Here is a 144,179-nt window from a genome sequence, read left to right as displayed (position 1 = left end):
CTGTTCAATAATTATAATAATAATGCATTTTATATGTAGGGCTCCTTACATTGAATAAACAATCTCAAAGTGCTAGTGTTCATAATGTAAATTCAACTAACAATACAATGTAAAGATTTCATTGACAGACTTCAAAATGTAGCCCTTTATTATACAGAAATTGGCTGTTGGTGTATTATCCTAGGACAACACGCTCGCCAGATTGTTTTATCTAAACAGCCCTATGTTGTTAAAAATTACTGTTTACCAGGTATACAGCCACCAGGAATGTATGGGGCTAGGCTAAATCCTAAAACATTCACAACGCGATGTAGAAAGATTAAGTGCATGAATTGAAAAAAGATAGGTATGTATTAATTAGTCTAAGTTGAGGTAAAAACATAGGAAAATATTGAAAAAGGGTGGGTTTTCCTTTAACATTACTCTCGCATCAGCTGTTGTGTAAACAGTCACATTTACCCACATCACGAATGACTGCCTGCGCAAGCGCGCACCACAGCCACCATAATGAATAAGTTACTCAGGGTAACGTTAGCTCAGAATTCGATTAGTAGCCGTATATCTCGGAACTCCGGGCAGAACACCCGGGTAACGATAAGCCTAGCTAACAATCGTCCTGCTAAGTTAGCTAACATTAGTCATTTTGCTCGAAGCATAGGCAAACTTTATGCAAGGTCTACGTTTGTGCATTACTCGGCGTTGACTCGTTCCTAAAAATACAATATAAGCGGTAGCTAACGCTAATTAAATCAAGCAAACAAATAGTTGTCGTTTTTGGTCCAAAAAAGTTGACTTACCTCAAATAAGATGGTTCCTTCACGTTAAAAGTGTCCATCAGACTCGCGCGGTAGCCAGGTGTGTCTCATCCAAAGGACCGCGCTGTCTTCAAGATTCTGAAGGAAGTGCTAAGATTCCGATTGGCCCAGAGGAAAGCATGCTAAGATTCCGATTGGCCCAGAGAAACGTCAAGTATAAGAATTATCCAATAATGTTTGGCAATTCTAGCCCGCATGGCATTCAGATAAAGGGCAGCCTTCCGACCCCCCCCCCCCACACACCTCAAAAAAAAAACTCTCCGGTTCTATGCGATTCACGTGAATGACCCAACTGACCAAGAAAACGGCGATTATCGCCGAAAAGCGACAAGTTTGCAGGTCTGTAAATAACAAATGTAAAATCTACAATAAATTACTGCCAGCTAGTTGCCAGTAATACCCAGTAATACTGTAATTTCTACAGAATTTTTTTACAGTGTATCCTTTTTGCCACCAAAACAATGTTAACTTGTCATGGCATGTAGTGCAATAGACCATTCTATAACAACCTACATTTACTTTTTCAGCAATTTCAACAACAATAGCTTGTCTTTTGGATCGGACCGCATGGGCCAGTCTTCACCCCCACGTGCGTCAGTGAGCCTTGACTGCCCATTGCTCTGTCACTGGTTCACCCCTTTAGCTTCCTAGAACCACTTTTGATAGGTACTGATGACCACTGCACACCGGGAACACATGAGCAAACAGTCAAAATATTACATCTTGCAGATGTAAACGCAGAAGTCAATTAGACATCTCAGGGATGTATGTGTCATTATATTAAAGGACAAGTTCGGTATTTTACACTTAAAGCCCTGTTTTCAGATTGTTTATGATGAAATAGAACGGTTTTGACTGAAATTTCGACATATGCAGCTGCCCCGAGAATTTTCGTGTGTTTGTGTTTCACCTCCCACCTCTACAAAGGGTTTAATGCTGCACTGGAACAATCCTTCCTAAAATGCATTAAACTTTCGTTTACAAAGACTCACCGAGTGGCAGGGGTGTTCACTGGTATGCTCACACAAAAATCGCTGCAAATTACAATCTCCAACAGGTTTTATTGCAGTTTTTGCCAACTCCATTGACTTGTATTAGATGTGCTGTGAGGTATGGTATTACTCCGCGCCGGGAACTTTGTTTCTATTCTTGCAATTGGCAATGGCGGATTAGCGTCACCACCTGGACTGGAGTGTCTATTATTCAAGCTCTAAGCGGAAGAATGTACGTGTGTGAGGCGTTTGGAAAAATAGGTCCACAAGTTAACAACGAATGCTAAAACAGCTGTTGGAAAGCATCTTTTGCAGCGATTTTTGTGTGAGCATATTAGTGAACACCCCTGACCACTCGGTGAGTTTCACGTCTTTGTAAACAAAAGGTTTTAGGAAGGATTGTTCCAGTGCACCATTAAACCCATTGTAGAGGTGGGAGGTGAAACACAAACACCCGAAAATTCTCGGGGCAGCTGCATATGTCGAAATTTCAGTCAAAACCGTTATATTTCACCATAAACAATCTGAAAAAAGGGGTTTAAGTGTAAAATACCGAACTTGTCCTTTAATATATCAAATTTATTAAAGCTACACATGTCAAAAACAACAAATATAGAGGCCTACTTTATTTTTATATTATATTTAGCTTTTTTGTCATGTCACTGAAAATTCTGGCTGTGTAAATAAAATTGTAGCGGTATTTGGCTTTGAAATTAATGGGTTCGGGCGCCAGGGGTAAAAACCACCACAGTAATCAAATTACTTTGTATTTTACCACAATCTTATATGGTAAGAAATCCAGTTGAAAAAAACATACCAAAAAAAAAAAATAGTAGCTTATACTTTTGTATTTTAGGTTTCAGACAATTTGCATTTAGATTTAAGCACAACATTACGTAACTACATAGTGAACAGAATCACACAAAAGGAAACAAAAAAGAAAAAAAAAACATTTCCAGGCCCAGACACATTTACCTTATAATCCCGAAACAACTATCAACGGTTGACCTCTACTATACGATCCATCATAATAATTAGCTCCACATAACAATAGACTCGTATAACTTCATGTGCATATTATCCTAGAATACACATAATAGAGCAGTCTTTAACACATGTACTTTACATAGGCCTCACAATAGCACGGATCTAAACACACTTGTGATATAAGCACATAGGATAGACTTGCATACACAGATTAAAAGAGTCTTTAACATAGGTGCACTCTAGGAGCAGTCTTTAGCATATGCACCGTAGAACAGTCTTTAACATACGTGCTCTTCAAAGGCCTCAAATTATCAACAGATCTGAACACTTTAACATGAGCACTTCAGGTTAGACTCTGGTATTTGCACAATAGAATAGTCTTTAGCATATGCACCGTAGAACAGTCTTTAACATACGTGCTCTTCAAAGGCCTCAAATTATCAACAGATCTGAACACTTTAACATGAGCACTTCAGGTTAGACTCTGGTATTTGCACAATAGAATAGTCTTTAGCATATGCACCGTAGAACAGTCTTTAACATACGTGCTCTTCAAAGGCCTCAAATTATCAACAGATCTGAACACTTTAACATGAGCACTTCAGGTTAGACTCTGGTATATGCACAATAGAATAGTCTTTAGCATATGCACCGTAGAACAGTCTTTAACATATGTGCTCTTCAAAGACCTCAAATTATCAACAGATCTGAACACTTTAACATGAGCACTTCAGGTTAGACTCTGGTATATGCACAATAGAATAGCCTTTAACATATGTGCTTTTCATAGGCCTCAGGGTAACAACAGATCTGAACACTTAAATATGAGCACATCAGAACAGACTAACATGTGCATAATTAGTATATTAGGTCAACCGTTGGACTACTAGGCCTGGAAAAACTCACATTAATAAATCCCAACATATTCAAACAAAACACCATTTTACTAGGAGCGCTCCACCAAAAAAGAAAAAAACAATTGCCTGCCCGTACCAAAATATCTCTAAATTTAGCGGCAAACTCGCTCTCTCCGGTATAACAAACAACGCTCTCATAAAGGCAAAAATACTCTCGTATTACACATAAACCTAGGAATCATCAGCAATGACTCCACATACTCCCGCATTAATATTATACCATACACTCACTTCAAAGCAACATAACGCGGTTTCAGTACAAGAGAGTAGAAAATATACCATCATACTCACGGCAGTGCAACCCACTGCACACTCCGACAACAACAGAGGAGAAACGCGAGCGAACCTGAACCTGACCTGAACGAGAGCGCGACCCGGCCCACAAGAGAGAGAGAGCGAGAGCGAGAGCGTCCGAACCAAACTTCCTTAAATAACTTCCGGTATCGCATATACACACGCATAAGCTCCGCTACCAATATTAGAAAAAAAATATTGACAACCGTCACACTCTCCCCCCCTTAGAAAAAGAACACATACTGTTCTACACTATTATAACTTCCACCACAGAAGAATTTATCAGAGAGTCACCATAAACAAGGACACCAAAGTCAGGTAATATGAGGCATATATAACAACATTTCAAAAACCCCAAAAGTCCTCCTCGTCTGATTCCTCAGCAAAAATCTTCAAGACCTTTTCCTTTTCTTTCTGATCTAATTCAGCCGCTGTGGGATACGCAGGCTTTAAATTACAAACATGTACTGTACGCAAATCTTCTCCATTGTCCTCACGCACAATACGGTAATTTACTGGTCCTAGCCTTTCAACAACTCGATAAGGACCAATCCATCTTGCTGCAAATTTAGCTGCAAAGTCTTGAGAGGCTTTGGAAAGAGGATGAGCTTTCATCCACACTCTATCATTCCTAACAAAACACACATTCCACCGACCAGCATCATAGTGCCGTTTTTGTTTCTCTTTAGCTTGAGATAAGTTCTTTTCCACCATCTCATGCAAATCTTTGACGACTCTCAGACTAATCTGATGTGGTTCTAGAGTACGTTCAAAGGGCCCTGTCAACCTTCTATGAAGGAGTATCTCAGCTGGGGAGTACCCAGTGCTCTCCTGAACAGCAGAATTAATAGCATACCTCAACTCAGGCAAATAATGATCCCAACGATTGTGTTCTTCACCCACATAAGTCGATATCATGGCTTTAACAGTTCGATTCACACGTTCTGTAAAGTTTGTTTGGGGATGATATGCTGTTGTCAGCTTTTGCACTACTCCCCACCTAGTGCACAATTCCTTCAAAATTTCGGAAGTAAATTGGGGCCCCCTATCTGACAACAAGTATTTTGGGACACCCCACCGGGTCAGAATTTCCTTCCGAAGAGTTTGTGCAATGGACACAGCCGTTGCTTTACGGAGTGGAAACAACTCAACCCAATGGCTATAATAATCTACCACAACCAATAGTTGAGTATTACCTTGGGTACTTCGAGGTAGTGGCCCCATCAGGTCCACGCCCAGCAATTCCCAGGGTTCCTGCACTTCTGTCTGCTGCAACAAGCCAGCTGGTTTGCGACATTCTGGTTTATGTTGTTGACAATGAGTACAATTACGTACAAACTCTGAAATATCCTTCCACATATTCGGCCAAAAGGCAACCTCCATTAACCTTTTCTGTGTCTTATATCGCCCAAAGTGCCCACTTAAAGGATTGGAATGATAGGCTTCCAACACAATTTGGCGAAGGTTCTGTGGAACAAACACTTGGAAATGTGTTCCTCTGGAAGGATGAAACACCTTCCGATACACCTTATCCTCCAGAATAACAAATCCAGATTCAGAATCATCAAGATCCTGCTTATTGGCAGTTACACTCTGATATACTTTTTGGACATCTACATCCTGCTGCTGTGCTGCCCAAATATCTTCATCTGAAAGGGGAAATTGCAAACCCGCACTTTCTGACACCACTTTGTGGCCATATGCAGCCAGAATTGAGGGACAGTCTGGATTATCCACACGAGACAGGGCATCGGGAGCACTATTAAGCTTCCCTTTACGATATTCCAGAATGAACTCAAATTCCTGTAACCTAAGGGCCCAACGAATCAAGCGAGAGTTGGCCTTTGTAGTGTTAAACACCCAAAGGAGGGACGCATGATCAGTTACAACATTAAAAATCTTCCCCTCCAAATAATGACGCCACCTTTCAACCGCCCAAACCACTGCTAGGCACTCCCTTTCTGTGGTAGAATAATTCTTCTCTGCACCAGTAAGAGAACGGCTTGCATAGGCTAACACTTCCTCTGTTGCCCCAGATGAACGTTGGGTGAGAACAGCACCTAATCCAGTTAAGCTGGCATCTGTATAAACTATGAAAGTGTAAGCATGATTAGGGTGACCTAATATTGGTGGAGAAGAAAGGTGTCCTTTTAGATTGTCAAAAGATGCCTGACATTCGCCTGTCCACTGAAACCGTGCTCCCTTTCGCTTCAGGGCATTCAAGGGTTCTGCTATAGCTGAAAAATTGGGCGCAGGGCCGGCCCTGGCCAATTTGCTGCCCTAGGCAAGATTTCACCTGGTGCCCTTTAGAATCACAGAATCACAATTGTGTTCCAATCATTTTGCTCATAAACTTATACAGAAACACAAACTGCACAGCTTTGTCTTTTTTCTTTATTTTGAAAATATTTTGGAAACAAACACAAACACACACGCACGCACGCATACTGTGGCTATACTGCACTGAAGCGGCAGTTTAAAATACAAACCCAGAATTTAGCGAACGTCAAGAACAACAAAGCGGAAACAACAATCAGACCGAGACGCGGGATTTACATAACGTTACACGGACCATGTTTAAATTTCAATGTTTCTGGACAGAAATACCAACTTGTTCACTTTGTTTGGTATTAATAAGCTGCGCATTGGAGTGCTAGCTGCTCCCCGCGGTGCTGAAGACCAAGACCCGCTCTGACGGAGTACTGGTGGCACTTATGCACAGATATTGCATAATCTATTGGAAAGCGGACGAGTCATTAGTTGGGTTAGTAAAATAACGAAACTATAGATTTTAAATAGAAGAAAAAAATGTTTTTGGAAAAGAGATATTTTTTAAAAAAGTTTAAAAATGCACAACTCTTCTCAAGTGGAAGAAAGCTATACTTTTCCCCTTACGTGCGACCTATCGGAAAGCGCAGATGAGTTCGTTGGGTTAGTAACGAAATTATAGATTTAAGTACAAAATAGTATTTATATAAAGAGAATTGTTGAATCAAAAAGTGCAGAACTCTTCTTAAGTGAAAGTAATAAAGTAAAATAACGAATAATAATTATATAATAACGAATAATAGTTTCCAATGGCTTGCACGTAAATATCTGTGCATGTGCCACCAGTACTCCGTCCGAGCGCGTCTTCAGCACCGCGGCCAGCACTCCAATGCGCAGCTTATTAATACCAAACAAAGTGAACAAGTTATTTCTGTCCAGAAACATTGAAATTTAAACATGGTCTGTGTAACATTATGTAAATTCTGCATCTCCGTCTGATTGTTGTTTCCGTTTTCTTTGTCTTGACGTTCGCTGAATTCTGGGTTTATATTTTAAACTGCCGCTTCAGTGCAGTATAGAGCTATTTAACAAGCACGATCTTCCGAGATACTATGCTACTAATAATTCATTAATAACTGCTGTTTTCTTGTGCAGAATTAAATATTTATAGTAAAATGTTTATATACATATATTTAAAAAATAATAATTTGGGCGCACGGACGCCCCAAGGGGTCGGCGGCGCCCTTAGCATTTGCCTATTCCGCCTATGCCCAGGGCCGGCCCTGATTGGGCACATACCTATGATACCACCCACTCAGTCCCAAAAATCGTTGGACTTCCTTTAAATTGGTAGGAACCGGGAAATTCTGAATGGCCTCTGTTTTAGCAGGATCTGCCTTCACGCCATCAGGGGTTACTACATGGCCAAGAAACTTAATCTCTGTCAGACAGAAATGACATTTTTTCAGATTAAGGGTCAAACCTGCACTCTTTAAACATGTCATGACCTTTTGAAGATCCTGCATGTGTTGGCTGAAATTTGCTGAATAAACCACTATGTCATCTAGATAAACCAGACAACATTGCCCCAAACACTCAGTTAATACCCTGTTCATTAGCCGCTGGAAAGTAGCAGGCGCATTCTTCAAACCAAAAGGTAAAACCTTAAATTCATATAGCCCAAAAGGGGACACAAAGGCGGTCTTAGCCACACTGTCTGGATGCATCGCCACTTGCCAGTACCCACTGTTGAGATCAAGGGTACTGAACACAGTGGCACCAGCAAGTGATTCCAAGATTTCACTCACAGTAGGAAGAGGAAATGCATCACTCTCACTCACTGCATTTAACCTGCGATAGTCCACGCAAAAACGCTGACTTCCGTCTTTTTTAGGGACTAACACTATGGGTGATGCCCAAGGAGAATGGGATGATTGAATAATGTCCCGTGCAAGCATATCATCAATTTGATCTTTAACTATTTGCTTTTTGTGTTCTGACAATCTGTAAGGCTTTTGTGCGATCACTACCTCGGAGCACACTTTGATCTTATGTTGAACTAAGTGAGTTCTACCCAAAGATGAAGTACATATTTCAGGGTGAGTATACAACAAGGTATAAAGTTCATGAGATTCCTTTACAGTTACCATGCTCTCTCTTACTTTATTTTGAATTAACTCTGCAGGATCTACACCAAGTTCTTCCTGGACACAATGATCTATATACTCACTATCTGGACATACAGGCTGAATTGGAGGTACAGCACAGTAAAGAGAAGTGGTAGGTTTACCATCCACAGGTGGTTTACAATATCTCCAGGAATCTCCAGGAGTAATTGGTGGTTGAAATGGGAAAACACGTTTTTCCACATCCTCTGTAAAACTATACACCTGATCTTTGATGTTAAGTTGCAAGCCAGTCAATGCTATGAAATCAAGTCCTAGCACCATTGAATACACCAGGTTCCGAGCAGGAAGAACAACTGTGGGGACCTGGAAATGTAAACCATGCAGATGGAAATCCAAAACTTTCTGCCCTACCGGTACAGTAGCATCCCCATTGGCCAAATACAGAGGTCCTTCATGCCACCCATCTAATTGTTCCTTAGCCCCTTTCATTTGATTCCACAAATCAGTATGTAACAGTGTATAGGTAGCTCCTGTATCTACAAGGGCTTTCCCCATGCAATTCCTCACTGTTAAAGGAACAACTAACTGACGAAGAGTAGCAGGGCCACCCTTCTTACTTGGTTTAACAAAATTCTGCCTACCATTACTTTGATCTTTCTGTGCAGGTTGCTGAGTATTATAAGCAGAGACAAAACCTTTTTGCTGGTTACGACCCTGGGACTCTTTGTTTCCCTGGCCTTGGCTCCCAGAGTGTTTCCCGCCCAAGAAAGCTTTAAAAGTAGGACAAGAGCCTGGAGAGTGATTTTCATGACATCTCCAACACAATAAACTTACATTTCTGGGCTCTAGTGATGGAACAACCTTAGTGTCTTCTACTTTCATTTTTATAGCTTGTGAGCTTTGGTCACCTACAGTAGCTTTAGATAACTGAAGCTGATTATACTTTCTTTGTTGGACATAATCTCTCTCAATCTGTGTTCCTAACCTCACCAACTCCTCTACCGTTTGTATACGCCCTCGAAGCTGACTTGCAAAATATGGATTCATAGCCTTAAATAAAGCTTTCAATATCTCATCTTCTGTTGCTTCATTTCTCCACCTTTTGAATAATGCTTGAAATGAAAAAACAAAATCACGCACACTTTCATTTGCACCCTGCAACCGGTTTCTTACCCTATCCTCCAACTCATCTTGATAGTCCTCTGGTAAGAAAACAGATAGAAAAGCTCTCTGAAAGTCTTCCCAAGTCAAAGTTTTTAACCTTACAGTCTCCCACCAATCACGAGCTGAAGCATGTAAAACACTCCGCATGGTAGCCAGTATTTCCCCATTTGACATTGGTCTCAGTGCCAAAAAGTCTTTACACCTTTCTAAATAAATTAAAGGGTCCTTTTCATCATTCACTCCACCAAAAGACGGAAAAAGCATCTTAATAGGTAGTATCCTGCCACATGTCAAATTAGGTGATGTAGGGACCTGACTTGCTAGATCACTAGCGTCCCCATGTGAGGTGGAATCTGAACATACCTGAGATAGTGAAACATCCTGGCCAGCTATCTTTCTGTCAGGCTGAGTTATTCGGCGAGTTAGGGAATCGATGGAAATTTGAACCGTAAGAAACTGCTGTTTTAAACTGTGAACTTCTTCATACAGCTCCTTATCCCCTACCTTGCATTCTTCAATGGCTGCTTTAAAAGAAGACAGTAAGGTTTTATTAGTATCATCAAGTAATTCCTTTAACTCACTATGTGATTGCTTTGAATTCCACTGAATGGCTTCAATCGTCTGATTAGTAAAAATTTGCATACGTTCAGTCAAAACCTCAAGAAACCCAAATTGAGCTTTTTCAACCACTGCTAATGTTTCTTTAGGAACATCAACATTATGTAAGTTGATATTTTCTTCAATCCAGTTCTTTTGACAAGCTATAGTATCTACAAAAATACTTTTAAGTGACTCAATAGCTTGAGTTAAATTAGACACTTCATTTACTGAACTGCCTGGATTAACAAGTGGAGTCCCAAGAAAAGGTTGTTCTAAGTCCATATCATCATCCAACAATGAACGCTCAACAATTCGCGGCGTAGATGGACTATCGTGCGGCGGACCCACACAACTATCCCCTATAGTTTCAGGAAAGTTAATAAGATAATTTCCTGTTTCCATAGTTACAAAAATATGCTCCAATAATCACCCAGCATCTGAGGGTCCCTGTTCGGGCGCCAAATCTGTAGCGGTATTTGGCTTTGAAATTAATGGGTTCGGGCGCCAGGGGTAAAAACCACCACAGTAATCAAATTACTTTGTATTTTACCACAATCTTATATGGTAAGAAATCCAGTTGAAAAAAACATACCAAAAAAAAAAAATAGTAGCTTATACTTTTGTATTTTAGGTTTCAGACAATTTGCATTTAGATTTAAGCACAACATTACGTAACTACATAGTGAACAGAATCACACAAAAGGAAACATAAAAGAAAAAAAAACATTTCCAGGCCCAGACACATTTACCTTATAATCCCGAAACAACTATCAACGGTTGACCTCTACTATACGATCCATCATAATAATTAGCTCCACATAACAATAGACTCTTATAACTTCATGTGCATATTATCCTAGAATACACATAATAGAGCAGTCTTTAACACATGTACTTTACATAGGCCTCACAATAGCACGGATCTAAACACACTTGTGATATAAGCACATAGGATAGACTTGCATACACAGATTAACTCTTTCACCGCCAGCGTTTTTAAAAAAAGTTGCCAGCCAGCGCCAGCGTTTTTCATGATTTTCACCAAAGTTTAATGCCTTCCAGAAAATGTTCTTCTTTAAATATATAAACATACAATATACCAAATGAAAGAACAGACCCTCTGCTTTCAAACAAAAAAAACCGTTTCATCCTACCTTTAGTGGTTCTTTTGCAATCAGCTTTTGAATATGGGTAGGTTTTTGCAAAAACACCATATTTTGAGCAAAAAGCAATGATAATTCAATTTTTATGACGGACTTTTCATAGAGATCCCATTCAGAGCGATCTTTAAAACAGACACGGACATGCAGCAGCTTGCCATAGGGCAATACTTCCGGTTTTAAAAAGTTGCGGAAGGGCGCCACCTGGTGGATAATAGCGGTATTGCGGAAAGACGGAAAATCTCGTCATTGGCGGGGAAGCGTTTTCTCTTAATTGACGAGATATCTCGTCAATGGTGGGGAAAGAGTTAAAAGAGTCTTTAACATAGGTGCACTCTAGGAGCAGTCTTTAGCATATGCACCGTAGAACAGTCTTTAACATACGTGCTCTTCAAAGGCCTCAAATTATCAACAGATCTGAACACTTTAACATGAGCACTTCAGGTTAGACTCTGGTATTTGCACAATAGAATAGTCTTTAGCATATGCACCGTAGAACAGTCTTTAACATACGTGCTCTTCAAAGGCCTCAAATTATCAACAGATCTGAACACTTTAACATGAGCACTTCAGGTTAGACTCTGGTATATGCACAATAGAATAGTCTTTAGCATATGCACCGTAGAACAGTCTTTAACATACGTGCTCTTCAAAGACCTCAAATTATCAACAGATCTGAACACTTTAACATGAGCACTTCAGGTTAGACTCTGGTATATGCACAATAGAATAGCCTTTAACATATGTGCTTTTCATAGGCCTCAGGGTAACAACAGATCTGAACACTTAAATATGAGCACATCAGAACAGACTAACATGTGCATAATTAGTATATTAGGTCAACCGTTGGACTACTAGGCCTGGAAAAACTCACATTAATAAATCCCAACATATTCAAACAAAACACCATTTTACTAGGAGCGCTCCACCAAAAAAGAAAAAAACAATTGCCTGCCCGTACCAAAATATCTCTAAATTTAGCGGCAAACTCGCTCTCTCCGGTATAACAAACAACGCTCTCGTAAAGGCAAAAATACTCTCGTATTACACATAAACCTAGGAATCATCAGCAATGACTCCACATACTCCCGCATTAATATTATACCATACACTCACTTCAAAGCAACATAACGCGGTTTCAGTACAAGAGAGTAGAAAATATACCATCATACTCACGGCAGTGCAACCCACTGCACACTCCGACAACAACAGAGGAGAAACGCGAGCGAACCTGAACCTGACCTGAACGAGAGCGCGACCCGGCCCACAAGAGAGAGAGAGCGAGAGCGTCCGAACCAAACTTCCTTAAATAACTTCCGGTATCGCATATACACACGCATAAGCTCCGCTACCAATATTAGAAAAAAAATATTGACAACCGTCACAAAATACTGAACCATCATATGTCCATCGAATCTGCTCTATAGCAGAAAAATATAAACCACTTATACTTCTTCAATAGCCATCACAAAAAACTTAAAACAAAAAAAGTTTAAAGTTTGCAACTGTTAAGGTTAAAATGAGACCTTCATGAAAAACACGATCCCTGAATCATTGTGTAACAATGTGTCCCGTGTTTTGTGCATAACACTTATAAGAACACTTTCTTCTTTACTGCTTTACCTGTAACGTATTTGTATAATAATGTACAGTGTGTATTGTTCAGACGCCTACATCACGTTTAGAGAGTAAAGACGAAGCGAATCATTAACGATGCGAGTTACGTAGGCGGGACTCATCCGTTAACCCTTTGTTTATCGGAAACATCGCTCTCTTTACAGAATGTTATTATAAAAGAGCTTTAATCTAATTAAAACGATTCATAAATAAATTGATGTTAAATAAAATAAGTAAAAATTTAAAAACAAGAAACAGACAGACATTAGTTGTTATATAAATGGACATCAAATGCTTGGTTGACATTATTGACTATTCTGTCTTCTCTAAATATTGAGCGTTTCACCCTATGTGTGTTTGCTATTAGTGTACAAGCCCTTTACCTTTTTATGAAAACAACATTCAACTTGTAAAAACTATTCAACGACCAAAAATAAAACCTGTTTTCTTAAAACCAGAATCTTTTTTGCCTTATTCAGATATTAAACAATATATTCTTGTATTATGAAATGTGTTAAAATTAGCATAAGTTATACGAGCTACTACCACTGTCTTGCAACGTTTTTCAAAAATAGCCGCTCATAATGAATGACATTATCTGCATCGCACTGTAGCAAACGCATTTGGTTGCTTATGATAAATAATCGCGTATTAAAATAATTATAAAATAAGCTTGCAATATTCCAATACAAATCTTTCAAGTAAGCACATGACACCCAACTCGTTGCAACGCAACATCAAAATACCGAGTAGACCAAGTCGCATTTTTCAAATTTTTGTTTCAATAATACAAATATTAAACCATCTATAAATATAGAAAGGGACATACATAAATGTGTAAATATCCGATCACTTTGACAAATTTAACTATAAACGACAAAACAACGCAAATGTTTTCACTTCAAATTCTACAAGTTATTCGAAATAGGCTAATTTAACATTAATAAGACACATTTTTTTCCTAAAACAATGCTCCGTACAAAATAAAACGCATTCAGCCTTTAACAAAAAATTGTTCAATTACACCCGACAAAAAATATTTTGCATGTTTATTGTATGAACATACTGTTTAACACAACATGAACAATAACAATTTTTCTGAACAACACAGGGAGTATAATAAAAATACAGAACAAAACACTACAACCACGCCCGCCGACAGGGGGGGACAAACGGGTCTGTTGTCCCGGGCCCAGGATGAGGGGGGGCCCAGAACTGGAACCTATGGAATAATTCAGTGTTTTCCATACATTGATTTATCTGCCATAGAATCAATACTGGCCGCCACAAATAGATTTTTCATGATTACCATTTACATTTCAATTTTACTATATTCATTAGTGAGCGCTCAGCGCGCCTCCCTCCTCCCTCTCTCGTTGCATGCAGCGACTCAACAGCGCGCGCCCCTCCCCTCTCTCTCCTGTTGCAAGCAGCGCGGCTCTCTCTACAGTCAAAAGTATTTTAACTCCGCGTTCCTTTTACTTTCTTTTTCGCGTAAACGTCAACAGTCACGGATGTCACTGATAATAGAGAAGATGGCTGATCGAGTTCATCATGAGTGACTTAACAAAAGGTCAGCAATCATTACCACACATACCCGTTCTGGTGTAAGTCTGTGTCTGAGCTCTCTCCCTACCTATGATGCGGTATGCTCGTGCACTTGTTCTGAAGTAACACTAACCGTGTATTCTCTCATATTCTGAATTTGCAACAAATTGTCTGCGCTATACGCGTTGATATACAATAAAACTACCACTCGTGTTTAAAATAAAAAGCAACGCAACAACACTGATGAGAAGAGCAACATCAGTACAGCCTCAATGTAAATGTATGATGATTTTGTCAGATGAGGGCCGTTTTTAGCAGCAGTTAAAGAAAGAGCTGATTGGATTTACATTGACATTAACACACATTAACAATGAGTCACTGGGTAGTTACTGGGTCCTGTTTAGTCACTATTTTATAGACAACAGAACAAATAATATGTAAAAATAGCATTCAGTTGTGTTAAAATGCAATATAATGTGATAGATTAAAGAGTAAAACACGACGCAATGACATGCTAATCGGCGTGTGACGTCATCGCCGCCACAGTCTCTCATAATCCTGACGGAAACACTGAAATTGTTAAAAAATAAAGAAAATAGGCATATTTGTGGAAAAAAATCTAATACAGTCACCTCCATAAATATTGGAACAGAAGCACATTTTGTGTTATTTTAGCTGTTTACCAAAATGTATTCCAGTTACAGTTATGATGGTTTTTCTTTATAATGGAGAGGATAATGCGATCATCCACCACTGTTATCCCACTTAGACATACAGGATTTTAATGTTGCTAAGCTCACCACTCTGTTGTTTTTTTATCTGGATGTGCCAAATTGTTGATGTGGCCACTCTTAATGTTCCTGCCATCTCTCTGATGGATTTGTTGTGTTTTTGAAACCTAATTATGGTCTGTATCACTTGCATGGAGATGTCCCTGAATCAAATGATTTGGGTTCACAGCCACAGCTTCCAAATGCAAATACCACACTTAAAATCAACTCCAGACCTTTAACATGTCATTCATGAGGAAATTATTTAACAAATAGACAATACCTGTCCATAAAACTACATATTAAATGGCTGTAATTCCTAAATCCTTTAGCCATTATGGATGTGAATACTCAAAATAAAGCTGAGAGTGTGCACTGTAAGCCAATATTCATAATATGACTGTAACTATAATACATTTTGGTAAACAGCTAAAATAACACAAAATGTGCTTTTGTTCCAATATTTATGGACGTGACTGTATTTGAGATTCATAAAAAAAAAAACGTTTTATTTGTTTTCTTCCTATACTTGAAATAGTGGTCAAGAAACCCCCCGCCCAACACAAAAATGGTTTGGCCACTGATCAAAATTTTATTTTTTCATTTGATTTGAAGTTCAGTACGCTCAAAAAATCTGGTCAGACTCAGCACAAGTCCGGTACTCAGAAAAGAAAAGAGAAGAAAAGAGAAGAAGAAAATAGAGGTTTTCAAAAGAGGGGGTTGAGGTTATATAAATAAAAGTTATTTTGTGTAAGTATATAGTGTCAGTACTACATTTATTTACTATATAAATGTTGAATACAATGTATAATAATGCAATATTCATGGGTCATGAATCTGATAATGCCAAATGTCTTGTTAAAGTAGGGGGGCCGAGGGGCCCTCCAAGATTATCTTGTCCCGGGCCCAGGCAAGACTGTCAGCTGGCCTGACTACAACAATAAAGAACTTATAATCATAACATCGGAACACAGTTTTTACACCCAGACGATGAAGAATCAAAAACAACAGAAAGCAACATTTTGAGTTTTACCACTCTGACAAACTTACTCTGTATCTTGTTCATCGTGAGAATTCGATTCGGATTTAGACATTTTCATCAGAGACACAACAGCGTCGTCCTGCATTTTAAAGATTTTTAAAGACTCAGTCTCAAGAAAATGTTCCTCAACATTTTGTGCATCTTGTAGCAAGTCCATCAGGTGCTCCGATTCCAAGTACTTCTTCAGTACGGAATTTGAGACGTTAAGTTTTCGCTCTTCGGCACCTGCAAATACGCATAAACTGCTGGCTGCTGCGGTTGGCTCGTACATCGATGCTCTCTGCAACATATTACATCTCTCGCACCAATGATTTTTACACTTGGTTTGAAAAGTCTGTTGCCAACCTTTACAGTGTCCACATCGCCGTGAAATTTTTACTTCTACCCTGGTCACCATCCCGGACAGGGCATCAACACGAAGTTCTTCTGCAGGTCTAACGATGACAGGGTTCAAGCCTTCCAAAGTAGCCGCTTCTTCCACCTGAGTGCCCCTAGTTGTGGTTAGGTAAACGTTGCCTCTAAAGTCTCGCGTCGACAGGTTTGAAAGCCGGTACGTCTTTCCAAAACGAATAGTTCCGATATGTGTATCCCATAACTGAACTTTAATCTTCCCGGTTTGATCTTCAAGAAAACACGTCTGGGTTTCCAGTAGGTTGCCGTAGTATGGGACAGATTCTGTCGCCGCGCTTATAAAGACCGCTCGTCCTACAAAGACGCTAACCTGGAATACACAAAAGTCAGAAAAAGAGTCCATTAAATCGTTGCCATTAACAATCTGCACGAGGAACAAGCAACAGCATTGATGCGATTATTATGAAAAAAAAACTCACCGAATTTTTAAAGCCCATCTGCTGTATTTCTGCAACCGTCTTTTGGGCTTTCGCTGGTGGGTCTCTTCAAGGGAAAGCCACTTCTTCCACTACCAGAACATCAGTTCCTCGGCCGCACAGCACATCGTAACCCTCGCCTCCACGTCCTAAGTAACACATTTAATTAAAGTTAAAACATCAATTAAAAGTTCTATAACAGAGCAAAGGTGACTAAATAAGATTAACATATTTACCAATTCGCTTAGAGACGTTTGTCAATTTCACCGCCTGTTTACTGTTCTGAGCTTGAACGAAATGCACTCGTCTTTCCGGAGAAAACAAAGCAACATCGTGATACTCCTCACGATCCACTTGCAGAATTGCATTGAAATACTTCATCCCTTTTACCCGCGAAGTTTTCAGCTCCGTCACGTTATGGACAAAGCCGACCACGGTTTCCAAATGATCCGTTTCAATCTTTGGTCGCTTAGTAAGTGGAGCTGATGCCATTGCGCCGTCAAGTAACGTTGCACACAACAAGTGTATACACAAGAGCGTGCACGCGAAAAAAACGGCTATTTATAGAAATTCCCAGACTGCAGGTGCGCATAACCAGACAACTAAGCAGACATACAAATAAACATCACGTGCGTAAGCGTATGAACTTTTCCCGAACTTTTCTTTCATCGATGAAAGTTTCACATGAACTAGTCTAGACCTCCTCACTTTTATCTTTAATTACCCTGTCTACTAACCCCTTGGTAAATATAATAAATGTAGCTATTTTTATTATGAAATCATAAAGAATTATTTACAATCATACTGACGCTGCATTTTAAGCATGAACTTAAATCTGATCTTCGCCAACATATGTATTTGAAAAATACATTATTAAAATTATACTGCAGAGCCTAAAACTTCAGGGTCAAATGAACAAAGTATGCTTCAACTCTGTGCAGGCAAACCACTCACCAACTATTATCCTTAAAAATACCCACCACCAGCTACATATCAGAACACTATCTGGTCTGTTGAAAGGTTCTTCTGTAATAATGGCGTTATTTTCATTGTATATGAATTAGACAACAAAACAAGTCCAAACAAAAGTAGCACATATGAGCAATAGTAAGTATGTACAGTGATAAACATAAACTTTGTTATATTTTGTATACAATCGTTTTCTTTTCAATGTTTCACATATGTTCTATCTTATTTCCATTCAAATGAATCTTGCACTGCATACTAAATTTTGTGTACTCTGTCACAAATTGCATGTTATGTCTGTAGATTCGTCCATGCTGATGGCCTTGCAGCAGAGTTGAAGGGGACCCGTCAGAAAACACCTCTAAGCTGCTATGAACAATATGACTAAGTAAAACCTCAAACTCATACACTGCTATTGAAACGTTTAAGATCATGGTTATTTAAAAACAGAAAGTAAGTACATTAAAACCAGAAATGTTGTAAAATAATATTTTCATGTGAGAAATCTCAAGCATGTTTTCTAGTCTAGGACTAGCCTTAAGCCTTGTCTGTGAAACTGTTGGTTTTACATAGGATAACTTTGGTGGAGTGCACTTAATCATTGCGCTCAGTGATTTTGTAACAAAACAAGATTATTAAATTAACATTTTTTATAAATATCATAATAAACCTCTCTTTTAAATGATTAGATGTCATTAATAAACTTTTATTTGAAACATCAATATATGCTACGTAATTTTTCCTTAAACCATTAAATGCCTAACATCAAAATCCAATAGAAAAAAAAAATGTTTATGACACACATTCAGACTTTTTTGTTTGAATTTCTAAACATATCTATAGTCACCAACCACAATAAACTAAACGTATGATGATCAATTATGAAAATGCACTAGGATTGAAAGGTCAGTAAACAAACTACAAAAAGGTAATGTCTTTTAATTGCAATTTTTTTTTCATTTGGTTACATACTTCATACATCAAAGTCTTAGTTAATAATTATGGATTTCACCTTGTTGCAGCTTTACAAAACGTACATTTTGTGGAAGAAATGACAGCTGACTTACAGAGTCCTGGTATGCAGACAACAATACATGGTGTCCAGGCCCCTGAACTATTACACTGACAGGCTGCTAAACAGTGTAATGAAGATGTAGACACAAGCCAGATAAAGGGTGCAACAAACACTAGAGTCGGCACGAGTCCGGTAAGCAGAATACTTACACCAGTGGATTTCAACCCTGTTCCTGGAGTCCCACTTTTTATGTCTGTCTTATCTGACAGATTGATGCTGGGTCCAAATACCACTTATGACAGTGTACATGTCATTGGTGCACAATGCATTATGTGTTTTGTATATCATCTGCTTTAATCACATAACTACGTAAAACATTAGTTGTATAATTTATTCAGGTACTACTTAATTACAAAAAAAACAGTGATAAGAATACATGCACAAAATGAAGTTGCAAAGAATTTCGCATGTAAAAGTTTGAGATAACTGAATATTATTATCTACACTTAAGTAAATGTTAATTTCTCAGTGTTTTTTTGTTCAGTCTGTTTAGACAAAATGTAAAAAGGTTAAGTATACAGAGTAAATGAAAAAATTTATAAATCTTGATGCAAATTGCTGCCACTACCGCAATTAAAATTTTTACACTTGCTAGGTGTGTCACATCGGGTGAATAATACTAAGGATAAGATCTTTACATTCATTAGAACACTTATACAGAAAATACCTCATGTAAGTAGCGAAGTACAAAGACCACAAGTCTGGGTATTTGGACACAGCCACAGTTCACTTTATGGACATCTCTACTAATTACCTAAAGATTTGAATAAGGTCTGATGAATAAGAAAGACATACAAAATGCAAAGAACAGTCTACCTCCAGGAACAACATTGTAATGTAATTCTCTTTACAAAGGAGTTACCCAGAAACACCTGTCGCACCTCCAAATTTGTCTGCAAGGTTGATAACAGGAACTCAAAAGCATGACCATATCACTCGTATTTATTTTTCTCTTAAATTGTTTCCAGTCCATATTCAAACTGAATATAAACTTTTATTGTTTGATTTTAAAACTCTGAATGGCATGGCATCAAAGTATCTGAAATCTGTACTGTCTATTTTGTGTTTATGTTAATGTAGAGCACTTTGGACAACTTCGACTGTATTGAAATGTGCTTTATAAATAACAAATACAAACATTGAGAGCCACAGAGTTACACAGTCTAAAACATTAACTAAACACACGCTAAACCAAAAAGAAATTATTTGTCAAAGCTTTTATAAACAAAAAAATGACATAGTGCCTACATTTTAGATTCCAGAATTTGCTACAATTTCACAACAAAGTACCCAAACATAAAAACACGAAAACTGCTATCATTTAACTTCATGTTTCAAATATACATAGAAATAAGCTCTAAGTAGCTGTTGTGTACAGTAAATTTAGCACAAAATCACACTATGCATAACATATCATACCAAAATATGTTTTTGTAGAAAAAAATTGTGAACACGGATATCAGATATGACTCTTCTCTTATATAAATGTAAAAAAAATGAATATATAAAAAAACCTGATGTGCGCATTAAAGGTGTAGTGGGTAAATTTTTGCGGCATCTCGTGGTGAGGTTGCAGATTGCAACCAACGGCTCAGTCCACTGCTCACCCCTCGCTTTTAAAACGCATAGAGAAGCTACGGTAGCTGCTATTGGAAAAACATATCATAGTTGGAGACAACTTAGTAAATAAAGTTTGTCCGTAAAGGGCTTCTGTAGAAACATGCCGGCACAAAATGGCACCTTCCACGTAAGGGGACTCTCGGTGTATGTAGATAAAAACGTCTCATTCTAAGTTAATAAAAACATAATGGTTCAATATAAAAAGATCTTTATACACCCCTGATAATATAGTTTTGTCTATTATTTTGAATTTCTGTCAAGAGAGCCTTCTAAAAATTACACACCGGACCTTTAAGAATTCTAATGTTAGTGCCGTTTTAGTGTGAGCAGAAAAATTGGTTGTTACTGCAATCATGAATAGTCTGGATAAGACTCAGGTTTGAATATGACTTTGTTATCTTGTTTCATCCATCTTTTACAGATCCAGTGAACATCCTTCACCTAAACCCTCATGCAGACGGTTAGACTTTTGATTCACCTGACGTACCATGCAAAGCATTCGTGCAAAAAAAAAAAAAAAAAAAAAAAAAAAAAAAAAAATATATATATATATATATAAATGCATTGTTCATGGCATTTAAATGCAAAATAACAATGGTTAATACTAAATTTTCCTTTTAAGCAATATAGCACTGGTTTTCACTTTTAATAGTGCCACCAGCGAGGTCAAATGCTAAATTACTATTAACTAAATATCAACATTTCCAAGGCAGATGCACATATGATGGTTCACACAACATTAAAAAACTCTCAGTGAATCTATAGTCTTGAGTACTGTACCAAATGAATGTACACATATGCTCTATATCAATTTGAATGAAAACATTTCACGTTATAGTAAATAAATACACACAAAGCTACACTCCTAAATCTACTCTCTTTCATCTTGCAGCTGTTGACAAGGCAATCTCGGAGTTACCTGGCTTTACTTCTGAACCCAAATGCAGATGAACAGTATGGAAGAGGTCAAGAGGATGGAATTTTTTATCCAACATCTTTTGAAGATCTAGACGGGGTACAACAAAGATTAACAGACAGAGGATTTATATAGAGAATGGTAAGAAATATTTAACCTTTCAAATATATTGTCAATTATTGCACTCATAAACAACTTAATAGAGCATAATTTGACATCACTTAGATGTATTGTATCTATTCAAGGTGAGCAGTTACACATAAAATATCAACATTAAGAATCTGCTAAGCACTCTAAATTCTGCGGGGCTATTTTTCACTCAACGAATGGTAAATATTGGACAGAACACATGTTGGGTTATATGCTAGGTTGTTATTAACCCACTCACGAGTTGAAACAACCAATCATTGCGTTGAAACAACCCAGCATATGTTTATTTATTAACCCAACATATGTTCTGTTCAATAGTTACCCAGCGCTGGGTTACAATGAACCCAGCAGAATTTAGAGTGAACGCAACAATAAAATAAATTGATAGAGAAGTAAACACAAGCAAGGTACATCGATCAGACATAACATTAAGGTCACCTGCCAAATATTACGTAGGTATCCTTGTTGCCACCAAAACAACCCTGACTTGTCGAGGCATGGAGTCCAATAGACCTTTCTATAACAACCTACATTTACTTTTTCAGCAATTTCAGCAACAGTAGCTTTTATTTCGGATCGGAGATTATGGGCCAGTCTTCGCCCCCACGTGTGTCAGTGAGCCTTGACTGCCCATTGCTCTGTCACTGGTTCACCCCTTTAGCTTCCTAGAACCACTTTTGATAGGTACTGATAACCACTGGACATCAGGAACACGAGCAAACAGACAAAATGTTACATCTTGCAGATGTAAACGCAGAAGTCAATTAGACATCTCAGGGATGTATATGTCATTATATTAAAGGCACACAAGGCAAGTCTGAGTATTATTTCTCTACTAGCTCCCCCTAGTGTCTGGGAGTAAATGCGTTCTATATCTAAGACTATACGAGACTGAAGGACACCGGGTCGGATACAGCGAACTTGCAAGTGGGGTATTCTTCCTACAGACGGTAGGGGCGGGCGAGAGAGTCTTCATTCGTCATGTAAGGAGTCATTTAACCATATACCGACTTACGAAGATGATTTATTAACATAAAAATGCTGCCTTGTGTCCCTTTAATCTTGGGTATCAAATTTATTAAGGCTACACATGTAAAAAACAACAAATATAGAATAGGCCTACTTTATTATTATATTTAGCTTTTTTGTGATGTCACTGAAAATTCTGGCTGGGCAAATAAAATAGTCAACCATCATATGTCCATCGAATCTGCTCTATAGCATAAAAATATATACCACTTATATTTCAACATCCATCACAAAAAAAGCTTTAAAAAAGTTTAAAGTTTGCAACTGTTAAGGTTAAAATGAGACCTTCATGGAAAACACGATCCCTGAATCATTGTGTAACAATGTATCCCGTGTTTTATGCATAACACTGTTATTATAAGAACAATACATAAAAAGGTTCTTATAATAACAGTGTTATGCACAAAACACGGGACACATTGTTACACAATGATTCAGGGATCGTGTTTTCCATGAAGGTCTCATTTTTTATAAGAACAATACGTTACTGCTATACCTGTAACGTATTTGTATAATGATGTACAGTGCGTATTGTTCAGACGCCTACATCACGTTTAGAGAGTAAAGACAAAGCGAATCATTAACGATGTGAGTTACGTAGGCGGTACTCATCCGTTAACCCTTTGTTTATCGGAAACATCGCTCTCTTTAAAGAATGCTATTATAAAAGAGCTTTAATCTAATTAAAACGATTCATAAATAAATTGATGTTAAATAAAATAAGTAAAAATTTAAAAACACAAGAAACAGACAGACATTAATTGTTATATAATGGACATCAAATGCTTGGTTGAAATTATTGACTATTCTGTCTTCTCTAAATATTGAGCGTCTCACCAGTCAAATCTAAGTCCCTATGTGTGTTTGCTATTAGTGTATTAGTGTACAAGCCCTTTACCTTTTTATGAAAAACAACATTCAACTTGTAAAAACTATCCAACGACCAAAAATAAAACCTGTTTTCTTAAAACCAGAATCTTTTTTTGCCTTATTCAGATATTAAACAATATATTCTTGTATTATGAAATGTGTTAAAATTAGCATAAGTTATATGAGCTACTACCACTGTCTTGCAACGTTTTTCAAAAATAGCCGCTCATAATGAATGACATTATCTGCATCGCACTGTAGCAAACGCATTTGGTTGCTTATGATAAATAATCGCGTATTAAAATAATTATAAAATAAGCTTGCAATATTCCAATACAAATCTTTCAAGTAAGCAAATGACACCCAACTCGTTGCAACGCAACATCAAAATACCAAGTAGACCAAGTCGCATTTTTCAAATTTTTGTTTCAATAATAAAAATATTAAACCATCTATAAATATAGAAAGGGACATACATAAATGTGTAAATATCCGATCAATTTGACAAATTTTACTATAAACGACAAAACAACGCAAATGTTTTCACTTCAAATTCTACAAGTTATTCGAAATAGGCTAATTTAACATTAATAAGACACATTTTTTTCCTAAAACAATGCTCCGTACAAAATAAAACGCATTCAGCCTTTAACAAATAATTGTTCAAGTACACCTGACAAAAAATATTTTGCATGTTTATTGTATGAACATCTGGTTTAACACAACATGAACAATAACAATTTTTCTGAACAACACAGGGAGTATAATAAAAATACAGAACAAAACACTACAACAATAAAGAACTTATAATCATAACATCGGAACACAGTTTTTACACCCAGACGATGAAGAATCAAAAACAACAGAAAGCAACATTTTGAGTTTTACCACTCTGACAAACTTACTCTGTATCTTGTTCATCGTGAGAATTCGATTCGGATTTAGACATTTTCATCAGAGACACAACAGCGTCGTCCTGCATTTTAACTCTTTCACCGCCAGCGTTTTTAAAAAAAGTTGCCAGCCAGCGCCAGCGTTTTTCATGATTTTCACCAAAGTTTAATGCCTTCCAGAAAATGTTCTTCTTTAAATATATAAACATACAATATACCAAATGAAAGAACAGACCCTCTGCTTTCAAACAAAAAAAACCGTTTCATCCTACCTTTAGTGGTTCTTTTGCAATCAGCTTTTGAATATGGGTAGGTTTTTGCAAAAACACCATATTTTGAGCAAAAAGCAGAAATAATTCCATTTTTGTGACGGACTTTTCATAGAGATCCCATTCAGGGCGATCTTTAAAACAGACACGGACATGCAGCAGCTTGCCATAGGGCAATACTTCCGGTTTTAAAAAGTTGCGGAAGGGCGCCACCTGGTGGATAATAGTGGTATTGCGGAAAGACGGAAAATCTCGTCATTGGCGGGGAAGCGTTTTCTCTTAATTGACGAGATATCTCGTCAATGGCGGGGAAAGAGTTAAAGACGTAAGACTCAGTCTCAAGAAAATGTTCCTCAACATTTTGTGCGTCTTGTAGCAAGTCCATCAGGTGCTCCGATTCCAAGTACTTCTTCAGTACGGAATTTGAGACGTAAAGTTTTCGCTCTTCGGCACCTGCAAATACGCATAAACTGGCTGCTGCGGTTGGCTCGTACATCGACGCTCTCTGCAACATATTACATCTCTCGCACCGATGATTTTTACACTTGGTTTGAAAAGTCTGTTGCCAACCTTTACAGTGTCCACATCGCCGTGAAATTTTTACTTCTACCCTGGTCACCGTCCCGGACAGGGCATCAACACGAAGTTCTTCTGCAGGTCTAACGATGACAGGGTTCAAGCCTTCCAAAGTAGCCGCTTCTTCCACCTGAGTGCCCCTAGTTGTGGTTAGGTAAACGTTGCCTCTAAAGTCTCGCGTCGACAGGTTTGAAAGCCGGTACGTTTTTCCAAAACGAATAGTTCCGATATGTGTATCCCATAACTGAACTTTAATCTTCCCGGTTTGATCTTCAAGAAAACACGTCTGGGTTTCCAGTAGGTTGCCGTAGTATGGGACAGATTCTGTCGCCGCGCTTATAAAGACCGCTCGTCCTACAAAGACGCTAACCTGGAATACACAAAAGTCAGAAAAAGAGTCCATTAAATCGTTGCCATTAACATTCTGCACGAGGAACAAGCAACAACATTGATGCGATTATTATGAAAAAAACTCACCGGATTTTTAAAGCCCATCTGCTGTATTTCTGCAACCGTCTTTTGGGCTTTTGCTGGTGGGTCTCTTCGAGGAAAAGCCACTTCTTCCACTACCAGAACATCAGTTCCTCGGCCGCACAGCACATCGTAACCTTTGCCTCCACGTCCTAAGTAACACATTTAATTAAAGTTAAAACATCAATTAAAAGTTCTATAACAGAGCAAAGGTGACTAAATAAGATTAACATATTTACCAATTCGCTTAGAGACGTTTGTCAATTTCACCGCCTGTTTACTGTTCTGAGCTTGAACGAAATGCACTCATCTTTCCGGAGAAAACACAGCAACATCGTGATACTCTTCACGATCCACTTGCAGAATTGCATTGAAATACTTCGTCCCTTTTACCCGCGAAGTTTTCAGCTCCGTCACGTTATGGACAAAGCCGACCACGGTTTCCAAATGATCCGTTTCAATCTTTGGTCGCTTAGTAAGTGGAGCTGATGCCATTGCGCCGTCAAGTAACATTGCACACAACAAGTGTATACACAAGAGCGTGCACGCGAAAAAAACGGCTATTTATAGAAATTCCCAGACTGCAGGTGCGCATAACCAGACAACTAAGCAGACATACAAATAGACATCACGTGCGTAAGCGTATGAACTTTTCCCGAACTTTTCTTTCATCGATGAAAGTTTCACGTGAACTAGTCTAGACTAGGGCTGTCAAAATGGCTGAACAAGTACATTCGAAATTCGTTCTTGAAAAATAATAAAATTCGAATTATATTCGAATTATAAAGACCTACTTTATCTTGGAGAAAATACTCCTAAAAGCCCACAAGAGGGCGCAGCACAAAGCCCCAATAATATTAACAAATAATGCCCAGCATTTTTTTTTGTTAAAACGAATGTTATAAACACTAATAAATTAAACATAATTTCTTTAATTCATAATGCAAAGGAACAAAAGTGCACATAGATATCTGGAAGTGCAAAATGCCTCAACAGCCAGCGTGTGTAGGCTATTAACACAAACATAGTCAAGAAACTATCCATGTATACATTTACAAATTATTTTATTTACCATACATTAATTAATTTTTTTTTTTAATTACAGAGCCTTAGTCAATACAGAACACAACGGTGTCTTAATGAAATCAAAATTAACCAGTATATTTGTGCACCTGTAAATGTACAAAACGAATGCCATACATAGACAATGCATATTAATAGACCATTTTATATAATATATAAGATATATTTACGTGTTTCTAATAAAGTATGAAAACGAATGAATCTTTATTTAAGCCAAAATAAGTGGGAAAGATCATTTGTCATTTAAATTTTGTAAAGCTTAAACGCTATTCACAACAACTTATATTATATTTTGTGTGTTCCTTGGTTGAAAATATGTAGAAATATATGCGAGTAATAAAGTACAGAACAGAAATGTTTAACTTACGCGCAGAGCGAAGCCGTTAATAAAGCAGACTCTCCGTAATTAATAGAGGATGTGCTGAAACAGTCGAGTTGGCAGATGATCATCATGTTTATATTTCACGCAGATAATGTTGATGAAAAACTTGTATATCACATGTCCAGGTGAAAGTCAAGTTTCCAGTCAGTTATAAAAATAAAGCCACCGCGGCGTTACATTGCAATTCTCTCATATGCGGTGTGGACTCTGTAGACGCAGATATGGTTTTAATGTTGCTAAACACGCAGCTGTATTATGGCACTTTCGTGTTGATCAGTTATTTTAAACTTTAAAACTGCATTTAGAAGCAGACGACACTAATTCTGTCATCTCAGCTAGTTTCACTTTGCGGATGAATTCCAGTTGATGCTCCAAAAACCAAAGAAGCATCACACAGCCCTTTTAATATGTATTCTGTCCGACTCGTAATCCCCACTGTCTTTTCTTGCTATTTTTCAAATGAATAACGCTGGCTTGCTCCGCATAGTTGGCTGAGCCGCTAACGCTCTGTATAACAATCCGCGTCAGTTACGTCATCATCACGTTGCGTGAGCTTCCTGACACAGGAAAATTCGAATGCAAAGTTTTACGTTCGAATATGCATATTTTTTTTACATTCGACGAATATTCGAAATTCGAATTAAAATTTGACAGCCCTAGTCTAGACCTCCTCACTTTTATCTTAAATTACCCTGTAATTATAATAACCCCTTGGTAAATATAATAAATGTAGCTATTTTTATTATGAAATCATAAAGAATTATTTACAATCATACTGACGCTGCATTTTAAGCATGAACTTAAAATAAATCTGATCTTCGCCAGCATATGTATTTGAAAAATACATTATTAAAATTATACTGCAGAGCCTAAAACTTCAGGGTCAAATGAACAAAGTATGCTTTAACTCTGTGCAGGCAAACCACTCACCAACTATTATCCTTAAAAATACCCACCACCAGCTACATATCAGAACACTATCTGGTCTGTTGAAAGGTTCTTCTGTAATACTGGCGTTATTTTCATTGTATAATTCTTGCAAATTAATTTGATACAAAATAGTCCCATTTATCACATAAATAATATTTTTTGTTTTTTGTCATATATGAATTAGACAACAAAACAAGTCCAAACAAAAGTAGCACATATGAGCAATAGTAAGTATGTACAGTGATAAACATAAACTTTGTTATATTTTGTATACAATCTTGTTCTTTTCAATGTTTCACAAATGTTCTATATTATTTCCATTCAAATGAATCTTGCACTGCATACTAAATATTGTGTACTCTGTCACAAATTGCATGATATGTCTGTAGATTCATCCATGCTGATGGCCTTGCAGCAGAGTTGAAGGGGACCCGTCAGTAAACACCTCTAAGCTGCTATGAACAATATGACTAGTAAGTAAAACCTCAAACTCTTACACTGCTATTGAAACGTTTAAGATCATGGTTATTTAAAAACAGAAAGTAAGTACATTAAAACCAGAAATGTTGTAAAATAATATTTTCATGTGAGAAATCTCAAGCATGTGTTCTAGTCTAGGACTAGCCTTAAGCCTTGTCTGTGAAACTGTTGGTTTTACATAGGATAACTTTTGTGGAGTGCATTTAATCATTGCGCTCAGTGATTTTGTAACAAAACAAGATTATTAAATTAACATTTTTTATAAATATCATAATAAACCTATCTTTTAAATGATTAGATGTCATTAATAAACTTTTGTTTGAAACATCAATATATGCTACGTAATTTTTCTTAAACCATTAAATGCCTAACATCAAAATCCAATAGAAAAAAAAAATGTTTATGACACACATTCAGACTTATTTGTTTGAATTTCTAAACATATCTATAGTCACCAACCACAATAAACTAAACGTATGATGATCAATTATGAAAATGCACTAGGATTGAAAGGTCAGTAAACAAACTACAAAAAGGTAATGTCTTTTAATTGCAATTTTTTTTCATTTGGTTACATACTTCATACATCAAAGTCTTAGTTAATAATTATGGATTTCACCTTGTTGCAGCATTACAAAACGTACATTTTGTGGAAGAAATGACAGCTGACTTACAGAGTCCTGGTATGCAGACAACAATACATGGTGTCCAGGCCCCTGAACTATTACACTGACAGGCTGCTAAACAGTGTAATGAAGATGTAGACACAAGCCAGATAAAGGGTGCAACAAACACTAGAGTCGGCACGAGTCCGGTAAGCAGAATACTTACACCAGTGGATTTCAACCCTGTTCCTGGAGTCCCACTTTTTATGTCTGTCTTATCTGACAGATTGATGCTGGGTCCAAATACCACTTATGACAGTGTACATGTCATTGGTGCACAATGCATTATGTGTTTTGTAAATCATCTGCTTTAATCACATAACTACGTAAAACATTAGTTGTATAATTTATTCAGGTACTACTTAATTACAAAAAAAAACTGTGATAAGAATACATGCACAAAATGAAGTTGCAAAAAATTTCGCATGTAAAAGTTTGAGATAACTGAATATATTTATCTACACTTAAGTAAATGTTAATTTCTCAGTGTTTATTTGTTCAGTCTGTTTAGACAAATTGTAAAAAGGTTAAGTATACAGAGTAAATGAAAAAATTTATAAATCTTGATACAAATTGCTGCCACTACCGCAATTAACATTTTTACACTTGCTAAGGATAAGATCTTTACATTCATTAGAACACTTATACATAAAATACCTCATGTAAGTAGCGAAGTACAAAGACCACAAGTCTGGGTATTTGGACACAGCCACAGTTCACTTTATGGACATCTCTACTAATTACCTAAAGATTTGAATAAGGTCTGATGAATAAGAAAGACATACAAAATGGAAAGAACAGTCTACCTCCAGGAACAACATTGTAATGTAATTCTCTTTACAAAGGAGTTACCCAGAAATCATGAATAGTCTGGATAACACTCAGCTTTGAATATGACTTTATTTCACCCATCTTTTACAGATCCAGTGATCTGTAAAAGCACATCGTAACCTTCTCCTCGACGTCCTAAGTAACAAATTTAAATAAAGTTAAAACATCAATTAAAAGTTCTATAACAGAACAAAGGTGACTAAATAAGATTAACATATTTACCAATTCGCTTAGAGGCGTTTGTCAATTTCACCGCCTATTTACCTTTCTGAGCTTAAACAGCAACATCGTGATTGACTCCTCACGATCCACTTACAGAATTGCATTGAATTACTTCGTCCCTTTAAATCACAACGTTTCAGCTCCGTCACGTTATGGACAAAGTCGATCACTGTTTTTAATTGTAAAATTATTATTTATTATTCAAAAATCTATACTCAATGAAATTGTTTTTACATGTTTCATCAATGGATACATGATTTAACTTTATGAAGTCATTTATTATTATGTTAAATAAACATTTCGTCAATCATTCTGACGGTATCTGTTTTACAGTCATGTGACATTCTGACACAGGCGAAACATTTAAATAGGTTGATGAACTCTTGAAGGACATCAAGCATATGGAGATTGTTCATTTATGTATGTGTGTTAGCTTATTCTTCATCATTGCTGTGTTATAGGTTAGCCCTGTGAGACTTATATCTCTATATCAGAACACCGTAGAGAAATTGTGGTGAGCTGTTTTGTCTCATGTTAACAATTTTTGAAACATTTTGTGTGACAAATCTTGCAACGGCATGCACCACATAATTTTCTCTTCAGAAAATTTACCTAATTGGTAACATGTTAGTATTTCATATTCTAAGTATATTTGATAACAATGCAGCAAATCTAAACAGGCATGCCCTTAAAGGTCTTAAAGGGTCATATAATGAGATTTTTTAAAGATGTAAAATAAATTGTTTGTGTACCCAGAGTGTGTATGTGTAGTGTTATCTCAAAATACTCCACAGATCATTTATTATAGCATGTTAAAATTGACACTTTGTAGGCCTGAGCAAAATTGTGCAGTTTTTGGGTGTTTCCTTTAAAATGCAAATGAGTGGATGAAATGCAAACACTGATCACAATGATGGTCATTTGTTGTAATTGAAACTCAATTGTGCTCTCGATTATTTTATTTTATTTTTTATCTTTTTCACGTTTTCTAGGTTGATATAAGCACTGGGGACCCAATTATAGCACTTACACATGGAAAAAGTCAGATTTTCACGCTATGACCCCTTTAAGGTCCCAGATCGCTTGAACCCCGCTAATCGCTGCTTGCAGCTATATTTAGGGGTTCAAGCACGAAGTGCTGAAACCCTATTGTATTTGTATGGATTATTATTATTATTATTATTATTAGGGGTTCAAGCCCGAAGGGCTGAAACCCTATTGTATTTGTACTGATTTTTATTCTTTTTATTATTTTTCTTCTGCCGTGAAACGGATCGTGCAGACCAAACCGTAAGGCCTAGAGACTTGAGACTTGGCCAAATGATAGGTCTCATTCGTGCGCGAAGTTGACAGAGCATGAACCCAATCGGCCTAAGGGGGGCGCTACAGCGATGGCAAACGCGTTTAGGCTCATACCTCCCACATTTCTTGTCCAAATGTCAAGTGTCTCATATCCCTGGATTCCTTGCATCAAGACGAACAAAATGTATATCTCCGATTTTATTTCCGCCATGAAAAATTTTCCGCTATTTTCGATTTTGTCGAAAAAAATAAAAACGAACTAGTCCTTGGTTTTTCGCCCGATCGGAATCATTCCAGTGCTAAAATGTTCCTTGGAGTTTGAATATCAATAATTATTAAAAAAAAGTTGAACTTTCGACTCACGGTCAACATGCCACGCCCAAACGTCTGAATTGTGCGCAGCCACTAGGGATTTATTGGCTATAGCTGCGGACAGGAATGAAGTATCAACACGACACTTGGCACTTGTGATGACAGTCATGGCCTGAGGTGGCATGCCTCGTTTCGTCACAGCGCCACCTAGTGGTCAGACGAATCATTTAAACGCTTATAGCTTAGGCTGAGTTTAACGTATTTTCATGCAACCTTTTTCTTTGGAGTCCTGAATTGTTGCCGAGTCCAACGATACCGAGCATGCCAGGTTTTGCTTTACGGTTGGTTCTGCACAAGAAAATAGCGCTTAAAAAACACGCGCGAATAACTCCACAAGGGTTATTCCGATCGACTCGAAACGACCATAGGAAGAACATTGTATTACCTTCTGAACAAAAAGTTCTATTGGCGTTATGTTAAAATTTCCATCAGAAATGGCCGAAAATTGCAAAAAATGAAAAATTACCTCAAAATTTTGTGTTTTTACACATAAATGGTTATAACTCCGCGACAAAATGATATTTTTTCACCAGATTTGATACGCTGATGTCTGAGCACAGTCTGAGGCAATACAAAAGAAATGGTATGCCTGCACCACTAGTTGGCCTCATAATTTAACAAAACCTATGACATTGAGCAAACCCAATGGTCATACAACTGTTTTTTCAATAAACTAAAGTGTACAGCCATGATACTAGCTAGATATAACACAGTCATGACCTGAGATTCCATGCACGAGTTTGTCATAGCGCCACCTAGTGGTAATTTGTTATTTTCACTTAAAAATACTGTAACCTTACATTTAAAATCATGAGTCATCATGGATTATTCCTTTCATGACTTTGAGTATAATCATTGATGGATTGCAAGTCACTCCCTAGCAACCAATGAGAAAACCCTAGCAACCATTTAGCAAGAGCTGTATCTCTGTATCAGAACATCGTAGAGGCATGGGGTTCGGTTCTTTTGACTCATTAACACTATTTTAACATTTTGTGACCCGAGTTTTGCCAATGCAAGCACCACAAACATTTCTTTCAGTGTTCCATTTGTCAATGTTCCGTGAGAAGAGAGGGAGACATTTCACTGAATGATAGCACTTTTTTGCTGATAACTTTGAACACGTGTGTCTGGTATCTTATTTTTCATCATTTATTTTGTACAATGCAGCAAATCTATCTATCTATCTAATCACAGCCATGCCCTTAATGGTCTTAATGTCCCAAATAGCTTGAACCCCGGTAATCGCTGCTTGCAGCTATATTTAGGGTTTCGAGCACGAAGTGCTGAAAACCTATTGTATTTGTCTGTTTTATTAGGGTTTCGAGCACGAAGTGCTGAAAACCTATTGTATTTGTCTGTTTTATTATTAGGGGTTCAAGCACGAAGTGCTGAAACCCTATTGTAATTGCCAAGGTTTTTATTATTATTATTATTATTATTATTAGTTATTATTATTCTGCCGTAAAACGGAACGTGCAGACCAAACCGTAAGGCCTAGAGACTTGAAACTTGGCCAAATGGTAGGACCCAATTTGGGGAGAGGTTGATAGAGTATCAACCCGATTGGCCCATAGGTGGCGCTATAGCGATAACAAACGCGTTGATGGTCATAACTTCCACAAATCTTATCCAAATCTCAAGTGTCTTATATCCCTGGATTCCTTGCGTCACGGTGAACAAAACGTATATCTCCGATTTCATTTCCGTCATGAATTTTTTTTCGCTATTTTCGATTTTGTAAAAAAAAATAAAAACGAACTCGTCCTAGGTTTTTCGTCCGATTGGAACCGTTCCAGTGCCGTAATATTCCTTGGAGTGTGAATATCAAAAGTTATCAAAAAAAAGTTGAACTTTCGACTCGCCTTCGTCAAGCCACGCCCAAACGCCCCCAATGAGCGGAGCCTCTTGACCTTAAACGGCTATAACTTAGGAAGGGAAGGAGGTATCGACACCAAATTTGGTACACATATACAGGGGACTATTCTGAGGTCAGGTGCAAAAAATTGCGCCGCTTGACCACTAGTTGTCGCTATAACACCACCTCAACTTTGAAGGGCTGTAACTACGGAAATATGGGACCGATCAACTTGACATTTGACAGGTGTGCTCCTGGTCTGGGGTACTATCTATGTTTAAAAGGAATTTTGCGTAACTCAAAAAACATGGCCGCCATCGGCCAATCAAGAAAAAGCAGCTATTAGACAGGGTTAACGGAGGCCGATCGAAATGAAACGCGGTGGGCCTGTTTGTCTCTTGGCCATGAAGGTCTGTGCAGAGTAAGAAAAAATTCGGACTCCGGAGGGCGCTATCACGTTTTTTCAGTGTTTAAGTGATTGTGTATTATGCAGTGTTTCAGATATCAACAAGATCCTCATATCATTTAATAGAGGTACTTAAAATGAACAACTTTTCCTCAAGCAGCACTTGTCTCAGTCGAATCGTTTGTTAGATATTCATAATTTTCTTTGAAACCTACTTTTGCGAACTAGTCCTAGGTTTTTTGACCGATCTGAACCGATCCAGTGCTGGAATACTCCTTAGATACTGATTATCAATAACTATCAAAAAAAAGTTGAACTTTGCACTCATTGTCGCAACACCACGGTCAAAAGTACGAAGAGGCGGTGCCACAAATATTACAATGGCTATCATTTATGATAGGAATGAGATATCAACACGAAACTTGCTACACATATGTATAGACCCAGGCCAAGGTCACATGCAAAAAATTGCAGAGATTGTCCACTAGGTGGCGCTATAACCTAAGAAAAAATAACGATAACTATAGCATATGTATACAACACATAAATATTTGTCTGACCTACTTTTTATTTTGCACATAACATCTGCTTTCAGATTCTTATAAGGGTCTTTTAGGATAATTACATATCTTAGAAAACATGCCGACCAACAGCCAGCCAGCATTAACCATGTACGAGTCCAGCGTAATGGTGTGCCATTACAACTAAACTGATGGGCCTGTTTGTCTTATGTTCTCAAGTGTCTTTTATTGATTTTTGGCTCATCATTCCGGAAATATTTGCATCTAGAACAACGGGAGTTACGTTAACTGTGCCCTAGATCAATGGTTCTCAAAATTATTCCTGGAGGCCCACTGCTCTGCACATATACGAAAGTCTTCTATTTTAAACAAATCTACTTTAATCATCAGTAGAGATTTGTATGAACTGAACTGATTGTGTCAGATGAGAGAAACATACAAAATGTGCCGAGCATTGGGTCTCGAGAAACCACTGCGGTTCACTGAGTTGAAAGTACTGCTCTAGATGTTTATGTTTATATGAAAAACAATTTTATGAATTTGCTGTACTATCTGGGCAAATTTCAATATGAAACATAAAATAAAATTTTGCCGTTGTATTACTGGATTTGATGTGATGTCACATAGTGAGGTGGGCACCATTTGTAACCTGTATTCTTTTTTTTATTTGTAGCTGCTGTTATGTTCCTTTTGTCCATGGGTTTGCATCTGCAAGAAAATTATTATAAGATTTAATGATTTGCAGTCATTTACCTCATTAAAACTAAAAGACTTGAGGTAATCAATTCAAGCATTTTGAAATGTGACATTTTCAAAATGGGCCAGACTAAGTATATCTAACTTATTAACTAGTAATGTGAAGCTTATGACAAAATATTAACAGTTTTATTAAGATCAGACAATATATGTCTTTCCAAGACTAGGGCTGGTTGAATAAACATACAGTAGCCATTAAGTAAAGACTGTGTTTTAAGGACTAGTCTGAAGAACTAGTAGTTAGTTAGGGCTAATCAGTCTTACTATTTGGATTTAAATATAATTAAAATAATTTAAATATTTTTTCACATGATACTTAAAGCAGTTATGTTCAATCATGAAGACAAAAATGTATGACTAACTTTGAATACTAGTCTTAGAGATTAATGTTACTGACCATTGGTTTAAGTGTAGTTACAGACTAAAATTAAGGCTTAAGTTTTAGTTATCTTACTTGAAAATAGCTTACACTGGCCTACCTTTAAATATATCTGGGCCATAGTTTTGTCTTAAGATGTACACCAGTAATGTTTTTTATAAGGTTTGTTTGTAAAAAGTACCTAAATGTTTTTACATAACTAATGGCTAGTCATGCATCAATTTAAACCTGTGGGAAACAACCCTATGAAGTTATAAAGCTTCAAATGTTGTCTTAGAATTCTTCAAATCCTAAAGGCCACTTCACACTGGTCAGACAGACTCCAACAGACGCGTCTGTTGGAGTCTGTCTGACCAGTGTGAAACCCCTGTTGGAAGTTGTTGGATCAAAGTAAATGAGACTTTAGAATGTGGTTGTCTGTTGGTGTCTGTTGGTGTCTGTTGGAGTTGGTGGTTGTCTGACCAGTGTGAACTGGCCTTAAAGGTATGAAAAAGATTGCTGTAAATATGTGGATCCTTAAAGAACAATAATAGGCCAACTTTAGAAATAACAACTAATAATCACACATAAAGAGAATAAATATTTGGTTATCAGAAGCTTTAGTATTCTAATCTATTTTCCATAACATAAACACGTCATGCTGTGTCTTATAAAGTTTTCAATAATTGTTTATAGAATTATTGCAATGAAATTGTAATGTTATGATACAATTGGTTATTTTAAATATAAATGTTTACTGAAAACTTACTCTTGCACAGCACGTGTGTGCAGGGCCGGCCCTGGCCAATTTGCTGCCCTAGGCAAGATTTCACCTGGTGCCCTTTAGAATCACAGAATCACAATTGTGTTCCAATCATTTTACTCATAAACTTATACAGAAACACAAACTGCTCAGCTTTGTCTTTTTTCTTTATTTTGAAAATATTTTGGAAACAAACACAAAAAATTTTCTGTATATTTCTGTCTAGAAACATTGAAATTTAAACATGGTCTGTGTAACATTATGTAAATTCTGCATCTCGGTCTGATTGTTGTTTCCGTTATCTTTGTCTTGACGTTCGCTGAATTCTGGGTTTATATTTTAAACTGGCTTCAGTGCAGTATAGAGCTATTTAATTAATTTTAATTCCTTACATTTATATAGCGCTTTTTCTCAGTACTCAAAGCGCTTTACATATGAACGGGGGAATCTCCTCAACCACCACCAATGTGCAGCATCCACCTGGATGATGCGACGGCAGCCATATTGCGCCAGAACGCTCACCACACACCAGCTTATTAGTGGAGAGGAGATAGAGTAATATAGCCAATTAGTATGAGGGATGATTAGTAGGACAATGGACATTTAACAAGCACGATCTTCCGAGATACTGTGCTACTAATAATTCATTAATAACTGCTGTTTTCTTGTGCAGAATTAAATATTTATAGTAAAATGTTTATATACATATATTAAAAAAATAATAATTTGGGCGCACGGACGCCCCAAGGGGTCGGCGGCGCCCTTAGCATTTGCCTATTCCGCCTATGCCCAGGGCCGGCCCTGCGTGTGTGAACACAAGGCAAGGCAAGGCAAGGCAAGTTTATTTGTATAGCACATTTCATACACAGAGGTCATTCAAAGTGCTTTACATAGAAATGAGAAAACAATATATAAAAGAGAAAAAAGAAAATGTAAAAATAATAGATACACAATAAAATCACAATAAAAAAAGATACATTAGAATTTTGAATAACAATTAAAGAAAATGAATGTGATTTTAATAAAAACGTTAAAAAGAATAAAACAGGAGTAAAAGTGGCTTGAGTTAAAGGTGCAGTCAGTGTAAAGCAGCACAGTGCTCATTCAGTAAATGCAGAGTTAAACAGATGTGTTTTTAATCTAGATTTAAAAGTTAGTATTCTAATCTATTTTCTATTTACAAATAAGTGCTTAATAGCAAATCTGACTGAAATTTGCTTAATGACATCATATTTGTTATTAACTCCATTTGATATAAACAACACATCTGGATCAGTTATGTATGGACATAGCCAGTTGTTAAATATAAAAAATGTACAGCTTTAGTACTATTTTTAGGCCTACTATAATATGACAGAGGCTGTCATCTGAAATACTTGAATGTTTGCACATCATATCTATGTCAAAGAATATATATGTTCTATAAGAACAATTACTTTTGTTTAAAAAATAGTCTAAAAGATTTAAACAAGCAACCATTTAGTAAAACCTAGATCTCTATGAATTAAAATGACTGTTTCAGATGAGAGAAACATACAAAAATGTGCAGAGCATGTTTGTGTATATGTTCCTTTTGTCCATAAAGATTTATACGGTTTAATAACTTGCATACCTCACTTTATTTACCTAATTAAAACAGAAAGCCTTCATGGTACTCGATTAAAGGACATGAACATGAATCTGCTAAATGAAATGATATTTGTTATTGACACAATTTAATAACACCATCCACCATTCAGATAACGTATCTGGTTTTGTTTTATTAAATTGTTTCAGTTCTTACACTCAACAACAGTAAAGCCAGTGCAGTACAATTTTCTCTACACTGTATAATACAAATACAAAAACAACTTTGCAGAAGTATAGCTATCACACAGTCATTTTGAAAACGGCCCTGACGAACGGCCCCTAAAGCTTATGACAAAGCATAAAAGTATTATTGAGATCAGGCAATATACTCAAATTCCTTATTGTGGTTTTTAGGTGCAATTTTCCGTTATGTCCACTAGATGGCTGTAGAGGATCAATCACTGGCTGACATTTGCACTCACAGAAAACACAGAAGATGATTACTCTTTAACTAATTCTACTATTAATAGAAATCCGTTCACATTTAAAGGTGCAGTGTGTAATTTTTAGAAGGATCTCTTGACAGAAATGCAAAATGATATACAAAACTATATTATCAGGGGTGTATAAAGACCTTTCATAATGAACCGGTATGTGTTTATTACCTTAGAACGAGACCTTTTTATCTACATACACTGAGGGTCCCCTTACATAGAAGTCACCATTTTGTGCTGCCATTTTTCTTCAGAAGCCCTTAACGGACAAATTTTTTTACTAAGTTGTCTCCGACGATGACATGTTTGTCTGGTGGCGGCTACTGTAGCTTCTCTATGTGTTTCAAAAGCGAGGGGTGAGCAGTGGACTAAGCCATTGGTTGCAATTCGTGACCTCACCACTAGGTGCCGCTAAAATGTACACACTGCACCTTTAACTTCATGATTTTACTGTTATAATATTAAAATCACATTTAGTGAAAGACTACCACTTCAATTGTTCTGAGTTATCAGTTTTAACACTCATGTCATTTTATAATAGCTGTGAAACGTGAACATAATTTTGGAGGCACTTACACGACATTTGCAGTAAGAATTATATATTTTTTGTTTTTTATAAAAAAAAAACTACATACCAAATGAGTGTATAACCATGTCAATATTAAGTCTTGTTCTTTAACAGTCTTGTTTCTCCTTTCTCAGGTAAACGTGTGTGTGTGTACAATATACAATGCAGAATATCTATATGGCCATGTCCTTAAACGTCTTGTGATCTAAATGGCTTGAACCCCGATAATCGCTGCTAGCAGCTATATTTATTAGGGTTTCGAGCACGAAGTGCTGAAAACCTATTGTATTTGTCTGTTTTATTATTATTATTATTATTATTATTATTATTATTATTATTATTTTTCCGCCATAAAACGCGTCGCCCAGCACAAACCGTAAGTCGTAGAAACTTGCCACTTGGTCAACTGGTTGTATATTAGCAGGCTACTCAGATACAGTGAATCAGCCAAATCGGCCCATAGGTGGCGCTATAGCAATGCCCGACGCGTTGGGGCTCATAACTCCTAAACCGGACATCCTACACTCAAGTGTTTGGTATCATTGTAATCCCTGGCTCCAAACTTAAAAAATGTATATCTCCGATTTCATTTCCGGTATGCAAATTTTTTTGCTAATTTGCATAATATGCATTTCAAGCCAAAATGAACTAGTCCTAGGTTTTTCGCCCGATCGGAATCGTTCCAACGCAGGAGAAATCTGTGGAGTGAGTAGGTAAATAATTATCGAACAGAATGTGTAATTTCGCTTCAGTGTCACTAAGGGGCGCCAAAATTCAATACCGGAAGTAGACTATCTCCAGGAAAATGGCTATAACTCGTGAACGGTTAGAGATATCTTAACGCGGTTTGGTACATGTGTATCAGCTCACTCCCGGGTCACAGGAAAAAATACGCGGATTTTGGCCACTAGGTGGCGCTATAATAAGCTTGAGGTCGAAAATGGCTATCACTACACAACCGTAAGCCCGATACACTTCATATTTGGTATGGTGTGTCTTTGTGCAATGTACCATGAGGGTCTAGAAGGACATTGGCGTATCTGCAAAAACATGGCCGTCATCGGCCAATGAAGTGTGAGGGCTGATTTGACAGGGTTAACGAAGGTCGATCGGAACGACATTCACTGTGCTTGTTCGTGTACTACTCCAGAAGGTCTGTAAGAATTATGGTGTCATTTCGCCACTAGGGGGCGTAATAACGTATTTCGGTGCCTGTATCACATGACGTTTGACATACACACACAAACATGACATCATATGATAGATCGGTTCATGACGAAAAACTTTGCCTCTTGAAGCGTTGCTGTCAATCAAACGGTTCGTTAATTATTGGCGATATCGTTCAAACCTACTTTTGCGAACTAGTCCTAGGTTTTTCATCCGATCTGAACCTAACGAAAGCTGATTGATTCTGTGGAGTGGGAATATGAATAATTATCGAAAAAAAGTTGAAATTTGTATTCAAACACGCAAGGAGTGGCCAAAAACCGAACTGGGCGGAGCTTAAAACATTTAAACGGCCATAACTCTAGAGGCGTTTGAGATATCATCATGGGGCTTGAATCATATGTGTAGGCCATCGGTCTAAGGTCGTGATATAAAAAGCTCGCCGATTGGACACTAGATGGCGCTATAACGGGGAAAATAGCACTAAATACTGTGATTATGCAATGGTTGCAACTTTCACGCCTATAACTTTATCTGTGGTCAAGAGATTTTCATGGGAGTTAGTTTTTTAGCATCCTGAATTGTTTCCGAGTCCTACGATACCAAGCATGCCAGATTTCGCCTTACAGTTAGTTCTGCACAGGAAAATAGCGCTTAAAAAACACGCGCGAATAACTCCGCGAGAGTTATTCCGATCGACTCGAAACGACCATAGGAAGAACATTGCATTACCTTCTGAACAAAAAAGTCTATTGGCATTATGTTAAAATTTCCATCAGAAATGGCCGAAAATTGCAAAAAACGAAAAATTACCTCAAAATTTGTCGTTTTTTACACATAAATGGTTATATGGAGAGATTTCACTGAATGAGAGCCGTTTTTTGCTGATAACTAATGTATTTAAGGTTGTATCTTCACCAAACGTATGCATAATGACATGGTACGTGGTAATTCTGATGGCAGTCAGGACCTGAGGGAGCCTTCAGTTTCGGAAGCATATTTTACACGCCTACAACTTTGGCTGCAGTCACCGTATTTTCATGGGACTTTTTTCACAGGAGTCCTGAATTGTTGTAGAGTCCAACGATACCAAACATGCCCAGTTTTGCCTTATGCTTAGTCCTGGGGTTACTGTTCACTGTAGGTCCTTGCGGTCTGCTGCGCTGCTGTGTTTGTGTCTTATGTACACGTTTGCAGTCTGTTTGCACCATTGCAACATACCACGACTCAATGGCCTTGTAGTTCAACTAAACACGGCCATTTCTGAATTGTATGTTACATTATAAATCTGAAAAACTAATTCTAGTTAACAAATAATCCTCATAACGTCACATTAAGGACATCACATGTTTGTCTTGTAGGTGCACCTGTGTGTAAGCATACATAGTCTGTATGATCTTTTTTTGACCATCTCTTTCATTTTTCTGGAGCGAGGTGGTCTATCATTCATTTTGGCTGTGTTCGGGTGTAACTGCTCCGCCTGGTAAGCGACGTGTGAGGTTTTTGACGTTGCCTTAAAGCTCGAAACCCGGCAATTGCTGCTTGCAGCTATATTTAGGGTTTCGAGCACGAAGTGCTGAAAACCTATTGTATTTGTCTGTTTTATTATTATTATTATTATTATTATTTTTCCGCCATAAAACGCGTCGCCCAGCACAAACCGTAAGTCGTAGAAACTTGCCACTTGGTCAACTGGTTGTATATTAGCAGGCTACTCAGATACAGTGAACCAGCCAAATCGGCCCATAGGTGGCGCTATAGCAATGCCCGACGCGTTTGGGCTCATAACTCCTAAACCGGCCATCATACACTCAAGTGTTTGATATCATTGTAATCCCTGGCTCCAAACTTAAAAAATGTATATCTCCGTTTTCATTTCCGTCATGAAAAATTTTCCGCTATTTTCGATTTTGTCGAAAAAAATAAAAACGAACTAGTCCTAGGTTTTTCGCCCGATCGGAATCATTCCAGTGCTAAAATGTTCCTTGGAGTTTGATTATCAATAATTATAAAAAAAAAGTTGAACTTTCGACTCACGGTCAACATGCCACGCCCACACGTCTGAATTGTGGGCAGGCACTAGAACATTATTGGCTATAACTGGGGACAGGAATGAAGTATCAACACGACACTTGGTACTTGTGATGAGAGTCATGGCCTGAGGTTTCATGCATCGTTTCGTCACAGCGCCACCTAGTGGTCATACGAATCGAATAATGCTTATAACTTCGGCTGAGTTTAACGTATTTTCATGCGACGTTTTTCCTTGGAGTCCTGAATTGTTGCCGAGTCCAATGATACCAAGCATGCCAGGTTTTGCTTTACGGTTGGTTCTGCACAGGAAAATAGCGCTTAAAAAACATGCGCGAATAACTCCGCGAGGGTTCCTCCGATCGACTCGAAACGACCATAGGAAGAATATTGTATTACCTTCTGAACAAAAAGTTCTATTGGCATTATGTTAAAATTTCCATCAGAAATGGCCGAAAATTGCAAAAAACGAAAAATTTACTCCAAATTTTGTGTTTTTTACACATAAATGGTTATAACTCCGCAACGAAATGATATTTTTTTACCAGATTTGATACACTGATGTCTGAGCAGAGTCTGAGGCAATACAAAAAAAATGGTATGCCTGCACCACTAGTTGGCCTCATAATTGAACAAAACCTTTGACGTTGAGCTAGCACAATGGTCATACAACAGTTTTTTTCACTAAACTTAAGTGTATAGCCATGATACTAGCTAGATGTAACACATTCATGACGTTGCATGCACAAGTTTTTCATAGCGCCACCTAGTGGTTATTTGTTATTTTGACTTAAAAATACTGCAACCTTATATCTAAAATCATGAGTCATCGTGGATTATGCCTTTCATGGCTTTGAGTATAATCATTGGTGGATTGCAATTCACTCCCTAGCAACCAATCAGAATACCCTAGCAACCATTTAGCAAGAGCTGTATCTTTGTATCAGAACATCGTAGAGATATGGGGTTCGGCTCGTTTGACTTTTTTACACTATTTTAACATTTTGTGACCCAAGTTTTGCCACTGTAAGCACCACAAACATTTCCTTCAGTGTTCTATTTGTCAATGCTTCGTGAGAAGAGAGGGAGACATTTCACTGAATGATAGCACCTTTTTTGCTGATGACTTTGAACAGGTGTGTGAGGTAGCTTATTTTTTATAATTTATTTTGTACAATTCAGCAAAACTACACAGGCATGCCCTGAAAGGTCTTAAGGTCCCAAATCGCTTGAACCCGACTCAATGGCCTTGTAATTCAACTAAACACGGCCATTTCTGAATTGTATTTTACGGTATAAATCTGAAAAACTAATTCTCGTTAACAAATTATCAGAATGACTTAACATTAAGGATGTGACATGTTTGTCCTATAGGTGCACCTGTGTGTAAGCTACATAGTCTGTCTGAACCGTTTCTGACCATCTCTTACGTTTTTCTGGATGCGATGTGGTGTATCAGCCTGGTCGACGACATCTGACATGTTGTATGTGCTTTAATGCTCGAAACCCGGTAAACGCTGCTTGCAGCTTTAATTATTATTATTATTATTATTATTATTATTTTTCCGCCATAAAACGCGTCGCCCAGCACAAACCGTAAGTCGTAGAAACTTGCCACTTGGTCAACTGGTTGTATATTAGCAGGCTACTCAGATACAGTGAACCAGCCAAATCGGCCCATAGGTGGCGCTATAGCAATGCCCGACGCGTTTGGGCTCATAACTCCTAAACCGGCCATCATACACTCAAGTGTTTGATATCATTGTAATCCCTGGCTCCAAACTTAAAAAATGTATATCTCCGTTTTCATTTCCGTCATGAAAAATTTTCCGCTATTTTCGATTTTGTCGAAAAAAATAAAAACGAACTAGTCCTATGTTTTTCGCCCGATCGGAATCATTCCAGTGCTAAAATGTTCCTTGGAGTTTGAATATCAATAATTATCAAAAAAAAGTTGAACTTTCGACTCACGGTCAACATGCCACGCCCACACGTCTGAATTGTGGGCAGGCACTAGAACATTATTGGCTATAACTGGGGACAGGAATGAAGTATCAACACGACACTTGGTACTTGTGATGAGAGTCATGGCCTGAGGTTTCATGCATCGTTTCGTCACAGCGCCACCTAGTGGTCATACGAATCGAATAATGCTTATAACTTCGGCTGAGTTTAACGTATTTTCATGCGACGTTTTTCCTTGGAGTCCTGAATTGTTGCCGAGTCCAATGATACCAAGCATGCCAGGTTTTGCTTTACGGTTGGTTCTGCACAGGAAAATAGCGCTTAAAAAACATGCGCGAATAACTCTGCGAGGGTTCCTCCGATCGACTCGAAACGACCATAGGAAGAATATTGTATTACCTTCTGAACAAAAAGTTCTATTGGCATTATGTTAAAATTTCCATCAGAAATGGCCGAAAATTGCAAAAAACGAAAAATTTACTCCAAATTTTGTGTTTTTTACACATAAATGGTTATAACTCCGCAACGAAATGATATTTTTTTACCAGATTTGATACGCTGATGTCTGAGCAGAGTCTGAGGCAATACAAAAAAATGGTATGCCTGCACCACTAGTTGGCCTCATAATTGAACAAAACCTTTGACGTTGAGCTAGCACAATGGTCATACAACAGTTTTTTTCACTAAACTTAAGTGTATAGCCATGATACTAGCTAGATGTAACACATTCATGACGTTGCATGCACAAGTTTTTCATAGCGCCACCTAGTGGTTATTTGTTATTTTGACTTAAAAATACTGCAACCTTATATCTAAAATCATGAGTCATCGTGGATTATGCCTTTCATGGCTTTGAGTATAATCATTGGTGGATTGCAATTCACTCCCTAGCAACCAATCAGAATACCCTAGCAACCATTTAGCATGAGCTGTATCTTTGTATCAGAACATCGTAGAGATATGGGGTTCGGCTCGTTTGACTTTTTTACACTATTTTAACATTTTGTGACCCAAGTTTTGCCACTGTAAGCACCACAAACATTTCCTTCAGTGTTCTATTTGTCAATGCTTCGTGAGAAGAGAGGGAGACATTTCACTGAATGATAGCACCTTTTTTGCTGATGACTTTGAACAGGTGTGTGAGGTAGCTTATTTTTTATAATTTATTTTGTACAATTCAGCAAAACTACACAGGCATGCCCTGAAAGGTCTTAAGGTCCCAAATCGCTTGAACCCGACTCAATGGCCTTGTAATTCAACTAAACATGGCCATTTCTGAATTGTATTTAACGGTATAAATCTGAAAAACTAATTCTCGTTAACAAATTATCAGAATGACTTAACATTAAGGATGTGACATGTTTGTCCTATAGGTGCACCTGTGTGTAAGCTACATAGTCTGTCTGAACCGTTTCTGACCATCTCTTACGTTTTTCTGGATGTGATGTGGTGTATCAGCCTGGTCGACGACATCTGACATGTTGTATGTGCTTTAATGCCTTAAAACGCGTCGCCCAGCCCAAACCGTAAGTCGTAGAAACTTGCCACTTGGTCAACTGGTTGTATATTAGCAGGCTACTCAGATACAGTGAATCAGCCAAATCGGCCCATAGGTGGCGCTATAGCAATGCCCGACGCGTTGGGGCTCATAACTCCTAAACCGGACATCCTACACTCAAGTGTTTGGTATCATTGTAATCCCTGGCTCCAAACTTAAAAAATGTATATCTCCGATTTCATTTCCGGTATGCAAATTTTTTCGCTAATTTGCATAATATGCATTTCAAGCCAAAATGAACTAGTCCTAGGTTTTTCGCCCGATCGGAATCGTTCCAACGCAGGAGAAATCTGTGGAGTGAGTAGGTAAATAATTATCGAACAGAATGTGTAATTTCGCTTCAGTGTCACTAAGGGGCGCCAAAATTCAATACCGGAAGTAGACTATCTCCAGGAAAATGGCTATAACTCGTGAACGGTTAGAGATATCTTAACGCGGTTTGGTACACATGTGTATCAGCTCACTCCCGGGTCACAGGAAAAAATACGCGGATTTTGGCCACTAGGTGGCGCTATAATAAGCTTGAGGTCGAAAATGGCTATCACTACACAACCGTAAGCCCGATACACTTCATATTTGGTATGGTGTGTCTTTGTGCAATGTACCATGAGGCTATAGAAGGACATTGGCGTATCTGCAAAAACATGGCCGTCTTCGGCCAATGAATTGTGAGGGCTGATTTGACAGGGTTAACGAAGGTCGATCGGAACGACACTCACTGTGCTTGTTCGTGTACTGCTCCAGAAGGTCTGTAAGAATTATGGTGTCATTTGGCCACTAGGGGGCGTAATACCGTATTTCGGTGCCTGTATCACGTGACGTTTGACATACACACACAAACATGACATCATATGATAGATCGGTTCATGACGAAAAACTTTGCCTCTTGAAGCGTTGCTGTCAATCAAACGGTTCGTTAGTTATTGGCGATAACGTTCAAACCTACTTTTGCGAAGTAGTCCTAGGTTTTTCATCCGATCTGAACCTAACGAAAGCTGATTGATTCTGTGGAGTGAGAATATGAATAATTATCGAAAAAAAGTTGAAATTTGTATTCAAACACGCAAGGAGTGGCCAAAAACCGAACTGGGCGGAGCTTAAAACATTTAAACGGCCATAACTCGAGAGGCGTTTGAGATATCATGATGGGGCTTGAATCATATGTGTAGGCCATCGGTCTAAGGTCGTGATATAAAAAGCTCGCCGATTGGACACTAGATGGCGCTATAACGGGGAAAATGGCACTAAATACTGTGATTATGCAATGGTTGCAACTTTCACGCCTATAACTTTATCTGTGGTCAAGAGATTTTCATGGGAGTTATTTTTTTAGCATCCTGAATTGTTTCCGAGTCCTACGATACCAAGCATGCCAGGTTTCGCCTTACGGTTAGTTCTGCACAGCAAAAATAGCACTTACAAAACATGCGCGAATAACTCTGCGAGGATTATTCCGATCGACTTTAAACGACCATAGGAAGAACATTGCATTACCTTCTGAACAAAAAAGTCTATTGGCGTTATGTTAAAATTTCTATCAGAAATGGCAGAAAATTGCAAAAAACGAAAAATTACCTCAACATTTTGTGTTTTTTACACATAAATGGTTATACCTCCGCAACGAAATGACATTTTTTCACCAGATTTGATACGCTGATGGCTGAGCAGAGTCTGAGGCAATACCCAAAAAATAATATGCCTGCACCACTCGTTGGCCTCATAATTGAACAAAACCTTTGACATTGAGCGAGCCCAATGGTCTTACAACTGTTTTTTTCACTAAACTAAAGTGTTCAGCCATGATACTAGCTAGATGTAACAAAGTCATGAACTGACGTTGCATGCACAATTTTGTCGTAGCGCCACCCTGTGGTTATTTGTTATTTTCACTTAAAAGTGAGTAGAGAGCAGAGAAATTTCACTGAATGAGAGCTGTTTTTTTGCTGATAGCTAATGTATTTAAGGTTGTATATTCGCCAAACGTATGCGTAATGACACAGTACTTGGTAATTCTGATGGCAGTCAGGACCTGAGGGAGCCTGCAGTTTTGTTGCACCAACACCTAGTGGTCGGAAGCATATTTTAGAAACCTAAATCTTTGGCTGCAGTCACCGTATTTTCATGGGACTTTTTTCACAGGAGTCCTGAATTGTTGCAGAGTCCAACGATACCAAACATGCCAGGTTTTGCCTTATGCTTAGTCCTGGAGTTATCAGAACACAATTAAGGAGGACATTAAATAAGTCAAGCATTATCTTTCCAGCTGTGTTTGCTGTCCACTGTAGGTCCTTGCGGTTTGCTGCGCTGCTGTGTGTGTGCCTTATGTGCATGTCTGCAGTCTGTTTACACCATTGCACCATACCACGACTCAATGGCCTTGTAGTTCAACTAAACACGGCCATTTCTGAATTGTATGTTACGGTATAAATCTGAAAAACTAATTCTCGTTAACAAATTATCTGAATGACTTAACATTAAGGACGTGACATATTTGTCCTATAGGTGCACCTGTGTGTAAGCATACATATTCTGTATGAACCGTTTCTGACCATCTCTTTCGTTTTTCTGCATGCAATGTGGTGTATCAGCCTGGTCGACGACGTCTGACGTCTCTGACGTGCTTTAATGCTCGAAACCCGGTAAATGCTGCTTGCAGCTTTAATTATTATTATTTTTCCGCCTTAAAACGCGTTGCCCAGGCCAAACCGTAAGTCGTAGAAACTTGCCACTTGGTCAACTGGTTGTATATTAGCAGGCTACTCAGATACAGTGAATCAGCCAGATAGGCCCATAGGTGGCGCTATAGCAATGCCCGACGCGTTGGGCCTCATAACTCCTAAACCAAACATCAGACACTCAAGTGTTTGGTATCATTGTAATCCCTGGCTCCAAACTTAAAAAATGTATATCTTCGATTTCATTTCCGGTATGCAAATTTTTTCGCTAATTTGCATAATATACATTTAATGCCAAAATGAACTAGTCCTAGGTTTTTCGCCCGATCAGAATGGTTCCAACGCAGGAGAAATCTGTAGAGTGAGTAGGTAAATAATTATCGAACAGAATTTGAAATTTCGCTTCAGGGTCACTAAGGGGCGCCAAAACTCCATACAGGAAGTAGCCTATCGTCACTGAAATGGCTATAACTCGTGAACGGTTTGAGATATCTCAACGAGGTTTGGTACACATATGTACCAGCACACTCCGAGGTTACAGTAAAAAAACTGCACATTTTCACCACTAGGTGGCGCTATAAAAGGCTTGAGTTCAGGAATGGCTATTACTACACAACAGTTAGCCCGATACACTTAATATTTGGTATGGTGTGTCTTTGTGCCATGTACCATGAGGGTCTAGAAGGACATTGGCGTATCTCCAAAAACATGGCCGTCATCAGCCAATGAATTTTGAGGACTGATTTGACAGGGTTAACAAAGGTCAATCGGAACGAAACGCACTGTGGTTGTTCGTGTACTGCTCCTGAAGGCCTGTAAGAATTATGGTGTCATTTGGCCACCAGGGGGCGTAATACTGTATTTCGGTGCCTGTATCACGTGACGTTTGACATACACACACAAACATGACATCATATGATAGATCGGCTCATGATGAAAAACTTTGCCTCTTGAAACGTTGCTGTAAATGAAACGGTTCGTTAGTTATTGGCAATAACGTTCAAACCTACTTTTGCGAACTAGTCCTAGGTTTTTCGCCCGATCTGAACCTAACCAAGGCTGATTGATTCTGTGGAGTGTGAATATGAATAATTATCAAAAAAAAGTTGAAATTTGTATTCAAACACGCAAGGAGTAGCCAAAAACCGAAATGGGCGGAACTTAAAACATTCAAACGGCCATAACTCAAGAGGTGTTTGAGATATCATCATGGGGCTTGAATCATATGTGTAGGCTATCGGTCTAAGGTTGTGATATAAAAAGCTTGCTGATCGGAGACTAGATGGCGCTATAACGGGGAAAATGGCACTAAATACTGTGATTATGCAACGGTTACACGTATATAAGCCTATAACTTTATCTGTGATCAACAAATTTTCATGGTCGTTGTTTTTGTATGATCCTGAATTGTTTTCGAATCCTATGATACCAAGAATGCCAGGTTTTGAGTTACGGTACGACCAGAACTGCGTTTTAGATCATAAAAAACAATCACTAATATCTTCGTAACCGTAAATCCTATCGACTTGAAATCACCATAGGAAGAACATTACTTAACCTTCTGAACAAAAAACTTTATTGGCGTTATTATAAAATATTCATCAGAAATGGTCAAAAAATGCGAAAAACCAAAATTTACATAAAATGTTAATGTATTCAAGGTTGTAGCTTCAAAAAACCTATGCGTAATGACACGGTGCTTGGTAATTGTGATGGCATTCAGGACCTGAGGGAGTATGCACAATTTCGTTTGCAGCGGCACCTAGTGGTCGGATGCATAGTTTACATGCCAATAGTCAATGTATTTTAATGGGACTTGTTTCATAGGAGTCCTGAATTGTTACAGAGTCCAATGATACAAAACATACCAGGTTTCGCCTTACGCTTAGTCCTGGGGTTACCAGAACACAATTCAAGAGGACATTAAATAAGTCAAGCATAATCTTTGTAGCCGTTTTTGCTGTCCACTGTACGTTCTTGCAGTCTGCTTGCCTGCTGTGTGTGTGTTGTATGTGCACGTGCGCAGTCTGTTTGAACCATTGCTGATTATACCACAACTCAATGGCCTTGTAGTTAAACTAAACAAGGACTTTTTTGAATTGTATGTTACTGTATAAATCTGAAAATTACTATTTCTATTCTATTCTGCTCAACAGTTTATTCAAATTACTTTACATTAAAGACGTTACATGTTTGTCCTATAGGTGCACATGTGTGTAAGTATACATAGTCTGTATGAACCGTTTCTGAACATCTCTTTTAGTGTTGGTTATTTAGCTGCTTGTGCATGTATAAGATTTGCATAGTTACATAGTTTGTTTGTAACAAACTGAAGAGATTGCTGATCCAGAGACCAGAACGCCTCAATCTGAAATGCCCCAAGGCATTTCCATCTTTGCTAGGAAATTCATGCTCTTGTGATTTTAACTCAAAACTCAATAACTAAAAAACTCAGCTCACAGAATCTGTGTTAGTTTAAGTTTGTCACTCCTAACATTAACATCAAGAGGATAAGGTTTTACCCTGCAGAAGTATTTTGTTTTAGACAGATATTAAAGGTAATGGCTCAATTAAAGTACTGTGTAAAAAGTACCTGCTGTACATTAAAAAACTAGGCTATTAATAAACCTTTTTTAATAGCTATTAATAAACCTTTAAATACAATTTATATTTAATTAGGAGATAAGCTATTATTTTGACAAATGCGACAGGCCATCATTTGTCCCGTATTTCAGAGTGAGAAAGTTGGCAACCCTAGGCAGTCAGGACCTGAGAAAGCATGCACAGATTCGTTGCAGCACCACCTAGTGGTCGGACGCATATTTTACACGTCAATAACTGTGGCTTGCAGTCAACGTACACATTATTCAAGTCCCGTGATGATATCTCAAACCCCTCTTGAGTTATGGCCGATTAAATGTTTTAAGCTCCGCCTATTTACGGTTGTGGCCACTACTTTCAGGTATTAATACAAATTTCAACTTTTTTAGAATTATTTATAGTCACACTCCACAGAAATCAGCCTTGGTTAGGTTCGGATAAGGCAGAAACCTAGGACTATTTTGCAAAAGTAGGTTTTTAAGGTTATTACCAATAACTAACAAACCGTTTGATTGACAGCAACACTTCAACGGGAAAGTTGTTAAACATGAGCAGATCTTGATGTCATGTTTGTGTGTGTATACCAACTGTCACGTGATACAGGCAGTCAAATATGGTATTATGCCCACTAGTGGCCAAATCACATGGCAAAATCACACCATTATTTTTACAGGCCTTCAGAAGCAGTACATGAAGAAGCACAGTGTGTTTCATTTTGATCAACTTTCGTTAACCCTGTAAAATCAGTTCTCAGCCTTCATTGGCCAATGATGGCCATGTTTTTGGAGATATGCCAATGTCCTAGACCCTCATGGTACATTGCACAAAGACAAACCATACCAAATATTAAGTGTGTATGGGGCTAAGGGTTGCATAGTTATAGCCATTTCCAAACTCAAGCCTATTATAGCGCCACTTAGTGGCCAAAATCCGCATCTTTTTACTGTGACCCCAGAGTGACCTGCTACACATGTGTACCAAACCTTTGAATATGCTGTTCTTACTTTCCTTTTATAAGTGTATTGTTTTGCTTATAGACATTTTGTATTATTTTTAGGTGCTTTGTAACAATGAACATTGTGAAAAGTATTATATAAATAAACTTGATTTGAGTTAAACAACTATGCAACATTTTATGAAAATCTTTTAATGTATTGTTTTAAACAGTAAAAAGTTTACTTTTTTAATGTTGTATTTAAATCACTAGATGGCAGCAGAGTAGCTCTAACTTGCTTATTGTAATCCTTTCTCAGAAGAAAAAACAAGGGGCCTCATTTATCAACATTGCGTAGAAAATGTTCTATTTTTGTACCTACGAATGAAATTTAGAATGTGCCTAAGTACAAAAAAATCGGGATTTATCAAACGTGCGCACGTGGTTCATACGCACATCAGTAAGTAATCCTTGATGATAAATCCCACTTGTTCTTAAGCACCATGCTCGTGCACGTTCATAGTCATTTGCATTCCGAAACGCCTCCAATAAACCATATATGGTGACAACACCTCTCGTTATATGTCACGTGGTTGTGCTTTTTCCCTCATCGCAATAATGACAAAGAGAGCGTTACAATAGGAATTTTTTACAGACACAGACATTGAGTTACTGGTGGATGAGGTTAAATCCTAATAACACATCCTGTTTGGTTTACTTAGTGCGGGAGGAATGACTAACAAAAGAAAACAAATCTGCATGGGAACATGCTACCAGTGAGTTTAATTCCGTTGAATATGAGGAGAGAACACTTCCAGAAATAAAAAAAGTGGTTTGACATTAAATTATCAGCAAAAAAAAAAACGCGTCACAGCACACCGACGCGAAACGAGTGCAACTGGAGGAGGACAGACAACTTTCCACCTTGGACAGCAGCATATAACCAGCATCATTGGCGCGATCTTTGAAAACGCGCTACCGGCGGAATGGATTATTTGCCAAGTCTTCAAATAACGCAAGATAAGCCATTGCACTGTGTCAAGCATTTGTCGGAGACTTCATTTATACAAATCACATGTAGAGCTTTCACAGATACAGATAAATATCACAAATAAATCATTATACTTATTTGCTGTTACCATACTGACATTAATCATTTTTTAACTGCTTGTAGATAAAAAAATAGACACTTCTTTACTCACTGGAACTGGGTCCTATGTAGTATCGCTATTCTACCACTAGATGCTCTGCGTACGCATACTCAGAGGTGTGCTTATATTACACACATTTCTACGTATAAGTGCAATTTGATAAATACCACAATTTGCGTAAAACTGTTCCTACGCACACTTTACGCACACTTCTGTGCGTACGCACGTTTGATAAATGAGGCCCAAGGTATTTTGAAGAATGTTTATATCAGAGGCAGACACTACTTAAGTATTTTTACTTTCTACATAAAAGTAAATTTTTATGTAGTTGTATTTTTTCAGTGTTTTTCTTTGGAAAACATACATTCCAAAGCATATTATCATAATTTTACTCCAATACATTTCATAATTTCAATGTTTTGGTTTATATTTAATATTTTAGTACATTAAACATCTAGTAATTTGTTTAGTTTTACTTAAGTAAAAAGTACTTTTGTACTTTTACTCAAGAAAGCAGAAGTACACAATTTTTATGTTGTTAGGTATTAAATCAATTTTAATATGCAATATAAAAAGAAATACACATTATGATTCTATGTTTTAGAATGTAGTGAACATTTTTTGTAAAGTAAAAAAAAAATACTCAAAGTACTGTCTGTTTTTGGTTTATATTCAAAAGACTTTGGTTTTTATTTATTTGCATTGTATGAACACAACATAAATGTCAATAAGTCAACAAGTCAATAGGGACTCAAAATGTTTGTTTATCCAAATTATTCTACATCTTTTCTGCTAGAGATTTATTTCTAGACACACAATCCTGTCAAGCAGTCTGATACCAGTATGGTGACTCACTTATTCCCCAGTAACATTAGGTGTTAAGGAGTAGGTGTCAGGATTAGGTGTGGGGAACAGGTTATTAAGATGTTATGATTATTCACCACTAACATTATGTGTGGAGAAGGGGTTAGATATTATAATCAGCATGTAAAATAATTTAAAAATACGCATTAACAAGTTAGTGATACTAATTAATTTAAACAAGGATTTCCATTGTTTATGTGTTGACATAGCAAAGTGTTTGTATTAATAAATAGAAGTACATATTAAATAAAATATTTTTGTGGTGTATGGAAAATATTTTTAATGCGAAAATATAGAAATTCATAAATTAAATCAAAACACTTGAACATTAAAAATGGTTTAGTACAGAAAATTAAATAATAATAATTTAATAATAATAATAAATTCCTCATGTGTTCTGTCATTTAAAAAATATATAAAGGAATAGAAAAAGGTACATTTTGCACTGAAAGGGTTTGAATTCAAAAATACTCTAATGTTTTTGTAATAAAACACAGGTAAATAATAAAAACACTTTGTAAGTATAAAACAATATTCATTCATTCATTCATATATATGGAAGTGTTAAACACTACTACACACAAAATTAAATGAGGAACAATAGGGTTTTTCTACTCAGTTGCTTGAAAATAAATCCAGGAATGGGGTTAACAAAATGAGTTGAATTATTCAACCAATATGTTATCACCAACTATAAAGAAGAACATATAACAAACTACATTTCATACATTTACAAATAATACTAAGTACTTGACGTTTGATAAAAAATGTTCAGTAGTGGTGTTGTCAATTTGCTGAAATGTAAATGTTTTGTTATTAAACTTCATTTATCATTATTACTTGGTTAAAAATGATCTTAGTGCTATGAGAACAAATGTGGCTTATCTGCTTAAGATTTCTGTGGAAGTACATCATATACCCATATGGATATACCCCATTGGATGAAATTGTAATAAAAGGCTTTTTATATATTTATTAATTTCCAATGCATTGAAAAAAATTAAAGTATACAAAATATAATATCACAAGGTAAACAGATGGATGATGGAAGTAGGAAGGGAGCAAAGGATGACTCATATCACAGGCAGGATCAAGGCCCATTGCAAACCTGATGCAGATGAGAGGTACAATATGAGGTGAACTGAAGCCTGTTAGTCAAGTTGAAAACAATGTTGATCTAAATGAAGATGATGAATAACACTTAGCCCTGGATAAGAAAATTGGAGCTGAGTGTGACCAATTGCCTTCAGTCAACAGTCAAAGATGATGATGATGATGGTGATGTAATTATAACAAAGATGATGATGTCATCAAAGCAACATAAGACATTTGGTGAATCTGTAAATAATAAGATTCTGATTAGAACAGAATGTTATAGATTGGACATGTTAATACAATAAAAGTCGACCAATCTTGCCTTCAGTCAACAGTCAAAGATGATGATGATGATGATGATGATGGTGATGTAGTTATAACAAAGATGATGATGGTGATGTAGTTATAACAAAGAAGATGATGATGATGTAGTTATAACAAAGATGATGATGTCCTCAAAGCAACATAAGACATTTGGTGAATCTGTAGATAATAAGATTCTGATTAGAACAGAATGTTATAGATTGGACATGTTAATACAATAAGAGTCAACCAAACTTGCCTTCAGTCAACAGTCAAAGATGATGATGGTGATGTAGTTATAACAAAGATGATGATGTCATCAAAGCAACATAAGACATTTGGTGAATCTGTAAATAATAAGATTCTGATTAGAACAGAATGTTATAGATTGGACATGTTAATACAATAAAAGTCGACCAATCTTGCCTTCAGTCAACAGTCAAAGATGATGATGATGATGATGATGATGGTGATGTAGTTATAACAAAGATGATGATGGTGATGTAGTTATAACAAAGAAGATGATGATGATGTAGTTATAACAAAGATGATGATGTCCTCAAAGCAACATAAGACATTTGGTGAATCTGTAGATAATAAGATTCTGATTAGAACAGAATGTTATAGATTGGACATGTTAATACAATAAGAGTCAACCAAACTTGCCTTCAGTCAACAGTCAAAGATGATGATGATGATGGTGATGTAGTTATAACAAAGATGATGATGGTGATGTAGTTATAACAAAGATGATGATGGCGATGTAGTTATAACAAAGATGATGATGTCCTCAAAGCAACATAAGACATTTGGTGAATCTGTAGATAATAAGATTCTAATTAGAACAGAATGTTATAGATTGGACATGTAAATACAATAAAAGTCGACCAATCTTGCCTTCAGTCAACAGTCAAACATGATGATGATGATGATGATGATGATGGTGATGTACTTATAACAAAGATGATGATGGTGATGTAGTTATAACAAAGATGATGATGATGATGGTGATGTAGTTATAACAAAGATGATGATGTCCTCAAAGCAACATAAGACATTTGGTGAATCTGTAGATAATAAGATTCTGATTAGAACAGAATGTTATAGATTGGACATGTTAATACAATAAAAGTCGACCAATCTTGCCTTCAGTCAACAGTCAAAGATGATGATGATGATGGTGATGTATTTATAACAAAGATGATGATGGTGATGTAGTTATAACAAAGATGATGATGGCGATGTAGTTATAACAAAGATGATGATGTCCTCAAAGCAACATAAGACATTTGGTGAATCTGTAGATAATAAGATTCTAATTAGAACAGAATGTTATAGATTGGACATGTAAATACAATAAGAGTCAACCAAACTTGCCTTCAGTCAACAGTCAAAGATGATGATGATGATGATGATGATGATGATGATGGTGATGTAGTTATAACAAAGATGATGATGTCCTCAAAGCAACATAAGACATTTGGTGAATCTGTAGATAATAAGATTCTGATTAGAACAGAATGTTATAGATTGGACATGTTAATACAATAAGAGTCAACCAAACTTGCCTTCAGTCAACAATCAAAGATGATGATGATGATGGTGATGTAGTTATAACAAAGATGATGATGATGATGTAGTTATAACAAAGATGATGATGTCCTCAAAGCAACATAAGACATTTGGTGAATCTGTAGATAATAAGATTCTAATTAGAACAGAATGTTATAGATTGGACATGTAAATACAATAAAAGTTGACCAATCTTGCCTTCAGTCAACAGTCAAACATGATGATGATGATGATGATGATGATGATGGTGATGTAGTTATAACAAAGATGATGATGTCCTCAAAGCAACATAAGACATTTGGTGAATCTGTAGATAATAAGATTCTGATTAGAACAGAATGTTATAGATTGGACATGTTAATACAATAAGAGTCAACCAATCTTGCCTTCAGTCAACAGTCAAAGATGATGATGATGATGGTGATGTAGTTATAACAAAGATGATGATGGTGATGTAGTTATAACAAAGAAGATGGGGATGATGTAGTTATAACAAAGATGATGATGTCCTCAAAGCAACATAAGACATTTGGTGAATCTGTAGATAATAAGATTCTGATTAGAACAGAATGTTATAGATTGGACATGATAATACAATAAAAGTCGACCAATCTTGCCTTCAGTCAACAGTCAAAGATGATGATGATGATGGTGATGTAGTTATAACAAAGATGATGATGTCCTCAAAGCAACATAAGACATTTGGTGAATCTGTAGATAATAAGATTCTGATTAGAACAGAATGTTATAGATTGGACATGTTAATACAATAAAAGTCGACCAATCTTGCCTTCAGTCAACAGTCAAACATGATGATGATGATGATGATGATGATGGTGATGTAGTTATAACAAAGATGATGATGTCCTCAAAGCAACATAAGACATTTGGTGAATCTGTAGATAATAAGATTCTGATTAGAACAGAATGTTATAGATTGGACATGATAATACAATAAGAGTCAACCAAACTTGCCTTCAGTCGACAGTCAAAGATGATGATGATGATGATGATGGTGATGTAGTTATAACAAAGATGATGATGTCCTCAAAGCAACATAAGACATTTGGTGAATCTGTAGATAATAAGATTCTGATTAGAACAGAATGTTATAGATTGGACATGTTAATACAATAAGAGTCGACCAAACTTGCCTTCAGTCAACAGTCAAAGATGATGATGGTGATGTATTTATAACAAAGATAATGATGTTATCAAAGCAGCATAAGAGATTTGGTGAATCTGTAGATAATAAGAATTTTAATAGAACATTATGGGGTGGTTTCCCAGACAGGGATTAGCTTAAACCAGGACTAGGCCTTAGTTTAATTAGGAAATATAACCAGCTTTCACAAGCATGCCTTACTAAGAGCATTGCTTTTGTGTATTTTGAGGCAAAACAAAGGGTACTGGTGTATTTTAAGATATGTCAGTGCAAGTTGTTTTCATTTTTGACAGTGCTTAAACATTTATTAGTCTAGGACTAGTCTTATCCCTGTCCGGGAAACCGCCCCTTAAAGCCTACATGTATGTTGCATTCATGCTCAATATAAACATTTTTTATATTTAATCACAATACTTTTGTAACACAAACATACATTATATATTGGACATATATAATATAATAATATCAATTTAAAGTCATGGCCAAAATATAAATATATATATATATATATATATATATATATATATTTACCTGATTATTACTATTTGAAGATTTGTGGTATAGATGAGACTGAACTAGCAAATTTTGACAAAGATTTTTCAAAGTTAACATTTTTTGTTGTTTTTTTTCTTTAAGATTACATACACATTCATGACATGTATATAGGAATTACAAATATATTTAAAGGAAATAAATGAAAGAAGTTAATAAAGATAATACTTGAATGATTGAATTAATGAAATAATTAATGAATTAATGAATGAAAGAAAATAAAAAGAAATAGTAATTCATAAAACAGAAAAGAATACATTGAATAATAGTATACATTTTGAGTAGGATTTACATACATATTATTAAAGTTATTTAATAAATTACCTTATTATTTTAAAGATAAAAAATATGTATAGATTAAATAAAATTCTACATGGACCTAACAACCAGTAATCATAAAAAAACAATGCTGCCTTTACATGTGTGTGGAAATGTGCTGATTATGCTGCATTTGCACTGCACACATTAAACAAAAAAGTAGTAATAATAATATTTAGTTCACATGATTATTTGATTGGAGTACAGGAAAATACTTCACTGCATATGATCTGCTGACCAAAAGTAAAGTTACTTAACTTCTGTTTTTTTTATAAAGGCTACATCCAAACACCAGTCAGATCCAATAATGACATATATGTAGTCAGTCATCACACATAAGCCATATGTCATGGGCTGCGTTCTCCAAAACTACCTTAACGCTACGTCGTTCTTAAGTTGTACCTTAAGCTGTACCTTATCGCTAATACGTGTTTTCCGAAACGTTCTTAGTTACGTATACCTTCTGTAAGTCATACGTTCGGAAGGTTGGTCTGGAGCACTCTTAGCTATACCTTATCCCACATGACTCCACTATAGGGACCATCACTTTCATAAAAGCTTACATTGCAGTATATATAACTAAATATTTGTAAAAAAAAAAAAAGTTGCAATACACTCTGTGTTTAATTTGGAAAATATTTTATATTTAAAGAATAAAACATTCACATAATTAGACCTCATTACATTGATGGTTGTTTTTTTTCCAAAGGGACATCAGCTGCGAACTATTAAATGCTACAGGCTTAAGAAACTATTTAAAAAATATATTTTGGGTGGAGGAGTTGGTGAAACTATGGCAGCTATACAGCGAATCCTATTTCATTTGTGCATTTCATATCCGTTAAATCTTAGTCTACCGGCTAGTATTTTAGCTGCATAAATAAATCGGGTAAAATTACAAAAAAAAAACTAATTATGATTATTAATATTAATTCGACTTTGCATCGAAGTTTTTTAATGTTTTCTAACTTTAAGGCAACTGCATGCCATATTCTTTATAAACATTCAAAATAAACTGCGCATTTGATTACTACTTGTAGGTCAACAAAATTTCCACATTAAAACTAATCAAAGCTAAAATCTTAAGCAATCATACTATATATTTATAGGCTATTATATAATATATATATTTATATGTTATATTTGAAGTAGACAGAAATGCGTCCATTAAGCTTTATCCGCATTGTAACCACGCTGCTTGCGCATCCAGTGTCCAAGCACAATAAACGCGTGAACTAATGAAAAACAACAGTTTGTTTTTATATATTTTAAGTGTGATGCACAGCCAAGTACGTGCACGACCCACTTTATTCCGCTGTGCAACGCACTTATTGGGAAGTTGGAACCCCTAATATAAATGAACCTTTCAAGTGAATGCATAGCGGGTGCATTGGAGCAGTTTAAACATGATACGTTTAGAAATAAAGTTGCGGGTTTTGCACGGGTTTGATATAAAATATAGAAGGTTGAATTTAGTTGTTTGCAATTTGAAATATTTTTTACCAGATATTCCTAATAAATTTAACTTGAACTATTTCTAAAATGTTTCTTTAATAAAGAACACCGCTATCTCATAACGCAGCGAAACCTATTACATGAAGTGAATAATTGATTGTCGAGCAATCGATATCAACCTATTCAGCACGTCCACCATGGACAGCACCCGCTAAGGTCGAACTTAAGAAGGTTTACCTTAAGCAACATCCTAAGGTATAGTTCGGAGAACACACGTAGGAAAGGTATACTTGTAGTTAAGGTTTAACTTAAGAGTCTTCGTAGCGCGCTAAGAGACAACGTTATCGGAGAACGCAGCCATGTTTTATATTGATGACTTTTCTTCTGTCTGTTATGGTTTGTCATGTTCAGTAAAAGACTGTTAATGGATATTCACATTTCATGTCTTTTAAACAATGAATTTCATTATATTAAATGCACATAAAGATGAAGACACAGGTGATCAGAACATAAATCAACATAGACAGTTATTATCAGGTTTACATATTCTTGTTTATAACAAATGAAACTTATGGATGTTTAACAAAAATAGGGGCTTGATATAAAAGAAACTGGCAGCATAATCTAAGTTAAAGAGAAGAAGTTAATGGATGCTTCGCAGAAGCTGTGTAATTGATGTCATTTAAGAAGGATATATACAAATTATTTTAAATGAAAATTATGAAAGCACATGAATTATAAAAAAACTTGTTTCCAATAGCATATGAAAAATAATGAATACATAAATGTATGTATATATATATATATATATATATATATATATATATATATATATATATATATATATAAATTCATACTCACAATAATTCCAATAGCATGTGAAGGCAGCAAAAATTCCCACAGGGGCCGTCCATGTTTTAAGCCCTACCCCTGTATCCACCCCCCCCCCCCCATTGTGCTGGACGATTCTTTTGCAATGATTGTACTACAATACTTTTTGATGTAAGTTTACATGTTTTCACCATTCACTTTATCCAAAACAATGTTTTCAGGTCTTTACATTACCTACAAAAACTTCATTAGTGGCATAAATGTGTACAGTCTATCCGCATCATAACCTGTTTCACTTATGATTAAGATTTCTTAAATTTTTAGATTTACATGATTTCAAATGCCTTTGTCTTTCGGGCACATTAAAATAGCCACTTAAGCACAATGCAGTCATGATCACTAAAGTATGTTTGCATTATGTAAACCTTGATTTTATTCAACTCAATATCTTTTATGTAAACATGGTCAATCAATGTGCCATTTTCAGTTGTTACACTTTTAACAAGTTGTGTGAAACCAAACTGTTGCATGACATCATGAATATTTGATTTATTGAAAAGGTTTTCATTGAAATCTCCAAGAATTATTTTGCCACCTGGTAATCTGTTGATTTCATTGATCAAATTAGTCAACTTCTCTTTAAACAATGGCACGTTATATGATGGTGGTCTATATACAACTGCCACAGTTGTCTTTAAATGTTCAATCCTGCACATTACACATTCAATGTTAATACATGGTAAATCAAATACACTAACATTTACATTTTCTTTGTGATAAACAGCCACACCACCATGATCTTCTTTCTTTAGTTTTGCAAAAACATCTTCACTTGTATCATATGCAACACTTCGTGCTTTGTCGTGAAAATAGTATCCTGAAAGACTGATATCATTTTGAAAATGGTTTGGTTTTAACCATGTCTCTGTTACACAAATCATATCTGCTTGAAAATATCTACTGTCATGTCGAATATCTGAGATATGTGGAATGAGCCCTTGCACATTGTGTAACATCATTTGAAATGTTAATCTTTCTGTTGTTTCACATGGAACAATGAATGGTGGCATACTCTGTAAAGTTTGTTGAATGTTATCCTTTGCAAAAATAACTTTCTCTTTGAAATCTTCTATTATCAGTCCATCAAGAGAAGTCACACGGCTTAATGCAACATAAGCTTGTCCTGGAGCAAATATCTTTTTCATTGACACAACAGCTTTGTTCATTGTCAAACCTTGTACTTTGTGAACTGTACATGCGTACGAAAGTTTCAGTGGATACTGTATTCTGATGCCCCCAGCACTTGTGACTTTTTCTTCTGCAGGTTCAATTGCTGTACTTTTCTGCAATTCCGGTTTTAAGCATATGTTTTTACTTCTGGCTTCTTTACCAATTCTTTCATCATTAAATTCAATATATATTTTTGATGGAAATGTTTCATCATCATCATAACAAAATTCTTTAATTGTCCCAAATATTCCATTCACAAGACCATCAGAAACATTAATGTTTTTCAGTAGCATTACTCGAGCATCAACAGCTAACTCGAGAGATTTCTCTAAAGAACTATTTTGAATTCTGACATGAAACCCGTCTTTTCTTTCCATTCGGCCAGTTTTAGCATTTCTGTCGTAATCTTGAGCATTTACAGTAACTGTTTCAGAGCACAATTTACACAGCATCTTTATGTTATAATCATCAACTTCGCTGTTAGTGGCATAAATGTGGATATCTGTGCTATCATTTCCATCACCAGTTTCACATTGTTTAAGCATAGCAACATCTTCTTCAAGCAGTGGTTCACCTTTTTTATGTACTCTCAAACGATTTAATAATTCTGCAAAGCCTTTGTCCTTCTGTCTCATAATCTCTGTAAGCTCAACAAAACTAAAGTTAGTTTCCCAAAGATTGACACTGTTCACTGGTTCAGTGTAAAGTGGTTTTCCTTTAACAGGAGAAAGCTGATAAAAATCTCCTACTGCTATTACACAGACTTTACCAAATGCAGAATAATCCCAAGTTTGTTTGATTTGTCTTAGTCTTCCATGAATGTATGCTAGAAGTTTATGATCAACCATTGATATTTCATCAATTATTAATATTTGCAACTTTCCAAATTTAGCTCTCAAAGTATTAATTTTTTCATCGCCAAGCGGTTGATATGGCAGTGAAACGTTAGTTCCAATAGAGAAAGTGCTGTGTATTGTAGCAGCATTGATATTGTAAGCAGCAACACCAGTCGGAGCTGTTAACAGCACGTGTGTCTCATCTGGATTATCTGACAGCTTTGAGAGGATGCGAGAGGTTTCATAATACATCGCTTTAATCAAAACTGATTTTCCAACACCTCCTGGACCAGATATGAATACATGAAATGGATCTGGATTTTCACCTTGTACTTTTGCTAAACACCATTGACGTACTTTATAAAAGATTTCTGACTGTTTTTCATTTAAAGAACGTAACAAAGGCATTGCATCTTGTTTTGTCATAGCAGATGGATTCTTTTCTATTCTGGAAACACCTTCATTTGGCAATAGATCAGGTATGACATTATCACCTTCCTCTGTTTCTATTTGTTGTCTATGCTCGAGACATTCTAAACGTTCAAGTTCTGTTTCTGGGCAAATTTCAGCCCAAGCATCTTCCATTGGTCCATGTTGTTGTAAATCATCTTGTGCCTTTTGTAGTGTATCTGCTTCTTTTTCAAATTTTGCCATGTTTGTGTCCACTATCACTTTTACAGACAGAAGCTGATTATTAATGCTTACAAATCCAGTCTCATAAAAATCCTCATGGGAACTGAAATTATGTGGTTTCAATTGGATTTGGAAAAAATGAGGCAAAAACAACTCCAAAATACTTTGATAATAATTGTCTGGATTTTTTGTAGGTGAAAAGCGAGCATAACGTACAACAGCAAAATCTGAGCGAGTTCTTTTCCTCACAAATCCCATGTCATTTTCCAATCTTACTTTGTCTGAACAGGAGCTTTCAGATTTACACAAAACTCTGTATTCTGATGCAAATGTGGCTAAACACATTTCATTAAATTCTTTTGTACTTGGGCGAGCTCTGTATCTGTCTGTGATGCTTTTCATCCATATGTCATCAGAGTCATTTTCTGCATATTCAGCTTTTTTCTGTATGACGTTTAAGGGTAAACTCATTTTTACTATATTAGGACCAGTTGGAATAAAGACCACTTTCCTTGATGCTTGTTGTAGTTTCATGTTTGTCAATCGATAAACACTCTCTTGTGCGGAGATTTCACGATTATGTAAAAACACACTTCCAAGTTTCCTTAAAGCCTGTTTTGCATCCAAATTGCCTTGATTATGTGCTTCTTTTTGTGCATTAGCCAGTAGCAGTCCCATTTCTCTTTCAGCTTTGGAAATGTAGGAAATGATATAAACAACACAAGAGTAAGCATCAACAACAAACTGTATGTCCATGTTTGCATTCCAGCAGCGTAACAGATCTGGATTATATTGATTTACCCACACATCACTTGGCTTTCTCTTCAGCAGAACATTTGTTTTTTTTGTCAGTTTGCTGTACGCTGCTTCAAATATGTTTTGATTTATATGAAGCAAATCAAACATAGAGTCAACTGAGTCAAATACAGCATCACTATTCAACAAACATTCTTTTACTTGTTTTAATATACCTTCAGCTAACTCATGTGATATTTCATTACAGTTGTTTGTATTTTTGCATTTACTTTCATGTTGTTTATCATCAGCTTTGTTTTTATCATTATCAGTGCAACTGCTTCTTGCAATGAAAGTTTTTTGGCTTGGTGGACGTGGAAAATTAAATCTACACACAGTTCCTTTCTTTTTACATGTTTTTGAATGTCTTTTGCTGTGCTGTTGAACACTGCTCACAATTTCATACATCTCATCTTCTTCAGATGGCATTTCACAAGTGATATACTTATCAACAAATGCTACAACATCTTTATCATCATCTCTGTCCACTTGAGGTGCGTTTTCAACCCAAAACAGACAATGTGTATGAGGAGACCCACGTTGCTGAAATTCTACACGATAGAAATAATCAACAACTTTTCCAATTGGTTGAGCTGGTGACATAATCACATCTTTAAGAAAGCAATGAAACCGATGATCAAACATACGAGCAGCAATTACTGGATTACGTTTCAGCATTCCACATCTCTCAGACCAGTCCAGTTCATCAATAGGAGTTTCACATCCCTCATGTCTAGCAATAGTCTGCAATAACTCTGGCCATCTCAAATCCGCTGATGAGAATGATGCGAAAAAAGAAGGCAATCCACATTGTCTCAAAATTGCAAATAAATTTTTTTGTATTGAGGACCAGAATACAGGGCTTCCTCTAATTGGCTTCAAGAATTTGTAACCCTCATCAAAATTCAAAATCTTTTGAAGTGATTCTTTATTTGTCAAAATCTCTGAAGAAATTTTTGTTTTACTCTTGCTATTATAGCCTTTCCTTAAAGCAATAGATACATTTGAAATAACTTGATTCAGCTCAGATAAATATTGCCCATAAAATATATAGTCTAGGTTTTGAGCAAAACGTCCATCTGCATTTAGAATTCTATTTTTCAAGTATTTACAAAGTGTTAGTTTTTCACGTCTTGACTCATGAAATGTTCCTGTTCCTTTTGGAAAGAGAACTGGAAAACATTTGGCTTCATTAGTTTCATCCATTAACATTCTCACAGGATTACTGCCCTCTGCTGGTGCAAGTGACATAATGCTTTCGAAATGCTGATCACACATTTCCTGTGCAATATCAACTGGTTCAAGACATGTGTCCATATATAAACCATGCTGTTGTCTATCATGAAGTGTCTCATCAGTCATCTCATCATCTTCATTCTCAGTTTTGTTCTCTGTTTCAACACACATCTCCTGACAATTCTCTAAATGTTCTTTATTATTGTCAATTTCAGCAATGATCTCTTCTTCTGTTTTACTCAGAGGATTAATCCAACTTTCATTGAAATCCACATCTACATACCACTTGTTATTATTCTTCAAGTATGCCAGTGCTGTCTTGATCTTATCAGTATGTACATATTTATACTCATAATGTCCTTTATATGTTAATTTCCTCTTTAGCTTTACACGAATCATCAAATCATCATTTTCTGATCTTGGTAACACATTCACCACATCTGTAACATTAGATGGAACACAAGTCACAGGTCCATGAACACCATTCTGTCCACCTCTTGGTAATGCCAACATTTTCATGAATGGTATGTGCTTTGCTATCAGATGTTCTTCGAGAGAATTTAAACACCTAAGTTCAGGAGGAATAGGATCCAGAGCAAGATTATTTGCTACACTTTCAGCAGGCATTTTACCATCAGAAATCTTTCTATCACATGTGTGACAAATCCATAGAGATGAAGCAGGGCTGTTTTTATATACACAGTCTTCACGACATTGTTTGCTACACTCATGCAGATAATTTACTGTTATACATTTTTCTGCAATATTGCCAGCATGGACAGATTTTTGTAAGTATGTGTTTATTTTGCAAAGTTTCACCTGCATTTTAAAGCAACATCGGTGGCATACTGAACAAACATATTCAGGACCTGTAGATATTTTTTCTTTAAATTGTTCAATCACACAATCAATATCTTTCTTTTGGATCTGTGCCTTTTTATATTTCTGTATGTTATACTGAATTACCATTTTTTTGTGTTTTTCATTGTCATGATATTTACGGCGGCTAAATTCTTTTACAAACTGTTTGTGCATTTCATCATTATTATACTTATCTGTGCTAAACTTTTTCACATTCTCACAATGCAAATCATCAAATTTGTATCTATATTTACTGTATTGTTTGATCTTTTGTTGATGCTGTTCATTTCTCTTGTATTTCTCAGTGCTGGATTTCATAATTTTATCTCTGTAACTTTTATCCTCATGATATCTTTTCTTAGAAGTGATTTTTTTCTTTTGTTGCAAGCTATTATTAGTTGTGTATTGGAGTTTCTCCCTATACTGCTTACGTGAGTATGGTGTGTGTTTTAATGATTCATCTTCAGATAGCGATTTACAAGAGGAGGAACAACCACCACCTTTATCTCTTACACACCTAACAACTTCATAATGACAGCCATTGACATGTTTCAGGTAAATGCCATTGCTTTGAGACTCGCGTCTATTTGATAAGAGATTTGAAGATGAATATTTAAACCATTTATCACCACTGTATGTAAATATGTCAACACCAATTAAATCACTTGTGGCCTGAATCTCAAGTTCTGTTGCCCAAACACCAAGATATTTCATTCTTGATGTGCAAATATAATCTGCTACAGAACGGTGTCCTTCTCGGAGATACTGAATGTACTTTGATTCATTCTGCAGTATGTGTGTAACAACAGCTCGTCTCATTCTACGATGTTCACGCTCATCCTGAGATACAGCATAAGTTACTCCTCGAAAAAAGCAATTTCCATCTCCAATGATACTTTTAGTTTCACAAGGCTCAGCTATTTCAACAGCCACACTTGCATTGTTTTGTTCTTTCACAATATTTACAATGTTCAATTTTAAACAAATGTTTTTTTTGTTGCTGCACAGTTAAAGGACTAAACTGAAAAGTTTCATTGACAATTTGTGAAATAAATTCAACATTATCAGTACGTTCATTTGTTAACTCCACACAAAATACATCTGGTGTCTGTTGAACATTCATTTCATTTACAGATTGCGCATCTACGCTTGCAACATTTATGACATGCTGATTGCACCTTAAATCAATTTCCATTTCAACTTTTACCTCTTGTTCAGCTTTAGCATTTGTCTGGACTACTGCAGTGCACACAGAGTCAGAAGGCACATCGATCATGTTTGCATTTATCCCCGTTACTTCCAAGGGAGTGCCGTCAGCTTTCATTGATGCTCCTAGATTCTTAAAATGCATGCACAGAGACCTCATGTTACGATGAAAAACCACTACACTCTTACCATCACATGCTAGAGTTCCGTCAGGATTTCGTGAATGGGGGTCAAACACTGCATACCAGGAACCTTGTTTTACTGCTGCACATATATTTCTTTTGACATTCACTAAACATGCATCAAAATTCTGAAATACTCGTGTCAGTGCTTTATCTAAAGACATGTAAACATCACGCATAGATTTTGCATATCTAGACACACCAAAAATGCCACTTAAAGTTGTACCATAATTTATTGTAAAAGTACAGTCATTCAGTGTGTGTGTGTCAGGCAGCTCCTCAATGTACATGTAGCCATTGATGAGGTCACTGATCTTTCCAGCAGCTTCTATGTCTGAATAAAACTGATCACCATGCAATAACACAGAATTAATGTCACTAGTGCTCCACTGAGACACATTTTTCAATTTACACATGAGAATTGCAGTTAAACTGTTGACAGCACATTGTTTCCCATAATTTTCGACATAACGAGGATCGCCTTGATGAAAAGAGCCACTGATGTACGGCTTCTGTGGAAACAGATCAAAAATAGCATTTGTGTTCTCTTTAGAATCTTGGTAAGACATGGTTTGTGCAGAGGTTTGTTTGGAATTATTTGGAAGGTCATGGTCATTTGGATGGTCATTTGGAAGGTCATTTGGAAAGTCATTTGGAAGATCATTTGGAATATGTTTGGTATGGCCGCTGCGATACACGCAACGTTCTGTTAATTGTGCCATTTTTTTAAGAGGTGGCACAACCTCTGCAGCAACAGCAGCCATCTGCTCCGCCATCCTCTTTTTGGCCACCTGCGACCGCAGACTCTTCTTGGTGCGGGGCATTCTGCACACACACAAAAAAACCAAATAAAATAAATTACTGTATAAAAACAATCAGGCAATATACTACAACATAAACTAACAACTAATTATTCACATTATAACACTACTTGAAATGTATTTCATAGTTTCATTTGGTCTTTAGCATAAGGTGACAAGACAACACATGCCTGTTACTGGGGAAAGCAGCTAAAATCCTATCCTGGCAGTGTCCCCAGAATACTCATGCCTGATTATTTGAATTCAGACCAATCACAAAAGATGCAAAACTACCATAATGAGTACTCATTTTAATAAACTTTATTGTTAACATTCCAAAACTAAAGTTGTTTTTAAAACATCGACCATAACGCACAAACACTCCAAATAAAGAACCATACACTCAAAGTGCCAAACATAAGCAAAAATTAAACTACAATATTTCCTTTAATCAAATTCCCGCCTTTTTAACATCAACTCTTGGAGCTAGAATAACACTGATTTAACGAAATGAACAAAAACAAAACAATGCTTTTAACAATTGTTTAAATAAATGTTTACAAACAATCAGGACTTGACTATTAGTTACATTATTTTTACAAAGATTAATTCCAGTGTTTCCGCTATATACATTCTACCATGGCGGCCCCCCACGCCTAAAACATTCCTGCCACATCTTTGGTTGTGGATAGAAGGGATACAACAAACTAAATCTTGCCAGATGAGTACTGTTTTTATCCTAATCCTTCATCCAAACCCAACTCTAAACACAACATTTCCCAGGATTTAGAATGTATCTCATTTAGCCAGAACCGCTGTTTTCATCCTAATCCAGGGGTGTCCAAAGTCGGTCCTGGAGGGCCTGTGTCCTGCAGAGTTTAGCTAAAACTTTCCTCAACACACCTGCCTCAAAGTATGTAGTCTGCCTATAAGACCTTGATTAGCTGGATCAGGTGTGTTTGATTAGGGTTGGAATAAAACTCTGCAGAGACACTGCCCCTCCAGGAGCAGGAGTGGACACCCGTGTTCTAATCCAACACCAAATGTAATTCTTAACTTTTCTGCATTTTCTGTGTCCCTTCTAGAAATAACCCATGGCAGCAGCTCGCAAAATAAAGAGCCCTGCCAAACTGGCTGTCTTGCAGAAATAAATTTCTTTCTGGTTTTGTTCTGTTTACTCATTTATAAATAAATCTCCTAAGGTATTTAGTTTCATGCACATATATATTTATATCAACAGATGATGATTAATACTTTATTTTGAGAAATAATAATAAAATAAATAAGCCTACACGAAATATGTTACACTTCAATAATTATTTGATTGACAAAACATATAAAAAAGTAATTGAGTTTCTGTTCTTTCTTGTGATGCACTGTAAAAGCAAAGCAGCAGAAAGCACGTCATGTTTTTAATGATTTTAAATAAGCACAATGTTTTCTTATTGCAAGTTTACAAAAATAAAAATACACCATTTACAGTGTCGAATGTTGTTTTAATTTTATCTGTAGGACCATAAATTTAGGGAAATTTAAGGTGCAAGACCATCATGTGTATACTGTTCATCCAGCACATATAAACAGACGCAGCACAGGGATCAGTGTTGCCAACTAATTTCAATGGAAAGTAGCTAAAGCTTGCTTGGAAAGTCGCTAAATGTTGCTAGATTACGTCATTGCCTCATTAGCATAGCAGTGACGTCATCACGTCGTATTTGCATTCTTACTACATTGGCTGTTTCACGTTTCTCTTTCTCTCTGCACTTTCACAAATTTAATCTAGCGACAAAGTCGCCAAGTTGGCAACACGGACATGGATGCGAGAAAAGACATGATTAAACTTTCAAATTAACATATTACGCATTTTTTTGGGCATTTAATTTATAATGACTGTACTCATATTATCAATTTATCAGGTCATTAGTTATTTAGAATATAGGCTATAAAAACCGCACTGCTGACTGCTCAGCTGTCAATTTTCTGTGCTTTAGATCACAAAAACAAAAGGCTAAATAGTGAATACTACTTATATGGGACAGCAAGACATTAATAGTCAAATCTGTTTGAAAGGAAACTTACATTATTCCTGTGGGAAAAGAAGGATGTTGGTAATAAAAACTTGAGGCAGAAAGTAAGACTGTTTCATCTATTTCAGACAGCCGGATCAAGGTGTTACACCGCAAATCACGCAGTTAAATAGAAACCTTTAGCAGTCTTCAGACAGAGCTTAAACACAAATAAGCATGGGGCCATTTAAAAACTGCTACTTATCGGAATCGAGTCGAATTCTGGTCTTGGATGTTAGACCCACAATTTACTCTTGCCTATTGAGTCCCAATCTGCCTCACCAACACAAATGACACGTTAATATTATTACACCCATTACATCAAATATATGCATTTCACCCACGGGTACCCCTGGTCAGGGTCACAAGTCTTTATGTCAAACAGGCCAGGTGTGGAATAAAATTGCTGCTGATGTCAGATAACTGATTGGGTGTCAATCACAGCAGTGCAAATTATCAAACAGGACTGTGCGTGACTTTGCAACAGGGAACTGTAACTCTAACAGTTTTTCCACAGCTGGAAAAAATCCTAGAGAAAACACTGAATTCTTACCTCAAATCTGCTTTCAATGAATTCTGCAACATAAACAAAAAAGATTTAGAAACAAACACAAAATAAATTTAACATAACTTATTTTTAAATTAATCTTTGATTAATTGTCAATAAGAATTAAAATAAAACTTAATGATTGTTGAAAAAGCAAAATCATGCACATGTGTGCAGAACCTGCGCAAAGCACATACAGCCGGTGAAAAAGCATGCAGAAGTTAAACTACTCATAATAATAATGACATTTGATGCCAAACACACCTGGGCTTTTAAACATCACGCAAAACGAGCCTGGCTGCTAACACAACAAAATGGTACTTCAGTAGATCTGATAGGTTCCAATAAAGAAAATGCAAATACAGTTAGAATACTGAAAACAAAGACCCTCTTCAGAGAAGCCTGCTAATTAGCATAGCAACGCTCCTATACTCAGAGAAGGAGACCAGGAGGCGTATTACAGAAAAGTCCTAACTTTAAAATCTTATCTTAACTGTTTGGTAACCATGGTAATTTCAGTTAGGACCTCATTTAAGACTAAAGCTATTACAGAATGATGTTCCTAAATGCATTATCTTATCTTAACTGCAGATAGGAAAGTGGGTAACACTTTATAATAACTTCACACTATGAAGCATTAGTAAAGCATTAGTTAAGCATTATTAAATAGTCAATTCATAATTTATTAAACATTAATAAACATTAGTAAATAGTTTATCAATGCTTTATTCTTGATTTATAAGCATATATATAATGTGTTTAATGATTGTCTTTTCATGCTTTATTAATTATCAATTCATCATTTCTAAAATAAGTATTACATTATTTACAGACCAGTTTTTAAGATGTTGCCAGTGGTTCATAAGATCATTTAGGAAGTGTAAATAAATTATTAATAAACTATTTAAACATTCATTTATACATCTTATTATTTAGACGTATAGTAATAAGTTAGTCAGTGTGTTAATAAATGCTTCATTAACACATATTCCTACTGTATTCATGATTAATTTAGGTAGTTATAAAACATTTAGAAGTGGTCAGTTAACTATTTTTGTGAGCTCATCTAAAGTGAGGACTATTTATGCTTTGTAAAGCTTTTATAAAGGAGATTTAAAGTCTCCATTATCTTTTAAAAAGGAAACAAACACAACACAGAGTAATACAAAACATGAAACATATTTATTTCAAGATGCAAAAATTACACTGTACAACTGTACACTTCCAACGTGATCTCATGAGAATATGTGTGTATTTTTAAGTTTCAGTGTGGTTGTACCATACGTACATTTACTTACATTTAAATGACAGACAGGACTAATACGTAAAATAATTACGTATTTACAGATTTACAAACGGTACAAATTTGCACGTAAGTTATTCTTATTCATAAATATTAAAATCGCGGGCATTAACGTTTCTTACTCATATTAATGACATGTTTTCAGTCATATTGTCTGACTTATTTATTTAAGACAGTTTATCCATTTACTTAATGAAATGATTATGATATTCAGATAATTTTACAATATTTATCATTTTAAAACTTTAAAAAAATAACATTTCTGTATTTATTTAACTATTTTTTAATATTTAGTTTGCCATGACAAACAAAAACGCGTTTTCTCTATGCAATACGTGTCATCTATGCAATACGTTATTATTACTACTAAGCAACAATTACACCAAAATACAACATAAATTCACAAAAGATGTTACTTTTATTCATTTGCTGTAATCCACATCTTTAAAATTCATACGATTCGGAGCAATAGATCCAAATTCAGCCCTCGCGCGTTCGTCATAGGCTAATATAAATTTGATTTCAAATATCGTGCCTCAAGAAGCTTTACAACACATTGGGGCTTACACCTAAGGTACTGAAAGGCTGTGCTTTCCAGTTAGCCAGCATTTTCACTACTTTGTTTAATTATTGTTTTTCTTTCAATGTTTTGCCTGATCTATGGAAGGAATCTTGTATCATACCGGTACCTAAAAAGAAAGTAATGGAGGGTATGAATGATTTGAGACCGGTGGCCCTCACCTCGGTCGCTATGAAAGTGTGTGAAAAAATAGTTTTAAATAACTTAAAGCCATATGTGGAGAAATATCTTGATCCCTGTCAGTTTGCATACCAGAAAGGTAGGGGGGCAGAAGATGCTATTGTTTATAAACTTGACTCTATTTATACACACCTGGACAATAGCGGGTGCTGTGTTAAAATTTTATATTATGATTTTAGTTCGGCTTTCAATACTATTCAACCACATATTATGGTTGAAAAGCTGATAAATATGAAGGTACCAGGGGCTTTTAGTTTGTTCATTTTAAATTTTTTAGAGAATAGAACTCAATCTGTCAAACTGAACTCGAGCATAATGTCAGGAAAAATTATTACAAATACAGGTTCTCCACAAGGTACAGTCTTATCACCGTTTTTATTTACCATTTATACAGCAGATTATCGACCACAGCATTCAAATTGTCAAGTAGTGAAATTTGCAGACGACACTGCTTTAATTGGTCTAATTGAACAGGGTAATGATAGCCACTACAGAAAAGAGATAAAAGCCTTTGTTGAGTACTGTGACAGTCACTTTTTGGAGCTCAATGTTAAGAAAACAAAAGAGTTAGTGATTGATTTTAGAAGAAATAAGATAGAAACTGAGGCAGTGGAAATTAAAGGGGCAATTGTAGAAAGAGTGAACACATATAGATACTTGGGTGTGGTTTTTAATGATAAGCTGACATGGACCGATCATATTTCATCACTGGTGGACAAATTGAGTCCACGCATGTATTGTTTGAGGAAGTTGCAGTCTTTTAATGTTAATTCTGATGTAATGAAAATGTTTGCTATGTCTGTTATATGTAGTGTGTGGAGCTACTGTGTTGTAGGATGGGGTGGGAATGTAGGGGTCACTGAGAAGAAGAGGATTGATAAACTGAACAAAAGGGTTGGAAAAATGGTTGGGTTGAAAATTACAATTGATACAGTATACTATGACCGCCTGGAGAAAATGGCAGCTAAGATTATGCAGGACTCCTGTCACCCTCTTTATGCTTGTTTGGACAACAAGGTCATGGAGCGTAGTGGGCGGTTAAGACCACCAGTGGCACGCACTAAGCGGTATGCCTGCTCTTTTATACCACAAGTAGTTAGGCAGCATAATGAGCATTTTAAACGTACATTTGTAGAGTTTTCGTAGTTGTATGCGTGTGTATTTAATGTTTTAGCTTATTATATTTTAGTGCTATTTGTTTGTATGAGCATGACGGTGTGTGTAAGCACTGTAATTTCCATTTGTATGGATGAAATAAATTTGACTCTGACTCTGACTCTGATTGCTTTATGGCAGTGATATCAAAAGCTCATTGGCTCTTTGCGTGCCACGTGACATATTTGCGTCATTTCTATTTCCGTTGGTGTACTGAAATGTAAAAAAATGCGTCGTGACAGAGGGAAGGCGGATTAAAGTTCTCTTGAATTAAAACTTTAATACTTTTCTTTACTTTACTTCATATACTCCAGAGAGGACCTTGGCATTAAAGAACGTTTCAAACATTCCAGACCAGAAGTGCAGATTGTGGACATGTTTCAGTCCATTATACAACTTTTTAAAAAATATTTATATATTCACTTTCTTTGTTGTTGTTTATTTATTGTATTTTTTATGATATAGCAGAGGTTTATTTTTCCTTTGATATGAAGTGTATTACACAGTTTAATTTTTGCATCTTGAAATAAATATGTTTTATGTTCTGTATTACTCTGCGTTGTGTTTGTTTCCTTTTTAAAAGATAACGTAGCCTTTAAATCTCCTTTATAAAAGCTTTACAAAGCATAAATAGTCCTCACTTTAGATGAGCTCACAAAAATAGTTAACTGACCACTTCTAAATGTTTTATAACTACCTGAATTAATCACGAATACAGTAGGAATATGTGTTAATGAAGCATTTATTAACACACTGACTAACTTATTACTATACATCTAAATAATAAGATGTATAAATGAATGTTTAAATAGTTTATTAATCATTTATTAACACTTCCTGAATGATCTTATGAACCACTGACAACATCTTAAAAACTGGTCTGTAAATAATGTAATACTTATTTTAGAAATGATGAATTGATAATTAATAAAGCATGAAAAGACAATCATTAAACACATTATATATACGCTTATAAATCAAGAATAAAGCATTGATAAACTATTTACTAATGACTATTAATGTTTAATAAATTATGAATTAACTATTTAGTAATGCTTAACTAATGCTTCATAGTGTGCAGTTATTATAAAGTGTTACCGGAAAGTGGTATTACAGAAGCATCCTAACTTGACAAAACATCCTAAAAACGGTCTTAACTTTAGGGTAACCTCACAGGTGTCCTAACTTAAAACTTTAATGATAGCCAGCTGAAACAATCACATTATGATAGAGCTGCGGGAGAATGACATTACATTTTTAACAAAGTGGAGGATGAAAAACATCAATGTTTGTTTTTGGATTACTCTTTGAATGTTTTTTACCTTCACACATTCACATAATCACAATGTTTCTCACTAGTGGAGCGATCTTTCAATTTCTGTCATCCCTCATTATTAAAAAACAGTTATCTTATCCGTGAACACTTGATGGGATTATAGTGAATACAGTACACACTTGACTCAGCATCTATTTCTTGTCATGTCTCTATCAAATGTTGAAATGTACAATAGTATCCTCGCACTTAGGAAGAATAATTTTTTTAATTTTTGTAAGTCACATTTGCTAAATGTTTAAATTGAATGGTAACTGATAGATGATGTGACAAAACACGAATACACAAAACACAGACTATGATTACTATGAATTTAATAAAATATATTTTTCTGGCCCATTGAAATTAAAACGACAATTCTTTTGTTTACTGTAGCAGTAGCTCACGCATTGCTGGTTGCTTGGTAACAGACATGACAGTTGATAGCCGAACATGATTAAGCGATTTGGGATTTCCTAACTAGAGATGAGAAGATTTGGTGAAATAAGATGAGAATCCTAAATCAATTTAAGATTTGCTTCTGTAATATGAATTTGTGAAAAATCTTAACTTAACACATCATATCTTAAGTTAAGACCTAAGATAGAAAGTTTCTGTAATACGCCCCCAGAAGTCATGTTTAATAAAAAGATTAAATGTAATCTTAACTTTTGGCAACGAAACTAAAATGTAAACAGTAAATGACTGTCGTTACACTCTAAACACCCGCAACATATATCACTGATCATTTTTGACTGGCTGTGGTGCTACAGGCTAAACACTGTTGCGTGTTTGCTAATGGAAGGTTGAAATTTTCATAATAAGCACCTTTGCTGAAAGTAAGCCACATGTCTAAGCTGAGGTCACCACAAGAAAAGTGCCCTTTCTGTGCTACTTGGATATAATTACAACAAACAATATATCTTAATCTAGAAGTTGGCAATATTGGAGATACTGAGTTTAAACATTGCCATTAAACCAAACGCCCCTCGCACATTTTTTCTCCTGAAAAAGTCATAACAAATGAAGCAGAAGAGGGCAAAAAACTTTCAGATGAAAGGAGGTGCTTGTGGTTGGCCAAACTGTACCAGAATATTAAGGCCAAAAATGTTCAAAACATTTGTGTTTGTTCTTCTAAACCCACAAGTTGTATTTCTTATCGGACACAGTCAATATATTGCCATTTAAGGAATAACTAATAGAAGTTACATTTTACAAAAAATTTGTAAATCTTGTACTATTAAAGTAGATAAAATTAGATAAAAATCTGATTTTTATCCAAGTATTTTACAAACTGCAACGTAATATACCTATGAGTGGAAAGTATTACACTACAAGGTTAGTTAAAATATTAAGAAATAGGAATAACAAACACAAATGCTGTTAACATTCTTAGGTCATGACCAAAGAGCCATCACGTACGCATTTTTACTGCCTAAAAACTTTAGTTTATCAAAATATTGCCACTTTCCTGCTTACCAAGTTGTTCTCTGTATGATTTAGCATTCCAACTATCACAAGTTTATCCTGTGGTTTTAACATAAAAATTTGTAGGACAACATCTCGAATACTCCTTTAACCATGCAATCCATGTTGTTGTTTATATCTGAGTATCTCCAACATGGCTGCGCATCTGAGTAATTGACCAAACTGTGACATAGATGAAAACCCTCTATAGAGGGTATGCACATGATGTCACCATCGGCAAGACGGACTGCGATTACGCCCACTGAGTTGCAAAAGACAGAGTGGCAGCATTTGAGTACAGCGTGACATCGGCGAAAACACAGTGAAAAGGCATCTAAATGGGAAAAGCTGTTGTGCAATACACTGTACTAACAAATAGGGCTGTGACGAGATTCCGTGGAGGTGAAATGCTGGCCATTGCCAACAAAAGACCACATCCTTCCCATGTCGTATTTGTACACTACATTTATGTCATAAAGACTGTTTTATTAGAGAATATAAACAATTATAAAGTTGCAAATCGTTGTAAAATGCCCATAACTTGTGAATGCAATTCTTAGTTAATTATCTGAAATAAACCTTGATGCATATCGTCGCTGTCCGATGAAACTCACTTATGTTCATATTGCCGATTTTGAGATTTTTCGACAGATTGAATGTCCGGGTTCATTTCCATATACACTATGCGTCACATACCTAAATAGCCAATGAAAACTTGTGAAATCATGTCATCTGATTTTCACATACCCGTTTGGTGTCAAAGCTGTCAATCACGCCGCATATCTTCCGCCTGTGAAGCATCTCGCCGGTTTCGTAAAGTTTCATCAAACCTCAGCACTGGATATAGCCGAATAAACATGACAATGACTTTCCTTCGATGTAAACATTTCCCCCGGACGCCAGACTAACGTCTAGGAGTTACTTAATTACGGTAGGACTGTGCAAACAAAGTATCTGTCTAGCATTGGTGATATTTACGCTGGGGATGTCCCCACCACTTTTTGAAAGCATTTGGTTAAAATGTTCTGAAAAATCAAGCGATGCTTAAGACTGGTTTTGTGGTCCAGGGTCACATATGTTGCGTTGTATGCTTATGGTGTGTTTTCTTGTACATATGTTATGAAATTCATTGTAATCATTTATTAAATGTGCTGCTGTTTTTTACGGTATGGTACTTTGGCATTGTTCGGTTGAGCTGGTGTTGCAGGGACTGTTACATGTATGATGTGTGCATTCGACATTGTTGAGGATTTATAAATTTATGCTGAGTATTTTCTTGTTGTTGACTGGCCTACGCTATGCCCATTTTTGATGTGCGTTATTCAATATTTTCCCATCCTGCAGTAATGTTTTTATCTGATCTTTTGTCCCCACCACTTTTCAACACAAACTGACGCTCCTGTTGTGTAGCATTACCATGTCAGTGTATTGATTCATTGTCCCTTAATGGTTTGCAAGAGACATTTAATACACTTATAATTAATATTAAATAAAGTAAGCGTATTTAACTAAGACGTAGGCTATTTAATGAACTGAGCGTATTCCTCTGTCAATACGAAACGCAACTTGGCCATTCTAATTAATGATCGGAAGAACGCGTATCGATCAAAGTTACTGTAAAATATGCACGCATGTCCATTTAAACTCAATTTTGGTCAAATGTGGATTATATCATGACACTGGCAAGAATATGGTTACATGTAAATATGCCGTACCAAGTATGACAACACTACATTCAACTCCTTTTGATATACGGTGTTTTTTTCCCTTTCTGAAAAGTTACCGTTTTGGACATACGTGAGTTTCATCAGGCAGCGAAGATATGCAGCTTTCTGTTAGAACCTTTTGCAGTGCATACATTATATTTCGTCTTTTACTGCATGTGTTTCTTTGTTTGGGTTTCCAATATTGTTCGTTTGAGAACTTGTATGAAGACTGTGAGACACGTTGTGTTTGTCTGTCGATCAGTGTCAGATGTAAAGTCTCAGCAGATTAAACCCTCACTCAGAGTTTACACGATTTAATGTCTGGATTAATCGAAATGAAACAATGACATAAATGCACATCCCTAGTTGAAATGGGTTTTAGTTTCATAATGTAACCAAAACCCATCTACAAACACAACAAATACAATGTTACCTCAAATCCGCTTTCACCGTCTTCTGAAATACAAGAAAACAAAGCTTGATAAACAAATACATGTACATATTATTATAAGCTCTCTTATCACCACACACCTGTTAAAAACACATCTAATAGAGCCTTGTACAGTTTGTAAACATTGTGACATATTTGTGAGGGCGGGCTTAGCTGCAGGCAAAAAGAGCCGCAGAGGCAATGTTGACAAGCTTAAGATAGCACGTTTTAGGAGGGATTTATTAAACATGGATGCAGAAGCAGTTTTGGAAGTGTCCGAATATGTACATTCACTGATTCTGCGGGACCGTGACAGGTATTTTTGAAAATTAACACTTGCGATTTTAACCAAGTTTTAGATATTTCCTTGACAACATATGAATTACTTTCAGGTGGTTTGGGTAATTTTGTCTAGGCTTACTGTCTTATGTAACCTATCGCTGGGCTAACTATGATTAACAATGTGGATTATTTTAAGAGACCATTCAAACAATGGCATACACATCTATCGCTGTATTGTTTAACATTTAAGCTAAACAATAGCGCGGTTGGCGACTTTTCACCTATAAAACAGAAACGTGCTAATTTGTACTAGATAAAACCAACACAACAGTACATATGCATAGATTATTTTACCTGATATCAAGTGTGCACTTCAAACACGAGCATTATTTATGATCGTCTCCGTCTAGTAGTCTGTACGCCGTATTGCATTCAACCACAATTGTCTTATTGATTTCTGTTAAGAAATGTCTGCCGGGATTCGGTAAAACTTTATTTTTGAACCAAAAGTGCTGTTTCTTCTAATCTGGCAACCAAAAGCACAACAAGATGACATTTTAAAGTCAAAATTCTAACTTTTAGCGCGCCGGCTATGAGTTCCTACTTATTTTTTGCCTCCAGCTATAGCAGTGACTTTCAGTGACGTGGGCGATTAAGGGGTCTATCAAAGAGTATAGAAGCACAAGAGGGGAAACTCTCATTCGTTTTTGGCATCAGTCACCAAGTAGCGCGGCCGCCATTTTGGAATGAAAATTCTGACAGCCAATTCATTCTCAATTCATTCTCAGCGAATCTCACAGCCAAATCAGAAGCGCAATAGTAAGTTTCTAAAATTAAAATTTTGTTCACTTGCTACACCTACACGAAACACTGTATTGTCTTGTATGTATGTGTTGATTTGTTGTTGTTATCAGCTGTGGAATCCAATCATTAAATAGATACAAATTTGAGGTAGTTTTTTCTTGCTTTATTATGTAATTCTATTTTATGCTACTTTACACATTTACTACTATTATTAGTTACCAACTTCACTAGGTATGAAATATATTTTGTACATATTAATCCCCTGGATCCCACTACAAAATTATAATCTTATAGAATATGATGCATTGCTCTGTCTGTTATCCTAAAACGGTTTTTTTTTTACTTAATCCATTTCGACCAATTCAGATGTATATGTTATATACATATCTATGTGTGTATATGTGTATGTATATGGAGCCAAAATATTATGTGTGGATGAGTTTATGTCGCTATGTATGTATGTAAAATTAACCTGTATAAAAGTGGAAAGCTTGTCTAAATATCTGAAAATAAGCTGTAAAAAGGGATAAATGATCACTGGTCTGATTGTATGTTATTCTGTGTTATTATCATTCAGTTTGAATTTGATCTTTTAATGTACAAAGCTGATATTGCCATTACTTCTAGTTGACTGCCTAATCGCGCTCATTCCATAATGGCGGATTCGTGGGCTGCTGCTGGGCGCTGCTGATGCAATGGAACGTTCTATTGAGTTTCCTCTCTTGTGCTTCTATACTCTTTGGGTCTATACAAGCCGCACGTAAAGTAATTTGTGCACGCTTGTGATTCTCCGCCGCTAAAATTTCTTAATATAACGTTACAGTATTCGGTTTGTATAACAATCAGCGTTATAAAAACAACAATTAAAAAAATATACATTCAGATCCCTGCAGTAAAACAAAGCAAACAGATAACCGTTTTAAGCGGCACAATTCGTGCACGCTGAAAACTAATTTAGGCACTGTGGAAAAACTACATTCCAACATGTGCTGAGGGTGTAAACAATTAAATATTACTTTATTTTTGCAATACTCGTCCCGTGTCTTTGTACGTTTATAGTCTTAAATGCACAATTTAGTTTACATTTAACATTGAAAAAAATTAAAGAGGAAACACTTGCTCGTACTTTATCTAGTCTGACGTAGTTTACAGATGGACCCTAAAAAAACAACGTGTATATATAAAAGACAAATTAAACAAATAAACTGTCGTTTCGTCTGTGTCTACATCTACGTTTTAAACTTTAAAATTAACCTAATAACTATACAATAAAAGTCCACTACAGTTCTTTGGACATAATTCGCGTCTGAACATACGTTTATGCAACTTCACATATGCGCACATGTGACGCACATTTAATTCCTTCTCAACATCTAACAAAATATGAAATAGTAACAATATTACAACACACACTGTAAGCAAATAATTTCTTTCACTTTATGAGGAAAATGATAACCAAGACATAACAATTCAGAAGAGGCATAAAGTCCATGTGCTCACCTGCCGAAGATGAAATTGAAATGGTCCGTCTCTTCCTGTCAAAAACGGAAATACGTGAAAGTGCAACAGCAACAAAAAAAAAAACGCACCACCTACTGGGTAAAACAAGAAAATCCCGATAGAATAAAATACACTTTGATTATATATTAGAATCTAGATCTTACTGGTATATTAGGCCAATGCTTTGAACATCACAAGAGTCATTACATATAACATTATTTAAACATAACAATACGTATGCAAACCAAAAGGCAAAATAAACAAAACCATTTTCTTGAAAAGTGTTAAACTACAAAATAAACACACAATAAATTAAGTGAAATTATAACAATGTATACTTTATGCATCATGTGTAAATGACAATTTGCCTACCCAGCAAACAATGACCTGGCGGTCCGCCGGCGGTTTTTGGGCGGCACGAAATCAGCGGCTTGACGCGGTCGGACCACCGTCGGGGCGCCTTCGGCAAACCGACCAACGTGAAAAAGCTGTCGGTCTGCCGGCGTTTCTTGGGTGGCAAGCCACCAGCGGCTTGCCGCTGCTGGACCACCGTTGGTAAACCAGTGGCAAACCGCTAGGTTTCTACTGAAACTAGGAATTATAATAAACTTAAGAAAATACATGAAAAACAATATGAGACTGCATATAGGGCTTATTTAACGAAATGCATAATTTTTTTTTAAATATTTCAGTTTAAAATAATTGTTTTTTAGTTAGCGGCTATACTGTCGGACCACCGTCGGCACACCATCGGCAATCCGACAAGTGTAAATGTGCTGTCGGTCCGCCAGCGTTTCTTGGGTGGCACGCCACCAGTGGCTTGCCGCTAGTGGACCATCGTTGGTGCAGCAGTGGCAATCCGCTAGGTTTGTACTGAAACAAAATTAATAAAAATAGAATAGAGAAAAACAGTGAGACTTAGTTATTCAACAAATGTAAAGCAAATAAGCCCAAGACTATGTTGAAAAAAAAAATACAAAATGCAAATACAAGTAAAGTTTAATAAAAATATTTAAGATTGAATACAAAATCACCCGTCTTTTGAATCCTCAGATTTGAGGTATTTTCAGTAAAAATATTGTCTAAATATTTGGGAATTAAAAGAAAATAAATTAACTTCCATTTTGTTGTTATACGTGTTTCTTTTGGGCCTGCCAGCCAATGACAGCCCGTTTGTTTGAATAGCTAATGAGCGAGTGCTGAGTAAACAGGTGGGCGTCGTGACCGGTAAGTGCAGCGATAAAAGCGGTACTTTTTAGGATAAACATGTTAACCCTAAATTAAAACTGCTAACCATAAAAGAATCTACATACTTTTACTTGTTTATTTTGCTGTGAGTGTTTGTTTTTGCCGTTTAAACGATTAATTGTCTTTGTAAAGATCCGTGGCCAACCGCGCGTATCACAACAGATGCTTACAATGTTGTGTGGGTAGTTTTCTGAGGTAATTATGACAAAAATGAGGGTGAATTAAATGATTTGCTATAATTTAAAAGCAATTTACAGCTGTTTGTTTCATTGTGAGTTTATTTTTGTCGTGTAAACAACTGGTCACGCCGTTCCCGTTTGTTGGAACAGCTTTTGCAAATTTATGTTTTGTCTGAGGTAAATTTTCATTTTAAATTCCATAAAATGCTCGTCGATGCTGTTTTTCATTAATATATTGCTCTGCTGGTAATTAAGTAATGGTAAACTGTTAAATGAGCCTTTAGCCTTAATAAAGTTTGAATGCAGTGGCAGCAAATGTAAAAACTTTTAGTTAAGTTATACTGGGCTAACTTATTGGTGCCGTACACGATGCATGTGAGTGACTTGTTCGTGTGTGTAACGTTATGGTACAAGACTCAACCCAAAACTGTGATATTTGACACGAAGGTAATAATATCAATGTCCACGTCACGTGTTTTGCATTCCCTGTTTTGACCAAAGTAATATTACTGCGTTATGTTCTGCAGTTTCAAGTAAAACATTGTCTACATAGAACCTGTTTGTTAGAGCGCTTACTTGCATTGTTAATGTTCACTTATTTGTTGGACTCTAACGTTACTAGCGGTTAGTTAGATGACTGTGTCATTAACACTTTGAGTACAAAATCAGTTCAGTTGTAAATGTCATTGGCTGTTAAAGTTCGTGTTGCATAAAAGTAACATGATGATAATTGATAAACATAGTATGCAGTCTTTCAGAATGCTCTCAATTACATGTAGATGCATACAGTATGCATCTACATGTAGTTGAGAGTTGAGAGCATTCTGAAAGAGAAAGACTGCATACTATGTTTATCAATTATCATCATGTTACTTTTATATTTGCTTTAGTGGTTGTCCGGGTATAGGGTGTCACATTGGGACAGATAAGTATGAGGATCACTGCCTGCAGCAGTTTATTAAGAAGTTTAATGTAGTTGTCTCTCCTTTGTCAAATTTCTAAACCGTATGGGTACATGACAGAATTGAACTCTTTAAGGTAACATGGTAACTCATTTTAGATACTGGGCCATTGGCTTTATGCAGTTCACCTTCTGTGGCAGCCATTTATTTGTTCAGTCTTGTCTGATAAATGTATTTTCGTTTGTTATCATTCATTATCATTATCAAGGAAATTATCTAAATTTGCAGCCTGTAAAATGCAGTGACTTATTAAACAACAGTTTCTTATAGCTATTACTATATTGTGGATTTAGCATGACTGAAAAACTTAAAGGAATAGTCAATTTTCTTAAAAGAAAAATCCAGATAATTTACTCACCACCATGTCATCCAAAATGTTGATGTCTTTCTTTGTTCAGTCGAGAAGAAATTATGTTTTTTTTTCTCATTTTAATGGACTTTAATGGACACCAACACATAACCGTTTAAATGCAGTTTAAAATTGCAGTTTCAAAGGTCTCTAAAATGATCCCAAAGGAGGCATAAGGGTCTTATCTAGCGAAACGATTGTCATTTTTGACAAGAAAAATAAAAAATATGCACTTTTAAACCACAAATTTTCGTCTAGGTCCGGTCCAGCGCGACCTAATGTAAATGCGTAGTGACGTGGGGAGGTCACGTGTTACATATGTAAAACGCACATTTGTGGACAACATTTCGCGTTCGTCCTGTGCGACCTCTTGACGTCATGACGTATTGCGTGAGGTCACGCTGACGCTTTCAGGACCGGAGGAATATGAGAAGTTGTAGTTTAAAAGAGCATATTTTTTATTTTTCTTGTCAAAAATGACAATCGTTTCGCTAGATAAGACCCTTATGCCTCGTTTGGGATCGTTTAGAGTCCTTTGATACTCCATTGAAAAAAAACTGTTAAGTGTTAAGTGTTGGTGTCTGTTAAAGTCCATTAAAATGACAAAAATCCTGCACTGTTTTCCTCAAAAAACATAATTTGTTCTGGACTAAACAAAGAAAGACATAAACATTTTGGATGACATGGTGGTGAGTAAATTATCTGGATTTTTCTTTTATGGACTATTCCTTTAACCAGCATCCAGAAAGGGAGATGACTTAAAGTTCTATGTCTTTTCATGTTAATTTCATAAATAATGTCTTGTTATTTTCCTTGGATAACATTTGACTTATGTTTTCCTCTTTTCTTTTTTAAACAGGTCATTGCTGCTGCTGTGTAAGTATTCAGATAAATAGACAATTTAAGACATGAGTGCGTTTACATGCACAGTCTCACGCCGATTATGCTTAATAAACTGTTAACATGTGGGTCATGTAAACGCATAAAGCGGTTTTCTTTAATCAGGTAAAGCCCATAAACGGCGTAAGCAAAAACTGATCACCACAGGTAGTTTTTTTCTCATTACCCAGATTTTGCGTGGCATGTAAACATCTTAACCGGCTTTCGGAAGGTTTTGTCAATGTGCGCATGTCTCCGTGTGTGAAAGATAAACATCAGACGCGGAAGTAAGTACAAAGTAATGCATAAAAGTCTCTGTTCTTCTAAAGCAGTTGGCAGAGAAACTCCGAAATTAAAAAACTGATGTTATATTTACAGGTTCTGGACACACGAAAAGAGATACAACAATATAGCTTAAGACAGATATGCTGTCGGCTTTTTGATTGACTATTATGTACTATAGACGATGATGCCACTACCTGCGAAAAAATTTACAAATCTCCAAGTCCCATGTAAACGCAGTTGTCTGCATAGCCGGTTTATTAATTTGCATGTAAACCCATGAAAACAGTTTTTCATAATAAGCTGATTTTTGATAGTTATCTGCTTATTCTTTGCATGTAAACAGACTCATTGTCAGTTGACATAACTAGAAATAATTTGTGCTGCTTACCTAGATATAGGCTGTTTCTCAATTTCAAGAACGCAAAGAACAGACTTGCATTCTCGTAAAGATTGGTCTTGCCAGGAGACCTTGGAAGAACGAACTCAGAAGGTCGCGAGAACACAGAACGCACTTGTGAGAATTGAGATGTGTGCGATCTTCCTTTGGTCACCTGACCTCCCCGATGCATCCTCAATATTAAGAACACATGCGGGTATTTTCATGCGTCCTCTGTACTTGTGTTCTTGAGAATTGGAACTGAACTTTGACAGTTAATGATGATGTAGAGCGAGAACACAAGGACGCAAGATTGCTGAAGAACGCATATTGAGAAACAGCCATAGTTTTATTCTCTGGTCAATATTGTGATAAAGTAATCTTTTTGTGCCACCATTTCAGATTTTAAATATTAATTAATTGGTCAATAAGAAACTTTAGCTATTTAAAATGTTTCTAGATGTTAAGCTATACAGGAACTAACTAACTAACTACTATGCAATACTGTCATTTTCAGTTCTCTTCTCTCACAACAGGTGACTGCATAATTTGTGGTATGTTATATTTCTTTATCTTTTAAGTGTTTGAGTTTAACTTAATTTGAACCAAATAAATTTACCCTGTAATATAGAGCACTATTTTGTAAAATTTTTTTACAGTTGTGGGTAATATACTAATTTTTACCTTTTTTAATCATTAGATTTTCTTTGATCTTCCACTATCTTCTCAACTGTACATTATATTTCAAGGTAAGATTATTTTTTTGGAGTGTTTTTAGTGCTGGCATGGTAACAAAATGAAAATGCTTTACAATAAGGTTGTATTAGTTAACAATGATCAATTCATTGGCCAACATTATTTAGTTTCAGTGAATAGAGTACAGTAATTAAAGTGGATATACCATGAAAATCTGACAGACAGGAGTAAAATTTGGTAACTTCCCTTTAAATGGTTAGTTCACCCAAAAATGAAAATTATTTCATTAATGACTCACCCTCATATCCAAACCCATAAGACCTGTCTCTGTTATCTGGTGCGCCCTCTAGCTTTGTTTACAGTTGGAGGAAGATGCACGCTGTATTCAAGCTGTTGTATTTTGGTATGGTTTTTTTTTAAATCGTGTGTAATGAGAAGACAATGCTTAATAATGTCGTAATTTTCGTTCTTTTAGGACCAAAATGTTTTTTCGATGCTTCAAAAAATTGACCCACTGATGTCACTACTTTAATGACATTTTATTACCTTTCTGGTAGGGATGTGCATTTATGTCATTTTTTTCATTTCGATTAATCCATAAGTCTGTAGAACGAGTACTCGATTAACTGGGGGCGGGGAAATCCAAGGGGCGGGGGGGGGGGGCGTATACGTCATGATGAAAATGAAAATATTTTTATATAAAACACTCAAATAAAACTTAACTTTGAAGAAACTATGACAGAAAGATAAACAGATACTAGATTTAATTAAATACATGTGTGATGAAGTGAAACTAAATGGTAAATAAACACAAACTGATGTGCTTTCTATACGACACACTCTACATAATATTAAGCGTTATCTACATTACATCAAGATCTGCACAAAATGCAAGACTTAACCTAAGTTGAGTACTGGAGAGAAAGTTTAACTCCTGTTGTGTATGTGCACAATAACAGTGTGCTTTTAAACACGTCCAGTCAAAGCACAAGCTTTATAACATTATGCAGCTTTTGCTATCACTTCAGCGATTAGCTGTGTCGTCCTCTCACCTGTTCTCAGTCAAGATGTAATGCTCATACAGTATGGCTCTATGGTATCTCCTATCATTTGATGTTTAAATATGAGATGATATAAGGGAACTCATGACGGCGCTGTACATTTTGCATCTGAATGATCCTATTTTTGTCCTACCGAAGTGAATCCCATTCACGGCATCCTTTTAAACCATAGTGCCTCAGTGATATGAAGTGTATTCGGCTCCACAGCATTGTGCGGATCAGTGGGTTGCCGCGGCACGGGTGCGCACACTTTATCTGTTTGTTTTTGAATCATGCATGGTAACGTGATAACGGTCTGCCTAGCTCAACACAACGTCAAACACGCGGACCCAGTCTTTACTACCACAGGTGCTTGTAACGCTAACCAGACATCCAAATGCCGCCATAACCACAAAAAAAACACAAGATCATCTTTTTCCTGATCGATCAGCAATGCCACGTTCGAGTACTCGTGCAATCAAGTTTTCGTGCCCATCCCTACTTTCTGGACATGGACAGTATACCTAACATACATTTTCAATGGAGGGTCAGAAAGCTCTCGGACTAAGTCCAAAACATTTTAAACTGTGCTTCTGAAGATGAACGCAGGTCTTACAGGTTGTGAACAACATGAGGGTGAGTAATAATGACATAATAATCAATTTTGGGTGAACTATCGCTTTAAGATCACAGTCCGGATCTAATATACTGTTGCACATGCGTTTCCTTTTTCATCTGTTTAATTTCTCTTTTTTTAAACCTAAATGGAAGTTTTTATGAGGATACTTGCAAAGATGGGAATTTTGGTGCATATATGTATGTAAACAATGCTCACAGCATGACGTGGGCACATAACCTTGATAGAGACGAAACTCCAAAATCTCTACCAGTTCACACATTTCTACCAGTTTATCATATCTACTGTATCAGTTTATTTCCCAACCCTACTAACATACTCTAACCATGATCTTGCAGGGCTTTAGTCTACCACCAGTTTTTGAGACTGCGTAAGCATTTTTTACAAGTTCTCGCACATTTGTAACCTGCAAATTTGGAAGTTATTCTAGATGTTATTAAATGACAGATGAGTAGATTGTGAGGCCACAAGTGTGGAAAAAAATGTAAATAATTGTATTTCCGGGTGGTTTAATGTGTGCCTCCTAAATTTTTTTGCTCGTTGTAAAAAAAGTTTGTCTTGAGCCCTCTCCTTAAGATTACAGCTTTGATTTAGGCATTTAATTTTCTTTGTAGATCTTTGCCAGCATCTTTGCAAATTCGCATCTCAAAGTAACATGTCCAGTTACTGGAGTAAGCGTAGAAAAATTCAGAAAGGAGTTGAACAGGATCTGCAGAAACTGAAATCAGGATCTGTGGAAATAGAAGAGAGAATTGATGAGAGACATATTTGTTGTGACACAGGCAATTTAGTGCAAGTGTCTTTTACAAGCCAAGAGGCAGAAGGTAGGGTTGAGCCAGTGGATGTTTGCTCACCAAGAAGTTCAGATGGGAGAGAACATGAATGTGAGAACATCATTGAAGGGACAGAGGAGAGCACTGATGAAAGTGCAGATGAGAGTGATATAAGACAGCTTCTTTCAGAATGGGCTCTCAGGAAACAAATTCCTCATTCAGCCTTAACAGAACTACTAAAAATTCTGTGCACCAAATTACCTGAATTAGGGCTACCAAAAGATGCACGGACCTTGTTAAAAACTAAACCAGTAATGGAAACTAAGGAAGTCTCTGGGGGGAGTTATTTCCATGCTGGCATTGAACATGGTGTGCTGTCACACCTCACATGTGTTCGTCCAGTGTGGTCTGAGTCATTGTACCTGCAAATTAACATTGACGGTCTTCCTCTATTCAAAAGTTCAAACTCTCAGTTTTGGCCAATTTTAGGGCTTGTAGAAAACTACAAAGTTGGGGTACAGACAAACAAATCACCATTTCTCATTGGAATTTTTTTTGGTGAGAGAAAACCAATCAACCTTGATTTTTTGAATGACTTTGTTCAAGAAATGAAACAGCTTGAAACTAAAGGTGTCCTCTTTGAAGACAAAAACATTAAAGTCAAGATTTCTGCAATTGTTTGTGACACACCAGCAAGGGCTTTTGTCAGAAATGCCAAAGGTCATAATGCCTACTATGGCTGTGACAAATGCTGCCAAAAAGGGGTCTACCACAACAATCGTATGACCTTTCCAGAAACAGCAGCTTGTCTGAGGTCCAACCACAGCAACTTTGATGACTTTACTGAAGATGCACACTACAGTGGGAAAACACCTTTAGAATTACTAAGTATTGGTTTGGTGACATCATTTCCTCTTGACTACATGCACCTTGTATGTTTAGGAGTAACAAGGAAACTGGTTACTTTATGGCAAAAAGGACCACTGAAGACTCGTTTAGGTTCAGTGGTTGTCAGAAATGTGTCTTCACAGCTTAAAGAACTGAGACGTTACACTCCCTCAGAAATGAACAGGAAACCGAGATCTCTACATGAGTCAGACCGCTGGAAGGCCACAGAATTCCGAACATTTCTCTTGTACACTGCACCTGTATGTTTAAAGGGAAATATTCCAAAGGTGATGTACGAAAACTTTATGATGCTTACAGTTGCCATGACCATCTTCCTAAGTCCATCCTTGTGCGTAGACTATGCAGATTATGCAGGAGACCTCATGGTTTCATTTGTTGACCACTGCAGATGTCTATATGGGAAGGATACCATAACGTACAACATGCATTGCCTAACCCATTTAATTCATGATGCAAAAGCATTTGGGGTTCTTGACAATGTTTCCTGCTTTCCTTTTGAGAACTTCCTAGGCCAATTAAAAAAAATGATAAGAAAACCAAACAAACCTTTAGAGCAAGTGATACGAAGACTTTCAGAAAAAGAGGCCATGAAACCAATGCAATCTGATGCAGAGAAAACCTTACAAAAACAGCATGAAGATGGCCCTGTCCCACATGGTCTAAACGTGAAAGGGCAGTATGCAAAAATGCAGTTCACCAACTTCTCTGTGCAGTTGTCCAATGGAAATAACTGTGTCCAGTTGAAGAACAAGGATGTTGTTTTAGTGCAAAACGTGGTGGTGAAGGAAAATGGAGAAACTTCAATTGTGTACAAAACCTTCAAAAACAAAACAGATCTTTTTGTATATCCCCTGCCATCATCACATCTACAGATATATCTTCTTTCTGGATTGAATGAGGAACTTCTTTTCACCCAGGCCACAAATGTGGTACGGAAGTTTGTTTTATTTCCATGCAAAGACAACTTTGCTGGAATGCCATTACTCCATTTATAAGATGTGAGGCATCAGTATGATTACTGCGTTTCCTTTTTCTTTTTTAAACGATAACCATAAACTTTAATAGAAGACTCAGTGTAATACTTAAATGTAAATTCATATACCAATTAACTAGGTCTACATGTTACTGGAAGGTTTTCAGATCTTGACTGTTACCTATTTGCATTTTTTTTTACAGCTTCATGTTTGCTGTGGTGAACTTTCCTAATGAAGATGACAGTTTAGCTGTTGTCTCCAAAACCTGGTGCACCACAGAGGGATGCTATTGGCCTCGATATAAGAGCCATGAGAGGTTAAAGAAAGCTGTGCTGTCACATGAACAGCCTGACCCTGACACATGGGAGGTCCACAAATATCAGTTGCTTAAGACAAAGAGTTGAGTTTTTATCTGTATTTCAAAACAGATAATGTATAATTTGCAAACAAAAGTGATAAATTAAAAGCTTTCTATTTTTGTGATGTTTTTAGATTCATATGACAAGGCCCATGAATGCCTCATTCGGGCAGAAAAGGGCTCAGGTCTGGAAACAGAGCCTGAGTGTCATAAAAGAAAAAGAAGGTAAGATTATTATTTTTTTACTTAAACCTTAAATTATAGCCTCTGATAAATTGATGCTTGCTTTCCCAGACGAAATCCCAAATTTGATCAGACCGAATCTGAGGAGTCAGATGCTGATGACCCCCATCTCCCACCACCACCAAAGGCTCCGAAATTTGCCCCAAATAGGGTTGTTTCTACAAATAAAAAATGTATGTTTAGAATTTTATTTTTCAATTGTGGTTTGTTCTTACACAGCTTTAAAGCCTGCGTTTATTTGTTCAACAGCATTGCCAAGACCATGTCCCCATCCCTCTTTATCACTTTCTGCTGGTGGTAAGTGGCGCTTTATTAATTAATTAAATGTTAGAAAGCATATCACAAAATGATGCCTTAAAAGAATTGGTGTGTTTTCAAAACAGGATCAGCATGTAAAACCGCATCTAACACTAAAAATTGCAAGGAAGCAGAGCAAGGTTAGTTAATTTCAGATTTATCAATTGAGTAAGGGAAATGCAGTATGGCATTAAAGGAATGTTTGTAACTGTGTGTGAAAAGTGCTTTTAAGGAATTCTATAATAGTCTGTTTAAGAGCTCTGATGTATTAGACACAACTGTGCTTAACATTGGTCTGAACAGGATCTTTACCCTACTCTTCACCACGGGGGCTAGCAGCTTACCAGTGTCAAGGTATGTTATCTTTCCCACCAAAACAATTGCTATGACACCGCGTAAACAAGGTGGTCTCGGCCTGATTGCAAAGGAACTCTGGAGCAGTTCACTGTAAGTGCGAAAGCAGTCCAACCCAACAGACCAATTAACAGGCTGTCTTATTGCTTTCCCTTACAGAAAAACTACATGTGTTTCACATGTTTTTCACATGTGTACCAAATCAATTTTACATGTGGAAAAACACGTGTGATTACATGTGAAATGTGTGTTTTTGGAAACTTTTTCTGTGAATGAAATGTGAGACACGTGATCACATGTGCACAATGGGATTCATATGTGTTTTACATGGGATTCACACAAAAATTTTCCAAAACCACACATTTTACATGGGAAGTTGCACATGTGAAAAACGTTTGACTTTACGGTAAGGGTTATTATTCATGAACATACCTGATGTCTTTGGTAACAAATCCTGGTGAGCACATCATCTTAACACAAAACCAAAGTGTACCTTTTCCTTTTAAAATGTCTTCTAATTGCACTTCTCTGCAATAGGCACATGTAATAACTAACAAAGCAATATATCAGCAGTTACCAAGCAGCTAAGGTTTTGCATTCCGGCCTGTACGCCCCACCCCCAAATCAACGCAAACCATACCCAAAACCACCTTTGCAAAGCGTTCCAGGGTACCTTAAAGCCGAAAGTATACTAGGGACGTCCGCGTATGCGCGCCGTCCGCATGACGTCATTTTCGTCATCAGGAGGGTCCGCGGCCGGCCGCGCGGACCGTCCGCGTGCAGCCCAAAATTTGAGACCGCGCGGACAGTGCGCGTACAGTCCGCGTACGACAGCGCATGCGCATGAAAATATTTAGACAGGACACTCCACTATAAACAATTATACAAAGGAAATAGACAGCATTTGCACACACACTATCGTTTTTCTTCTTTAACTTTTACTTCTTCCAAGAACAGAAAGCTCTGGAGCATGTTTGTTTGATTCCTGTTCTTTGTTGTCTTGTTGTTTGTTCTAAACTGTGTCTGCAATGGTGGATCAGTTACTTTTCTTCACCTATCCTAATGTTATAATGTACTGTAAATGTCTCCAAATCAGTGCTGCCCTGACAGCCTGTTAGACTAATAATTTGAATAAGAAATCATTTGTATTGCGTATAGTGTCGAACGCGGCCATCCGCGTGTAGCCGCGAGGACTATACCCGGAAAGCTGCGCGGACGTGTGCGCGCGCGAGCCGGACGCGGACGCGGAAAAAAAGTATACCCGGGCCTTAAGTGTGCTGCACCCTGGTACAGTGCTAGCTAGCCAAACGAACTCATTTTGGGGTCAAACATACTCTGGTACGGTACGGTTCTGAAGTGTATGTACATCCTCCAGCTATGTGCTTTTAATTGACAAACAAATCTACTTTCTGAACTACTCCAGCCTTTTCAGAAAAATTTAACTGAGTGTTTCAGACAAATGACAGACAATAAAAAAATTTAGTATGTACAACTAATAATTAAACTTTCTTCTTATTTAGTCTGATTATTTACTTGTTTTTTGTTTAAAATAAAAAAGGCTTCCTTAAAATTACGTTATTACATGTTTCGGTTGATTATGATGCACCGTCTAATAATAACACATTTGTTCTGGATTTCTATATACTGTTTATTACAGCATCCTCAAATTTTTGTATTCTTAATTTGCAGCAGAATCACCAAGACCACCTTCTAATCGCCCTTTTGTAGAAAATGTTCTGTCAGTTCCTCAAGGTAAGTTTTCTAGTGCATACATGCAGAAGCATAATGCACAGTATTCATTTTGTATTTATTGTAATCAGGGACAGCCAAAAAATGCTGATATGGCATTAAAAATACATCAGAGACAGCACACAGTCATATTAATTTGTATTGTGTCAGATGTACTGCAGTGCTTTGTTCTTTGTTGTATATAAAGTTTCCCTGTAGTTGGTCATTTTATCACTTAAAAAATGAATCTTTGAGCAACAAAAAAGCCTCTGTATTTCTTCAAGCTATAATAAAACACATAATTTTCTTATAGGCTGCGTCACAAAGCTTGGGCAGATGACTTGTTGCCTCGCTGCCTCACTTTTGGTCATGTTTGAGTGCAATGCTAATGCAGACCTGCCAACCTGTACGCATTTTGCGTAGCAGGTACTCATTTTGACCTCAAAGTACGGTGGTACGATTTGTCACTCTAAACTACGCAAAAACCTGATGACGCCCTTTGCCGCGCGAAGTACTCAAAAGAAGCAACAGAAAAAAGAAAAATATGTCCAATCATAGCACTGGGCTTATCCACCACATAGAAAGTGGGGATGATTGACAAGTCTTATGGCCAATCAGTAACAAGAGTCTGCTATCGATGGAATCACAACATCCAGCGTGATCTCCTTCCTCCACCCGCAGTTTCTGACCATCTTTTTCAACGGAGAGTCAAGACGTCTGACCCGCTAAGGTAAACTGGTCAGGGTGGATGTGCAAATAATGAAATAATGCATTAGCTTAATCCTATGAAGTCGACGGTCGCGCGGGCTCCGTTTCATAACGTGCACTTGACCGCAAGATGCGCTAACATTACTTCTGATTTGTAAATGAGCATCATTTATAATTAAGCGCTTACGAAAAAGTACAATGATTTTACCATGGGGGAGAGCATCCAGTTTTAACGTTAGTCAAATAAAAACGGAAAGTTCTCTCTCAGTGAAGGGAATCCACCTGACATCCGAGTGAAGCGGATTAAATGCGTTCTGAAATAACGCGCTCTTGATGTCAATAAAATAAAACGTCATATACAAACCACATCAAATAAAGTTTTATAAATAGAGAATATCTCGTGTCTCGAGCGCCCACGTGATAGGTGCCTATGCCGTACTGTACTGCACTGTAAACAAAGCTACAATAAATTACAGACAGACATACAGTTAACAGCACTACTGTCACAGTTATGGTTGAATTTAAAGCAGTGTTAACTCTAAAATACTGTCTTAAAGGTATAGTTAACTTAAAACATGTAATTCAGTCATAGTTTACATAACAGAACAGACCATCCAAACATTAATGTTTCTTTATTGTGTGATACCCAAGTTATTTTAAAGAGTGTTGATAACCACAGTGTCTGGTCCCCACTTCATTGTATTTTTTGCTAGTCAGGGAAAAACAACAATTTTTTTTCTAAATTGTTTTTGTGTGTGTTTCACTCAAGAAAGAAATCATGAAGGTTAGACACAATATGAGGTTGAGTAAATGATAACAGAATGTCATTTGTGGGTTAACCATCTCCCACTATTTAACAGTAATATCACTTTTAACAGTGTTTGTGCAGACATGCTAAACTTTGGAGAATACAGTATTTAACATTAATAATGTTATTAATCACCATGTAAGGCAAATTTAGTTAAACATGATTTTATTCACGTTTATAATTATTTTTAAAGCAGATTATGGCAGGATGGGGAAAAAAGTGCAATGTGCAGCATGTTACCTTGAAAGTTACCAAGAGGTGTGTGTGCGTGCATGTGCATGTGTTAAATTATATGTTAAAAACCCGTGTTCTGTCCTTTCGGCCGATGCTACTGTACTCAAAAAAAATTTCCAAGGTTGGCAGGTCTGCTAATGGTCTAATCAGACTCAATAAATTTTGCTAAGCTATGCTAAAAGTTGTACCACCAGGCCTGTAGATCAGCTGAATGGATTCCAAAATGGTAAAAATCAAATGTTTAACGCAGGAGCTGACCATATCTAAAGGTATAAAGTCATCATATACAATAAATCTGTGGGGTAGCATTTAAACAAAAAAAAGAATCACAATATAAATGCAGTAATAGCACTTTTTAAAACAAAACACAAAATCTACTTGATCTCATGCCTTCAAAAGTCCTGTAAACTGGTCACTGATGTCTACTCTTTTACATTTTAAATCTCAATTTTTTCATATTTAGAAACATTTGAGTGCTTTTCATTTTAGTTAGGATTTAAATTTCCTCAAAATAGCAACACACCAATAAGTGCAAATGCATTTGCTATTTAAATAACGTGACAATGGATGTGAATGCGCTTGGTGTATGATAGTGCCTGAAGTATTTAAATACAACAGCCAATGGCAAGTCTACAGCAGCATACATATATACTTTTTTATATTTATATTTTAGAAGTAGTTTAGTAAAATTATAATATAGATTTTACTTGTAATATTTAAACATCTAATTGCAATGTAGCTTTTTTGGCTCTTTATGAAAATATGATACTAATATTTTAACTGTCAAGTAGGCTTGTTGCGATGGGTGCTTTAGCCTCTCACCGATTAGATCACTTGCACGGCACCATATTCCACCATCGTTTTGATTTTTTCTTGTAATTAAATATTTACTTTGGTTAGAGAGAACAAACACTAAAAACTGCATGTGTCTTCTGCTGCCTGAATTTAATGTGATCCGAATGCGCGTCACATCACAGAGCAGCAGGTGTCAGATTTCATTTATTTCTGTCCGCTGGCAAAAGCCACGTGCTCACTTGTTTTTGTTATAATATATACATATATAAAGTTGAATATAAACGACATTGTTTGATTGTGTTTTTCCATTAGAATAATAATAAACCCTTGATTTATGCAGCGCTTTATGGAGAAAAAGCCAAGGTTTCTCAGCTTGAGACTGGCTGGCTCCTCTGTGCACACTGGCTCAAGCAGTTAATCAAACCAGCTGTTGCACTCGATTTCATAATCGATTTAACGCACCGTACACAAACGCTACATTTAAACAATCATAAAAAAGGGTAAAATGCGCACGGCTGCATGCACACTTAAAGGCGGAGTCCACGATGTTTGAAAAACCCTTTGGAAAAGGAGACGGGCCGACTACCAAAACACCCTTATAGCCAATCAGCAGTAAGGAGCGTGTCTACTTACCGACATCCTTGCCGGGTTGCGTATGTGTGGGATGGGTCTATAAACAGAAGATCCAGATTCTATTGGTGTAGGGGCGTGTTTGTTTAGGTGATTTCAATCAAATATCAACATTGGCTTTCAAACATCGTGGACTCCGCCTTTAAAAGCCCCTCTGACACGGTGATACCGAGATCACCAGGGTTGTCACGCGCTGATTAACCGGTGGGAAAATTCTATTATCATAACATCCTTAATGTCCAAACCATATATGTAATTTGGCCATAAACTCCTAATTATGATGAACTTTATCGCGCATACCTCTGTTTTCTTCAAAACACTTGAGTATGGAAAAAGTATAGTGTGAGTGCAGACTTGCGGGGGAATGGGGACAATTGTCTCTGTACTCTGGTACGGTTTGGTCCTGTTAAGTATAACTGGAGTACACCCATAGAGACATAAACTACAATAAAAACTTTTTTTTCTACATGGGGACTTTAAGACGTTGAACTTTGATTTTAAAATGAATAAAATATTCTTATAAGGATTCTTTTTAATTTTATCTCAAACAGATCAAACCACATCATCCCGGGGCTCGGTGAATCCTCAGTCTGAAGGTAACTGCACCATATTTTTTTGTAATTGTTAATGTAATACAGTGTTTATGTTCAGAGGTGGCTAGTAAGGCGCTACATTTACTCTGTTACATTTACTTGAGTAGTGTTTCATTGTAATTTGATCTGAAAGTAACTTTTACATTGTAGCTTTATTTCAATGTATGGGCAAATGCGTTGTTTATTCCAAGATTTGAGTCTCTTGTTATTGTGGCAATTGAAAAATAATAATTTTGTCATTTCATATGTCACATAAATGAGCACTGCCAAGGTTGTCAGACCATCTCAGGAGATATCCGAGTTATAGTTTTATACATTATACATTTACACAAGTAAGCATATCTTAATTTAAAATTACATGCAAGTAATAATTTATATCCATTGATATTATGTGTATATATGCATATTTCACATAATATATCATCATATAACTAAAATAATGAACTGCTTGTGTAGGAGAACAGACCAGTTTTTGACACTGGCATCATTTAATCGTATAAGTACTTTGTCACAAAGCACTCAGTTAATCTACTGATCTACTGATAGGTCTATGAAGCGCAGCATGAGTTAAACACATCTTATTACACGGCTCTCTGGAATGCTTGATTCTGATTGGTCAGTTGAGACATTTGCAGGTTCTTTCTTTTCAAATAATAACCGCTCCAAAGTAATAACGCATAGCCGGAATACTTGTACGAGTAAAATCACTCCCCGCCAATAAAGATCAATAAAGATTACTGTTTGGCGCCATATTGTGACAAACACTCGACAACCACGACAAGACACAGACAGCTTACTGAGACTGAACTTGACAAAATAGAGCATGACAGCTACGAAGCCAACACACAAAAAAATACAGAATGGGCATTAAAACTTCTCAAAGACTGGCTAAAAGAGAAAAAATGGAGACAGACAAGTATGAAGCAGAGGATCTTAATAAGGTATTACGATCATTTTATGCATCAGTGCAAAGTTTCACGGAAAGATAAAACTGTTAATATAAAACAAATATGCCAATAAAATGTTTCAAATTCATATTCATGTCCGGTTTTTTTCTTATGTGACAAGTAGCCGTGTAATAAGCGGGATAATGTAGAGGCAGCCGGTAGTTATCGGGAAATAAGCCCCTTCAGTGTGATACAAGACCCTCCGCTTCGCGTCGGGTCCTGATCACACTGTCGGGGCTTATTTCCCGATAACTACCGGCTGCCTCTACATTATCCCGCTTATGTAAGAATTTAGATTGATCCTGACCAAAAGGTCAGCCCTTCATGGGAACACAGCATGGATGCCCGAGAGTGCAGTGTGTGTGCCCTGTAGGTGCCCGAGGCAGCAAGGACATCAAAGAGAACTTTTTTGCAACACAACAAGTTTTCCTCAAGGACTCACGGCAGGGGACCAAGACCCCCAAAACACCCCTCTCGGGAACCAGAACTTTATCTCGAATACAGGAGACTCCCTGGAGAGTTACACTTGATTTCAAACACCACATCTCCATACAACAACAGGATTCAATGTTAATCTGTGACAATAAATAAGTAAACTTAACCTAATGTTGGGAGACAACTCCTACCTTAGAGATGTTGACCAATCCCCCACTGAATGTATATTAGGCACCACCCCTGAATTTTACAACAACCAATCAGTAGCAAACTCCTATATGCTTTGTCTCTCTGGATATTTAAGGGAATGATGTAAAATGGTTCAGGGGGTCTTTCTGTTCATGGAAATTCACCCCCATGATGCTGTATCTTTGATACAGCATCATGTATTTTATTTTACTTTGAGAAATCTGTAACCAGATATTCATCACTTGCCAGGTATGCATTATTCTCATTTGATTATATTTGTTTTCTCGTATTTGAATTGGAATGTGAATTGGCTTCTGAATTATGTTTTACCTACCTGGTTAATAAATTGTTATATTTGATTTTATTCTGTGTTGCTCGGTAAATGTTGACACTACAAGTAATATCGTTGTATCCGTAGTTACCGTAAGGACTGAAATCAGGCTAGGATCGGCCCAAACCCAGTTAGATAGTGAATAATACATCAGCTGAGGATTTGTGAGATACGAATAGCAATTGGCGTTAGTTTAAGTGTACTTAGAAGCGTGGAGGCTGTGTTTCCGTTTAGAGTAACATTTCTGATTACTCTAAATAGGGTCAGCCTCAACCTCTGTTTATTTCAATGTTATTCTATTCATTAATCTTGATTAGAAATAATAATTGTAATAATTAAGTGTCACCTCTAAGGGGACTAAATAAAGTATGTTTAAAGTTGAGCACGCAGAAAGCGGCCGCTTAAGCGTATAGTCCAACCTCTGGCAGCGACCAACACTGATTCGCTTACGACCGTTGACCAGTATATTAATTATGAGGCCCGTACTAGGATCATGTGCGACTGTGAGAACCGAATGAACGAGTGTAATACCAGAGCTTTATCAGAATAAACAAACAAACATCCATCTAAATTCTGTAAGTTTTAAAAGTAATAATCCGATTTGTAATATAATATAAACTAAATCTTTGTCTTTGGAGTCAGATTAGAGATAAATATACCTAAATTACGTAACGCCAAAACGTCATCTGCAAAGCTCCGGAAAAGACCGAACGCGCTATCAATCCTTCCCATGCGGTTTGGACTTCGCCATTGGGCCAAACGGATGGATGGGGGATATAAAATTTAGACCCCCTTACAAAGTGGTGACCCCGACGTGATATTCAACCAGTGAGAAAATCGTATCAAAATGTACAAAGTACGACTGATTCGATCCCTGGAGAATAAGAGTCTTTTCATGGAGCTAAAGGTTTGAACTTCTATTTCTTCAGCTGATGTGGTAAGTCAATCTTTTCTTTGCCTTTTAAAAATGTTTAAGGGAATGTTTTAAACATCCCACATTTATGAAATAGGTTGTAAATATACCTAATGTTAGACTGGAAATCAAATCCGGTGGGGCTTTAAGAATGAAATGAAACCACATTATTAGGAAATGCTGTGTGATGTTAAATGAAGAATGAATTGCTTTGCTCTGTTAAGATCTTTTGTTTACGTGCCTACGGAAAACAAAAGATCGTTTCACATTGGAGTTAAATCATACAAAATTTGTTCTGATTCTCAAACAAGGAAAACATCTAGAATCTAAATTTAAATCACCAAATTCTACACAATTGTTTATGTTGTGACAGTAAATGCACAACCTGGAAAGAGTGCCAAAATAACTTTTAACAATTGGAAAATGATGTTGGATGATTTAAACTACAATGCAATGAATGTGTTTGCATGTGAAGGGAGGACTTGGACAATTGAGACGTGAAAAGCACACAGATAGTAAGATTTTTAAATGCTGCAAACATCAGTGTACAATCTATATTTGATGAATTAAGGTAATATTGTAATCAAGCTGGAGAATGAAGGAAATGTATGAATGATTGAAGGCAGCATTGTTGGATTTAAAAATCCCCAATGCATAGAGAAATGTAACTGAATGGTGGACATTAAGCAAGTAGGGAAATGATTTTAAATGAGTTGTTGTGAGTGAGTCTTCTAAAAGATCACTCTGGATTGAATGAGGATAGAATGGCCTCAATAAGTCATATTAAAATTACAAACCTCTAATTCAATGTAGTATTCCTCCATTGATGAGATACAATTAAGCAAAACCTAAAATTGTTGCAGGAAAATATAATGTTTTTCTAGGCCAACACAAATGGTCTTATCTCTCACTGTGAGACACCCAACTGAGATGAAAGGGCTTACCCCCACTCAGATAACGGGCTATCCATTGTTCCCAAGAGAGCACATTGTTTTTAAGAGAGACAATTGTCTGTAACCATATTTTTCCTTCTGTAAATCAATCTCAGTGTTATTTAAGAACTTGATAAACACCAGGACTGTTAAAAGTTCTTGGCTTAGTCTTTCCCTATGAGTCTGTGAAAATTGTTTAAAGACAGTTTTGTACAGCTTTATAGAGATGTGAAAGGCCACACAATTTTTAGTCTTGAAACTGTTGTAGGAATACATTATCATGAACCAATGAAAATCTGTGCCTCACACCAGTCTGTCCAGGGCTGACACCTTTTCACATTCAAATATATTGATACAGGAACATCTTGCAAATTCAGACACACAAACATCAGTCTGTTAATCCTTAAGAGATCAGTAACGAATGTATTTTTAATTAATCCTGTTTTTAATATAATACAATCTACATTGTGATCAAGTTGCAATATCCATTATATTGTAATGGCCAAACAGGCCTCAGATGGTAAAATGTGGTGTATTACATGTACTATATGGAGTAACCTGCACAGGCCAAACTCACAGAATTGGTCCACCACCCAGTTTGTCAAGGAGCGGAGTACGCTGTCACGTGCTGCCATGTTTTAACACTAAAAATTAATGTGACACTCATGATAGTGAACCAAATCTCCTTCACTGGAAATCTTTAACCCATTTTTTAATCCAATACAGAGGTCTATTTTAATCATTTGGTAACTAAACCTATGATAAATGCTGAACACATCAAGCAAAAGAGTCCTTTTGGGTCAGAGATCTGAAGCAGTCAAATGTGTGATGAGCTGATGAATTGCCCACAGGTCTGACTGAACTGAGCAACTTAAAATGAAGCCATTTGAGCTTATGGAAAAGTTCTCCAGCAGAAATGGAGTTTGAATGCTCACAGCAGACAGCAAGGGTTTAAATGCTATCACAGCTTAAAGTAATATGCTGTCGGACTACACTGCAATAGCAGTAGTCAGTAAAAAAAAAAAAAACTCTGACCAAAGGATGTAAAACTAATTTAATCTCTGAAAATAAATTTGCAAAGTAATATGACAATGGTACTTCTATTCCCTAATGACTGATCACCAAAAGGAGAAATTGTACCACATGTCTTAATGCAAATTGCATAAAGGGTTAAAAACTAAATTGCTTCTCTGTTTGTCCTTTATCAGGTTGAAAGCTGTAAATCCTGGCCAGAGATGTCTGGCCACATCAAGGACAACAAACTTTGCAGAAACACAACCTAAAAGTCTGGGATCTGGGTGTGAAGAAAATTCAAAGGCCATTTTACACCTCACTACACTATACCATCATGAATAGCGATGGCCTCGAAATTTGCAACACTAATTGTTAGAGATAAAATCCACCCATCTCCCAGTCACACAGTCACACACATACATACATGCATACGTATATACACACACACACATTTTCCAACGCAATCTTGCAACATATCTGGTATAGACGTAAAGACTATCCAGACCTAAACACCATGCAACACACCACACAACACATACTTACTATTAAAATCTCAAATACCTAAACAATAATCTTACTGTTGTTGGGATACTTGTAAATCAGGGCCCATGATTTTCAACCTATCACTAACAACAGCACAAACATTGTCAAAATGATTGAACTTGAAGTGCGGGCATTTCTACTGATCAATCAAACAATTTACTCCACTCCTAAATATTTAAATGTGACTTAGTCAACAGATCACATATACACCTATACACATATTTACATATCTCTACACCTGCCCATACACATAAACACATAGAAGTCCGAGATTCTGAATCTTTAAATTTATGGAATACACATACTCATACACATGCCTATACACGCATACATATACATCTACACAAAGGCACATACCTGTACACATACACATAGAAATCTAACAGATTCTGAATCTTCACTTGTACTCATGAACTCAACATGTTCTGAACATATTCTAAGTTTATCTTAGGCCTACAAGTTGTTTATGTGAGAAAATTAAGAGTATTTTTGAAAAATTAATTATGATGTGTGCAGGTTATGATTACAACTCTATGTATCTACTATTATTATTATTATTATATATGGACTACAATGTCCATACCTAAATCTATTATAGCAGTATAATACTATCACTGTTATTGATACACCCTATAGTATGCATAACCAAATTTTACATTTTCAGTTTTTTATTTTCACTTAACCCAATACCTGAATGTTATTTTAACACCTTTTGGTTTTTAATTTTTTATTTTCACATGACCCAATATATGCATACCTGAAGATTATTTTAACATTTTCTAGGTTTTATTTTATACAATCTATAATATGCATACCTGAAGATCATTTTAATAATTTCTGTTTTTATTTTCATATAATCTATAATATGCATGCTTGAAGGTTATTTTAACATTTTCTAGGTTTTATTTTTATACAATCTATAATATGCATACCTGAAGATCATTTTAACAATCTCTGTTTTTATTTTCATATAATCTATAATATGCATACTTGAAGGTTATTTTAACATTTTCTGGGTTTTATTTTTATACAATCTATAATATGCATACCTGAAGATCATTTTAACAATCTCTGTTTTTATTTTCATATAATCTATAATATGCATACTTGAAGGTTATTTTAGAATTTTCTGGGTTTTATTTTTATAATATGCATACCTTAATGTTATGTTTTTGTTGTTTTAACCTGATCTTTTGCATCCTCTCCTTGAATATCCAGAGACCAAGTACCTTTTTAATTCAGCTAAACTCCAAATACAACAGTGGGAAAGAATGATGGTAATTTTACAGATCAGATATATTTGACCCTATCGTACCACTTGCTCCTTTTACACATACACCTGGTGGGACTGGGTGTTCCGAGGGTGTGCCATTGGCAGTGCCCTGATCTTCACCTTCACCATGTTCCAGTGCTGCACATCAGGCACCTTATCCGATCTACACAGGAATCCACACACGCTGCCCTTGCCCTCAGCCCACTGCAGATACCTGTGCCCTCAGCCCACTGCAGATACCTGTGCCCTCAGCCCACTGCAGATACCAGTGCCCTCACCCCACTGCAGATATCTGTGTTCCAAAGACTCTAAAAAAAACAAAAAAAAAAAACAATCTTTGCTTTGTCTGACCCCGCAGGTACCCTATTACAATTCACCTGCGGGGCCAAGCGGGGAAATACTGTAAGAATTTAGATTGATCCTGACCAAAAGGTCAGCCCTTCATGGGAACACAGCATGGATGCCCGAGAGTGCAGTGTGTGTGCCCTGTAGGTGCCCGAGGCAGCAAGGACATCAAAGAGAACTTTTTTGCAACACAACAAGTTTTCCTCAAGGACTCACGGCAGGGGACCAAGACCCCCAAAACACCCCTCTCGGGAACCAGAACTTTATCTCGAATACAGGAGACTCCCTGGAGAGTTACACTTGATTTCAAACACCACATCTCCATACAACAACAGGATTCAATGTTAATCTGTGACAATAAATAAGTAAACTTAACCTAATGTTGGGAGACAACTCCTACCTTAGAGATGTTGACCAATCACCCACTGAATGTATATTAGGCACCACCCCTGAATTTTACAACAACCAATCAGTAGCAAACTCCTATATGCTTTGTCTCTCTGGATATTTAAGGGAATGATGTAAAATGGTTCAGGGGGTCTTTCTGTTCATGGAAATTCACCCCCATGATGCTGTATCTTTGATACAGCATCATGTATTTTATTTTACTTTGAGAAATCTGTAACCAGATATTCATCACTTGCCAGGTATGCATTATTCTCATTTGATTATATTTGTTTTCTCGTATTTGAATTGGAATGTGAATTGGCTTCTGAATTATGTTTTACCTACCTGGTTAATAAATTGTTATATTTGATTTTATTCTGTGTTGCTCGGTAAATGTTGACACTACAAGTAATATCGTTGTATCCGTAGTTACCGTAAGGACTGAAATCAGGCTAGGATCGGCCCAAACCCAGTTAGATAGTGAATAATACATCAGCTGAGGATTTGTGAGATACGAATAGCAATTGGCGTTAGTTTAAGTGTACTTAGAAGCGTGGAGGCTGTGTTTCCGTTTAGAGTAACATTTCTGATTACTCTAAATAGGGTCAGCCTCAACCTCTGTTTATTTCAATGTTATTCTATTCATTAATCTTGATTAGAAATAATAATTGTAATAATTAAGTGTCACCTCTAAGGGGACTAAATAAAGTATGTTTAAAGTTGAGCACGCAGAAAGCGGCCGCTTAAGCGTATAGTCCAACCTCTGGCAGCGACCAACACTGATTCGCTTACGACCGTTGACCAGTATATTAATTATGAGGCCCGTACTAGGATCATGTGCGACTGTGAGAACCGAATGAACGAGTGTAATACCAGAGCTTTATCAGAATAAACAAACAAACATCCATCTAAATTCTGTAAGTTTTAAAAGTAATAATCCGATTTGTAATATAATATAAACTAAATCTTTGTCTTTGGAGTCAGATTAGAGATAAATATACCTAAATTACGTAACGCCAAAACGTCATCTGCAAAGCTCCGGAAAAGACCGAACGCGCTATCAATCCTTCCCATGCGGTTTGGACTTCGCCATTGGGCCAAACGGATGGATGGGGGATATAAAATTTAGACCCCCTTACAAAGTGGTGACCCCGACGTGATATTCAACCAGTGAGAAAATCGTATCAAAATGTACAAAGTACGACTGATTCGATCCCTGGAGAATAAGAGTCTTTTCATGGAGCTAAAGGTTTGAACTTCTATTTCTTCAGCTGATGTGGTAAGTCAATCTTTTCTTTGCCTTTTAAAAATGTTTAAGGGAATGTTTTAAACATCCCACATTTATGAAATAGGTTGTAAATATACCTAATGTTAGACTGGAAATCAAATCCGGTGGGGCTTTAAGAATGAAATGAAACCACATTATTAGGAAATGCTGTGTGATGTTAAATGAAGAATGAATTGCTTTGCTCTGTTAAGATCTTTTGTTTACGTGCCTACGGAAAACAAAAGATCGTTTCACATTGGAGTTAAATCATACAAAATTTGTTCTGATTCTCAAACAAGGAAAACATCTAGAATCTAAATTTAAATCACCAAATTCTACACAATTGTTTATGTTGTGACAGTAAATGCACAACCTGGAAAGAGTGCCAAAATAACTTTTAACAATTGGAAAATGATGTTGGATGATTTAAACTACAATGCAATGAATGTGTTTGCATGTGAAGGGAGGACTTGGACAATTGAGACGTGAAAAGCACACAGATAGTAAGATTTTTAAATGCTGCAAACATCAGTGTACAATCTATATTTGATGAATTAAGGTAATATTGTAATCAAGCTGGAGAATGAAGGAAATGTATGAATGATTGAAGGCAGCATTGTTGGATTTAAAAATCCCCAATGCATAGAGAAATGTAACTGAATGGTGGACATTAAGCAAGTAGGGAAATGATTTTAAATGAGTTGTTGTGAGTGAGTCTTCTAAAAAAATAACTCTGGATTGAATGAGGATAGAATGGCCTCAATAAGTCATATTAAAATTACAAACCTCTAATTCAATGTAGTATTCCTCCATTGATGAGATACAATTAAGCAAAACCTAAAATTGTTGCAGGAAAATATAATGTTTTTCTAGGCCAACACAAATGGTCTTATCTCTCACTGTGAGACACCCAACTGAGATGAAAGGGCTTACCCCCACTCAGATAACGGGCTATCCATTGTTCCCAAGAGAGCACATTGTTTTTAAGAGAGACAATTGTCTGTAACCATATTTTTCCTTCTGTAAATCAATCTCAGTGTTATTTAAGAACTTGATAAACACCAGGACTGTTAAAAGTTCTTGGCTTAGTCTTTCCCTATGAGTCTGTGAAAATTGTTTAAAGACAGTTTTGTACAGCTTTATAGAGATGTGAAAGGCCACACAATTTTTAGTCTTGAAACTGTTGTAGGAATACATTATCATGAACCAATGAAAATCTGTGCCTCACACCAGTCTGTCCAGGGCTGACACCTTTTCACATTCAAATATATTGATACAGGAACATCTTGCAAATTCAGACACACAAACATCAGTCTGTTAATCCTTAAGAGATCAGTAACGAATGTATTTTTAATTAATCCTGTTTTTAATATAATACAATCTACATTGTGATCAAGTTGCAATATCCATTATATTGTAATGGCCAAACAGGCCTCAGATGGTAAAATGTGGTGTATTACATGTACTATATGGAGTAACCTGCACAGGCCAAACTCACAGAATTGGTCCACCACCCAGTTTGTCAAGGAGCGGAGTACGCTGTCACGTGCTGCCATGTTTTAACACTAAAAATTAATGTGACACTCATGATAGTGAACCAAATCTCCTTCACTGGAAATCTTTAACCCATTTTTTAATCCAATACAGAGGTCTATTTTAATCATTTGGTAACTAAACCTATGATAAATGCTGAACACATCAAGCAAAAGAGTCCTTTTGGGTCAGAGATCTGAAGCAGTCAAATGTGTGATGAGCTGATGAATTGCCCACAGGTCTGACTGAACTGAGCAACTTAAAATGAAGCCATTTGAGCTTATGGAAAAGTTCTCCAGCAGAAATGGAGTTTGAATGCTCACAGCAGACAGCAAGGGTTTAAATGCTATCACAGCTTAAAGTAATATGCTGTCGGACTACACTGCAATAGCAGTAGTCAATAAAAAAAAAAAAAAACTCTGACCAAAGGATGTAAAACTAATTTAATCTCTGAAAATAAATTTGCAAAGTAATATGACAATGGTACTTCTATTCCCTAATGACTGATCACCAAAAGGAGAAATTGTACCACATGTCTTAATGCAAATTGCATAAAGGGTTAAAAACTAAATTGCTTCTCTGTTTGTCCTTTATCAGGTTGAAAGCTGTAAATCCTGGCCAGAGATGTCTGGCCACATCAAGGACAACAAACTTTGCAGAAACACAACCTAAAAGTCTGGGATCTGGGTGTGAAGAAAATTCAAAGGCCATTTTACACCTCACTACACTATACCATCATGAATAGCGATGGCCTCGAAATTTGCAACACTAATTGTTAGAGATAAAATCCACCCATCTCCCAGTCACACAGTCACACACATACATACATGCATACGTATATACACACACACACATTTTCCAACGCAATCTTGCAACATATCTGGTATAGACGTAAAGACTATCCAGACCTAAACACCATGCAACACACCACACAACACATACTTACTATTAAAATCTCAAATACCTAAACAATAATCTTACTGTTGTTGGGATACTTGTAAATCAGGGCCCATGATTTTCAACCTATCACTAACAACAGCACAAACATTGTCAAAATGATTGAACTTGAAGTGCGGGCATTTCTACTGACCAATCAAACAATTTACTCCACTCCTAAATATTTAAATGTGACTTAGTCAACAGATCACATATACACCTATACACATATTTACATATCTCTACACCTGCCCATACACATAAACACATAGAAGTCCGAGATTCTGAATCTTTAAATTTATGGAATACACATACTCATACACATGCCTATACACGCATACATATACATCTACACAAAGGCACATACCTGTACACATACACATAGAAATCTAACAGATTCTGAATCTTCACTTGTACTCATGAACTCAACATGTTCTGAACATATTCTAAGTTTATCTTAGGCCTACAAGTTGTTTATGTGAGAAAATTAAGAGTATTTTTGAAAAATTAATTATGATGTGTGCAGGTTATGATTACAACTCTATGTATCTACTATTATTATTATTATTATATATGGACTACAATGTCCATACCTAAATCTATTATAGCAGTATAATACTATCACTGTTATTGATACACCCTATAGTATGCATAACCAAATTTTACATTTTCAGTTTTTTATTTTCACTTAACCCAATACCTGAATGTTATTTTAACACCTTTTGGTTTTTAATTTTTTATTTTCACATGACCCAATATATGCATACCTGAAGATTATTTTAACATTTTCTAGGTTTTATTTTATACAATCTATAATATGCATACCTGAAGATCATTTTAATAATTTCTGTTTTTATTTTCATATAATCTATAATATGCATGCTTGAAGGTTATTTTAACATTTTCTAGGTTTTATTTTTATACAATCTATAATATGCATACCTGAAGATCATTTTAACAATCTCTGTTTTTATTTTCATATAATCTATAATATGCATACTTGAAGGTTATTTTAACATTTTCTGGGTTTTATTTTTATACAATCTATAATATGCATACCTGAAGATCATTTTAACAATCTCTGTTTTTATTTTCATATAATCTATAATATGCATACTTGAAGGTTATTTTAGAATTTTCTGGGTTTTATTTTTATAATATGCATACCTTAATGTTATGTTTTTGTTGTTTTAACCTGATCTTTTGCATCCTCTCCTTGAATATCCAGAGACCAAGTACCTTTTTAATTCAGCTAAACTCCAAATACAACAGTGGGAAAGAATGATGGTAATTTTACAGATCAGATATATTTGACCCTATCGTACCACTTGCTCCTTTTACACATACACCTGGTGGGACTGGGTGTTCCGAGGGTGTGCCATTGGCAGTGCCCTGATCTTCACCTTCACCATGTTCCAGTGCTGCACATCAGGCACCTTATCCGATCTACACAGGAATCCACACACGCTGCCCTTGCCCTCAGCCCACTGCAGATACCTGTGCCCTCAGCCCACTGCAGATACCTGTGCCCTCAGCCCACTGCAGATATCTGTGTTCCAAAGACTCTAAAAAAAACAAAAAAAAAACAATCTTTGCTTTGTCTGACCCCGCAGGTACCCTATTACAATTCACCTGTGGGGCCAAGCGGGGAAATACTGTAAGAATTTAGATTGATCCTGACCAAAAGGTCAGCCCTTCATGGGAACACAGCATGGATGCCCGAGAGTGCAGTGTGTGTGCCCTGTAGGTGCCCGAGGCAGCAAGGACATCAAAGAGAACTTTTTTGCAACACAACAAGTTTTCCTCAAGGACTCACGGCAGGGGACCAAGACCCCCAAAACACCCCTCTCGGGAACCAGAACTTTATCTCGAATACAGGAGACTCCCTGGAGAGTTACACTTGATTTCAAACACCACATCTCCATACAACAACAGGATTCAATGTTAATCTGTGACAATAAATAAGTAAACTTAACCTAATGTTGGGAGACAACTCCTACCTTAGAGATGTTGACCAATCACCCACTGAATGTATATTAGGCACCACCCCTGAATTTTACAACAACCAATCAGTAGCAAACTCCTATATGCTTTGTCTCTCTGGATATTTAAGGGAATGATGTAAAATGGTTCAGGGGGTCTTTCTGTTCATGGAAATTCACCCCCATGATGCTGTATCTTTGATACAGCATCATGTATTTTATTTTACTTTGAGAAATCTGTAACCAGATATTCATCACTTGCCAGGTATGCATTATTCTCATTTGATTATATTTGTTTTCTCGTATTTGAATTGGAATGTGAATTGGCTTCTGAATTATGTTTTACCTACCTGGTTAATAAATTGTTATATTTGATTTTATTCTGTGTTGCTCGGTAAATGTTGACACTACAAGTAATATCGTTGTATCCGTAGTTACCGTAAGGACTGAAATCAGGCTAGGATCGGCCCAAACCCAGTTAGATAGTGAATAATACATCAGCTGAGGATTTGTGAGATACGAATAGCAATTGGCGTTAGTTTAAGTGTACTTAGAAGCGTGGAGGCTGTGTTTCCGTTTAGAGTAACATTTCTGATTACTCTAAATAGGGTCAGCCTCAACCTCTGTTTATTTCAATGTTATTCTATTCATTAATCTTGATTAGAAATAATAATTGTAATAATTAAGTGTCACCTCTAAGGGGACTAAATAAAGTATGTTTAAAGTTGAGCACGCAGAAAGCGGCCGCTTAAGCGTATAGTCCAACCTCTGGCAGCGACCAACACTGATTCGCTTACGACCGTTGACCAGTATATTAATTATGAGGCCCGTACTAGGATCATGTGCGACTGTGAGAACCGAATGAACGAGTGTAATACCAGAGCTTTATCAGAATAAACAAACAAACATCCATCTAAATTCTGTAAGTTTTAAAAGTAATAATCCGATTTGTAATATAATATAAACTAAATCTTTGTCTTTGGAGTCAGATTAGAGATAAATATACCTAAATTACGTAATGCCAAAACGTCATCTGCAAAGCTCCGGAAAAGACCGAACGCGCTATCAATCCTTCCCATGCGGTTTGGACTTTGGATGGATGGGGGATATAAAATTTAGACCCCCTTACACTTAACACATCTTACGCGGCGTGGTGAGACATCATAGAGATGACAGAGAGAGAGAGAGAGCACAGAGCAGGAAAACTAAATTAAAACCAAAAACATTATACATGAGAATAAATGTATTAGACTTTAGGTGCCAAGGTCAGGAAAGCTGGATAGAAAGCGATAAACATGAAAAGTATGTATATAGCCATTAGTGTTGCACTATGCATCGATACGTCAAAAGTACAGCGGTTCTCTGAAATAAAAAACGTCACGGTTCCTAAATGTGTTATGTGTCGATACTTCTAAGAATGACTGCGTTACAGATTTGTAAGAGACGCATTTCATGTTGGTGTGTGTGCAACGCGCGCTTCCAGTGCCTCCCTATTGACGGCTGTGTTTTTTCACGAGTAATGAACGCGCCCAACCCCCACTCCCAAATCCTTCTTGTAGTTTATTGGCTGGAACACGTTTGTTATGTTTTGTGGTGGTAAGTTTGACCACTTTGTTTTTATTGCAGTTTGCGGAGCCTGGGCTGTCTACAGAGACCGCATTTTATTACAGTGTGTTCAGGGGACAGGCACCTAGCGTGATAGTGAGAAGATGTTTACTGTATGAAACAGAAAATGTTTTATGGCCTAATACGCGTGAATTCGCTTAGAGCACCTTTAACTGTATCCTGCTCCAACAGCTGCTGTGACTTTCTTCTCAAATGTGTTTTTATAAATTTTATGACTGCCCGCTGCAGCTCAGTCATCTAACTTCCAAAATTCACCGGGCTTCAAGCTTTGTTTATACTTGCGCTTTGGTCCGCAACGCGGCCTCCACTGATTGCGCACGTGTCATAAAGAGAAGATCCATGTGCACGGTGCGAGAGGCGAGATTGATATGCTTCCGTTACTGTTGTCATTTCCTTCAGTTTGTTTAACTTAACCGTTTCTCTGTTATTTTAAGGAGTAATCGACATGTACTCAATGATTTTTTTAAACTCCTCAAAATAATGGAGTAATTAGTAAATGGCTAATTTAACATCTCTGAAACCGGCAGGTAATAAAGTCTTTTTATTGAAGGTATTCGAATAAGGCAAGCAAACAACAGCAACTCTTATTAACCCGTAACGTTACATGAATTCTCCTCTTTGTGCGGCCGACGTATTTTGGAATCAAAAGCTAAAGTTTGCTCTGTTTCATTTGATTTTAACATACCTAGCGAACGTTGGTGTCCCTCTGTAAAATGTGCTCGGTGTGTGTGTGGGGAGGAGCGAGGGGCAAAGGTTATGTTCGAAATGCGCTGTATATTGCACTACTATACTCACAAAATTTACTTATTCCTTATCGTTATGTTAACGTTTGTAATAAATGTGCCCTCATACTGTTCATGTCACGTGTATGTGACCTGTCTTCCATAAAAGGAAATATGCAAATAATGTGGTTCCAGTTCTGGCAGAAAACCGAGTGGTACACGTGTATGTTTTCCTCCATATAGTTTTAATAAATTACCGGTTATCATTCACGCAAATGGCTACATCAACACATTTTATGGCAAACGAGAGACTACAAATGATGCAGTTTATTTTTATAGGTGTAGTGATAATTGCAAAAGAATTTAACTACTCGGGCTACTTTGCGAGGCAACTAATATAGGTCTTACTGGATAGGCCTAGCTGGGACAGGTGGGTGGGCCCTGCTGAGATGACCCCACCAAGACCCACCCGTAGCTACGTGAGTGAGTCTAATCCATAATATCCAAATTGCCGTGTTTTTTTTTCCGTGAGACATGATAACAGCATAGAAGATATCAGCGAAGTGACTGCTCTGTGCTCTCTCTAGCTCCCTGGTGGGTGGAGACCTGCGAGTGGGGTGGTGGGGGGGTTAAATTCAAACGGAATGTGATGAAACTGCTAGTTACGTCACAACGGCGCTGAGTTTGAACTTGTGCAATCTGAGACTCAAGGCAGAGGACATTCAGAAACCTGTATCTCACTCAAAACAGCATGGATGGATTTTTTCCAGGTTTGTATGCGTGTAGGAGCATCAGAGACACAAATGAACACTCCAAAACCCAGAAAAAGTGAGTTTCATAATATGGGCACTTTAAGGTCTAATAGAAAGAAAAGAGCGGTATTTATCTTTGTGTAGGTTTGTGCATATATTCATACCTTTCATTTTACATATTGCCTATTTTTTGTGTACTGTATACGAAAATACAAAAAAACAATGAATGCATAATATAGCTTAAATAGTCTATAGAATTACTAACAGATTTAAAAACAACATTCTTTCTATCAAGAATTCATCTGTTGTTATCTTCTATACTCTAGAAAAGGATGTGTTCATTTTAAACACATTGTTTTGTGTTATCCTATTTAACACACTGTCAATTCATGTTGATTTTGAGTTTAAATTAATAGCAGGGACAACACAAGATGTGTTAAAACAACACAAAAATAACACAAAGATGTGTCTAGTTAAGGACGACACATTGAATGTGTTGTTTAAATTTGTTTTAAGAGAGTAGTCATTTTCACTTTAGCAATAACTTATTTTAAAACTGTGGTGAGCTTTTGTTTAACCCTCTGGGGTCCGACCCTTTTGGGACACTGTCAGAGGTTCTGACATGCTCTCACGTTTGGTCTTTTTTCAGTTGCTTTAAAACACATTAATGGCTAATATCACATAACACTGTATTCAGCACAAACTGTGCTATAATAATATGTAAGATTAATGTATGTACATGTTTGTATTTTTAAGTAAATGATGTTTATGCGTGGTTAGTAAAAAAAAGAAAACAAAAAGTTGCTGAAATAAGGCCAAGGAACACATCCTAAACATTTGTAAACAAGCAAAAAAGTTATCTACTCTTGTGAGAATTTGCTACAAAAAGATGTAAAAACCATTTAACCCACTCACTCACATGAAACAATACATTGATTTAACTTTTGTAAGACACCTTTTGCTGTGTAAAGGCAATATGCAAGGGCGGGTCAATGGTCATGAATATTGATGTGTTTCACACCAGAGACCCAACCCCCTAATGGCTCAGTGAGGAATGTTGGGATAAAAGAATGAATGCGGGGAGACTTAAAGAGAGAATATTTTGCTTGTAGTTTAAAAAAAATAGGTTATAATAAAATACAAAAGAGTTAAGACTTTATTTTTATCTGAAATTAGTAAAATAAAAGTCTTATAGGGTTGCAAAAAATGCTAAAAACATGAACAATACAATAGAGTTAAAAAGCTTTATTGTAATTATCAATAAAGAAGCATCATTGTAATTATAAATAATAAAGTAACAATACATGTAACAATATTCTATATGACCAGTACAATATGGCTCTAATTAAAAGAAAATTATTCTAAATGTCAGCTATGAATGTACAGTTTGGTGTGCATCTAAAAATACTTCACAATATAAAAAATAAGGTATACATTTGTAAACCATCACACACTGTAACTCTTTGAGAATGGAGTTAAATGTTGTCGTGCCATTGTTCAAAACAGTTCCTATTTAACTGAACACACAATGGAACATTACATGTTTGTCGTCTTCTGGGTGACTCGTGTGCACATTCCATGAAATAGTGCAGTATCTCTCTCTTGACATTACTCTGGCAGGAAAAGGCACGGAGAAAACATCGTCCTGTCTCCAGTAGTGCCTGATGGAGATCATCTTTACCATGGCCATATAAAATAGTAGTCCAATGTAGCGTTACCTCTCAGTGACGCTGACATCTTTCCATTTATACTTGCAACCATTTGCTGTTACCCTGGCAGCCTGAGCGTTGGTGTTATGGCTTAGATTTGAAACTGCATCCTCCGGAAAAAAACATTTTGAAGAGACTCGGGTGTGTGCGTCTGCATGACTCAGCTGATGTCCAGGTTCCCGTGCATGAAAGAAACGCAAAGTGTGTGGAACCACATCAATATGAGGCTCTGTTTTCCATGACAGAATGGACCTGCTGCTGCTTGCCTGGATGTTGGTCTTGACTCTTTTTGCAACAGGTGCCTTATCACTGTCAGTGGTAAATCTGTAAATAAATAAATAAATAGTTTCGGTAAATAAATGGTTTCGGACCAATTTACACATCACAGTTGATATGCGGCCAGGTCTCTGGATTTTTTTCAGGCTTCTCCACCTTTATATATAATAATTTAATTAAAAGAAACGTTGAGACATTGATAAATTGTAAAAGAAAGACGTTTAACCTATCGCACGAGTCCACCATGCACATTTACAATGCACCTGTTGCAACGGTGTTTAGCGTCTCCGCCAGCAGCAGGACCAGCGCATCGGGGAATATGGAGAACTGAATAAAAACCTTAAATACTGTGCATAATCTATAAAAGACTTCTTTCGGTAGTCATGTAAAAAATGCGGTGTAAAGCCTTGAAATTTAATTGATGCATAGCGAATGTGTAAGGTAAGGCAACCTGCATGTTTATTTCATTTTGTTTTGATTTATTATTTTTCTGCACCCCGCCGCGACTGCGAGCAACAGAGCAGCCCCCCTCCGCTTTTTAAAAATTAGTGTGTTGATAATAAACATTTAAACTAACATTGTTATATGCTGAAAATATATATATTATATAGACGTTATTGTAGGCAAGTGAATTGTTGATTTGAGAGGCTCATTTGATCAAACAAGTCGTCGACGTTAGCTGTCGGCCGCTATCCGCTTGGTCATTATCAAAAACCTTAATTTAACAAACAAAAAAGGCTCTAAAATAAATAAAAGATATTTTATAATTTTGACAGTTAAAACTGAACTGCTTTAATTGCTGCAATAGTCGTACAGCTGTTAGGAATCTGTGTAAGGAGTTATTTTTGTTATTTCTGCGGATTTCTTTTGCAAAATCTATGCGTCATTTTGCGGAATTATTTTAAATGTTTTAAAAAGATCTAAGAGAATGGGAGCTGTGGATATTACAAAACAATAAAATATTTTATAATATAGGCCTATAAAATGTATATAATATTATATAAATGGCTGTAAAGTGTAATAAAAATACTGAAGTAAATAGAAGTTCTTCACTAAATGAAAGTTTGAGCAAAACAATCCTGATCATAATTTTTCCTGTAATCGTGCAGCCCTAATAGAACCTTTTAAATCCAAGGGGACGAAATGTAACTTACACTTTAAGAATTTCGGGTTCGTTTCTGCATGCCCCCGTGCGTCTTGTATTTTCCAAATTACTAAGCAAAATATCAGTAATAGTCTACTAATAAAACAGAAAATCCCGCAAATGTGACTTACCCTGTATGAATGTCCGTCGCATTTCTGCAAATGCTCGCTGAAGAGGAGAGTGATGCTGCCACATTCTACAAGTTTTTAATAATTAATATAATGTATTCTCCACAGTACCAAACTTATAAAGCAATACTAAGGCGGTAAAGCATGGTTGAGATAAGATAATTGGGTACATAGATGCGCTGCATATCTTTGTTAACGGGCCATTACCGGACATATTTATGGCTAAACATTAACACATTACATATCTCCGGACACATTTACAGCACATCGATACTGCATCGATACATTTACACCCGAACAGATAGTCGCGTAAACAAGACTTGTTGAGGCATAAACGCTAGTCAAAATATATTCTAAATAGTGATATTGTTTTATGATATTGTAAGCTATATTTACATTACACTATACAATCATACTGTCATACAGTATATAAAAGTTTACATCACACAACATTTCAACAAATGTAGGTACAACTTACTCTTCAGAAATGATATCCTCACCGGGATCAAGTCGCTCTTCAAAACACAAACGTTCATCGTCGGAGTCCTGCTCTTCGTCTGAAGAAACTGTGAACTCTTCCTCGCTGTCCAGGAGCATCTGTAGAGCTTCCTCACCTGTAAAGCGTGTCATTTCATTTTCCAAGCGCATCGATAAGTGAATGAAACTGTCAAAACTTGCTGCTTCTCAAAGCATTGTTTGGGGGCGTTGATCTTGTTTGCATAGCCCGCATCAGGTAATTTCCATATGAATGGTGCGCACGCGGGTAGGTGGGATCACATTAGTGCTAATGAGGTCGAGCAAGAAAAACTGTACCTCTCTTTACTTACATGTCGATTACACAAACAGACAATGAGTTCTTCAGATTTTAATTACATCATGTAAAAGTAGACATTTCAGGCTTTCTTTAGACACATGTATCATGTTCGTGTGACAAGTATTGGCGGAGTTATCAGTTCATGTTTGTAACGTGTTTGAGGAAGATGGTCAAGGAGACAGAGATGTCGAAATGCACTCCCTGTTTATTTTCTTTATTTGCCAAAAGCACACGGTTTTGTTGTTATTATGAAGGCACTCACATTAAAGTAGACACTTCACAGTTTCTAATGATGTATTACATGTATGTGTATGATTATGAATGACGGAGTATTTTAAGTGGATGTCACAGGAAACAGGAAAAAATGCGTCAAAACGCGGCCCCGCGTTTTTGGACCCCAGGGGGTTAAAAGCTATAGTGAGTGGCAATCTAAACTGAAAAACATGTATTCCGTGAAATCCACCCATCTCTGTTATTATTGAAACAACACATTTTCTGTTACTTTTAACACAACTTCTGTTTTATTTTAACACAAAATGACACATAATGTGTTCAAATTACACATAACGTGTATAAAGCTTAACACACAAGTATGTGTAAAAAATGAAAACATCCTTTCTAAGAGTGTAGCGTGAAACAAAATGACTCATGCCATGGAATGGATTTTTGGTCTTACCACCAGTGATGGGCAGTAACGCGTTAAAAGTAATGCATTACTGTAATCCGATTACTTTTTTCAAGTAACGAGTAAAGTAAGGGATTACAATTGCAAAAACAGTAATTAGATTACTGTTACTTCCCCGTAAGCAGGCTGTGGTCCTGCGTTATTTTTTAATCTTGATTTTGTGTCGTGAGACTCTCTCGTGTCGTGATGCGAGTCGAGTGACAATGACGTATGAGAGCCGCGCCGTCAGTCAGTGTAGTGTTGAACGTGAAAAGACAACATGGAGCGCGGAAGAGAACAAGACTATGCAGCGTTTAATGCTTGGAAGTACCGACATTACTTTGAGTTTAACCCAGTTAAAGGTGACAAAAACATCAGCGTCCGCTGTACACACTGCGTGGGAATAAAACTTTTATACACAGCGAAAAATTCCACCTGAAATCTGAGCAAACACCTAGCAAGCCGGCACAGGAATGTGAATCTTACTGAAAAAATCCCTGAACCCCCAGCTGACATGACCGCTGCGGCTCCATGTCATACACGTTCACGTGAAATCTGATGTGAAACAACAGACTATATATCTATATTTCATGGATTATACGCATTTGTGGACAAGCTGACATGACCGCTGCGGCTCCATCTCATACACGTTCACGCGAAATCTGATGTAAACAACAGACTATATATCTATATTTTATGGATTATACGCATTTGTGGACAAAAATGGTAATTTGATGAATTCTATTAAACTGTATTCATGGATTATTCACACATCTGAAACAGACTGGATTTGACTCGCGATCGTTATACACCAAGGTAAAAAGAAGTCCCGTTTATATTACGCATGTTGTCATCTGGACTTCTGTAACAAAATACTACATTTATGATGATAGAGCATCTGTATCTCAAAACAGAGACCATACACTGATGCTTAACCCGTAGACCTTTTAAATGATGTATAGTAATGTTGATATTAATATTGTTAAATTAATGTTTGTAGACAGTAGGCTATATAGATATTGTTAGCAGCGTTAAAAAAACGACACCATCACGCCCACGAATAAGTGCGTGTCGAGAGGTAAAAACAGAGAATGTTTAATTTGATTCAATTTTAGATGATGGAATATGCAGAAAGAATAGAAGTATGACACTTAAGGGGTAAATTCCCCTTACCTACTGTAAGAGAATAATTTAAGGGTCTTGCATACAGTATAATCCCTTAAATGGTTCTGTTAGGTAAGGGTAATCGTTAAATGTTTCACGACAGCGACTCAGGTTTGTTGTTATAAAATACTATTGTTGCCATGGAGATGCAACAGAAAAACGTTTTTTTTTTGCAACGCCCTAAAGTTTAAGGGAAACACAAGGGTGAACTTAAGGGAAAATTACACTTAAGGTGCTTTATGCAACCGAGCCCTGTTGCTTTATACTGTAGCATTCATGTCATGCATCATGTTTTTGAAAAGTAATTAGTAAAGTAACTAGTACAGTAACTAATTACTTTTGACAATAAATAATCAGTAAAGTAACGGGATTACTTTCTTAGGGAAGTAATCAGTAACTAATTACTATTTCCAAGTAACTTGACCAACACTGCTTACCACCCACCCCCTTACAAGCTACTTGGGTTGTTTCATTGCACACTACTTTTACTCAAGTAAATTTGAAAAGGATTTTTACTTGGAGCCATAGTTCACTGGCAAGCTTGCCTAGCTTGTCAGTGAACTGTAGTAGGGTTACTCTAGTTTACTCTAGTAAATGGTTCTCCATCTGTAAGCAGATGATAGCAATTTACTACTAACCACGAAAAAATGTAACTGATGTGATGCACATGACAACTGCATCCTATTATTTGTGCAGCCGTAACATGAGTAATTGTTTCTGTATTTACTTGGATAAAGTTTCCGGCTAGTCTACCAACCTCTGTTGATTTTTAAAGGTATGTGTCGGCCTTGCTTGTCCTAAGCTGTGGTACTTTCAATGAAGAATTATAACTTTTTTATTAAGGCTTCATCTTGTCATTTAATTTTATTACAGATTTTCAGAGGCTGATTCTTCATCACCTAAGGAAGTTACAAGAAGAGGTCAAACTTTTGCAGAACCAGGCAGAAGTAACACAAAACTTGTTACTGCAGCTGACCAAGGGGGCTTTTGAGGATATGTCTTTGCCAGAGGACATTGTGTTACCTCTGAACAACAGAAGAATTTTAGAAGAAGTTGAAGAAAAACTTTCTAATGACACGGAGCTTCAGGAGAAATTGGTAATTGGCCAAAAGTGTTGTGCATTTTTATGTAAGAGATAAGGTAATGCCAGCCAGTTGTTGTTATAAAATAAACATAGACAGAGTGATCAGCACCCTGGAGGCATTTGTTTGCAAAAACAACCACCTGGATGTACATTATCCCGCTTATCCCTGCCAAATAAGCATATTACTGGACACAAAACATTGGTTTTAAAACTGTTTAGCAGGGAAAATGTTTTATGAAACATAAAAATCTTTCCCATTGGCTTTTAAGGGTCAATATTCCGTGGCTAAAATTACATTACTTTGTGTAATAAAATATGTTTGCGTGATTTATGGCTCAAAAACGCATTATTTGCCACACCATACATTATTGTAGCTCCTCTGTAGTCCTGACCTTCTGTAATGCATTGATTTGTACAAAGCTCATTGCTAGGAGTTAATATCGTATTTACTACCTTATCAATACAAGCCTGAATCTGAACCAGTTGACTTAGCTGATCGATCAACTTTACCAGAACTTAAAAGATTGGTAGGATACTATCATTAAGCCATGTCTACTTTTGTGATCGTAGAAACGTCAAACAACATGCGCTACTCAACACTATTCAAAACTCCCATTAGAGTCGTAAGTGGTAACATCATTATATATAAAAACACTACTTAAAGGCTGTGAATCAGAAAAACCAGAGTGAACTTGCATAGCTGGAATTGCTCCACTTTGTAGACAAAGTGTGAACGGTGGTGTATTTTAACGAGCCATTTTAGGAAAACGTGGTTAAGGCTCCACTTTTAGAAAAATTTATTTAGGTTTTAAACTTTTTAACTTTTGCAACTTTACAGATCTTGTATATACACAGCCATTTTTTAACACACTAAAAACAAGGGAAAGCATGAAATCAGGTCATATGACTCCTTTAAGCCTCGAAGTTCGAAAAAGACTTAATTGCAATTTGGCCTACCTTTCATTAAAAAATCTAATGAATTTCTAAATGTAACATAAAATGTGTTAAATGATTATGCAGTACTGAATGCTTGGTTATCATCAACTTAAAAAAACAATGTAACTGAATAGTTATTGGGGTGTAGACTTTGTATTATATGTATGATACCTGTTAAGTACTTGCCTAAAGAGGGTCGGACACCAGAAGTGAAGCGGACAGGTGCGGCGGACAGGTGCGGGCAGTTTGCGTACACTCATAGCAAATCATGTGCTTGAATTTAAAAGACATGGCATTTCATGACATGGCACTGCGCTTCCTGTCTGGTGTGCAACCCCCTTAAGTACTTAAGAAATTTACAAAGCCTTAGTACTCTGTAGACCACTAAGTATAACATTTTTTTAACAGGTGAAATTTTTGTCTGTGAAAGGGGGAAAGACATTAAAAGATTGCGTAAGAAGAATGCTTGCCTGCCTTTTTTCGAATGACCTGTCAAGGCAGTGCAATTGGACTGGCCAAGGACAAAAGATCCCTTTCAAGCAGCTAACTTTAAAAAACATTGTTCACAGTAAGTGTTTTCATTATTTTTTGTAAAGTTTGCACTAATTATTTCTGCCTTCCTCTCATCCAGACTGTTATAGGAAACTTGCAAAATCTGTCACACCGAGTAAGAACAGGGTCAAAATGAACCTGGCTATTTTTTCGGACATTCCATTTAAAATGTGCATTTCTTTTACAGCGTCTATCATTTTTGCTCTAAATATTGTTACGCTAATTTGTTAAGAAATACAAACTAAATAAGCAAATGATCTGTCAAAGTAGAATTTCTGAATACATCCAAGTAGAATAATATCATGTAGCTACTTTAAAAAAATCATTAAAAAAACACTGCAACAACCCTTTCAGACACTGCCTCCTGCAGCTGCTTCTTTCTCGTGGAAAAGCAGTACATTTACCAATGCTAAAGGGACACTTCACCCATTTGCATTAAGCTTTGTATAGGTAGAACCCCAGTCATATATTTGAATGGCCATGCATCATTTTCTCAGTTGCCGCTGAGTCAGGAGAAATACAGATTTCAGTGTTGCACTTCCTTTCAATGATGTTAAAAATATCATTTTGCATCATTGAAAGATGGAAGTCCAATATCTTTGTTGAGGGGGTGAGACTACAAACACTCCTTTTTTCAGTCAAATCGGCACAAAATTCTAAATGTATGTTACATTTCGACCACAAATATGACACACTTTCAATAAAGATTAATGTTTCTACGGGTGAAATGCTCCTTTAATTTGGGTTTTTGCTCTTTGCAGATACAGGTTTTTTTTTTGTTTAAAAAAAAATTCATTTTGTGGCTCCGGTGCAGGTTGTCACCTGCAATGTTTCTTTGCCTCTCTTTCCAGAGGGGACGTGAACGCGCTGATGATGTATGGTGTCTGCGTAAACAGGGCATGTAAAACATGTTCACAGAAGAAGAGCAAAAAATGCATGCGTCCAATTATTGGATTTGGTCCGAGTTTGTTGACATTTTTTGGTCCTACGCCATTTACAGTTGTTGACATATATTTATACAGATACATTAGCTAAAAATGTTTCTGGATCAAATTATATACCCTGCCTTGAATATTACCCATAGGTACTTCATTTTAAAATATTGACATGCTCCAATTGAATGAATGTTTCCAGATTTTTTGGTGTAAAGTTTAACTTCATAAATTCTGCAGAAGCACATATTATGTCTTTCATAATAAACAAAAGCTGATAAAAACTGTTATATACTTTTAGGAGCAATAAGAAAAAACCCTTCAACCAGAGAGGCAACTGAGGGGACCCTACAAGAGGTGGTGTCCAAATTTTTTAAAGGTGCTGCCGATAGAGATGGAGGCAGGAAGCAACGACAAAACAACTAATGTTTATGTATTGCAGTAAATTTAATTGTTCACAGCCAAATGGCACACATCCATACATTTAATTACTATTTATTTAGTGACACATGATTTTATACAAGTGACAAATATAATTTTATTACTTTAGTATTTATTGTGAAAAATCTGTAAACGTGCAATGGTTATTAGAAGTGTTTTGACATTTTTTATGTTTATGTATTGCAGTAAATGTAATTGTTTACAGCTAAATGGCACATATGCATATATTTAATTACTATTTATTTAGTTACACGTAGTTGTATACAAGTGACAAATATAAATTTTATTTATAGTTACTTTAGTATTTATTGTGACAAATCTGTAAACGTGCAATGGTTATTAAAAGTTGACTTTGATTTATTATTGCATAGGAACACATTATTTTGAATATGTATGAAGATTTATGAACTGTGGGGCAGCCAGTAAAAATTCATAATCTTAAAAATAGAATGAGAAATACTAATGTAAACAAACCACGCCCCTTCTTAGTTTCCACCTCGAGGAGGTCCCAAAGCCAACCCAATGACCAGACAACACAAGTGCACGTAAGTATAAAAAATAGAATTTTATTTAATTTAATTAAAATAGGTAGGGGAATGGGAAAGGGGAAAAAGGTTTAAAACTAAAGGTCGTGTTCTTCCCTCCAGGTGGGCCGTGATCTAAAAGGGGGAACGGGGAAGAAGGGCCAGGTGTCCGGGGTCCAAGACTCTGCGGGGGTGTGCGGCTCGGGCTCCTCCGCCTTGCTTTATGATCCCGTGGCGCCCTCCTTTTCTTCCTGGAGGCAGAATAAAATGACTGAGATAAGTACTGGATAAAATACTTTCTCCACTGACGTACCCTTTTCCGGACGACACTGGGGCTCTCCTGTACGTAGTACTGGGATGGTATCCCGTAGGTGTTTCTCCAAATAAAGTGTTCGATTTTCTCTCCTTACAGGCTGCTGGCTAGAACACAGAAGATCGGTTAATCACCACAGGTATCGACTTTCACCTCTCTGGCTTGGAACGTCACACAGTAAGTGCTATTCAGGTAAGGTATTCAAATTCGCGCTCTCTCTCTCTTTACAGGCGGTCAGCTCTCAGGTAAGTTATTTGGGTTTCTCTCTCCACAGGCTACTGGCTGGGGCACAGAGGATCGATTAATGACCACTGATAATGACTCTCTCACCTCTCCAGCTGGGGACGTCGTACGGTAAGTACTATTCAGGTAAGGCTTTCAAGTTCGCTCTCTCTCTTAACAGGCGGGCCGCTCTCAGGTAAGGTATTCAGGCTTCTCTCTCCACAGGCTGCTGGCTGGGGCACAGAAGATCGGTTAATAACCACTGATAATGACTCTTTCATCTCTCCAGCTTGGGACGTCGTACAGTAAGTACTGTTTAGGTAAGGTATTCGGTTTCTCTCTCCCTCTCTGTAGGCTGTCAACTCTCAGGTAACGTATTCAGGTTTTCTCTCTCCACAGGCTGCTGGCTGGGGCACAGAAGATCGGTTAAATACCACTGATAATGACTCTTTCATCTCTCCAGCTTGGGACGTCGTACAGTTAGTACTGTTTAGGTAAGGTATTCGGTTTCTCTCTCCCTCTCTGTAGGCTGTCAACTCTCAGGTAACGTATTCAGGTTTTCTCTCTCCACAGGCTGCTGGCTGGGGCACAGAAGATCGGTTAAATACCACTGATAATGACTCTCTCACCTCTCCAGCTTGGGACGTCGTACAGTAAGTACTGTTTAGGTAAGGTATTCGGTTTCTCTCTCCCTCTCTGTAGGCTGTCAACTCTCAGGTAACGTATTCAGGTTTTCTCTCTCCACAGGCTGCTGGCTAGGGCACAGAAGATCGGTTAAATACCACTGATAATGACTCTCTCACCTCTCCAGCTTGGGACGTCGTACAGTAAGTACTGTTTAGGTAAGGTATTCGGGTTCTCTCTCCCTCTCTGTAGGCTGTCAACTCTCAGGTAATGTATTCAGGTTTTCTGTCTCCACAGGCTGCTGGCTGGGGCAAAGAAGGTCGGTTAATAACCACTGGGATGGATTCTCACGGCAGCGCCACACACAATCAATCACAAGAGGACGTATGGCTATAGTGCTTTTCTTCGCTCTATTTCCACGGTAACACTCGTGGTCAATCGACAGACAATTTATACATTCAATTCACTGTTTGGGAATGGTGGACTTACGGTGACCGCGATCCCATGTATCGGCAGATACCTCGAGACTGTATGATGATGGGGCGTCTTGAGACCACCTTTCCAGCAACAGCTGATACCCCAAGGGGGGGGGGGGATTTCTACACCGTCACACCGAGCCGAGTGCTGCCCTCTCCTCTCAGTTTCCTCAACTATAGAGCACTGGACAGGGGCGCCCCTTTGAAGAGACTTCGGGACGGGTGAGATTCAAACTCCGCTTCCCTCCTCAAAACAGTAGATGTTCTGTGTACACACAAGCAAGCATTAATTTTTGTCTTTTTTACTCACACAGTCTCCAGCAGTCGAATTCTTCACCACCACTCTACCAAAACAACCCAGGTCCAAAGGATGGCCGCCGAAAGACACCACACTTAAAGGCAGGGTAGGCAGGAATTATCTAAAAAACGTTTTTACAAATTTGTTTAAACTGTCTTTATATACCAATACATAATTAAAATGTAAGTACTCTGAAAAAGAGAGTATAAAACTCAAGTGTCTGTAGACCGTTCACGACTGTTTTAAACACAGCCCATTATTTCCATTCGGGACAAAACAAATGATTGGCTTGCGCGACTATCACTCTCTCTCGCGACCATGGCTACCACCCGTTGCTACAGGATCTGCCCACACATGCGCACACCCGATTGATTTGAACGTGCACGAGGCACTCTAGGAAGAGCAAAAGTACGACAGAGAAAGAAGAAACCCAGAAGAGAGGGGGTGGAGTGAATGGTAAAAATGAGCTGTGTTTAAAACTGTCGTTAGAGGTCTACAGACCCTCGATTTTTAAACTCTCTTTTTCAGAGTACTTACTAGAGCCCGACCGATATGCGTTTTTTTCGGGCCGATGCCGATACAGATATTAGGGAGTAAAAAAGACCGATAACGATATATCGGCCGATATTCTTTATGTGTACATTATAGTTCAGTATATACTACAGTATATTATACTAAAGTACTGTACATAGAATACACTTTATACTTTAACATAATATACTATGAATAAATACAATGCAATGCAATGATCACTCACAAATGTGGTGATCCAACACTTATATTGATGTGACAAAGATATTATGTACTATAGGCAAGAAGTTAACAATAAACTTTATTATCCAAAATTAGTTGGATATCAGTGCACTAAACAGTAAACTTGACTTATTATAAATAACTTTAAAACACAAAGAGAACAAAATACATAAAACTTGCATCATTTGCAGTTTTGACAAGAATAACGTTATAAAGAGAAACTTATGAAGTCATTGATTAATATTAGCTTTACAGTAAGTTGTGTACTTCACAAATTAGTTAGCCACTCACAGTTACGAAGACAATGCTTGACGGAGCATATACTAATGTACACTATGTTTAATGTTGTGCACAACGTTTTTATAACACAAACCCAGGGTTCCGTGCAAACTTTAGACTTTAATAAAACTAATGCGTCTTCGCTCCGCCTCTTTTATTTAGCAAGGGTGTAGAGTTGCGCGAGCTTATTGAATCAATTGCTCTGAAATGAGCGTGTTAACTAACAACACAAGCAGCAGTAATCTCATATAGTGTTATATAAGTGCACGGCTGCGCGTAGTTTAAACGTGTCATTTCTCCGTCTCGCGTCATTTCTCCCGCTTCGTTTTAACTCGCAAGTCGACAAAGAGACGGATTAAAAACACCAAATGTAAGCGGGAATGCGTCTCTCTTGTCCATTTATAATCCAATCGACCAAAGCGCGTCTTAATACCAGGTGTAAAAATGTTGTGAAGAAGACACTGCGTGACTGCAGCCACCTGAACTGAGAGACTGACTGACTGAACTGAAGTGAAGGGGGTGGGGGATTGGCTGGTGTCACTACAGTGAGTGATCTGGGTCGCCATTAGCAACCAGTATGGCGCACTCTGCTGGACAAACAAGTACTTACATCTTTCAAATGCATTTAATGTGTTCTGTAACAAACGTTCATATCGGCGCATATCTGCGGCTTATACGCCGATACAGATATATCTGCGACATGCTCATATCGGCCGATAAAATCGGCAAAACGATAAATCGGTCGGGCTCTAGTACTTACATTTTACTTATGCATTGGTATATAAAGTTTAAACAAATTTGTAAAAAAGTGTTTTAGACTTTTTTTAGACTTAAACTGCCTACTCTGCCTTTAATATTCGCATCCAGGGGCTCGCCCACAGCATATACCAGGTTGTAAAAATAACTGGCACCCACAGCCTTTCGTTCTCCCATGACAAGGTTGGTGGGGGCGGGGGTTTCGGACAATACACACACAGCACCACACTGCACCACTTCAAAGTGTATTTCCACAGCAAACACAGACTCACCCACAGCACTCAATGTGAACACTTAGGACGCCCCTGTCTTCCTCCACTTCACCGGAGCCCGTTAGGCGATGGTCAGTACGGACCAGTAACGTCCACGTCGCTGCAGCGAGCCCACTCGTCTTCCTCCGGCTCTCCCACCACTCTGCTCCGTGGCAGGGCCGTCACTCCTTTCACTGGAGTCTTTCAAAACAGAACGAGTTAACACAGAGTGTGACCAATTTAATATTGCATACTCAGTCGCTGTACAATTCTTTCCGATGTTCTCCTCTTTCTACACACAGGGAAATAATTCCAGCAATACACGACAAGATGTTTCTTCCTGATGACAGTAGTACACAGTAGTTCCGTTGGCTTCTAAGTTCTTCATATGAGGTAACCACTCACTGTAACTCCGCTTCTCCTTCTTCTGTTTCATTTCAGTCCCAGCGATTTCCTACCGTCTCCCAGCTACTACGGGGTACAGATCTGTCCTCCTCAACACCGCTACGGTTTGTTCGTCCCCACACAGCCACGCCAGCTCAGCCTGAATAACAGCAGCGAACCAGTACTACCAGCAACAACAAACTCTGTGTTTTTAGACTATCTTTTATACTCCCCTTTTCCTCGTATCCTCCAATCCCCAGCCGCTAATGTTAACAAGACGCACCTGTGCTTAATCGGCTTGTTTACGTCCCGCGGCGTTTACCGGAAGATCCGGTGTATCTACTCTTCCGTCCGGGCGGAAACACTTCTGGGCGGAACCAAACTCTCCTATTTTTGCTTCCGCTCCCGGAAAGATCGTCACCGTGTGACAATATAGCTATTTAACAAAAGCAATAAATATCTTATAAATTCATGTTTTACTGTTAAAAAGAATCTGAAGGATAGATTAAAAAATGTACTGTCTTAATATAGTTTTTTAACAAAAGTGAAGTTTAATATAAATAACACGTTGCACTTTTAATGGGACATAGAAAATGAGTTTCCAAATTACGATTTAAAAATAATTTAAAGGCATTTTAAATTCAATATGATGTGTTGCAATTCCAGAGATGTTTATGTAAATGAAGACTTTGCCATGTTTTAATTTGTGTGCTGTGCATACTGAGCATGTGTGGCCCTTTAAAACACTGGAGCAGAGGGAGTTACCATGGAAACAAGGTGGGACCAGGAACTAAAAAGCAGCATAGATCTGTCTCTGAGTTTTCTTCACCGTTTACAGGTAGGTGTAGTTCCTCAAATCACACAAATAATACACACTGTTGTTGCCATGTAATTGAAGTAAATATTTGTCAGAAGCATCTCATAGAAATGTTTTTTTGTCTTTGAGAAGAGTCTGTTAGCATTTCGACCATTTTAGAAGAGGTAGGCTAACTCTTCACACGTTTTGTCGTAAACAAAAAGTTTTTATCTGATTTCAGGACTGACAAAATAACCCTTCTATAATACAAGTGAAGTACAAGAACAAGATTTCACAATTTCTCAAGGGAGCTGCTGTCAAAGATGCTAAAAACTTTGGTGAGTTGAAAAAGCTAATTAAGTCATCATGAGTAGATTTTGGTTGTTAAGGATGGATGCATTTCTTGGGGTTCAAAGTCAGATGATGTTCCCTGGTCCCTAATGCGGTGCATCTTGGACAGTGTGAGTATTGAGGAGGTTAAATCAACTCAACTTTATGTTAATGAGCAATGACGCAGTTTGGGGCAATCAATTAGAAGGTGGAAAGGGATTCCAGAGAATGCATTTGAACGTCAGAACACCCACTACTCAATTTTGTAGAGCGTCACTGGAACGTACAGTAATTAAAAAAAATGAGAATCATATACATTGAGGATGGCTTGAGGGCGAGTAAATCATAGGGTAATTTTCATTTTTCACCAGAGTATCCCCAATATTAAATGAATAAGTAAACCTAAAAACATATTCTGTGTAGTATCCTTTTCACATCACTGTTTCACATCTTCCATTGCTTGTTTAATTAATCATCTTTCACTAAATATTAAACATTCTTGTCTCTTTGACAAATTGCATGTAATGTTTGTAGATTTGCCCATGCTGATGGACAGACAGTAGAGTTTGAGCAGACCTGTCAGTAAATCTCTTAGATGCTATAAACCATTTGACTGGTAAATAAAACCTCAAGTTTGAAATATTGTCACAGTTTAAATGAGTGTCATTTATTCCTGTGATTAATGTTGACATTTCAGCATTATTACTCCAGTCTTCAGTGTCACATGATTCTTCATAGATCATTCTAATATGCTGATTTGCTGCTCCAAGAAACATTTCTGATCATCAGCAGTTGCATTGCTTCATGTTTTAGTGGGTTTTTCGGATGAATATAGGGGTGGTTTCCCGGACAGGGATTAGACTAGTCCTAGACTTAAACACTTTTAAGAGCTCTCCAAACTGAAAACAACTTGCACTGACATATCTTAAAATACATCAGTGCCCTTTGCTTTACCTCAAAATGCACACAGGTAATGTTTTTAGTAAGCCACATTTGTTAAAACTAGTTATATTTTCTAATTAAACTAAGGCCTAGTCCTGGATTAAGCTAATCCTGGTCCGGAACACCGCCCCATAAAGTTATAAATACATGTATTTGAAACAGAGATCTATTCTCACTTCTGACTGGTTGAATGCATCCTTGTGAAGAGAACTATTTTTAAATCGCACTGACTACATATTTTTGGACAGTAGTGCAAACTACCATTACAAAGAAGTGAAGTCTCTTTAAAAATGAATCTTGAAAAAAGTTGACAGTAAAATATTTATTAACACAACTGTTTTTAAAAAGTAATAACAATCTAAAATAATTCATTAACAGCAAATCGGATCATGTGATACTAAAGACTGGAGTAATGATGCTGAAAATACAATCACAAAAAGAAATGACACTTTACAATATATTTATATAATGACAGATGTCAAAGACATAACAAAAAGGGATTTTGTAGTACATTTACTTATTAATCAAGCATTCACATAACACATGATATAACATGTTCTCCAGTAATGAAATGGTAAAAATTGCCCACAATTATCTTTTGCTTGAAACAATATGTACAGCAGCAATCCTAATCCTTCTCCTTTTGCTTTCTGGTTTCTGTCTGTCAGGATACCCATCCATCCTAAGGTAATTAGAGCCTCACTTGTGAAGACTTCAAATGAAGCCAAAGACTTGATGATGGCAACTATAGATGATGCCAACACTGAAGATTCCAGTAAAAATTTGAAAGACTCCAGTCTTAAGTGGAAGTGAAATAAAAGAAAGTGAGAAGCTTTGTCAAGTATGCAATGCATACTCGAAATGTGACCTCTGCATTTAACCCATCCCAGTGAGAACTGCATGTCGTGAACACACACGCTTTCGGAGGAGTGGGCAGCTATCCCAGTGCCCGGGGAGCAATTAGGGTAAGGAGCCTTGCTCAAGGGCACCACAGTTGCAAACCACTAGGCAAAAACTGTCACATTAGCCTTCAGAGATCATTCAGATACTGATTTAGTGCTCTAGAGACATTTCTGTTGTGTTGCTTTATGTGTTATTATCACTATAGATTATGCCAGATTTCAAATGATGGCAACTAAAGATAGACATACAAAACATTGAAATCACTGCCTCAAAGTGTACGTTTGCAGATTTCCAACCCACTTCATATTGTTACAATAAATGGTAATATTTAAAGGCGGAGTCCACGATGTTTGAAAGGCATTGTTGATATTTGAAATCACCTAAACAAACACGCCCCTACCCCAATAGAATCTGGACCTTCTATTGATAGACCCGCCCCACACATACGCAACCCGGCAAGGATGTGGGTTAGTAGACACACTCCTTACTGCTGATTGGCTATAAGTGTGTTTTGGTAGTCGGCCCGTCTCCTTTTCCAAAGCGTTTTTTAAACATCGTGGACTCCGCTTTGAAACGGACAATGATTACTTTTTATTGTTCAGTTACAGTATACTCCCATTTATTGCCAATCATTGGATTTGCAGCATCCAAATATTTTTATATTTACATTACAGATATTGTAAGAATACAAAGTGGTATAAAAATCTGCAATGTTACCCTATAATAATTGTCTGTTTAACTGAGCATGCCTGAACTTAGAGCTATTGTGATTTAACTTTGTTCCCAGATAGTCCTGAATGAGTCACACTCACCTCTGGCTGATTGAGGGATTTTGTGTAACCTTCAAACATGCATTTTCTGTAAAGCTGCTTTGAAATGACATGTATTGTGTAAAGTACTATACCCTGGCATGGTTGGTAAAACTGCAGTTCTTTTTTCAAAATGATTGTTCTATTATAGTAATGCTGATATAAAGCTGTGGCAACCATATTTTTAAAAACCATGTTAAAGTTTGTATAGTTACTAGTAATGTAGTAAGATTGTTATTTTAAAGTTACTGTTGATTTCAAGGCGTGGTTTTTGTAGATTTTGTTTATACCTGCAAATGATGTAAACAGTAACTAAAGGTACAGATACATGCAAACTGAATGATTTTATTTGTAAGTCAACGTTGCATCTGATAAATGTAAATGCATTTAGGCTATAGATTCTGTTTACTGGCAATAATAAAATGTGCAGTTGCTATTGTATATGATATATTATTGTGTTGAAAGACATTTTGGTTAGCGTTATTTAATGGTTACAAACCACGGACCGACCGTGGGCAGCTAGCAAACATAACATTATAAACCAACGGCTGCCGCTGGTGGTCCGCTGGAAAAACGACGGGCAAAACTCCGGCGAGCCTCTGGTAGCATCCGCCGGTGGACCGCCGCTAGACCGCTGGCCTTATGTTAACTGGGGCGGCGGTCCGCCAGCGGACCTCTGACCTCTGCTGGCGCCGCTGGTGGTCCGCTGGAAAAACGATGGGCAAAACTCCGGCGAGCCGCTGGAGGCATCCGCCGCTGGTCCGCTGGCCTTATGTTAACTGGGGCGGCGGTCCGCCAGCGGACCGCTGTCGAAAAAGTAGCGGCTGCCGCTGGTGGTCCGCTGGAAAAACGATGGGCAAAACTCCGGCGAGCCGCTGGCGGCATCCGCCGGTGGACCGCCAACTTTGCCACTGGTGGTCCGCCGTTGGACCGCTGGTCTTATGTTTGCTGGGTACTTGTTTGTGTCTATATGTTTGTTTGTTTATGTATACATACATACAAATTAATGAAATGTATCTTCAGGAATATAGTGTCACTTGTAATGTATTATACATGACATTACCCACAGTATCAAACCATGTTCATATATTTACGTTGATCATCTGTTAGCTTTATTATTATTTAAAAAATAATAATTATAATATATACATTGAATAATTTATGTCATTGTATTTTTATACTACATTGTGGTTATTAGAATCTACGAAATGTTAGCCTGATATGCACCATGTATTATTTTTCTCTTAGTATTATGTACTACATAGCTTATTATATTGCTTGATGCATACTGTAATTTAGATTATGTTTGTGTAATTAATGATTTCCTTAAACTCTCTGTGATCATCCCTGTATGGTGATGTCACTTACATACTGGTGGTCATTATGACGTTTTAAACTCTCCATCACTTGGATACGTTACGCTATAGTGCTTACCATCTTTTATGATATCTGTTTTATGATAACGAAATACTATTAATTATAATTCTAGTGATCTCTTATATAAAACATATATTAATGTTAAATAACACTTGTCATATTGCATTGAAACTTATGAAAGTTTTTGTATGCTTATTCTTTGTTTTATTAATAATACAGAAAACCACACACATATACAACCAAACTCAAAGTAGGAAAATTACTACACTAGCTTGTGTTTCTGGTTTTAAAGCATGTAACCTATTTACAACATCATTAAAAAATTACATTATTAAAACCACAGTAATTGAACTCACCCATAAACATCTTTGAGAAGTCAACCACGTAATCAGCAACATAATTTTATCAATGTGTATATAATACTTAACCAATTATAACTTGACATACTAACAAATGTTACCCTGTGTGCACACAACTTAAATTAAATGTGTTTTCACAGGATTATAGTGTCACACGTGTAATGTTTTATACATATTAGTTTTATTCATATTAACCCATTTATAAATATTACATATGACTGGTTGATTGTAAGATGCTTTGCTATACGTAACGAACATTACAAACTTATCATTCCAGCAAAATAATGTACCATATCTCAATTCTCTAATAATCTCAAACTAGTTTCTTGGACACGACAATGAGCTCACTGTACTTCAATGACTTTCACATGTACCAGAACACAATTCAAGAGGACATTAAATATGTCTAGCATAATCTTTGCACTTGTGTTTGCAATCCACTGTAGGTCCTATAACAATCTTATGCACAGTAGAATTTATCTTATATACATATGCGCAATCTGTATCAAACTTTGTTGACCATACTACGACTCAGTCGCCTAATTCTTCAAATAAACCGTCCTCTTATTGATTTGTATGTTCCCAAATAAATCTGATACTCATTAAGAAATTATCAGAATGACTTCTTTTTAAACAATTCACATTAGTCCTATATGTGCATGTGTATGCAAGCTTACCTTTCATTTTTCTGGATGTGAGGTGGTATCATCACCATTAATAAAAAAGGGTTGTTGTTTTTTTGCTTTATTTTGACCTTTAATTCTCTGGCCTTTTAAGTTGAAAATTGCAATCTACCATCACAATATGCACAACTTCTGAAGACACACGCAGATCACAAAGTACAGCTCATATATTTGATCTTTTAACCTTGAAAAATATTTGCCTACAACTAATTTATGAAGTTAACTACATTGTTATGGGTGTCTGATTAAGAAAGTGATTTGGTTTATCTTGATGTTGTTAAACTCAGTGATTTACAGCAATAGTTTTAAAATCAATACTTTTAAAAACAATAAGAAATAGTTAACAAAAACTAAAACCTACACAAAAATCACTGTCCAACTACACAAACTCAAACATTTTCAAAATAAGTACAAAACAACCAAGTAACACAGCAACATTTTACTTTATTTTAAATATGTGCAAACAAGCAATAGTGCAAATATATTTTAACAGAATGAACAGCACCATTTATACATGTAAACTTTGTCTTAAAACTTTAAAGTTCACAATCACTCGAACATTTCCACAGGAACAATACACCACTTTTAGAGTCCTATAATAGTTATTAGGATGAATAACAACATTAAGAACAATGTAGACTTTTATGGTTCACAGTAAGAGCTACATTTTAACAATGCCAAAAATACAAAAATTCTTGTCAAATATTATGTGCAAAATTAGTAAAATAGAAAACTCCTCTATTACAAATTTGTAATAGTCTATACACATCTATAAAATATCTAAAAAAAAAACCTCAAAATTGCACTGACAATACTTTTAAAACCACAATAAACCACATAACTAAACTAATACAATTATCATTATACAATTAGAGGTAGCATCGGTTCTAACAAACTATCAGACCTGTAAACAAACCAGCAACTTGATGAAGCTTCACTTATGGCTTCCACGTTTTGCAATAGACTTTACCTTTGCTTTTAATCTTGGAAATTGTGATTCATCCGTTTCACTCTCTGTGCTTTGACTCACTTCAGAGCCTGTCACACATTTTTCATTCATACGACTGGCACAGCCTTTGTCACCTCCTTCACAATTTTGGGTCACTGACACTACTGGTACCACTTCTGCAAACAACTGTTTGAGCACTGCACCATCACAAATATTTTCTGCACACTCACTCATGGTACAACTTGGTACACTGCTCTGCTGCTCTTCTGATTGAGAACAATTGCCCACCATCTCAACTTTTGACACAAATACTGCAGAGATAACACGAGATCCTCTGTAGTTAATCTGCAAACGGCTTTGCTTTTCATTAAGTAACTTGCCAACCAAAACATCTGGTTCCATGTTAACACTGCATGGAATCTTGACCAACTGCCGGAAAACAAAGTCATCAAGCACATAACTACTTATCGTGCCCAGGCTGTCCTCAATTGAGATTGACGCACGAAGTACAGATGTCACTTTTTCTGTACGGCAATATGCTGAACAACTTTCACATCTTGTCAGCAAGGTTGATTTGTTGACTGTGGGCAGTGAATGCTGCTTTGGACACAAAAAGTCCTCTGCTGTAATAATTTCTCCTTCTTTTGTGTCAAAGTGCTGCCTTACAGCAGCAACATCACTTGAATAATTTGGCAAAACATTGACAGTGGATTGTGGCGATGTTGACAAGCAAAACCCCCCAAACTGTCTAACAGATACATTGGTAATATGATACCACTGGCCTATCTCTAGGACATCACCACCCCAGACAGTCAACGACATACTACTCGAGTGATCCGCTACATCGTATGTCCTAGAAGTCATCTTCTGACCACTGCGTGTCACACTTTGTCTATGTTCAGTCTGGGTCACCACATTCACCGTAACATTCACCTAAAAAAAAAAAACATTGCACAAATCAATACAAACTTAAAACATCGAACATAATATGGTCATATTTCTCATGTCACATCACATTCAGACATAAAACAACAAAAATACAAATTAAAATATTTCAGTCTGAGCTATAATACAGTACAATCAATAATTTTCATTAATGAAATTGTCTACAAATTTGAATCTATAAACAATTAATCCTGCTACTCTAACTACTAATGAAAATGATTGATCACATAAAATATTAAAGCAATAAACCCCAAGAAGCAGTGGGTTACCAGAGCATTTTATAACAGCTAAGGGGCATTGTTACACCCCCTAAAAACCCCTGTAAAACCCCCTTAGCTTTTATAAAATGCACTGTAACACCACAGCATCACGAGGCTTATTGCTTTATAAAACAATTACTTCATATGCATAGCAAAATTTCATAAAATGAAACACAAATAAGTTATAATTATATTCGTACAAATATTACTCGCCCATCAAACAAAGTATTTCCTCAGAATCTAGTGTGGCTAAAACAGAGCGTAGTCCCTAACCAACACAAACACAGGAAACGCACAATGAAAATATGATTTAAGACTGTGGTGTTTATTTTTATAAATCAACACTCTTCTAATTTATCCAGTTCATCCTACATTCATTTGTTCTCATCACCTCTCAAATTTTCAGCTAAAACCGGAGATAATAAAATTTCTGTGAATAACTTTTGTAACACATCAGAGTAAATGCAACGATCAAAACGTACACGTTATTTTAATGTTGACTAAATGCGTCATTGTTTAAGTTGGGTAAGATCGCCACCCGGTGAATAGCAGAAATACAAATGTAAAACAGAAACTCCTCAGGCAACATTTTCTCTTTATTGACGAGATGCCTCATCAATATTTATTTCATTTATCTGGATATCGACATTAATTGTGGAATTGTAGACAAATTAAAAATATGATTAAAGAGTGTGGTGATTATTTTCATAAATCAGTACACAGCAACAGTGGCGCAGTGATACTTATGTAATGCAGTCTGAACCGTGGGTTTACCAGGGTATTTTATCACAGCTTAAAAGCATTTCAACCAATCAGAATGAAGAACCAGAACTGCCCGTTTTATAATATGAAATAACATACCCGTTGATATTCTCTGGGCTGCTCTAAAATCTTGAGCAACGTCATATCCTCAACATCCTCACGACAGGACCCATCAAAAGCAAAATTCAGCTGACGCACAAGTGCACTTCGTGTGTTCACGATCACATCCATATGTCCACTTCTCTGACGGGACGGAGAAAGGACAACATCACTAAGTCTCACAGGAGTCCTAAAAGAACAAAACGAAAATCCCCATAGTTGTTATTCTGACACATACCACCCTATAGAAATCAAAAAACATAGATTTTAATTCACCAATTACCTGTCTTTCTCAGCCCTTTCGAAAACATTTCGACGATGCACATCGAACACAACAACACGACTATTTCTTTCCGCTTCCTGTAGAATAGCCGTAAAATATTTACTATGATTGCCCCCCTCCAGAACAGGAGACACCTCATGCAAATAGCCTTCAACCTCGAGCTTTGCCCTCTTCTGCATCATTAGGATATTAATATATCTGTAGGAAACAAGAAAATAACCAAAATAAACTCTTACACTTAAGAATTACACCCATTTTTTACAAATTCACCAACAACATTTGAATACCACAAAAATACACTGTTACAATGTTAATCTTCCTCACCCTTTACTTTCATAAGTTACATCATTTTTGTGTGTGAACTCACTGTATGCTTTTAAATAATTTGGTAATAATACAAATCAAAATGACAATAAAAACTAGGTGTCACACTGAACCCATTCCTCTACACGGTTTCATTATATATCCTAAAAAACTGTTTAAAAAAGGTGTTAAATTACAACCTTGGTAACAAATTTTAAAAATCTGATAACAAAAAATGCTAGCATACTGCTCCCAATAAGTGACAAATTAACGCAAACATTTTCCTATTTATGTCTTGTGGTTTGTATTGTCACATCGTGTACAAATAACACAGTCATATGAGCACACCGATCTTTTAACAGTATACATACTGGGAAATATATTCTCAGAAGGCGAAGCACTGCTACTTAGGCAGAGTGATTCGCTCACAGCACCCAAGAAGCCCCCTGGTGACAAGCAGATAGTTCGGTCAGAGTTGTGCAAATCACTCCGCCCAAGTAGCAATGTTTCGCCTTCTGAGCATATACTTCCTAGTATGTACACGGTTAAAACATGGCTGTGTCTCATATGACCTTATTATTTGTACACGGTGTAACTATACAAACCACAACACATAAATAGGAAAATGTTTGCGTTATTTTTTCACTTTTTGGGAGCATTATGCTAGCTGGAGCCATTTACTTACAGACTTTGTGCTAAGCACAAATATGTACGGACTTATCTAACTCTGGTGAATACGCTGAATAAGCCAAATTCCCAAAATCTGGCCATGTTCCTTTAAAAAAAATTGTGTCATATGGGTGGACCATAAACCAGTAGACAAGATTAACAGGTAGAAATTTGTCAACCAGTAGACATGTTGAACTATCATCTCTATCGAAGTTACGTGTGAACATCACATGCAACCGCGCAATCGCTGCTCTTTCTGTCTGTGAGCTCGTGAGTATTTTTCCCACTGTATTGGCCATAAATACATATATGCAGTTGCAAACTGTGATGACAACATTTGTTCTTATCATTTGAAATTTACTTTTTTTAATAATATAGTCGATAAAGATTCAAAATTTAGTACGTAATGATCACATTTAGATGTAAGTGGAGGTAAAGGACACATTCACAACAGGATGACATCACTAAAGGGATTTATTTGCAACCCGGTGTTGTACCAAAATCCAACTCCCCAGACAAATCCTACTCCCATCGCATGCACGCCCATCACACACAGTTGATAGGCGGAGCAGTGAGTTGGTAGGTTTAACAGTGAGTTTGCACCACTTCTGTTTTTAAAACAGCCATACTGATATTTTGCAGTTAGTCTCCAAGAAAATACACAACACCACTGTCTAAACTTAATTTAATCATTTCTAATTGAATTCATAAGACAATAACACAGTAGATCAATTTAGCTCACGACAGCGTCAAGACCAGTGCTGTAGTGAAACCATGATTAAATAATGCCATCTAATTTCTCTGTACAGTCGTCATTGCTGTTGGTCTTGCTTAATTTAATGCAGTGTTTCATTGAAATATCCTGTATTATACATTCTCAATGCACTTGCATTTAAACGTCAATAATAGCAAGTACAAATATTCAGTCTCAAAAATATAGAGAAATATTGTTTTCATATTTTGTGAGTTTATAACGATGTCTTATATCAGACAGTTTAACATTAGACATTTCTAAAAAAGTTGTAGTATTGTCTACTATACGGGGGGGTTATAATTTTAACAGGTGTAATATAAAGGCTGTTAAAATTGTACTCCCCTTCACTAAACTCTTTCTGTTGTATTTACAGCTTTATGCTTATTATGGTATAAACTCCATTAGATGATGTATTATTAATATAAATATGATCTGCATCTGACCATTTTAACCTGAGTTAAGGGGGGGAGTATAATTTTAACAGGTGCAATATAGACAATTTTAACAGTAACAAGATAAACAAGTGGCTTTAGTGTACAACACGTAACTTCTGGTACACTCTGCTAGGAATTAATAACTTAAAAGTACTTTAAACGTATTTATATAAAAATCAAAACAAATAACACTTGGATTACCTATACATTTTATTTTATTTTTGACAAGATATTTGTTCAAGAGTTCAGTTTAGCAACTACTCAGACTATTAAAAAACTGAAACCAGAAGTAACGTTTGGACCACACACGTATCACTGTACGCACATGTGTCCAATGACACTATCTACAAAGGTTGTGAAAATTACACTCCCCTTCAGTAAACTTTTTCTATTGCATCTACAGCTTAATGCTTATAAGAGTATAAACTCCACAACATGAGGTTTTTTAATATAAATATAATGTGCATCTCAACATTTTAACCTGAGCTAAGGGGGGACTATAATTTTAACAGGTACAAATTATTACTCGTAACATAATAAATAGGGCATAGCATAAACTCAATAAAATAAAGAATCATAAAGTATGATATAATTTGTATTTTTACCTTTTTACCTTTTATTCTTATGACATGAAAGCATTTGTCTTTTTAATAGTAATTCTTTCGTTTTACAAAATAAACATTAAACAAAAGCCTTATATTGAAGAAAAACATTACATTGCTACAAAACTGATCTTCTGATCGTTGTCTTAATGGTATTGTTAACTTGAGATTTCTTAGATGCAACAAAACATTAGCACAACATAGTACAGCTTTTATAAACGTGCCTAAAGTTAAACTGCCTGCTATAAGACAGCGTTATAAATTCAAAAAGTATAAAAACAATATTTCTCTATACTTTTCAGACTACATATTATTACTTGCTATTATTGACTTTAAATGCAAGTGAATTCAGAATGCATAATACAGGATATTTCAACGAAACACCGCATTAAATTAAGCAAGGCCAACAGCAATGACGACTGTACAGAGAAATTAGATGGCATTAATTAATCATGGTTTCACTACAACACTGGTCTTGACGTTGTTGCGAGCTAAATTGACCTACTGTGTTATTGTCTATCATATTTAAACCTAACTTATTTAATTAAAAATGACTAAATAAAGTTTAGACAACGTGTTGTGTATTTTCTTGGAGACTAACTGCAAAATATCACTAAATGGCTGTTTAAAAAACAGAACAGCGGTGCAAACTCGGTGTTCCACCCATACGGACTACCGGCACATCCGGGAACTTGACTGTAAATTTCGTCACCGCCCCTTTTCGGGGGTTAAAAAAGCAGCGCCTCCATTGGCTTCCATTCAAAATAGCGGAACAAAGCAACGGTTTTACACAGCCGGCAGGCGTAAATAACTTATGAAATCACTCAGATCAAACATGTCGAGTATTTATCTGTCCATCCTGCCTGCCATAGAGCGCGAAAGATACATTAACACATTTAATTTGGTCAATATAAAAACATGTCCCTTTCATTCTCACAGCGTCAAATTTGTGTAACAACGCCATCCAGTGATTGCTGGAAATATCGCTAAGCCAGTTAGTTGTATGGCTGGACGGAAAAGTGCACTCATTACTCTAAATATAAAGACATAATAAATAAATACGAAGTAACTTTCAAATACGAAGTAAAATCATTCACTTGCTTCCCTGTTGACTTGATGAGGTACGTGTTTAATGTCCGGGTAAGACACCTCTGGCCAATAGGGAGCGTTGTTACACAAATTTGATGCTGGGAGAATGAAAGAGACATGTTTTTATATTGACCAAATTAAATGTGTTAATGTATCTTTCGCGCTCTATGGCCGGCAGGGTGGACAGATAATTACTCAACGTGTTTAATCTGAGTGATTTCATAAGTTATTTACGCCTGCCGGCTGTGTACGAAGGTTGCTTTGTTCCGCTATTTTGAATGGAAGTCAATGGAACGTCTAGTGCGATTTCCCCCAAAAGTGGGCGTGAACCTGTTCAGAGACATTCTATGACGTTGCGCCGGTTGTGCGTATAGATATTTATAAAGGCTAGATGTCTCATCAGTGCTGCTGGCCAATTCAGTGGAACGTCCGCATTTTGGCGGCCATCTTACCACAGGGCGCCGGTGTTGTGTCGAAGTCTGTTCCCCCTATTTTTCCCTTCAGTGTAGTGTTTTTATGGCGTTTTTATCACGTTATAGGTTTTATTATTTATATATTTAAAGTTTTAATGGCTACTGAGATGTATATGTGTGCATTTCTGTAATGTATCTGTATTGTTCTTAATGGTAAGTCAATTATTTTTACAGTATGAATCATATTATATGTATATATATTTATTTAATTATGTATGCAAACATTACATTTTTAAAACAACCAGTGAAGGAAAAAAAGAGAAAAAGACAGGCTATATTTTAAAAGAAATACCCTAATAGAAAACTGTCAAATGTATGAAATATTTAATACATTGTATTATAAAATACATGATATTATGCCTTTTTAGTATAACCAATTCAAATCTTTAATATTTCTAAATGTAACGTGATGAAAACGCTATAAACGCACTACACTAAAGGGAAACATAGGGGGAACTGAGTTCGACACAACACCGGCTCACTCGTAGCATTGAGTTTTATTGATGCAGGTACTTTTAAATGACCATAACTTGCTTAATTTTTTACCGATTTTCAAACGGTTTGGTTTTTTCTAAACGT

At 36.7% G+C, this 144,179-nt stretch overlaps 1 protein-coding gene and 2 long non-coding RNA genes across 3 annotated transcripts; 2 read left to right on the top strand and 1 right to left on the bottom strand.

The window, feature by feature from the left end:
• Positions 1-87,331: 87,331 nt before the first annotated feature.
• LOC135734424 (uncharacterized) lies at positions 87,332-125,440 on the top strand. Its single transcript, XM_065253300.2, has 13 exons — positions 87,332-87,705; positions 87,852-87,900; positions 92,383-92,579; positions 92,673-92,763; positions 92,833-92,954; positions 93,031-93,078; positions 93,165-93,218; positions 93,382-93,432; positions 95,122-95,184; positions 98,887-98,931; positions 121,828-122,051; positions 123,383-123,542; positions 124,760-125,440. The coding sequence occupies exons 3-13, from the start codon at positions 92,387-92,389 to the stop codon at positions 124,882-124,884; spliced, it is 1,176 nt and encodes a 391-aa protein (XP_065109372.1). The 5' UTR covers positions 87,332-87,705; positions 87,852-87,900; positions 92,383-92,386; the 3' UTR covers positions 124,885-125,440.
• LOC135734428 (uncharacterized) lies at positions 116,286-117,115 on the bottom strand. The gene is made up of 2 exons (XR_010527338.2): positions 116,500-117,115; positions 116,286-116,462 (listed from the first exon to the last, which is right to left on the bottom strand). It is a non-coding gene; the product is annotated as an uncharacterized lncRNA (long non-coding RNA).
• Positions 125,441-129,266: 3,826 nt separating the features above from the next.
• On the top strand, positions 129,267-133,987 carry LOC135734426 (uncharacterized). Its single transcript, XR_010527336.2, has 4 exons — positions 129,267-130,617; positions 130,817-130,913; positions 132,516-132,812; positions 133,538-133,987. It is a non-coding gene; the product is annotated as an uncharacterized lncRNA (long non-coding RNA).
• The last annotated feature ends 10,192 nt before the right edge of the window (positions 133,988-144,179 follow it).

Source organism: Paramisgurnus dabryanus, chromosome 7 (genome assembly GCF_030506205.2).
Source record: "Paramisgurnus dabryanus chromosome 7, PD_genome_1.1, whole genome shotgun sequence".
NCBI classification, from domain to species: Eukaryota; Metazoa; Chordata; class Actinopteri; order Cypriniformes; family Cobitidae; genus Paramisgurnus; species Paramisgurnus dabryanus.
This window is presented reverse-complemented; position numbering and strand designations above follow the sequence as displayed.

Bases quoted from the DNA above. Each gene is read 5' to 3' on its own strand.
- LOC135734424 (XM_065253300.2), top strand. From the start codon at position 92,387: ATGTTTGCTGTGGTGAACTTTCCTAATGAAGATGACAGTTTAGCTGTT. The intron at 98,932-121,827 runs GTAACTGCACCA...ATTTTATTACAG, and splicing joins GGTGAATCCTCAGTCTGAAG to ATTTTCAGAGGCTGATTCTT. The intron at 123,543-124,759 runs GTAAGTGTTTTC...ATATACTTTTAG, and splicing joins TTTAAAAAACATTGTTCACA to GAGCAATAAGAAAAAACCCT.